We start from the raw sequence: 144,179 nt of genomic DNA, 5'->3' as shown, positions 1-144,179 counted from the left end.
TGACAGCACCTAAAGTCCTTGAGTGTGAGAGGAGCTGGGCTGCAGCACATCAGTAACGTGGCATCCCTAATGCTGAACCCCCAGCTCTGCAGTGAGCAGCCCACGGCGCCATGCGCATCTCCCTGTGATGAGGCAAGGGAGAACAGCCCTGACTGACCTGACAGGAGGGAGGGATGGATGTCTCCAGGAGAAGCACGTGCCTCCCTTAGACATTAATTAAACATTGCCTCTTGCACTGTGTGCCACAGATAATTGCCCTTAATTTTGCACATTTATGCAAAAGGAAAGTAATAATGCCAGTGTCTTTGTTACCTGCCAAAAGCCTCATTACTGTCATAGGATGCAGCCCCGCATGTTGATCAGGGAGTGAGGGCGGGCGGCAAGATTTGTGGTGTGTCATGGTGGTACGCCCTGAAGAGCTGCAGGGACAGGCATGATGGTCCCTGCTCTGCATCCTCTCCCCTTTCCCTATGGCTGTGGGGACCAACAGTGTCAAATCACCCCCACAGGGGGGCCCTGAGGTCCCCTGGGCCAGCAGCCCTGGAAAGAAGGCAAGGCTTTGCCACCAGACCTCTGCCTGGAGCCAGCAGTGCAGCAGCAGGCCATGTTTTCAGTCAGCGAGGTCTTTCTTCCAAGTATCAAAACTGACTCACCTTCGATGGTGCAGAAAAGAGTGCTGTAGCACATCCCTTCCAAGGATGCGTGCCAAGTGCACGGGTGAAGGGCCCCACACGTTGCTGAAGATGTACGAGCATACACAGTGCCCCCCTTATCTCACCTTACAGACATGAATCTAAGGCATCAGTACTGCTCCACACACCTTGTTCCTTCTGGGTCCCGCACAGAAGTATAGGGTTTTATGCACCCCAGCACACATGGAGATGAGAGGAACTCAGATTACCCACAGTTCTTAAATCTTTTTCTCCATCTGTTACTCACCTTTTACACCCAAGCACCCTCACCACCCTACCAGGCATTCCTGTTGATCCCTTCCTTCCACAACAGCCCCATGCTGTCTTCCAGCTCTTACTTCAAGTTCTTTGTCTGTTAATCTGCTTTCTGTTCCCTCACCTTCTCATCCATGACAGCACAGGTCATGACAGACATGAACAAAACGCGTAAACCTTGAATTATGCTCTGGCCATCAGAAAGGACCAGCAAACAGGAAGCCAGAAACGTTCCACAGGTACTTTTCTCAAGGAAAGTTTCTCTGCCTAAGCTAGAATGACCAGCCATTACTATACTCCTGGCTGACCTGAATGGTATCTCCACTGAGGAGAGGCTACACAGGATCACATCCTGCTTTCTTGTGACCTAAGTCTACCTGAAGCTTCCCCAGCCCTTAAGAAAATGGCCTGCACTGGAGGAAAACTACTGAGCAAGACTAAATATGTTTATTGATGGTCACCACCTACAGCCCATAACATTGCAGAGTATGTAGAGTTCACCAAACACCAGTGTGGATATAAACAGATGCATTTTACTAATTTTGCTGTGACTACACACACACACTTATTTTCCAAGTCAAATTTCTGTAGTTCACTCCTAATGGCTTCATTGAACTAAATCTCCCCGGGATTTCACAGGTCTTTACCCTTGCTTCCTGGCTCTTATAGGACATCCATCTCTAGACTAACTAAAGTAACCATACCAGAAAAACATAAAAACAGTCTTACCATGCCCAGCCGAAGCTCTGTCTTGCCTGGTGTCCTCCTTCTATGGTAGTCAGTAGACAATGGTTAGGGAAGGGCACAAAACAGCAAGCATGCAGCAATCCTTCCCTGGAGACTGTCCTACTCCCCTCTCATCTACGTGGTTTCTTTGTGGTAGGACTCAGCCACCAAGGAGGTAGCTGTACTAAGTGCTGTTTCTTCCATTAATTAGTCTGCACTTTGAGTAGAACAGACACTTCACCTCCATTTTAGTTTTTTAACTGTGTTGCAAACAATATGTTGACTTCAGTAAGTTAACATTTCTGAGATTTGTCCTCTTTACTTGATCTTGGTTGCACTTTCAGTTATGTATCTTTTTTGGAGAAATGTAGCTTTAGATTGACTGGAACTTTTAGCAAATTTGCATCAACAGGAGTTAACTGTTTTATCAAAAACTGTATAATTAATTGCTGATACATAGGCAGTCTCTAGGTGGGGCCTAATCTAGTTGCTTTGCAGAGAGCACACACAGCTCCATTGACATGATACAGCTGAGGGTATGTGAACCACACCTGAGCAGGGCTAACAGGCAATAAGCAGAGGCTACAGTCCCCTTCACAAGTCCTGTGGTACCTACTGCCCTGCAGTACAGTCTACAAGAACCACTGTAAGATGCCGTACACAGGCACACAGTCACTACCTGTGTCATATGTGGGCACTGCCAAATGTTCAGTGCTTGATATTCTAAAACAACTAAGATTCCTTCACATTGCTAAAGCTGCCTAACAGCATGACTGATTAAAAGGAAAGATGGGTAACAGATGGGTCAGCCTAAGTAAAGTGCTGTCACACAGAGAATGCATTTTCACTGTATTGGGTGACTCAGTTTTTCTGACTGATCATTAGTGACATTACTGACATCTGAACTTGATGTTTCCCATTCTATATAGGGAGGCATCTTTTTACAAGAGGGTTATATATTGTTCTTTCCATTGCTAAAATAGGTTTTTTTCACCAGTTAAAAATGTGATGTTTTGCTGCAAGCTGGCTGAAAAAGACTACTTATTGAAAGGATGTGTCAAAGTTTCCATATCATTTTCCAAAAATATTTGTGTATGGTCGTGCATACTCTGCATTTAGAGAACTTGGCAGTCATTAGGTCTTTTTATCGTTAATGTTGAGTCTGGATAAGAGCACTTCTAAACTGTGGAGAATAGATCTCTGCTGTCTCTGACAACCTTAAGATTATCTCTAGTAACAAGTGAATAAAGCATTCTCTCATTATTTTGAGTTCAGTAACTGTTACTTATTTGCTAAGGCTGTGAGAGAGTGGCCATAGAGGTTAAAAATACAGTGAAAGTACTTTTTAATATGATTTTTCATTATCTTTTGTCTGAAGATGTATCATACTATGAGTAGGAGATCTGGGTCTTATGTAAGACCTATGCTGGGTCTTACCTGCCATGAATAACAGAGCAAAAGTCTCGATCACAAGGTGAAAAAGAACACTGAAATTGGCAACCAGACATCTCTGCTACAGAAGGAATCCAGTATGGCAATATCTGGACAAAGAATTGGGATCTTTATGTAGCCCATGTTTACAGCTCAGCCCAATGAGTTGCTGAGATCTGTGGCTCTGATCCAGCAAAGCACATGTTAACTCTCAGCATGTGAGTAATCCCGTTCACTTCATTTGTACTACTTACATACTTCATGATAAATATTTGTGTGACTTTCTGGATGTGGCCTTTACTAAGCCAGAAGGAAAGAAAGAGAAATGATTATGCAGTTCCATGGGGAAGAAAGTTTTGAGATTTTTTTCTTTCTTGTTCCTTTCAAAGGATGCTGAATGAATGACAAGCCCAGTAAATGCTCACTTAGTGTTCGTGGATACTGCTGCTAAGTTTCTTTTGGCTAGTAGTGACAGGAGGCTTTAGGATCTGTTTTTGTTAATGTTTGCAGGGTTGTGTTTCCTTTAGTTCAATAGATGTGAAGACTTGAAGAAGTTTTTCATGGTGCTCTGTCACTCTTATAATTAAGCGAGCTCGTCTTGTGCCTTGTGAGAATATGCTGAGCTGGTTCTTATATAATGAGGAATTTTTTTTTTCTGTTAATATAGGTGCCTGTATCCAAAAGAAATACAGCTGTAGGTGATGTGTGTGTGTGTTTATGCACATACATATTTTGAGCTGGAAGAAGCCTCTATTGACTGCACACTTGATCTCCCTGCTGAAATGAATGACGTGAGATGCTGTAAGCCACATTATTCCCATTCTTGAAGCAGGGTGAGCTTGCCAACGTTCACATTACAGGGAGACCACTTGACCCATCTCCACTTACAATGCGCACACAAAATACATTTCATGATTTTACTACAGAGTGTATGATTGCCTCCATAGGTCAACTTATCATCTTTCATAAATTCCAAAAAGAAAAACACCCTCTGGGCACCAGCCAAAATAAGGATTGCTGAGGAATATGATATTTGGTTCATGTTTATAGCAGGAGGAGTGAAGCAATGATAGATCTTCGATCACTTCACTCAAGTTCCTTAGTCTGGGTTATGCGATGAGAAGGCAGTTGCTCCAAGCAAAGCTGTGTAAACTTGTAAAAGCCGGTAAAGTTAGACCATAACAGGATATAAAGTATTATTAGAAATCTCCTCTTGCAGTTGGTCTTTCTACTTAAAACTGAATACTATCTCTTTTACTTATCCATCTGCTCTTTTCAGGGAAAAAAATATATAAAACCAGGTTTTAATATTTAGCTTTTTTTTTTATTCACTTCTGTGTGATACAGTTCATTGCAGAGGCTTGTTGGGATATCCTGACTTCTATGTTTTCTGGGAAGGTCCTTTACACCCTTTGCAAATTACAATTTACTTTTCTCCATAGATACACCATGTTTCAGTGTTTTCCCTAAAGACTAAGGAAGAGTGCAAGACAGCTATATCCTGATAATAGCTGTGCTGTCTACTGCAGCTGAAGCTGGCATAATAAGAAGTGATTTCTTCTGGGGTATATAAGATAATTTTTCTCCAAGAGCTCAGTGATGTACAATTAAAGTCATGGTTTAATGAGACAGAGAAGGTGTTAAGAAATGTCATATCATTCCCACGAATTAGAAAGGTATAAAGCACTTCCCAATAGGCCAAGTCAAACTTATCAGATTTTAAATTAACCGTCATTATACAGCAGAACTTATCATGGATTGTCCTTCCAAGGCCTGCTAAAACTAAGATTTAAAAGATCACATAAATAATATCATGTGCACAGGTTTAACTGCCAAATTTTAGGCCAGTAGAAGGCCTCAGATGAAGTCTAATTAGGCACATGGGCCACAAATGAAATGTAAAGCCCCTATCATTTTCAATGGAGCCAAAATTCCAGTTAGAAACTCTGACACTCTGGTCCTTATAACAAAACTCTTATTTTAATCACAGATTTTCTTCATTTATTAGTGGTGCCGTCTAATAGTCTTATATAACCTGGACCGTTCTCTTACTCAAACTTGCCTAATTGCCTTAATCATGCCAAGTTCTCGATTCAAGAATGTCTGGTACAGTAAGTACCACAGGGCTATCATACAGTGCATGAAAAATAATTTTACTAGCTTGAAACATCTGATCAAATGAAATTTTGTTTATAAAATGTCTGCTGTGTTAATTTAAAAATGTTTGACTGGCTACATAGAAAGCATAACTGACATGTTAACTGCCGAAGTGGGTAAGAAGAATGGTCATAACCGGGGGCTTTTGTCATTTCATAGAAATTTGTTTGCATTACTCATACTTCAATTTCCTTTTCATTTCTTCTAACAACTGTATTAATCTATTGTTAGTCTTCAGATCTTTTAAACACTCTTGTAATGCTTTTATTCAAAGGCAGCCCTACATCAGTCAGTATAATGCAGTTCACCCTATCCATTACCAACAACTCTGTGGACAATATTCACTTTTAGCTCTTTTCATAGTTGGACAGATATTATCATCATCTTACAGATGGAAAAACTAAGTCTCTGGTATTTCTCTTTGTCTGTTTTGCTTTGCTTTAATCTACTATGTTTTCACATGTACAGTCTGGGTTTTAGCTGCCAAAAACATAATTCTTTCAGGAACAGCGAGGGTTAAATAGTGAATATTACAAGGGGAAATTTAACTTAGAGCCTTCTTCCCTGACATCCTACCAACCTCTGCTTCTCACATGAACTGCTGCTTCTCTCCTATTATCCCAACATTACTTGTGTCTGACCTGTTTCCCATCCCAGACTCCTTCAGCAGGTAGTTTCCACCGCGACCTGGGCAATTTGTGGGCTATGCACCCACCCCACAAAGGAGAGAGTGAGTCAGCAAAGAAGTATGTGAGGGAAAATTAATTTTTAAGATATGGTGCTTTTAAAAGGATAGATATAGGTTATCTGAATCATAGGTTATAAATATAAAAATATGGCATCAAAGACGCTCCCTTAATAAACATTCTCTCCACCTCTGCTTGCACCTTTTATCTGACTGAGAAGTAAATTAAGTTGCAGCAGCAGAAACAAGAAAGAGAGCTGTTAGTGCAACACTGAGCACCTCTGAATCATGATGAGCTGAAACTCCTGAGGACCACTGCAGTCTAAATGCTCAACAGCAACAGTAAAAATTCTGGATCAGATGTGCTGTGTTTCCCTTTTCAGAGTCTACACAGGAGATCTTCAGCAGTCTTTTAAGATCTCTGGGCTAACAAATTCCCTAGACCAGACCTGCAGTTAGTGTAATGTGGATCAGTTTTCCTCATGTTAATGGGGATTAGGCACATAGGAATAAGGAGGCCTCCTATGTTACTTATTCCATCTCCTTGCCGTTGCTGGTAACCTTGCCATCCAATCACCAGCATAAGCTTATCACAATCCATTTTAAAAGTACTTACCTCATTTGGGAGAATATTCCAATGTTTTAAAGAAACTGGATTTTTTTTTCTTTTCTTTTATAAATTTCCACTGCCTCAATTCTTCCCTTCTGAGAGATCCCGTACATGCAGATTACAATTTCTTAAAATGTTTTCCAACTACTTTCCCTTTTTTTTTAACTTAGGAAACATTATCCCTAGCCCTTTAATTAACCACACTGCCCATCTGCTCTGAGCTCTCATCAAATAACACCATTCTTGCGGCTGTGCTCTTCATCTAGTGTTCAGAGCTATCACACTATCTAGCCTCCACCATAGCCAACCTTCTGTTCCAGGCCAAGGAATCATCTCTGCTTCCAATCCCATGACTGTGTTACTCACAGGCACTTTGCTATTAAAAGCCTGCTTTCTGTATCAAATCATTATTTTGATCATTAGCACAGTCAGAATGCAGCCTGGTTCTGAGTACTCTAAGCAGAGGCAGGCAACATCAATGTAATAATAACTGCGAGTCAGTAGATGGCTCTATTACAAGCCATTGAACAGTTTTGGGGTCTGTGTACGGGTGGTGAGATCTTACAGTCCTGCATCTTCCTTTTTGAAATCTGGGTTCATACCCAAATCAGTTTCTCCCCTGTTTGTATTAGCTATAGACAAACTGTCCAAAGAATAGATCCCATCAAATACAAAACAAATCAAATATGTCAAAACATGACAATCCCCATATACTTTTAAGTCCAACACTAAGAGAAAGTGCTGTGGAACCCCTGATTATTTAGTAACCAGGATGACAAAATTAAAATTAATTACCTCCAGCTTCCCTCAGTTCATCCTTGCTGATGTTGCCTAGAGGTTGAAGGTGTTCAGAGAGGCCACAGCTTTTTAGTATCAAACTGGAGCCACTGATCTGTCTTTGTTGCATAATAATGTTTAATTGCACTTAACCATAACTGGATTAGATCCATGGTCCATATAATCCAATATACTGTTTCCAACTGTGACCAACAGTGAATGCTAAGGAGGATTATAGGAACAGGTCAAGTAACTATGAGATTGCCCAGGTATCCCAGCCCTCAGCCACTCATAGTTCAGGGATATTCTAAATTGAGAGAGTCTTTACATATTCAGTAATCTTCAAGAGATTTCTCTTGCATGACCTGTGCAGCTTCATCTTGCACCCATCTAAGGCTTTCATACCAACAACATCCCACATCAAGAAGTTCCACAGCTTGTCTAGAGAGTCTGAGGTATTCCTCTTTTCATTTGTTCAGAGCCTTTCCCTGCCATCTTTGTATGACATCCCTAGGTCCTGGATTAAAAAAGTGAGTGAACAGGAAGGCTCTGCTACCTTTCTTTGTGTCGCATTTTCTTCAGTCCATGCACTCTCTGTCCACGACCGTGTTGCAGGTTCAGTATTACAGCTAGAGATACACTCTGGCCAGGCAATTCACATTCCCATGTGCCTTGCTCACTTCACGCAGCTCAGTAATCAGGATATGCTACAGCTTTGCCAAGAGACTTAAGGGGAACTGTGGTGTAGCTCGTGACATGTCTTATGAACACATTCCTGCCAGTACTACTGCACTGTCTAGCCCTAATATTGGGGGTTTCTCATTTTCTGTCTCAAGTACTTGTTCAATTTCACTTTGGTCCATCAGCAAGAGCAACTTTCACCAAAAGCTGGAACCAGGTCTTAGGCTATATTTCTTTTTAGGCCCAAATGACATTTAGTGCCATTAAAAGGCAATGGTAGTTCAGGGAGTTCCCACTGAGTCATCATGGGCATCAGGCACTCGGCTGTCTCTTGTACCTTTGGAAATGTCTCGCTAATAGTAACATGGGGAAGGAAGGAAGAGCATTCCCTGCAGACCCTGACACATTGCCAATTCAAGTATGATTAAGTCTGCTTGTCCATCAGAGCCCTGTTCCCTGCACTGTGTCCTTCTCACTCCTCTGTCTTTGACTGCTCCTTCCCCTCTTCAGATTTGTGCCTGACTCTGCTCCTGGCTGTGGTTCTGCCCTTTGAGACACATGCATCTTTCCTACTTCAAGCCCTCTGGATTTCTTTCCATGGTGTATTGATAAATTACCCACCTACTACCCTAGATATGCCTTAAGCAAGAGAAATAGTTAAATCCCCAGAGCTAATCTCGTGCATGGTAAAACCATATCCAGAAAGATATGATTACTTCAAAATCACTCCATGAAGCAGTCAAACTTATAATTAAATACCTGGAAGGAGCGGACACTGGCACTGGGTACATTGTGGGTGTTTCAATTCTTGTCATTTATATGGAAAACATAGAAAAGCTGGCAAGAGACCTTTGTTAAAAAGTGGTTTGACTCCTCTGGCTGTTTTATTATGTGGACAGGACCTGTAAGGCTTTGTGCTGAACTGCAATAAACAGGAAGTGTTAACAATAGCTCTGAGTCAAGAAGGCTCCCCTGAAAGTCTGTGGCCCAGATCTTTGGCTGGTCCTAATCAGAGTAATTCAACTGGATTTCAGGCAACTGCATTGGCTACATCAAAACTAGTCCCAGCTCACATGTCTCTCATGGAAAGAACAAGTGACAGCAACAGAAGGCAGTGGGAAGCATTTTATTGTCCAGGTGAACATTTCTCATTGGTCAGAAAAGGGCTCACTCTCCAATGTCTTTTCAGTCCACACAGTAAAAATCCTGGTTTTTTGGCATTTTTGGATCACCCAGAGGAGATGTTAGCCTGATGCATCCTCTGAAAGGCTATATCACCCAAAAAATCATTTTGCCACAGGAAAATTACTCTTTTCTGTGACAGTTCCCGAGCAACATCTGATTCATAGTCTGAAAAACAAACCAAAGTAGGCTGGTACCCATGGACAGCTTTGGACAGGAGTACGATTGCAAAAGTGCAAGGCAGAAAAAAACCCTAATTACTAAAGTAAGTAAATAAACACACATTTCCACTTCCCATGTGTCACCTTGCTCAGCTCAGCCACCACTTGTCCCACATTTTCATCTTATCCTCCCTTTACTTGCCTTAGAGGTAAGGGATTTTAGTTTTTTTCTTTAGGTAGCGCTGGTACCTACCACAGACTGACTCAGGCTCTTGGCTGCCCTTAGGTGCCGCTACAGCACAGATAAATACATGTAGGTTTAGCTTGGTCTTCCTCATGTCATGTGAAACCTAGCCTTTGCACAAGCTGCCTTGTAAGCTAGAGCTGTGGGGAAAAACCACTGAGCACCAAACAGGAGTCATAAAACTCTCACAGCTCCCCATGCAACAGGCTGCCGTTTTGGGGCTCCAAATTGTTACCTGGATTTTTTTTTTAATCGAAATTAATACTTGAATTAAGTGCCTCCATTTTCCTGAGTCTGATCATTCCCAAGCTATTCCTTTCCTAGGTGCTTCTTCCATACTTAACACATTTTGATCATCTCTCCTCCCTAGAAATGGGTCCTTGCAGTTCAGCTGTCCCGTTCCATGTACAGGCAGCCTCATAGATATCCAGTTGCTTTGTCAAACACTTCCCTACCTCCAGCCTTGCAGGTGCAGCTCTTCCCCACTTCCAGTTTTTCAGGCACCGTAGGATACAGAAGTGCCAAAGCACAGAATACTACAGACTTTACAAAGAGTGCTAAATGTCATCCTTCACTTTTACCAGTGCAAGAAACACAGATCAAGGCAAAAGAGCAGTATGGGGCTCCGTGCCGAAGTTCACCACTCTTGAGCCTTCTGTAGGTTTTGGTCAGTGATCCCAAGACAGACCTCACTGCAGCTCTTGGTTTCTCCCATGGATCAGGGGATCTCAATTTCTCCATCCTGTGCAGCTGGCTTCTCTGATCCTCAGCTGTGAAAATAGCTCCTTTGCTATAAAAGCTTGCCCTCCTGTTTCTTTCTTCTACCCCAGTTTCCTCTCTCTCTTTACATTTTTTAAGGTAAGAACATCCTGGTTTCTTTGTTTCCCCATCTGAGGATTCTCCCTTTCTCTTCAGTCTGTTGAGTTTCAGATCCCAGGTCAGATGAATCCTCTGAAACTCTGGCATTCAAGCAGAGCCCAGAATAAAAGCTTATTTTCCTTGCTGTGTAGCATTTCACAGCAATATGGGCAGGAAGACTGAAAGTGTCTCAAGGATACTTCCAGGCTGCAACAGGCTCAACTGCAACATTCAGCGATACAGCAATTTCATGAAAATAACCCAAATTCATCAGTTATGCAGAGCCTTTCCACAGTGCTCCAGTGACTAAGTTAATGAGGTTAAACCAGAACAGAATTCTGTCCCTGGGATAGGCAGCGACTTGCCCACAGCACCGGAAAGAACAGAGCTAGATTTGTTTTGTGCCCAAGGATATGCAATTTCTGCCCTTGAAATAATTTCCTAGAAGGAAAGAGATAAATTAGAGGCTGTGCTTTCCTCTCACTATGGGAAAAATTCTGATCTTGTTTTGGCTGAGGCACACTTGTGAGCTAAGTCACAATCGGTTACATGGGCATCTCCAGCTCACCTGTAGAACCACTCCAGATCATAGGTGCTGCCAGCCAGGGCCAGACCAGGGGTCAACCTAGGCAGCCACAGTGGCCTGATCCAGACACATCAGTACTTATGACCATGCCAGACATGCATGGCAGAAACCAATTCTATGCAGTGCTTTTTTCAATGTGTTCAGTCCTCTGGGTCTGAACGCATGCAATTGATGCCAGAACTAAGGCAATGGGACCTGTGGAAGTGTGGAAGGAGCCTCTCTAGGGATCCAAGTATGAAGTCTTGGTGCCTAATGTTGTGCATCCAACTCTGTAAACTGTGGCCAAAGTATTTTAACTAGGCTGGGTAAGGGCTTGCTTCTCATATTGCTTCCTGTGCTTTTGTGCATTGTTATTTCTAAAGTTATTCAAAACATCTAAAGGAGGCTGAAGCAATTACATTGCAACTAAAATAAAGTCCTAATTTTGTAATCCACTTCCCCCCTCACCCACACAGAAAAATCCACAATGAAATATAGTGCCTGAGAAAATACAGAATATTCCATCCACCCACCCTTCAACAGTGCATGTATGAGCACAGCCCTATCACAGCCAGCACCAGGCTAGAGTGCTTTTCATTAACTCAGAATATATATGGGCAGAAGCTTGATAAGCAAATAGCAGTGTTCCCAGCACACCAGCCAAGCCCTATGAAAACTAAAAACAATAAATTTATTGAAAGCTTTTTTAAAATAGGAGGAAATTATTACTCATTTGAATTCTGTTCATGTTAAGGTCAATGGTCTTTTTTTCAGATTCTGATTGTTAATATTAGATGAAAGGACATTTCCTTTACATTGTATTTATGAACTCTAATGGCACAAGGGGGATAACAGCCACATACATTGCACACCAGAAACATTTCTGAATTTTACATTGTTTAAGAATTAGTTCATTACTCATTTTCCTTTGACCTTTAAGTTAAAGCCAGGGTTATTTAAATACATTGGGTCTGATTCTGGTTTGGGATGCAAAAAGAAATGATACTTTGTTGTTACCTTCCAGAAGTTTAGTCTGTGGGGAAATTCGTGGTTTCCATTCATCAGTGTGTCCTTAGATTATTCACATGGGTAAGAATATGGTTTGAAAAATATCGGTCTGAGGGGATTCAGTTGTCTCACAGTCTGTGTGGTGGAGACAAAATTTCCAAAAGGTTGTAGGGTGGGGCCAAAGCTTCAGTATCTTCTGCAGAGTTTAACAGAACAATCCCTGTCTATGCCCCTAAGGTTGAGCCCCATAGTGCTCAGCTGAATGTGCCTAGCTCTGCATGCTAAAAAAAACCTGTGCTGCATAATTTTGTGGGTATTCAGAAGTAAATTTTTGATTGCTCAGGTGAGAGCTTTCAAAACGTTGCACGAGCACAAAATTACGGTCTTAGATTTGCTGTGGCTTTCTGCTAACAGCAAACATAATTTGACAACTGAGGGTAGCCCCAGAGCCTTTTGTGTGGTCTATATAATGGAACATTTATCCACAAAACAATATGCTCCTAGTGACATTTCCATTGCCCAAGAAATTGCCACCTTTCACTCTGCTCGTGTTACTGTCATTTCATATCCTCATTAATGACAGTCAAAAGCTTTCTTTTCACGTGGAGGAAAAAAGAAGCCAAACCCTCAGATTTGCTTGTCTAGGTACTGGATATTGCTCAAAATACATCATTGCACTAGGTGATTGCTAACAGGAACCAAGGGGTTATAAATGGTGTCAAACCTCCACTCAGCTGTGGAGTCATTTCAGATTTTCCCAGGTGTCTGTGAGAATAGGGCTTGGCTGTGGGTATTCCCAAATGCTCCCTCCCTTTGCACCAGCTGCCAACACTGTATCTTTGTCAGTGAGATAATACAACTGTGTGCTTTGCTCCAACAGTGCCGTCAGCTCTGCGACTTCCACGAAACACCTGTGAGCTGGTAGCTTCCAACATAAGGTTGTGCCCATCTTTCCCTGGGTGTGCAGTGCACCCTCTCCTGACTGGGGAAGGATAGAGGGGTGGCCAAGGCCTTGGGGCTAGCAGCCCTTCCCTCAGCCGCTTGCTGGTGCTTATCTCTGCCCTCCACCCCAACCTCATGGCTGGCGCCTGATGCAGTGGCACTGTTTGCTCCAGCACCGGTTGTCCCTCTTTGCCTGGCTGCTGATACATTGCTCTCATTTTTCCGGTGAGAGCGATACCAGCATACGTCCTCTTCCTCCTGAAGGGGCAACTCTATAAACTGGGAGTCCAACTCCTTGTCCCTCTGTCTTTTCCTTATCTTGTAATGACAGGATAAATTGTAGCCTTCTTTTGCCATGGAGAGCAAGCTATAGCCTGGCAGCACGTTCTCATGCGCACACATCCCCATCAAAGCCTTTGCAGTTCTGTTGAAAATGGAAAGTATTTTGACATCTGTGAATGGTTTGGAAAGATTTAGAAGTTTCAGAACCATACTCCACCATAATTTATATCAATACAGTAGCAGTTTGTTTTGTAGTCTCCTGCTGTACTTGTTAAAGGCTCCTAGAATATATATTAAATTAGTAAAGGCATTTTCTGGTTTGATTCAAAAACACTTTTCTGTTCTCGGATTCAGAGTTCAGCAATAAACTCTAAGTTTGGGTATCACTGAGAAACCTTAAAATATGAAAAAAAATTATCAGCACTCTAACAGAATGAGACAGACAGCCTTCTCCTTTCGCTTTCTAATCCCCTCTGCTCACACATGATGTACAGCAATAAAGCTGCACAGCACTTTTCTGAACCATTCTAGTTCGCGAAGAGCTCCACTAAACTTTTAGTCTCATTTAAAGTTTTAGGACCTCATTCAGATATCAGAGTTTTGGACTAAAGAAAACATGGGCTGATACATTACTAGTAATCATCTGGACACCCACAGCTCATTTCAAACTAGCAATACTACAGCCTTTGTGGTAAATAGTCATAGATTTTGTTTACGTTAAAATTTGCAGAAAAGGCATTTGGGGGATGCTTTGCAGCCTTTTGAAACAGCATAAAGAATACTATGTTTCCCATTAGCCTTCCAAACTCACATATCTAAGGGTAGCTTAAAGGGAAAGACATAGTGAGGATGTCATGAGGCCACCCCAGCTCCAAAATAACAATAATACACAAATAGTGCAGCTCTTGAATAGGATTGGGTAATCCTTTGTACTTTTAGTATTTCACCATCTGCCAAGTCTAAAAAGAAGTACATGTAGCCAGGAGCACTGTGAAAGATAGGCAGGCGAGGGATCATGACCCCTGCTTTTGACCTTGATGCTGAGAACTTACATCTCAAAAGAGATCTAAGACTGCAAACCTGTCACTAGTCCTGCCCTTCAGAGGTGGACAATTGGCAGGGCAGGGATTCATCTCTGTAAAAATGAGAAACTGTTGTGGGGGAGGCTTAAGGGGGGTGGGGAGAACACCAGAATACAACTGCATTTCGAAGTACCCAACTTATTCCTCTCAACCCTCCTATCAGCATTTCCCTTCTCTCATTTCCATACTGAAGGCAGATATAAAGCTGTGAAAGATGTTCAAGATGTGGCATCCGTTTGGAAACTTCCCAGGCAGTTGTACTAACATGTTTCTAAAAATTGCCTGTAGGTCTTTCATCTGGATTAGCTGCACATTCTTTCCTTGACTCTTCTTTTGTACAGAAGAGCTCACTTGCTTTTATCTGCTGCAGGACAAAGTTCCCCTTAAATCCCCACCTTAGAACTAGCTAATTTACACAATAGAAGAAGCTTGCTTACCACTGCTTTTGCATCTGTATTTACACACAAGGGCACCTGGATCCAAGTGAAGCTTCTTTTGGGGACTGACTTCCCTTTGCAAATCAGAAGTACATTCCAGAGCTTCACTCACTTTAAGTTCACACCAAATATGCAAGTTCAGCTGGTTTATTCATGGCAGTAAGGCAAGCAAGAGCTGGCCTCCTACTTGACTTCATATATGAGCAAGGTCTGTCTAGTCTTTTTTTTTTTTTTAACTTCTTACTTTTTAAGAGCTAGAAAAAGTAAGCAGAGGTTTCTGCTTTCAAAGAAAGGACTGGTGGATACATCACACCAGTCTTGTTGTCCTAGGCAACTTGTCTTTCATTACATTGGTGTTTTATTATTGAAAAGGAAAATAATATAGAAAAAAAATCAGGAAGATCTATGCCAGATGCATAAAGGTGAGGCGTTCATGTTTTGCAAACTGTTTCTTCTCCTGTCTGCTCATTGATAATGGAGTTTTCAACATTGAGCCACAGAAAAACAAAAAAACCTTTGCCTGCCTTGGCCAACCTATTATAACAAATCATCTCCTCTTTCCAGTCTGTTTCCAGGCCCCTCATTAATCCTTCTTTCCTGCCCAGCTAAACTCTCCCATCCTGTTATCTTTACTCTATGATGTTTCACCCAAGACTAGAGTGATGCCTACCATACTAAATTCCTCCCAGAGACCTGGCAAAAAGAGAATATGACAAGAATCTGCAGGTACACAGAAACCTGGCTGGCTGGCCTTAAGCAATATTGATATTTCTGTAGTGATATATAAAGGAACTGCAAAAAAAAGCTAGACATTTGGCTCAGTAGGGCCAGTTACTTGTTTTTAGATGTGGCTGCTAACTAGTCTTTCAAAGGAAGGTGAAAAGTCACTGTTAAACTGAGCCACAGCATAATGCTACACATAGGAAATTTTTCCTAGACCTTAGGAAATCAGCAAGATATGTCATGGTTATTCTGGTATTGTCTTAATCCAAATACTTACAAATGTTATCAATCAACATCAGATAACTGAGTCCTACTCAAAATCCAGGTCAACAAATCTGTGTATGAGACTATGCAATTGTGTCATTGGTCATGATATGTTGCCCTTTAAAAAATTTTATTTTTTCTTCATTTTGGAAAGGTTGAAATAAATGATCTGATTGTCTTTGACCCAGCAAAAGGAAATGAAATAAGAACAGCTGGGTAGGTCAAGAAGGAGATGAGTCATGTTACAGTCAACTCATCAGGAAGGGCCAGAGATCTGGACTACAGGAATTAGGACAGCTGAGTGGGAGTAAAGCAATTGCAAGTGTATTAGACTCTTATCCAAATCCCTTGAAATGGGCCTTGGTTCTCACAAAGACAGGGCCAAATAGAAGTCAGCAGAAAACTTGTAATATTTCGTTGGAAATATTTGACAGAAGTAGAAAATAAATTGCTTTTAACACAATCTTCAGTGGAAAATGTCAATCCTTTATTTGAAAATATGGGCTGCTGTCTGAAAACCTGGAAGGTTTTAGCAGACTTGTTGCAGCAAAATCCAAACTAATTTAGGTGAAATCAACTATCTATCAGAACTGTTGTCAAAAGATTTCTTACCCTGACTTGATGCAAAGTTTTTTTTACTTTTTATTCCTGAAGTATGTTATACAGACCTAAATCAATACACTGAAAAACTGGCAAGCATTATGAACAATACATATGCTTTCATTTAACTATCAATGGTATTAATGCCAGAAAGAGCAAACTGTGCTTTTTTACATGTATCTGATTACTTCCACTTACAAATATGGATTTGCTTTAATAGTGATGATCTAGAACAGGACACACCCTTGAATACTTCACACTTTTCCCCCTATAAATCATGTGTAAACTCCTTCCCCTGGCCAAAATCTCTCTGCCACACTGCTCCTGATCACTTCCACCATTTCTGCTTCTTATCCACTCAATTGATACTACAGTGTCCACATGTAATGTCCTAGTGATGTCTACCAAAACAAACCAATTATGGATGAGTGAAAAAATCTCTGCATCCACGGGACCACAGATAATGCTCTAAATACAAATGTGCTGCATGCCAGTGGAATAGCTGAAAACTCTCTTCAGGACAATGAAGATCAGGTAAAATTGGAGGCAAGCAAAGGCAGGCAAACAGCCTTTGGATTAAGCACAATTTTTTTTTTCTGTGATTTTGCCTCAGGTTCATTTTGTAGTTTATAAGGTTTTTTAATTATAGCTCCAGTGTTTGAGGTTTTATTGGGACTTTTGGGGTTTCTTTTTTTCTGGGTAAAAAGAATATCGAAATATGATAAATGCTCAGACAAACTGGCAGGAAATATTTCCTGAAACCAAGAGAAACAAAGAATGAGATGAAAGTACCAGTAGCTCACATTGCCCTTACTAGTCACTCCAGTGCTGAGGGTAATTGGTTTTTTGGCAAGGAACAAGAAGGAATGCATTTGCAACAGTAACATCTCTGAAGGAACAAGGACTAGCACTGTGTTGCCCAGTACGTGAACTCCCATTAGCTCACTGCTACATAGCTGCATGGTGGGATGTATTTAAGTATCACACTGCTTCAAGAGAGCAATGAGTGCTTCAGATCACTGACTGTTGTGGCGTCGCTATCCTTGGAGATACTCCAGACTCAGCTTGATATGACCCTGAGCAACCTGATCTAACTTTGAAGTTGCATCTGACTTTGAAGTTGGCTCTGCTGTGAGTGGGCGTTAGACCAGGTGACACTGAGAGGTCCCTTCCAGCCTAAGTTGTTCTGGGATTCTCTCTAAAGCTGCTCAAATTGGTTACTTGTAGAGCTAGAGTGACATAAAGACAGACAGTGACAATGCTTTAGTACAGAAGCTATAGGCAGCAACACGAGTAATATTTCTCTTTCCAAAGGTGAAGACAAGATGTGTTTCTAAAGTCATGATGATCTAATGATATAAGCAAGGCAGTTATTTGGAAGGTAAGATAGTATCTTTTTATTAAGCCAACTGATAAGGGTGTAAAAACAAAGATAAGGTTTGGGATATGTAAGCCTTTTTCAGTTCTGCTTTTTTCATGTCAGGTCATCTTCAGTTGATCTTGTAAATAATCATAATTAGTGCAGTTCTAAACTATGGAGAGATGGTGATTCTGTGCATATAATTACTCGAGAAAATGAAGAATGTGAGATTAAGCTTTAAAATGTGTATTAGGGAGACGGACAGCCTGAAGCAAAAGGAGCACTGAGTTTGTTTTGAAATAAAATACAGTGTAAAGGTAAATTCTACAAGTTGGATTTCAAAAGTAATTTTAATTTACAGGTTTATGCTTAATTTCCTTGGGATACTTCAGTTTGCACAGACTGTAAAACTACTGTTCAGGTCACTGGAAATGGTGGTCTGCTGAAGAGAAGCCCTTGTCTGGGACAGGAGAGGACACTTAGGTCAGAAGTGAAGAAGTTCTTTGCTAGCAGTGACAGACTTCAAAGACCTTCCTAGAGCTCTTCTTACCTTGTGCCAGCCCTGTGAGTCACTCTTTACATAAGCAAGAAATGTATCCAGAGTATGTATACTTAAAGCAAGAAGCCAGGATTTTTACCTCATTTTTATAGAGATGTCTTTCTTCTTCAACTGTTCAACATTAAGACATCTCCCAAGTGCTGTGTGGCAGCTGTGTATATCCTGCATTCAGAGATCTGTCTGACCATGTCAGGGCTGGTCTGTAGTTTGGACAAATCCAAACCTCCTGTATTTTTGCCCTTAGATTACCCTCTAGATTATTTGTAAAAAAAGTCCCTGCCATTCAGCAGCAGAATGAGTTATTTGTTTAGAATCTGAAGGGAACCCCAAAGCCACCTTTCCTCTGGTTCCTGACTCTCCAACTCCACGTAGCTCAGCACCCCTCTTCTGCTGCCTCTCACCCTGTGTGGACTAAGGGTGAAGCTGTCTTGGTGAGAGGTGGGGGGTGCTTTTTGGGACTAGTCTCCAAGCGCTGGTATTTTTAAAGAACCCAAGGTTATTTGAGAGGTGGACCATACATGTCCAAAATATGGTAGCAATTCTGAGAAAAGTCACAATGTGCTGCTGGTTGGAAAAAGCACAAAGGACCCACATCCAAAGCCCACCGGATCAATGGAAGGATGTGCAACAACCTAATCTGATGAAGCACAGGGTAATGACATGCTGAGAAGCTGAAGCCTTTGATACATGAGCCCTGTAACAAAGATTCCCTGGATGCCTGGATTCCCTGGATGAAGGTGAACTGAGGTTAGCAGAGAGCAGATAAACACAGGAGGGCACAGACTTCCATCCACCTGATGAGGGTGCACAGTTTGCTTTCATCTAAGTGGGGCCTTCTGTTTTCTAAACATTTCAGATGCTGCGTTCTTGTTTTGGTTTGGTTTTCATTATTAAAAACGCAGCAAATGAAACTCCCAGAAAAGAAGCGGGAGGGAGAGCTGCTCCCACATTTTCACCTCTAGGTGGATTGCTTGACCCTGCCCACAGCCCCACCTCAAGTGACTAACAAAAACATAAATCCCTGTGGGACACGGGAAGATACTGTTTTTGTGTACCAGCAGAGCATGCCTCAGGAAAAGGTATGAAATCATCACCAAGGAATCTCAGCATTTGTATGCAGCTCCAAAGTAATCACCATCTTCTGTTTATTGCCTGGGTAAAACCCTTTATTTCTTGGGTGCTGCATATTTGAGTTCCTACCTATCGCAGACAAAACAGACATTTTGTTCTTCTTGCAGCTGCTTCCTGTATACTCAGGGGTGCCCCATGCTGTCTCAGATTTTCCCTTCTTTCCTCTTTATTGGCATCATTTTCCTCATTGAAGAACTATAGCAACATTTTGTTTGCGCAGGAAACAATGACATATACCAGAGCTACCATGAACATCCTGTTATCTGTAAGCAATACTCCCTATGCTTATTTTTCACAAAGAATATTTCAAAATTTCCAGACCAAAATGGCTTGAAAACTCATTAACATGAAGCTGTCCAGTCTTTATCAGGCCTGTTATTTCTTTGACTACAATAAAGCTCTGAAATCCACCCTCAGTGAATTATGTCTACAGGGCATCAAGGGCCTTATAGGAAGGGAGGAAAGTTCCCCATAACTCGCAGCTCATGATTTATGCAGGGACACCTGTGCCAGGTGCCCTGCCTAGAGAGCAGAGGCCAGTTAGGCAGCATAAACCACTCCATTCCCTGTGTACCTCTATTACATGCATAGTTGTTTCAGCGATGCACTGGGTTCAGCATGTTTTCTGCAAAGCAACAGATGCTGGAGAACACCCTTTGACACCTACATAGACTCCAAATCTTTAAAAATATGGTCTTTTCAGTATGAGATGAGAAACTATCTTAAGTGACATATGACTTGTGCCTCCGTCTTCTGGCTATCAGTCCTTTGGTGCCAAGGCAAGAAGTATGCAGGTTAGGAAAACATGCCCATGTCCAGACCCTACAGATACCCTCAGTCTGGGCAACGGCAGATTAACAGAGTTGAGGATGTTACAGGGAGGCTATCTGTTCCCGGGAGCTACCCAGGGCAGACCTGAGCAGGGATCATCACAAGACACAATTGACCTGAGAGGCTTACTTGAGCAACAAACCCTAGTCTTTCTTATTACAAGCAAGTTTTGCCCCAGACAGTGTTTTTAAAAACTCAGTTCCATCTATGTGGCTAGTGCCTCCTGAACAGCCTAGATATAGTCCATCTGCACGTGGGCTTGTGCACACTGTTGTCATGACTCAGGCTGTCCAAGAAGTTTGTCAATGGATTTCTGTGTGCCAACTAATAACAAGCCACTGGTTGGGTGCAGATGATGGTTGCATTTGCTTAGACTATGGCACTCAGAGGGTGACTCGGATCACCTGTTCAGCAGCATGCTATGATGGGAATACTGTAAAACACTGCCAAATATGAGTGCACACAGTGTGAATGTTATAACAACCAAACGTGCTCTGTGTCCCTGTAACTAGTCAGAGCTCTGAGATTTCATCTGGGAATGAATATTGTAGCATATCCCAGGAAAATGTGGGAAGGTCATCCATGGTATAATTACTTATGCCTTGGGGTGAACTGAGACCTGTGTAAGTATTAATCCCAGGTAATTATTCCATAGGATTTTGCTAGAAGAAGGTACAAAGACTTGATACTTGAGAACTCTAGGGCCGAGAAGAGCTGGGTTTAATGCCCAGTCTTACGCAGACCCTGTCTCATGGGTCACATAGGCTGGCTGGGGACGGCTGGGTGACAGACACCCTCTTCTCTGGCTATACCCTGGGAGACCTGCAGGAATTACATGGCATCCCCCATCTGCCCATCCTTTTATTCTTCTTCTCCACCCTCCACCTTTCCAGTCCAATGCTTGCTGCCTGCAGCCAGCAGTCCCAGGAGCTGCAGCACAGCCTGTGTACTCCTGGACATGCCCCTGTTTGAGGCGGCATGGCTGCAAAATGCTGCTCTACCAAATTCATGTCTGGGTGTGCCTTTTCCAAAGCACAAAGATAGGTTTGTTAACACTGCACTATCTACCATGATTTTAAAAAATCACACCTTTTTCCTTGTGCTGGGAAATCTGTGGGCGTTGGAGCGAGATATATATATATACACATACACACATATGTCTGTGTGTATGTATGTTATATATATTCTGCATATCTATGTATATATATAGCTCTATCTGCTTACATATATGTGTATATGTACAGCTTAAGTCTTATCTGTAGAAGAAGGCTAATACGCCCCTTTTTTTGAAAAACAAACATTTATTGCTGACTTGTCAGGCATATTCCTTTTTGTTGTTTTTTTAACTCGGCCAGTTCTTAAAGTACAATAGTACATTGGCCATCTGTGCAGAGGAGAAGAGGGGTTTAATGAATAGACAAAGCAGGGAATGATTGACTGATTGGGACTGTTTCCCAGTCTCATTCATACCAGCCATACAATGGAATCACTCCCCATTTACACTGCCAGAAGTGAAAGGAGAATCATGTCTGTTTTGGGTTCATTCCTCAAAAGCTGGGATCATCCTCCTGGGCAAAAGACTTTAAAGCACGTGCTGCTGAAGCCAGGCTATCTAGTTTATTCAGAACATGCCCAAGCCTTTTATACATGCTAGTAAAATTAGCTTCTCCTCATCCCCTCTGATGGTGTCACACAGCAAACGTGGCCTTTGTATAGGGCTAGGACAGTTTGTGTCCGGACAAACTTGTTTATGCAATCCAGTATGCCCCTTCCTTTTTCTGTCCCCCTGTATAATGACAAAGTTCTAGGCACGTGGGCAGATCGTTTTCTCTCCCCTTTTGTCAGAGTACAAATTTACAACAGCCTGTTTGCATACCGTGTGCTGGATTTTAATCAAGTTCACTGTAAGGAGAGATAATAAAAATGAGAACCATGATTACTTCACAGTGGATTTCATTTGAATAAAGAGCCATTCAATGACAGATGGTTTCTAGAGCTACTCTATATGTGAGCTGCCATGATGTTGAATAATAAGAAGCACAAGAAAGTATGTTGCTGTGGTCTTTGGGTCCTTACTTTGTCTTATCTATATTCATGTTTTATTCAGAGAGGAAATTAGATTCCACACCATTTTTTATTCAGAAGAGAAGGTTGGAAAGGGATAATACACAGTATGCAAACCTGCCAGCTTCTCTCAGATCAGGTCCACATCCCTCTACTCTGCCAATACAGCTTTAACAGTAGTCTCCACCAGCAAAATGCCTTATTGTGAATGTATCTTGTATCAGGAAAACTGTGCTTTTGGTAATGTGACTTGTTTCACCTCCACCCTCAGCCCAGAGGCAAATGTGTTATCCCAGAAAAGCAAAGCAAGGGTTTTTGTTTGTAAGACCTGCGTGAGGAAGGGACGTCTCTCTGCACTGCCTGATGTGGCTGAACCAGCAGCTCTCTGCAGGGCAGACATGAGCTGTGAGTCTGCTTCCACTGGCTTTGCATTTGGTTACTTCTGTTGGTTACTTTTGCCGTATCTATATGTTACAGTATTACACAAAATTGTTGAGGACTTTCTTTTCAGAATTTTATTCTGGGCAGCGATGCCCCTCTGGCATATATTGAGGGAGTAATATAACCCGTCCAAAACAGAGACTGATGCTTGCAAACTCTTCCCTGTCTGCAAAACCAGAGGTCTGCTGGCCGCAGCTATAATTTCTTACCTTCTTGCCACACCTTGGTAACATATTCTTGTTGAAACGAGTGATTTTTCATCAGCAACCTAGAGTAAGTTTTTTATTCTTAAACAGAATATTGTTTGCCCTCCCCCACCTTTTCTGATCTTTCCCTGATTGCATACTTACCTGACCTCAGCTGCATTATTCTGATTGACTCTCTTCTGAGCTGGAATGGAAAATCATTGACTTGATGCGTTAAAATGCTAGGCTTGCTTTGCATTTGCAACAGGTTTTCTAGAAAAGGAGAAAACCTGCAATTTCCAAACATCCAATTAATAGTTAGGAAGGTCAAAATTTGTAGGGAAAGGGAATAGCTTTTATTAGACCAGCAGTTGTGCTTGGAAGGGTTATGCAAGTTTTTAAGCACACCACTGAACTTCAGTTCAGAATGTATAAATCTTCAAAACCAGGTACAGATTGAAAACTATTGCTCTTAATTCAGTTAATATATCAGGAAGCAATACTGCTTGAGACGAAAAGTAGTTGGCCTGTGGCTTCTTGGTGTCAGAAGGGATTGTGAGTAAAACCGAAGTCCAGAAGGACATTAGCCCATGTGGTTCAGAGGGAAAGAAAACGGTAATTCATCACCTGAGGAACACAGAGGTATTTGCTGAGAATAGTTACTGAAGGATTAGAACATGCCATAAACTAACTGTCTTTATTGCATCCACAAATTTTGCATCCAATAATGAGTAAAACCAAGAGGTAAATATTTCAGCTCCTCAGGCCTCATTAATGGGAGTCTTTCCAGTGGCTTTAAAAAGCTTTTAATCATGCTTACATAGAGCACGTTCTTATCTTGTAAGGTTTTGGACTAAATTTTTTTGGATGTTGAACCATGGGTTCAGCTAGTGACCACCTGTGACTCTTGCGATCACGGTGATTATTTGCTTAGGCAAACGCTCTTGCCTTCCATTCCTCCTTCCTGCCTCCATTTATCCTACCAGGGTATTCACCTGTTGTGTATGGTCTAAATCCTTGATTAGGAGGTCTCCGGGTCAAGGCCTGTCTTTGTGTCCTTTGTTAGATCTCTTCAATATTAATCCCTTTCACATTGGCAATATATGAAAGGTGGATTCCTCACAAATTCTTATTAAGTACCCAATTAATAAGAGCAAGAGCATGTTAAGAGCACTGCACAGAGACAATGGTCCATTCAGATGTCACATGAAATCAATTCTGATACTGTCATTTGAGTGAAGTCTGTCTAGGGCTGGGGAAGAATCCCATGATGAGCACTAGGACAGGATCATTAGCAGAGCTGGAAATTTTTTATTTATTTATTTGGAAATTGGTGTGTGTATAATGAAATAAAAGTAACAATGATTCCTTTAGTTTTGCCCTGTGCACCATTTAGAAATTCAGACATAACTTGATCCTGGGGAAAAAAGATAAATTGGCCTAAACATTAGCCCCTAAACCTGAGCATAATCAGGGGCTTCTTTCTGCTTTACACCTTCTCTAGAAGCATACCACAATGCAGAGCATTTTTTGGCCATTTGGAGGGACTATTGTATCTAGTATCCTCTCCCGGGGTATCTCTGTCCTTCTAAGGGACTCATCAGTTCCCATGTCCCAAAGGATTAATGAAGTTCAGACAACATCAGACCCAAAATCTGAGTGGAGCAGAATGCCTAGGAGCATCAGCAAGGACCCTTGTGGCAGATAGGCACTGAATAAAAAGCGGGTTATATTAGACTGAGAGCTGGGAGCCAGATGACTCTTTGGGATCAGTGACAACAGGGAATGAGCAAAGACCAGCTGACCGTGAGGGCAAGCAAGATGAAGGGAAAGGTTCTGGTAGGCTTGGCCGGGACTGCAGGTTGAAAGAAAACCCTGGAGTTTACCTGAAATGCCAAAGGAAATAAGGTGCCAAGCTACAATATTCGCTTTCAGAATAGATGGCTCCAAATTTCTGGAAGGAGGCTTACATCTGAGGTTTCCAGTGGGTCCACACTGAGAGGTGTCAAGCTGTGAAGCATGGTTCTGCTTCCAGGCTCCTTCCCCTTGCAGGAATTCAGATTTTCTTTTCCCCTAATTCAAGTCTCCTCAAATACGAACAACAGAAAGCACAGGCATGTGTGGAGTGCCTTGAGTTTCTGACTCTACCATAGCAGTGCCTTGAAAAAATATTCCCACGGTGCACCTCCGGCTGTGGATGCGAGGTGATAAAGGCAGGCCTCTATGTGCTCCCAAAGATGCTGGGTGCTCGGTTTGCCATTCATTGCCCTATAGAGCAGCCTTTAGGCTGCTCTGAATGGTAACAGGTGCTTCTGGCCCCATTGTGCTGTCCCAGCTGTCAGGGATTTCTGGGGAGTGAGATTGTGTAGGAGTTGCTTTAGTGGCTCTTTGCCATTCAGGAATTCTTTTGCGCCAAGGGAATCCTCCACCAGCTGTTTGGGCTGGCTTGGTGACAGCTTTGTGCTGCCGGAGCTGGGCAAAGCAGCCCCAGCTGGGCCAAGGATCTGGCTCCTTGCATGTAACTTGCTTATTTAGGCCTGCCGCCCTGTTACATAGGTAATCTCTGCTACTGTTAGTGAATGCAGCAAGCTGCTGAAGTTGGTGGCCTTTGCCAAAGAGCAAAATACCGACTGATGTAATTGGAATGTGAGATCTGCAACGCTTGAAAATTCTGCCAGAAACTAGTTAAATGGAGATGGCATCTCATTAAAAGGAAGAATGGGGTCTCTGTGCATGTTTTCTGTCCTTAGTCTGGGCAATGGATCTCCAGCAAGTTTCCTCTGCAAAAGATAAGCATTTGAAAGAGAGGATGTAGAAAAGCTAGACCAGTGGGTGAAATGTGTAGGTGCAGGCCTACAGTAGGCCTTCAAGGATGTGACATTCACGTGCAACAAATGAAGACATGGTGAAGGCTACACGTCCCTCATAAACAAAGATTTGCTTTGCCATGCCATACTTTTGGTTTGTGTATGTGCCCTGAATGTCTTTCCTCATCCCTTTGTGCTATTGCCTATTCAGTAGCCACAAGGAGCATATCATAAGGCCAGCTAGCGACAGTGTCTCCATATCTACTGAGTCATGACTGGCAATGCACACTTCAAGGATCAGCTGTTTGATTATCCAGAGAGCAAGTGGCTTTACTCAGCTGCTTCGAGCAAAAAAAAGCCAAGGACAACTGACTGATTGTCAAGAAGTGTGGACAATGAGGCAGGAGGGGGAATCCATGTGACTGGTTTCTGAGTATGGTCCTTCAGTATCCAGTCAAAACAGAATTGGCTTGAGCTATCTGATGACCTGCATATGTAAAAATATTTGTCCTTATTCAAAAGGGAGTGGGACACCATATACTGTGAATGGAACAATGCATGCAAGCATTTGGAAATCCAAATGTGCCTTGTAGCTAAGTCATATGAAATGACATATATCCCCCAGTGAATTGTTGGCAATCAGGTCCCAACAAAGCTGTGAGGAAAATAAAAATGGCACAAGATAAACTCCTTGTTAGTGAGCAAGCCCATTATTTGTTGCTGAATATGTAGATACTGAAACAGGTTAAGCAACTGTAGCTTAGAAAGAGATATTTTTCTGCTCTTTTTCCTGAATTTTGTGGCCTAATGGACTAAAGTGAAAAGCTGACAGGCTGCTTTAAAGAGATGTTCCTTGTGGGGCATTAAAAAGTCTTCATACATTACAGTAGACAAAACAGACAACCACCTCACTGTCTTTGCTCTGAGCGAGAATGGGACTGCTTTTTATATTGAATACTACTAAAGGATATGCTTTATTCCGGTAACTGGAAAGAGGAAGGATACACAATAGAGATAGATAGCATCTAGAAATTACAGTATTTGCCATTATTTGAAATACATCTCCCTCGGGAAGATGGTAAAAGCATTCACTTCCCTCACCTCTGTTACAAACAATTACAGAATTATGTGGCCTGGACTCATCCATGAAAGTAATAACTTGAAGGAACCTTCCTAAGGGAAGAGAGGTAAATGGTTCCCAACTATTTCCTTCCAGACCTTAGTGATGACACTGCCTGCAGATGGTGCCCCGATGGGATGCCAGACTGGATGGGCCAAGACAGGGCCACCGTGTGGCTCTGTCTCCAGACAGCTTCCCAAAGCTTACCTGGAAAAGCCAGAAAAGACTGAAGACACACCATGTCTCCTGCATTGTCTCCAGGCTGTCTGCTGGGGAGCAGGGGTGAGGTGTGGGGTGTCCAGCCCCTGTGGATGGGCTTGGCTTTCTGCGGATCCCCTAGGATTTGTGATATCCCTGGAAACCTCTTGGATGTGTGCCACCCACCTCCCTCCTTCCTCCAGCCCCAGTAGTAAGATTTCACCACATTGACCACATCATGAATGAGGGCCTAGGCTTGGATGATGGGCACCCTCCAGACACTTTTTCTGCCTGGGGGCTTTGGCACCCCTCTTTCCCACTGTGGGGGAAGCCAGGGCCCGCATCCGGGATGCTGAGCTGGGGGGCAGTTTCCCACAGGAGGCAAGAGAGGCCGAGTGGGTTTGGAGCCAGGGCTTGCAGCTATTCAAACGCAGAGGTAAACTTCATCTGCACCCAGAGCTAGTGCATGTAGGGGTTGAAGGGAGGGAGGGATGGACTCTCCCTGAGGTGATATCCTCCCTATGAGGGACTCTCCAGGGTTTTTAAGCGTAGGCTGCAGAAATCTTTCTGATTCGTAGATACACGTTGCTCTTTGAAAGAAAACAATCCCTGGGGTTCCCCCCACCCCCCCGCGGGGCTACTTCAAAATCTTCTCCCATGAGGACTTTATCCAAAGAGAGAAGACTCCTCATTGTATTAAAGAGAGGCCTGCTGGGTATGAGCCATTGCACCAAATTCAAAATAAACCTGGAAAATATTTCCAAAAATAATAATAAAAAAGAGCCTGTGTGGTGTGAGAAAACATTTTGCAAGCAAATTAAAATAAGAAAGCAAAGGGGAGCTTTCCTGAAGGGGAGCCTAGATGGTCTCTTAGGGCAAAGCCTGAGTATTGGTGACCCAGGTTCTGCCCCTCCACTCCTGCTCCAATGCTACACAGAGTCCTCCCAGGTCTCCTGGCTCTTCCCCTTCATACACGTGTCTCCTTTGCCACATGAACCAGTGCGTCAGATCCATCCCACTGCCCCATTGCTCCACACTAGAAAACATGACAGCTCTGTGCATGAAGCTTGGTGCAGATATACCCAGCTTCAAAGTTAGAGGATGGTATAAACTAGGAAGAAAAGCTCCGTGCTCCTCTGCAAGACTAAGTTTCTGTCATTGCAACCTGCTAATACAGGAAGAGGGCCAGCTATTGTCTTTTCATGCAGTTCTTTTTGTTAGCTTGAGCATGAGTAATGTCAGCTCACTGATATTTTTTATGTTTTAATAAAATGCAACCAACACTTTGGGAACAGCATGCAGTTACATTTTCTCCCTCAGTCTCAATCACCTTAAAAATCAGCAGCACCAAATGCTAGGCAGTTACCATCACTGACTTACAGTCACTGGTATGATGGACAAGATAGGAGAGAGAATACTGTTTTCTCAGCACTACTTTTATCTCATACTTTAAACCCCCATCAAAGAATTTCATACATATTTCTCTACATATTGCAACTTGTTGTAGGGGCTGGACTTGGATTGTCTTTTTAGTTAATTGCTACTTCACTTTATATTTTATTTAAAATACACCAGTTCTAAGAAACTCTGCTAGCAGGTCATTGTCTCGGGTACTGTGTAAATGTCAGCTATGTTTTTATTTGCTCCTTTATTTCCTTTTTTTTTGTTATGATTTTCCTCCAGGCCATTCCCACTTGAGGTTCAGAGTCTTCAAGGCTCTGTTCCAGCTCTTTTACTTTCCAGCTGAGCATCCTACTATCATTAATGATATAGCTCCAAAATGCACACATTTCTTACAGCTGAGATAAGAATCTTTGGGCCTCTCTTTGTGTAGTGTCTCTCCCTTCAGCCTCCTGTAACTGTTGTCGTTCATAGGCAACAAATCTGCACCACTTTGATTCACAAATTCATCTGCCTTGTCCTTGTGGACCTAATCCTGTAACTGGATCCAGATACAGATGCTACATGTACACTGGTAAATTAAACATGCCCAGCAGCGTTCCTGGGTGCTGCAGCCACTTGGCATGGAAAAGGCAGTGTCTGTGCTAGCGAACTGCCTAGTTAAAAGTGTTCACATGGTAATCGCTTACTGGAAATTGTTCTTAGACTGGTCCAAGTGCTGTGCCCAGGAACACTTAGAATGGGCCAAATTCATGACAGGCATGCTCTAACAGTCTGCTAGTACAGCAGTCACACCCAGCACCAGGGGATGCTACTGCCATACCTGAATCTACTAGCATAGCTGTTGCTGATGGAGTATCTTGCTACAGAGGCAGTGCTGTGGGAGCAGGCCATAAGGATCAGTTCACTTCATTATCTGGGTGAGTTGTTAGTACCGTGGTGCAAGCCGCATCTGCTGTATATGATAGCATACCACTGGTGGCTCAATTGCATGGCAAGATGCATTTGTCTTAAGTACTGTTAGATACACCGGGAAGTTAAGCCATTGCTAAATGACACACATTTCCTGGTTACACAGGTAGGTAGGTAGATTAGGATTTTTTGTCCTTTGGCTCTTCCTCAATGTCTAATCAGAGAAGATGAGGTGAGGCTCTTAATCCTCACTGCAGAGCATCAACATAAAAATAATTACACAAGGTCGCCCGTGAGTCCAGGTGCCCCAGGACCCTGTCTCTGACAGTGACCTGCAGCAAGTTAGTAGAGAGAGTCCAAAGCAGGACACGATACAGTAATTATCCTGTGGGCATAGCCTCCTCCCAGCTTTCAGCAGTCAACAACTTCCTAAGCCTTTGCTTTCAATAGACACTAAAGGAATTTTTCATCATGAATGTTTCTATTCCTTTTCTGAAACCAGTTATATTCTTGGACTCCAAAGCACCCTGGGCAAGGAGTTCCACAAATTCATTAGATGTGGTATGAAACAGTATTTCTTCTTGTTTGAGTTTGCTGCTTGATCATTTCTTTGCATGTCTCCCAGTTCTTCTATTGTAAGAACAGCTGTCTTTATTTACCTTTTCTATGCCATTTGGGATTTAAAACATTTTTCTCAGATGTTGCCTTTCATCATCACTTTTTTCCATAAGGAAGATTCTAGTCTACTTGTTCAGTCTTTGCATATAAGTTATTCCTCCACAGTTATCATACTATACTCTATCACAGTTACAGATCTAGTCTAGTCCTGCTCTGTGCTTCCAAGATGGGGGGACCAGACCTGTTTGAATGTACTTGAATATAAGTAATGGCTTAATAATATGTTCTAATTGTTCTGTATTCTTTTTCCAATAATTAGTTTCATCCTATCTGAATTTTGGACGTCTACTGAGCACTGGTGTGATAGTTTCATAGGACTGTCCTCAGTGGCTCCACTTTCCCTTTCCTGATTGGTAATAGCTATATTAGAAGCCCTCATTTCATATGTAATATTTAGATTTTTTTTCTCTGAAGTGCGTTACATTGCACTTTCCAACACTGAATTCCATCTGCTGTTTTATCTTCTGGTCACTCAGTAATGCCAGCCTCTTCTGCAATGCTTTGCTGTCAGCTGTAGTTTTGACAGCCAGGTCCAACCAGAACTGGTGGAAACCCCCATGCTGACTCTTTATTCTACCTTTGATTCCTCTCTTTTAAGGAAAGTCAGTTAACAGAGGAGCCCATCCATGCCTTTGCAGAGTCTCTGCAACCTACACACGTCCAACAAGAAGTCTTGTCATAGACCTGCCATTCTTCTCCAATTGGTGTTGAACCACTGAATTAAATCTCTTATGCATGTTGCTGGGTATAAGATTGGACTTATCCTACTCTATAAGCGATATACTGTGCTCCATTGACCCCCTGCAGCAGTTTCGTCTCCACATATCAAAGTACTTGCAAAGATGGGGGAGTATCAATGTCTCCAGGTGACAGCCAGGGAAACTGATACCCCTTTTAGCAGTAACAGTATGCAGTATTCTGGAGTGGCCTGAATGCTATTTGTTGAATAAATTAGTTAACGAGTAACAGCAATAGTTGCTAATTAACATACTCAATGAATATTTATGCTGGCATCTTGCCAGTTGTACATCTTATACAATGTGTCTTTCACTCTCACTTTCCCCTTATTTATTTCATACCACGAGCTCCCGTCGGAAACGACCTATCCTGGCTCTGCCTCCCCAGCATCTGTTGCAAGGAAAGCTGACTTCTTCCCACCCTGCAATGACCAATCATGATCAAATGTAAACCTCAAAAATCATCCCCAGACTCACTGTGTCCCTACTTCCCAATGTAGCAGTCAATCAAAACGGGCCCTCCACAGCACCCCTAGGATTTACGGAGTGAAACTGTATAGAGGAAAGAAGATCCCAGTTTATGGGATGAGGCAGAACCGATGAGTAGCCTGTGGAATTCTAGGTTCTACCTGCATGTCTCTTGCCATTGTCACAGACCAGCATCAGAAGAGGTATGCCTTCAAAATGTAGAGTGTCCTGTATATTGAAAGCTTCATAAAGAAAATCAATAGCTTAATTTCAACCTGGAATCCAATCTGCAGCCGGCATAGCTCCAGGCCCATCACTGTACCCCACAGCCTGGATTAGCTCCAGCGCCTTGAATAGCCCCAGGCGTGTGCATTACACTCATCTCACTAATCAGGCATTTCAACTCTGTACTCCCTCTATGATGATGAGGTAAGAATTGGTGTCTGTAATTCAAGAAATGAGGGAGTCTGTTGGTGTCATCTCTCCTTTTGAGATGCTCAACACATCTTTGGTCCAGAGAAGAGGATCATACAGGTGCAAAACCCAAAGCTTGATGGCTTGTGTCCAACACCACCCTTAGCGATGGGACTCTAAGCATTAGCCCTGTATTAATCTTGCCCGTGTTAGTAAAAAGCTAATGTTAACTGTGACCAGTAAAACAACTAATGCTGATTGAGAAGAAAATCTCACTTCAGCAGTGACTGCAATCTCACATTAGTGAATGATAACATTAACAAATAAATATTTCATGATAACAAATGCAAACTCACGCTTACAGGGAACAAACCCCACCCTAACAATGTCTATACAGTAATGGACATTACATAAGCTATTACCACTCAGGAAAGACACCCTACAATCACTGTGGATAATGCTGTTAAGTGCATAACTCCGGGTCCAGCAGCACTCAGAAAGAAAAACTGAACATCAGGAACTATTAGGAAAGAAACTGAGAGAAAAAAAAAAAAGACGCCTGTCCCCATCCCTGTGTTGCTGTGTACACTGATGGTGTGTGCCCTCTTCACCACTGCTGGCAGGGCTGCTTGCTGTGCCTAGCAAAAAGAGGAGGACCAGAAATGTTCACAGGAGAACAACAGGGATGATCAAAGCTACGGAAAGCCTTCAAAATAAAGAAGTATCTTATAGACTGGGACTGTTCAGCTGGAAAAGAGACCACTGGGACAGCACATGAGAGGTATGTGAAATCAGGAATGGCCTGGAGAATGTGATAAAAACACATCTCATAGTGCAAGGACTGGGGATCCTTTACATGATTAAGTGTCAGGTTTAAAGCAAACACACCCAATGCATAACGACATTGTGACACCCGTTGCCGCAGGATGTCGTGGAGGCCAAAAGTATACATGGGTTCAAAAAGCAATTAGAAAATTCTTGAAAGAAAAGTCCATCAAAGGCTCCTAGACCGAAGAGATGAAGATACGGCCCTGGCTCAGGAAGTCCCTAAACTCCAGATTGCCAGAAACTGCAAGGATGAAGTGGAGGAAATATTGCTGTACTTGCCCTGCTCTTGTGCTCTTTTACTGAGCATCCGCCATGGGCTGGTCAAGACAGGATATGGTCTGGGTGACCCCTCGGTCTGACTCAGCACTGCTGTTCCTGCAGTCTGGCTCTTTTCCAGCTGGGCTAATCCACATGATGGCTGCTTGGAGGCTGTATTTCTTCATGTCCTGCTATCATGTGTTATTCAGGTTATGCGGAAGAAAGGATTGTCTCTGCCAGTGAGGATAGACCCTTTCTGGGATCAAGTCAAAGGGGCATAATTTTTTGGACAAAATGACCAGGGCCAAGGAACTTGGTACTATGCGGTCAAGGGTCCTGACATGTAGCTGCAAAGGAAAAGCAATGACAAGTACAAGAGCTAAAACAGACCCTGAGTCTGCCATGGTCAGACCAGCATTGGCTACCACATTGCTCTGGCAGGACCTCATTGGGGTGTAGGAAATCACACTCAGATCCATTCCTTCTGAGATAGGCCCTGTCTCCAACCTATGCCACACAGGATAGGAGTATGGATGTGTAAGGGATTTTGGATCCACACCATGTCAATACTTAAACACTTTCTGCCAACTTCGCCTTCTACCAGGGTGTAACAGCTCTGGGCTTTGCACAGCAGTTCCTTGCTAAACAAAAGAGGGGGCGAGTGTTGCTCCGGGCTCCTGCCAGGCTCTTCTCTGAGACTTCCCAGCCTTCCCATGGCAGATGCACAGAGCTGCAGGAGGTTCAGATAAGACCCTGTTCCAAAAAAAACCAAAAAAACAAACCACCTGAGCACCCAGGTAATGAGCAGCACCTGTGCACCTCTAGGCATACGGCGCTTCCCAGCGGAGCCGATGGAGCTGCTTCACATGCTGGAAATTATGCCTGTACTTCAGCATTTTGCTGTGCCAAGGTGTGAAATTGAGCAGAAAAGCCCTCCTTTGCAAAGCTACAATATTTGTGAATGTTTTGCTGCAGATAAGTAGTTTAAGTGCATTGCAGCAATGTGGCTGTTTTTGAATTACTAAAATCCCAGCACTACAAGCTTTGTCTGTGATAAGCCTAATCTCCTCATCATTATCATGCTAGAAATCACGCTGGAGGCCTCTACGATCTGACTTCATTTTGCATTAACCATAATTGTGAGAACTTGCTTTCTGCATGCATGTTTGGGCAGAGATTGTTTGCCAATGACTTTATACAATTATTTTACTACCCGAAGTATGCCAGAATTAATTTCTTTTGCTTGATTTAAAAAATAAAAAAGGAATTATCCCAGGGGAAAAAGAAAAGGAAGAGAAAAGAAAGTCCCTGTTGTACAGCATGACTCTGAGGTGTAACAGTAATAGCATTAGTGGCACAAATTAGAAAGCTAGGGATACTGAATAAGAGGCTTCACCAGTCAGCTTGGCATACATTGCTTCAGTGAACATTGCTGTGACAGATTACGTCCCAACACACCAGCTTTCAGTAGGGGAAATATGTAATGACATGTATTGCAGATGTATCTTCACCTTTGCTACTCTCTAATTAATACAGATACTGTGTTGGGTTTGGACATCCTTTTTTTTTCTTCCACTTTTACCAAAACCCACACTGCCTGTTCACTCATTATTTTTATCTTTTCTTTAGAGACTATCAGGAGTTTTCCTTACCTCCAGAGACTAATCCTATTCCTATTAAACCCACAAGAGGCCTCGCAAGAGGTGTGGGACAGGGGCAGGAGTTGGGATGGGAGCTGCAGAGGAAGCCCTGCACTGCAGAGGGTGTGGAGACTGAGCACAGGCTAACAGCTCCCCGGAGTCAGTCAGGAGCTACAGGGCTCAAAGAGCAGAGCCAATATCTGCAGCTGCAAAGCAGACCTGATGCTGATCCCAACACTTTTAGATCCCAGTCTGATACAAGAAAAAAAATATTTAATAGTCTTTCCATTAAACACCTTATCAGCGATGTTAAAGCATCTGGAGTGACTGAGTGCTAAGGAGGAGACACTCATCATGAGAGAGGTTTATAAAGAGGAACACCTAAGAACATGAAACCAAAGATATTATTATGGCTAATGAAACAAAGGCATTTGATTAATTACTGACATTGCAGAAGTACATTTTTAAAAGTGATTACTATAACTAGAGATGTTGAACATGATAATATACACTAAACAACATACAATAGGGCTGGAGAAGATTTATGAGATTTCCCTGCACCTTGGCTGCAACCAGGTAAGATCATCGAGACTCAGGAGTTCACAAGAAGAAACCTGAAGAGCTGTGAGTCTTCTCCAAACCCCCGGAGAGCCCCATTGACTGACAGAGACTGTCAGTGAGTCACCTAAGGAGGAAGAGAAGGAGCAAGGCTGCTGGGCTGATGGCCTGTTCCCAGTGCAGGGGGTATGGTGGCTTGGCCCTGACCAGAATGTCCAGGGAATTGTCTAACAGGAGGCACATGGGGCAATCATGGTGCTCACACTTCCATATACCACTTCTTCCTTCCAGTCCCTGTGAAGTGGTTTGGAGGTGGCAGGGTGTTCTGCCACAGAAAGGCAAAACTGAGTTTTCCTGAAGGGCTTCACTATGGGAAGACCTCAAGCATGCATGAACCTCGCTGTCTGCTGGTGCTTTCCACCACCCTGGCCAAGGCATGGTGGAATCATACATTGCCTTCCAGCACTTGTCCCTGCACAGTTTGCTCGGGAAACACCATTACACAAGAGCCTCACCCGCTGCAGGGGAGGGAATGAATCTGGCCTCCCTTTGCTGGTGCAGCCCCAAAGATATGGGGCAAAACTGGCCCAGGGAGGGGAAGCCCTCTGGAGAACAGCTCCTGCAGCCTCCTGCTTCTAGATCAGGATGTCTCCAAAAGCTGAGGGCTATCACTTGAATTATGGATATGTGTTGGAAAATGAGTAATTTTTCATCAACATTTTGTACATTACCCATTGCCACACCTGGGTCAAATTAGTCACTGGTGGCTAGCAGAGCAGTCTGGAGAAATACCACTATCTGCTGCCCTGTTATTATCCCCTTCCACAGACACCAGTCCCTGGCTGCTCTCAGAGAGCACCATCACATAGTCAAAACTCAGGTTACACATTGCATGTTAATTTGTAAGCTAATTTTGCTCTCTTTACACTGTTTGTGTTCTGGCTCTGAGTTCCCGTTCATAGTTAGAACTAGCCATGCATATTTAGACAGTGACGGTAAGGAGGAGAGAGCTCAGGACAGGCAGGCAGCCGAGTCTTTAACGTTTCCACCTACATTCAAGTTGAGGACAGCACCTAGAAACACTGCTCTTCTCTGCATTCTGCACAGAAATATGGCTTCATTGATTACAGGTAGGGCTGCAAACAGAGCATTTCTGAAATGGCAAACAAATGGTGATGACAAAAAGAAAAACAAGTTATAAAAAAAGCAAATCAGATATAAGAAGGCAGGTTGCAACAGTGAACACTGGGGATTTGTCTAGGGGCCAAAAACTAACCCAGTATTGGTAGGTGCTCTTGGACAACTGCAATGTGAAGATTTGGAGCCAGATTGTCCGTCGGGGTAAGCAAGCGATGAAGTAAATTGCACTAATCTGATTTATAGCAACAGAGACTCTCTGCCATTAAAAGCATAGATCCCTCCAGAAGAGCAAGAGGCATCTTTTATAAGTTGCTGCATGACAGCAATTCCTTACGCTCTGGAGAAACATCTCAGTGATTTCAGTGGCAGATATATGCCTGTAGGGATGTATCAAAAGGTGAAAAAAATAACAATATCCTTAAGCTACCTGCAACAATTGCTAATTTCCAGCTACCTTCTTTTTTAATCATCGAGTCTGGTGTATGTTGACATTCTTTTATCATTGCTATTAATCAGATTTCACTATCTCTGTTTAACTACCAACTTCATATGCCCCATGGCATTTTTTTGCATGTGTACGACAGCTCCATAATCTTAACTGTGTTGCCCTGTGCTAACGACACCAAGTGTAATGCGATAGGTTCAGATGAAGGTGCTAATAAAAATATGCTTGCAGATGGCCTTAACATATTGGTGTTGAAGGAAGATATAGGTCCTGCCCTTGCCAGCAGAGGTCACTGCAGAATGGATGTGTCAACGTTCACCTAGAAACCATTTAGAGTCAAATACACAAAGTGAGTTATTTTCTTCCTTCCCAGAAAAACATGTGTGAACTCACACACATTAAGTCTTAGTTTAAAAAATGCAGACTTATGGACATCTGAATCCAAACAATACCAAAGCCTCCAGGTAGCACAGTGGCTCTCCCTGGCGCTCAAGTGACCAGACGCATCATATTTCTAATGCTCATCTCTCCCAGTAGGTCAGATCACACTGATTTTAGGCGAGGGTGCCCACTATAACCAAAAGCAATACAACATTTTCTCAAAATAGCAATATATTTTAATATCATTGCTAGCTGATTGGCTACTTTTGATAGCAGACCTATTGTGTAAAAAAGGGGGGGCTATTTTTTTATTATTATTTTTCTTTATGTCAGTTTCTGTGGCCCTGATGTTGAATGCTGTAATCTCAGTGAGATTTAGTTCTGATTACCCAGTAGGGAAACATTTTCCTCATTCATCTCTTTGGGGTATATAAACACAGTGTGAATACAGACCGTATGGATTTCCCAGTGCACCCAGGGTCACACAAGGCTTGTCAGAGTAAGGATCAAAGGGGATTGGCATGGAAGATCAACCTGCTGGACATTCAGTTTTGTCATGGGAGCTTTTGTGATGACCCTCTGACCTGCTGTACAACCCTGATACAAAATCATCTCCCATGAGCTCTTCTCCATCTTCAGATGTCTCAGAGGAGATTTTGGGAAGTCATCCACCCTTGATTTAAAGAGAACTGAGAATGCAACTTTACTCTAGTAAGTAGTGGTTAATTACCTTAAATTTTTTTACTTGACTTCTGTTCTGGATGTGTTCAACCATCAACAACCAACCACTGGATTTTATTATGGGTTTATTTTCTGCTTGAAACATCTGTTGCATTTTCCCCATGCTCATACTTGTAGACCACAAGCAAGTCACCCCTTAGCCTTCTTTAAACAGATGAATTCCACTGAGTTCTCAGCCTCCTACCATAATGTTTTCCAGATCTCAGATTGCTCATGTACCTTTCCCTGATGCCTTTCAAACCTGTCAACATCATTTTTGAAGTGCAGACTTGAAAACAGGACAGAGCGTTCCCATGGTAGCCCTGTGCTTTTGTGCACAGAAATAAATCCAGGTCACAGCTCCTACTGTGCGTGTTCAGGACATTCTGCACAGCAGCACCGCACAAGGAGCCGACATTTATCTGGTTATTTCCCATCAACCCAGCATCTTTACAGCTCCCTTATGGTACAAGGAATGGAGTCCTCTTCTTTTTGGAGGGATCTTTGACCCCTCTTCCCTAGGTCCATACACCGTAATGAAAGGCCGGCCCTAAGCTTGGGGAAGAAAATGGCTCCCCTGATCCTTGGACCATTTGGCTTAGGACCAACCCCAGGTTAAGTTAGAGCCTCAAGGGAGACTCCCCAGCTGCAGCAGCACAAAAAGGATGGAGCTGGGAGCAAGGGTGGAGCCTGCATTCCTCAATCTAAAAGGAGACTTTTAGTCTCTTCCTCACCTCCCTTTCTTTGAAATGTCTCTCTCGAGATGGTTAGAGAACAAAGGCGAGGAATGAATAAAATACACATTATCAGCACTTTGCATGAGTCCTGCAGGGAAAGGTGGCAAGCTCTCTCCTTTTCTCCTCCCTTTCTTCCCTTACCATAGTGACTCTCCCAGCTCTGGCTGGCTTGGCATCATCCTTGCAATTCTTTGCAGATCTCCCCTTGGACTCACAGGAGATGCTTGCCTCTCTGAGGACCTCACTGCTTTGCTGCTGCTTATTAGCACCCCGATTAAAAATGCCTCTATTGGAATGACACAAATGGCAGTAGCAGAGGGAAACACAGAAGAATTGGAACAAAATGCTGCACAATGATAAATGAAAAGCTGTAACTGTCAGGGGGTGGAGCACACCACTGACTCACTAGAGAGCAAATCAGAGCCATATCACTCCTTGCCATCAGGAAAATCTGTAAGGACTAATGTTACATCCTAGAACAATGACATTTTAAAACTTAATAGATTCTTTCTTTTCTGTCTTTTGAAGGATACCTTTGAAAACTACATTGTCCAGTGCGGCATTATACTTCTTTTTTTCTTTTTTTACATAGACTTTTAGTGGAAATTACTTCCTTTCAAACCCATAGAGCTTTACACACAGTTTCTCCAAGTGTAACTCCATTCGTGCTGTGCAATGGAAAACTGAGCCCTACGTCTTGTCCGAATTGGTCAGAGTTATTTGTATAGGCCGGAAAAATCTTTTGAATGCATTCTTTTATCAGCTGTTAAGGAGTTTGTGCCTTTTCCAAGCAAGTCCTGCAGAAGATGGGCATTTGCTAGCCTGTAATATGCCAGCATAGCTCCATGAATGATGTAAAGCCAAATCTGAATAACGCCATTGGTATTAATTTGTATGACTGCTTAATATAATCACAGAAGATTTGGATAGGGATGGATTGTCCATTGTTATTTGCTGTACATGAACTGGGTTCAAAACAAACAAGAAGTGGTAGTTTTGCATGCAATAGATAGTAGATCTATGGAATTGCTTGCCAAAGGATGTTGTGGATGATAAAAGTTTATAAAGGTTCAAGAAGGAACTGGACAAGTTCAGTGTAGAGAAATGCACCAAGGTTACTAAACATACAGAAACCATACCTAGCTCAGGAAGTCCCTGAACTGAGAATAGTTGGATGCTGGGAGAGTATCAGGGGAACCTATCTTATAGGTTTGCCCTTTCCTTACTCTTCCCAAGGCATCTGCTTATGATTAGAGTCCAAAACTGGATGCTGGGCTAGAGGGACCTTGGCGTGACTTGGTAGGGCTACTCTCCTGTTTTTATATTTGTGGTACAGGTAGTGGTGATAAGGAAGTGATAGTTGTGTTTGTATTTCCTGAAGTGTTTAGTTCTTATGAGGAAAATGACACAGATATTTCTATTTATTTCTACCATTATAGTAAGTTTTGGGTTATGCATGGCTTCCAAGAAGCAGTGTTGGTTAGTGGCAATATTACTTATATTTTCTGTGGATGAGTTGTGTCTTCGTTATTCACAATCTCACAAGAAAATCAGGACAGTAAAAAAAAGAGGGGGAAAATTAAAAACAAAGAAATGGAGTAAACATGTTATTTTGACCCAAAACAAGCCCATGACAGCTTAGTACACACAGACATTTCAACAGGCATGTTGACTTTATAATCCATTTTTTGGCGTCAGCATAAGTGATGAAAGGTAGCCATGTGTGCAGATAACTCCATATGAGTGATTAGAAATCCTGGTCATTTTTCCCATGGCACAGGCCCCTACCTGCCTTTTTAAAGAGATCCTTCTTCCAAGATGCTTGATAAATGCCATCTAGTTGCGGTATTATCAGTAATGTCATATACCTGTAAACATGCAGCCCAGCCCTGCAAGAAACAAGTGCCAGGGAAGAGGATGAAAAGCAGCCTCTAAAAGCTTGAATACTCCAGATGGGCAGACTGTCCCCAGGGAAGAGCTCTCCTCTTGTTTCTATCAGCAAGCAGAGGGAAACAGTTAAAAGAGACAGGCCGTGTTTGCATTAATATTTAGAGTGTTTTGGCCAAAACGTAGCTAAATAACGAATCTGAAGGTACTAAACACTGTTGTGTGAAGCTGGAGCTCAGACCAAACAGAGGAAGAGAGCGGCAGGAAGGCATCTTGGGGAAGCAGGGACTCTGCTTGGCCCTGTGTGCCATCAAGGTCTCTCTGGAGGACTCCGCAGAGATCAGATTGCAAGACCATGATGAACCTGACAGCAACCTCAGGAGAAAACATTGGTGCTAAATTAATGGCCAGTGGAGAGCTTTTACTGAAGCAGCTAAGGACTGCAGATTAGCTGAGAAAATCCAGCAAGGGCTTGTCCATCCAGCCAGTCAGAAACACCTTGGCTAAATTAACCAGTGAAAGCAGGAGAGGCGTCACTTCCCTGAAGAGCCAGAGATCACCTGAACTTCCCCAGTGCCAGTCAACAGGAGCAGTGAAGGAGGAACAGGCGCTGAATGAACACCACCGTACAGGATGTTCAAACTACAGGTGGAGAACTGAGCTCAAAAACTACTGCCAAGATGCTGCTGGGGGTGGGAAACTGTGAATCTCACTTAGCAGCCACAGATTAGATCTAGATGCAGACGCAGATATTGTTGGTTTATTAATGCGCCTATTCTCGAACTGGGTGGCATGTGCCCCCAGGGGGCTGGAACACATGGGGTTGAACAGTTTACTTCTGTGAAGGAGAAAGCAAGTCTGAAGCAAATCCCTTGCACTGCTTCCCTCTGTGTTACTGCTTGGATCAACCAGACTTGCTCTTCCAGGATGCCAAGACCCACAGGCCACATCCGACGTCCATGTGGAGCCCCCGCAACTGCCCTGCCTGTCCTCCCCCAGTCGGGGATGTGACCAGCGGCTCTCACCATAGCCTCCGCACTGGCCTGGCCATGTTCTTGACTATGCACCAAACAATCCCCAGTGATTCCTCCTGCTTCCTAAAATTAAAGATATTTTCCCCCAGAACTGCTCTCTAGTGTCAGTTTTTCCAGGTTGAGGCTATGCCAGCTTTTCATATCCTTTCCGTTCCTCATACACTAACTCAAGTTTTGTCCATGGGAAGCTTTGTCTAATAAAACCACCTGGTGAAGATACTAGTTTTCCTAGGCCTCCAGGCTAGGGCTCAGGCTGGTGGTTGCCATCACACCAGATGAAATCACGAGGCACTTAAACCTATCTCTGCTGCTGCCAATGGCAGCTGACAGGGTGGCTGCAACATCAGAGTATACAATAGCAATTTATAACAAATGAATAATGTATAAAAACTGACCAAAGACTGATGTATCATGCCTGATGCACATAGTTGGTTCTACTGCCAAGAAACACAGTCTACACTGACCAGAACTACACCAGCCTCTTCCATTCACTGCCACCTGTTTTCCTTCTGTTCATGCAAGTATTTGAGTTCATTCCTCTTCCTTTTATACTCTGGTGCAAGAGGTTGGTCCTGGCTCTTGCTCAGCAGGGTGTGCTGCCACAGCAGTTTCCTCTTCTTTGTCTAGGGTAGAGCCAGAGAGCTAGTCTTCACTGCCTGTGCACTTCAGTCCTGCATGAAGACCATGGACACCCACCTGCCCATGCTGCTTTAGTCAGCAGTGTTCAAAACCTTCCTTCAGTTCCTGGGCCATCTGGGAGCAGTGTCAGTGCAGAAGAGGTATGGGGGTGGGTCAGAAGAAAGTTTTTGGTTTCCAGTAATGTGATGCTGGCTGAGGTCCTGTCAGAGCCCAGGGGTCTTTTAGCACAGCCTAGTGGTTGGGCAGAAGCTGCCATTGGGGTTGTCTGATGGGAAACTGAGGCCAGCGGTGGGTTTAGTGACCAATGACCAGATCAACTCATCAGGTCCACAGTAGCAGAAGTCATGTAATAAGAAAGATCACGCAATGCTGGGTGAAAGGGAGGAAGATATTCTGCCTGAGGATCACCACAAATTTAACTCCTGAGTGTAGGTTCAAGAAGGCTCTTAATTTTGTCATGAGAAATGCAGAGATTTGATCTGATGTTGGAGAGCTGGTGACTTTCAATAAATGCTCCCTATCAGCAGAGCCTGACATGGCTCCACAAAGAACTGAATTTCATTCTAAACAGATATATTTGTTTTGGAAAGGTGTCTGTAAAGCTGAATGTGGTGCAAGTATGCTGCTGGCAGTGAATTTTCTGGCAGAGTCCCTCTTGGCATGCAGCAAAGTTACTAGTCCAGTCCCGTTGTTGACGCTGGGCCTGAATCACCAGCATGTTGCTGCAGCTTTGTGCTGGTACCATTCCAGAGAAAAGATTGAGTCCCTGAGTCATGCCGTGCTCGTGCCTGCATGGCAAGGACAGTGGCAAAACTGCCCAGCAGCAGCTGGCTCTGTGCAGGAATGCCGTTCCAGCTGTGTCAAGATCCTCTTGGTGGTGTTTGCCGTCTGCCCGTCTGTGCCTTCTTTCCTGGTCCTGCATCAGGCTGGGTGGACAGGGAGCAGCCCAGTGAAAAGGATGAGCAGCTGCTGTGCCTCCGACAAACAGTAAGAACTGTGTCCCAGCTGTGTTGTAGAGTGATAATGACAGGGATGCTCTAGTGGAAATTGAGGGGAGAGGCACAAAATTCTGGTGAGGTTTACATCTGACCTATGCTCAAGGTGAGTAGCACCCTGCTTTTTTGGAGGAAAGAGTCATGTGGTTTAGAGTCAGATGTATGCCTTGTACATACAGGCAAAGAATTATTTTGAAGCTAAAACCCTAAAACCCTCAAAAATTACTTGAAATAATAGGTTTTAGTTCTCACCATCATCATGACTCTCATGTGTCACCAAACGATGTTATTTCTCCAAGTTTCAGTTCCTTTCCTGTGGAATGGGGAATTTAATCTTTCTTCTTCCATCCTTTTCTGCTTCTGGTTATTTAAACTCCAAGTTGTTTAGGCCGAGAGTTGTTTTCATATGGTGTACATACAGTGCATGTGCCTAGGAATAAAAATGGAAACTGAGGACTCCTATAAAACTGACAAGTTCCGATAAGGAACCTGCTCACCCTTTAGGCTGTGTCTACCAAGTGGCAGCATATGTGGTCAGCGCTTTTAAAGGTATTAATTTGATGTTTCCTTATCCCCTCAGTCTCTTTGACCCTGTGTGCTGCCAGACATCCATGGCTACGGCAAGTCTCCCTAATCACTAGCTGCTGGCAAATACACAATCAGTCACCAGCCACTTTTGAAGCATGCCAGACACGTCGTAGAATATGTGCTCCTCTCAACCCATCTGCACAACAGGCTACAGATGCCAGCTGCTTTCCTTGGAGTGACATGGACGACAGAGAAAGAAGGAAAAAGGAGAAAACAGAGTAACTGAAAACCATATTCTCCACACTTAACTCACTTCCCTCTTGCCTGCATACTATTGTCTTGCTGTTGCCCCAATTCTTCTCTCCTTTTCACTTTTTCCATTGACTAATTAGGCTATTGTTGAGTTAATGAAGTTAGTGAGTTTTTAATGCATGACAATAAATGTGAGATGTTCCTAAAGTGCCACCATAATGGTCTTTCAAAATAAAGGACTTCTATTCAACATTCCCCCTTGATGATTTAGATGATTTGAATATACTGACAAAAGCAGGGGTTCTGAGAACCCCTCGGTGTAATTCACCCTTTCTTTGCAGAAAAAACTGACACTGTCATTTTCCTTGGGAATAGTCCTGATTTTAAAAAAGGTAAGATACAAAAGATCACTGGGGATAATAAGCCTAACCTTCTTCTCCTTTATACTTTCCCAGCACCGCTCTGACTCCACTGACCATGACAAAAGTACTCCTGGTTGATGCTGGCCAGCAGCAGCTGAAATGGAAGTTGGGTATTCTGAAATGAAATCTAGCTGGTCTATGGCAGGTACATAGGGAAATGTGAATGTGCAAGTTCTGAGGCATGCTGGATGGCAAACTGTTGTGAACAAGGCTACTACGTAAGTAGCTTGGGCTTCATGTTGCAATAATATTAACATGGTAATGATTTCACCATGACTCTTGTGCATGACCACACATATTTTGTGCCGGTATTCTAGGATGAAAATTTACTTCTTAAAATTTTTATCCTCCTGCTGTAAATCTTCATGCAAATCCTCTTCTTTTAAAATAAATGTAGCTGGCAAGGTTTTGCGCACAAAGGCACATAAGCATGGCTGTATCACCTGAATAAATTCCAGTTCAATGGGATTGAACTAGTAATACAAAATGAAGTGCATTGGACCACTTGGATACAGAAAAAAAAGAGGAAAGAGATCCTTACTGTGTGCAACTTTTCCTTTTGAAAACAAAATGAATGAAAGCAAGCAAAGGTTAATCATCCCATGTGCCCTCAGACAAAAGGTGGTTGATGAAGACAAGAAGTCATTCTGGGCATTTTTCGCACACAAATTTTTGTGAAATTCTGAATTCGGTCAACATCTACCACATCAAGCTCCCCAGCTTATCTGGGAGCCATGCAGACCCTCCCCACATGTGTAATGAATAAATAGATTGTGAACAGCAGAAGCCACATTTCTTCTGACTGAAGTCTGTCTGCACAGACACACCATATGAACGAAACCATTTTCAGTTCACAACTCTTATTAATTTGGTGACAGAGGGGAAGAACACAAGACTGGTAGGTACAAAGCTAATTGGGTAAAAGGCACATGAAAACACTATACCTATAATGTACCTTGTTAGCATATGCAAATGAGATAATTATACAGGCTGATGGCAGTTAGGCACAGTAATACATAGTCCATGTGAACTGTTCACAAATACTCTTGAGATCAAGAAATGAAAGTAAATTCTTTAAACATCCTAATTGGTTGCCAAAAGGAAATTCATTCCAGCAAGAACTTAATTCAGTGTAAAGTAACGTAACTCATTTGATCTCAATGAAGATCAAAAAAACACAACCATATCCAGACAATCTTGGATTAGGAGGCATTCTTTGTATATATTTACTACATAAAGTTATTATGTAAAAAACAACCTAAATGAGATGAAGGGTCTGTGAAATCATTCATTATTAATTCTCATGTGTTATTAGTGAGCTGAACACTGTTCCGTTTGTGCAAGGAGACACCAGATCTTCCTAAAATCTGGGTTTGCGTAGAGGATTTCTACAAGTCAAATGGATAGTCAGATGTTTCTCATTCCCTCAATTGCACTCAGTGATTTTGCACTTCAAATTTAGGCCAGCCTCTCACCTTTCAAACTATTAATGTGCCTCACAGACATTTTCTAGGGAATTATTCAGGTAGACAACATTTTTTCTACTTGATTTGCTATGAAATGACAAGCACTGTTAAACCAAAGGTTAATCATTGATTAAGTTTAATGACACTAAAAGAAACAGGTCATGTGAGAAAGCAATTGCACTTTCATTTTTGCTGTCACAGGTCATTTATAGCTTTTGATTCAAATTCCACCCCACGCAAAGAGTTGCTAACAACATCCTACTTCAAATTCTAATGTACTACAACTGCAGAGCAAGCATGTGAGCTGGCAGTAATCAGGCCATTTGTAAAGCATACACAGATTCTTTCATTCATCCTGGCCATTAAACTGCTTGAAAAGATTATTTTATTGTTCCGCATTAAGAGGCAGTGCTTGACAGCCTGTTTTACAGAAAAGTGCCCCATTTTATTTGAACACAAGACTTTTCTGCCACTTTCGTAAATTTAAGAACCACAAACTGATCATCACCTGCAGTTCTTCCTACTCTGGTATGGACTTGAAATAAAAAGCAACAAAAAAAAAATGGAAACCAGCTTGAAAAGAGAGCATTTATTTTCTCTGTGACCAATAGCTCTTGTGCCCCAAAATACATGAGGAGCTGAAAAGTCAACTGTAAGTCTCTATGATTCTTTCAAGGATGAAAGAATCATAGTAAGCAGTCTAGCAGTCTAGCAGTCTAGCAGTAATAGAGCTTGCTTCTGATCTCATCCTCCTTTGTACCGTTGTGTATCCATTCAGTTCCAGGACATGACTCTTCCTTTACACCAGCGTCAAGCAGATCAGAATCAAATCTTCCACCTGCTGAGGGAGAGTTAATGGGCATTGTTAATCCAATATGCATCTATGCTTTGGCCTACTAGCCAAAATAATTAGCCCTCTAACAAAGAAAGGAGCCTTTGAAAACTTAGACATGGGGAGGAAATAAGCAAAAGAAGTAGATCATGAGGCTTACAAGGCTATATAAAGCCTCTAAGTTTTCTTTTCTTCCTTTCATCCATGTAATATGAAAAAGAAGGGACTACTGCTCTAAGCTTTCGGGCACTCACATCAGGACTCACATAGTTTATGCACAAATGTCAAAGAATTTTCAAAACTGACGTTGTTTGAAAGAAAAGACCTAAAGACAGTGATATCGGCTTGACCTAAAAAGTCAGGGTTTCTGTTACAAAGAGCAATTACAGGCAAAGGGGAACTGTGTTTTCAAAAAAAATTAATGGTGGGACAAAAGAGATGGAGTTGCCTTTATTTGTAGACTGTACATGAATTCAGGGATGTGTCTGGTTCTTTGGAACTAGCCCATTGCCAGATGCAAAGCTGTGGAGAACGGCTTGTCTCTGAAGCATAGCACTGAATCTTCATGCAATGGGCAAACCACTCCAGGTGTGATTTGATGAGAATGGGCTGTAAGTATAGATCAGTTCCAGAGTATCACCAGAGTTGATATCAAGAAATTGGCTTTAAAATGCTAGTAGAACTGACTCTACATTCAGAGCGGAATGCTCTGAAGCATTAAGATATTTCTCTTTTCAAATAATGCATCCAGTGCAGCTCAAATATTTAAAACACGAAGAGAGCTCTAGTTCTGCAATAGCAACAATATTTTTTTCCCTTTAAATCTAATTCAGGAATGATGATTAAAAAAGTCTGCATTAAAAATTCTCTTTTGCACTGCTGCAGTGTTGGAGCATTGCCATGGACTTTTTGAAGAGTTACTCCACATCCACATCTATTTTCACCCTTTCAGCCCAATTCTATATTGTTACTGCTGAGTGGTGGTGCTGCCTTTGAAAACATACAAAGCAGGTGATTTTCAATTGTGTAAAGCTGTGTTTGGCTTTAGGCATTTGAGTTCATGGGAATAGCCTTTCAAAGTGCCTAGTCCAAAGCACAGTGAAGTCAATGGAAAATCTCCAGGTGACTTCACTGGGCCTTGGATCCAGTCCAAACTCTGGAGCCTCGAAGTCTGGAAGTCTCAGCTGGGCTAGAAGTTAGCCCTAATTGTTCAAAATCAGAATAAAAATTTTGCAAGGTCAACCTCCTCCACACATGTTGTGTCCTATTTTGCAATGACTTCAGAGTCTCCTCGAAGGCCACAGGCATTCAGCACCTCACAAAATGAACTCCCATCTTAGGATAAACCTTCTTACAGAAGTCACAGCAGTAGATGTGCAGTGGATTCGTTACGTTATCCAAATCCTCTCTGCCAAAATTTCTCCAGCTGTGCAGTTTAGTCATTTCTAGCCACACATTGTGGTTCTGGCTCATCTGCTGAACTTAGAAAGACTCATGGAAATTCACTTCTAGGAGACTAGAATCAGCTAAGAAAAATAAATAAATAAACACAAAATTACAAAAATTTAAACTAAAAGTGTGATCTGGTCTCCAAAACAATTCTTTACCCATAAAGTTTCTACCCAAGGAACCAGTTATATGCGTGTTTCAAGGAACTATATTGTTTAAAGAAACTGTAAATGTCACACAGTTAAAAGACAGAGATGCAGCTAGATTTAGTTAAACAATTGACTAATAACTCAGTCAACAATATTCTTATCCTAGGTAGTAGTTATCAGCTTAGACAGCTGTTACAATCTTTCACTGTAATACTTAAAAGGCAAACCACCAAATTCAATACCATATTGTTTGTGTAGTAGTGTTTGTTTAAAGGTAAATCACTCATAAAAGTGTAATTTCCTGCTGATACATAATGGTGGATAGTGGCAGGAAGCCGGTCCGAGCAGACTGAGACCCTGAGATATGCAGCGCTAAATAACAGCAGTACTTTACCCCAGCTCTAAAATGATTGTGTTTTTACACCCAGTCACACCTAAATTAGCACCAGCATATTAGGCCTTCTTGCAGATACCTCTTTTCTCCTTGTGCAACAGCACAAGATAAGAAAAAGTGCTACAATTGACACAATGAAGTCGTGTTTTTCCAAATAAAGACTCCTTTCCTGCCAGGGAGACCCTGCTTCACAAAATTCCTTCCCCAGTCTGTTTTTCTTATTGGCTTGTTACAAAATCATATATATTTTCTTGAAATTAGTAATGAAATATACAGAATCACATTATATTTAGGTTTCCTGCTGCTTGCTTTCAGCTGACACACTACCTCATAGGATTTCATCATTTCTGGAACTGCTAATTGAAGCTCCCAAATTCAGAGCGTTTCATGCACTGGTTTCTGAGTGTCAGCAGCTTAGACAGGACAACTGCTGTTGGCTTTGGGAGAGCTGCTCTAGGTTGATGCCAGTATAACCAAAACCCCAGTTAACTTGTAAGCATGTTCACCCAATCAGATTTTCACCCAATGGCCCTTCAACCTACATAGGGGCTGGCAGTAAGAAAGCACTGGGGATGCTCCCAGGGATTAAGTTTGAGACACTACATCAAGCATGGGGTGAAACATGCCCCATAGGGAATCGCCTGTCGTTCCCATCCTTGTCCTTTGAGTTGAATGCTTTTTGCCCAACTTTATCTGCCTAAATTTCAGGTTGCTAAGTCCAAGCCAGCTCTCTATATGATATATTTTAAATTATAACCAATTAAAAGAGAGGCAGAAGGCAATTCATGCTGCACACTCTGTGTACCTCTTTTGGGCAGAATGAATCAGCATCCATCTCTCAGATGGTCCCTAGTGCCCAAGGCGGGTGGATGTGTATTTCACTTTCCTGCATTTCTCTGAAGAGATATCCCGGGATGCCATCAATAAGCCTCAATGCTCTGATGCCAGAGCACTCCCAGTGTGCCATAAGAATGCACTGGATAAAATCTTATAGCCTATAGCTCAAGCCTACGCAGAGTGGGAAGGAAAGGACTTGCACTACATCTCTCACCCTTCCTCTGCCAAGAGCCTAATTGCTCAGCCAGCTTAAGAGAGGAAGAACAACTTGTGTCCTCTCTTTTACCCGTCTGTACCTGTAAAGCTGGACCCAGCCAGACCTGGATCTAAGCCACAAGTGTTCAGAGGAAGTTTTGACAGAGGATGTTGAGCCTCATTTGGTAGGAAGGGCAGTTGCTGTGAAATTTGTACTGGGACTCTCTTGTTCTTTTGGACAGTGGATACTTCTGATACGTGTATATACAGGTATTTTTGACCTAATTCCTTTTAGCAGTCCACAGAAAGGAAAGAGGAGTCCTGCAAAGATCACAGAAAAGTGAACTACTCTGCTAAATATAAAATCATAAAACATTAATACAAGGCTAAATTGGAAATCAGTTCTATCTTCCTCCATCTGCCAAGCTCTGCTTTCTCAGCAGCAAAGCACGTAGCTCAGGGAAATTCTCCCATCTCTCTCCATTAGGGTTTGATGTTATCGGCTTTTTCCTGTCACATACAAAAAATTACCTTTAATTAGCTCAGATTACAGCTATACTACCCAGCCTTGGAATCTTGTTTTGGGATATGAGGAACCAGTCATCTTCTCAAGTGTCTTATGAATCAGCAGCAGCAATAAATACATCAAAGTCCTGCAGCTCAGGAGTGCTGTCTGGCATAAGTGAGGCCAACACTTAGGCCTGGAGATGGAGCTGCATTGAACATGCCATTCCTTGTACACAGTCCCGCACCTAGTCCAGTTCAGCCATCAGTGCCCCTAGGCTATCTCAGCACTGAGAGGAACAAGAACAAAAAGCTACCTTGCCTTCCTATGTCAGCAAGTGTATCCCAAATTATGACCTAGATAGAAGACTTTCTTGCCTAAAAATGCTATTTTTCCCCCCAGGTTTTTTTTATTTGGTTTGTGTTTGTATTTGTTTTGTTTTGTTTTGTTTTTTCCTAAACACAAATGCATTTAGGAACATGAGTTTCCTGTGCAGTGTGAGCTGCTCGTATTCCCTGAAGTTCATGTTGTTAGAAATTAAGAGGGACTCATTTCCTGATAAGTTGGGTGAAATCCTTTTGCAGGTTGCATAGTTCACAACTAAATATAGCATTTGTCAATGCTTTCCTCACCCGGAGGAAAAGAAGATTGTCTATTGGTTTCCTTTTCATTAAACAGTTGCTAAAATAAAACATCTTTGTTTAACTGAATACCTCTGCAGCCTTAGTCAGGTGCAACTCCTATTTCTTCCAACAAAAGGATAACGAGGGAAACATGCAACTGCCATATAACCTTGTCATTTGCTTTGAGGGGAGGAAGAGTTACACGCCAGTAAACTGTTTCCCTCAGTGTTTCAAGGCAGAAGGAACAGCTGTCAGTCTGGGGGCAGCAGGATGGAGGAGGATCACACACTGCATAAAAGCAGAATATGATTTGGAGTTAAATTGCAATCAGCAGGGAAATGGTTTGGAAAAGGCTATGAGGGACACAGTTTTCTCATGGCAATTCTCTCTGCTGGACCATCAGGTTTCTGCTGTGGTAGGTGGTTCCTTACCCAAAAAGTTCTCTTGAAGCCAAGTGAGATTTTACAATGACTCTGGTGTGAGTGAAGGTGCCTTAATTTGGCATCACTTGTGAAAAATGGGCCTCTTTGCTATGAAGATTGACCTACTGAATCAAGGACTGGGTAAATGTCTACATTTAAAAAATATTATTTCTTATTATTGTTTGCATTGCAACCCTGACTGAGAACAAGACCTCTTCATACATACTGAGTCAGACCCTGCCCCTCCAGACCTGCATTTGAAGTCAGTGAAGTCATGTGGCATAGCAAAGATAACAGAAATGGAAGAGAATGGGAAGGAAATGAAAAAAGGAAGGAAATGAAAAGGGGAAGGGAAGGGAAGAATTAGGTTGTCAGAAATCACACAAGAGGTTAGTGGCAGTACCTGAATGTTGATTTTAAGACACTAGTGATAGAAAGTAGGAATATGGGGAAATAATTAAGGAAATCTCCCCAGGAGTTCATCACTTAATTGATGATAAAATTTAGGTTTTCTGAATAACACTCTGTGTTATTCATAACAACAGAATTCAGAGTAACACACTCTGTCAATAACATACATAGACCCATGTTTTTGCAGTCTGTACTCTGAACAAGCATAGGAATCTTGGGCTTTTCTTTTCTTAATTCAGCAGGACTGAATTTGTTCTCCCTTCAATTACAGCAGGGGTGACTTTGTGGAAAACCACTGGCTTATACCAGAATGGAATTCAGCAGAGAGCAGAAAAACAACAAGTCACTTTGCAGTTGCAGTGAGGCTCTGCCTGCATTGCCTTTGTAAGATGCATTTGCTAGCCTGTAAACTACTTCCACATGAACCTGAATCTGTCCCTTCTCCCTTTCTCCCTATCTTAAAATGGGACAGCAGAGGCAAAGCCCTACACTGATCTCTGGCTGTGGCAGCCTGTGCATTCATAGCTCCCCAGGCTTGAATGCCTTCTCTAGCCATAGAAGAATAAAACCAGTCAATGATTGCAATTCATGGATTTGTAATTATACAGGTGTTAAGGCCAGAGAGGCTGTCATGATCTTGTGATCTGATAGTCTGACCTTTGGTGTAACCCAGGGCAGAGAAATTCATGCAGAAGCTCCTGCACAACACTGTGGTCTCAATTTGTGGTTGTTGGTGGTTTAGAAACTATGGCTTGCTCCAGTCTCCTGATGATGGAGAATCACCACATCCCTGGTCAGGTATTGTAGTGGTTTGCTACACTCAGTGAGTCACCTTAACACAAATCCTTTTAAGCCTCACAGGCCTCCTCTCTGCTTGCAAACCTGGAAACCAAGACATTTTACAGATTCTGTTTCAGTACAATACAAATAAAAGTCTCGTGTTGGGTCTATTGCTTAGTCTAAAGCATCCAGCAGAAATAAAAGCTGGTGCGGAGAATGTATGGATAGTCTCTATAAAGTGTCACTGAAGAGAGGAAAACCTGCTTTCTACCTACATCACAAATTTACAAGCTAATGTATTATCCAGCACAGATGTTGTTATTGAAGCCAGTCTTGGCCTCAGAGAGAAGGTCTGACTTTGCCAAGAGGCTCCTAAAGACATTGAAACTGAATTTCTCTTCCTATTTGAAAACATCTCTCGCTGAAACACTCTTTGAGGGAAATCACAAACGCAGGAAACAGCCGTTACATTGCCACATGTTTGTCCATATAGAAGGAATGCGATGACATCATTTTGGAATGTGCTTTCTTTCTCAGGTTTTTGTTTTGGTGGTAGGAATGTCACTTTCTTAAAAAGTAAAGAACATTCTTGGCTGTCCTCTCCCTCCCCCTCCTTCTGAATTTTGCCTACAAATCAATATTCCCATCTCCTGCCATGTATTCTTCCCAACCTGTCAGATACCATTCTCATGTTACTAGTACAACCATCTGATGTCAGGCATCCCAACAGGCAATTATAAATAGTCATTTACTATTAGCTAGAGGGCTTATTTCTATAGATGTAAGTTTCAAGATGTTCTTTTCTATTTTAACTTGAAAGCATTACTTATTTGCGTTTGGCAAAGAGGATTTGACCATTTAAAACATGTCCATTTCTGTCATGCTGTGGTAAACCCCCAAGCGAAACCTTAGCCCTCTGAAATGAACCATAAATACCTCATGTTATCCATTTTCCGAGGAACCCAAAGGCACGTGATGTCCTATTCTCCACAAGTCTCACTGCGCACCTCTTTTACAACTCTGCCTGAGACTGCCCATTTCCCAGTGGACACAGCCTTATAGTCAAATAACTTTTGTCAGTGCAGATGAAGCTGGCCAAGATGTGGAGACCTTCTTTGCCATGCTTTTCTGTGGAACTGTCACTTTTTCCCCCATTTAAACCTAATCCATGTGTTATGAATCTCTATTACATCCCCTACTACATTACACTTTTATGCTTCTACTTCCAATTGTTAAGACTAACTTAAGGTTAAACAATATTCTAAACCAGTCCATCAAGGCCCCTAAGGACTAATGCCCCAAGGGACTGAGATGCTGGAGAATGCACCTGCACTTCCAAGAAGCAAACCGTGTCTCATCACGCCAAGTTGTTGTCTCTGGGAGCACCTGCCATCTCATGGAGGAGTAAAAATTCAAAACTGTCCAGGAAACAAACCTTCAAACAGAAGAATCTGAGAGTTTAATACTACATTTCTCAATGAATTGGCTTCCTGCTGTGGATCTCAGTGTGCTTTACAGATGATCAGGAGAGAAATGATCCTTCCAGGAAACATCACGGGGCAAACTCTACATGGTTGGAAGGCTCCCTGGTCTGCATAGGGGAGATGAGTGTGGCTTTCCTGAAAGACAATGCTGGAGTTTGTCTCGCAGCAGTCTGGGACCTCTTCGAATGGCAAGTGGATCCCTGCTGGTTGGAAGAACAAAATGAGCTTCTTGACCATGCTAGCAGCCAGACTCAGAGTGTTTAAATTTTGTTATTGAGAAGGGCAATGTATATCAAAACAGTGAGTTACACAAACCCTACTGATTCCTAGAAACAACATGTTTTCTGAAGAGTATGTGCTTCAGCAATGAACAGGTGGAAAAGAATACAGTAGAAGAACGGCAGGGTATTGCTAATATGGGAGTAAATTCAAATGCAAAAATGTTAATTCCTGTGTAAATGAAAGCTGACTCCAGAAAGTTAAGTCTTAATGTTGTCCTGTCTTAGTATATCTCATCTCCCAGAGATGACATGATGTGTTTCCTAAGTCTTTATTCTCAGAGAACTGCAACATTAACATCAATCAAACTGCAATTTCTGGTCAGGATCATCATGTCTATAGTAATGAATGCAGTGCTAGTGAAACCCAATTCACTGTCCTTGATCTAATGTTCCGTCTGATCTCCAGAGTCATTTCCAATGAATGCTACTGTGGTTTTTTATCATAAAAGTCTTCCCTTTTATTGAAGAATGTTTGACAAAATGCTAAGGATCTGTAATTGGACAGAGAATCAAAATTATCGAATATAATCAAGGACATTGCAAGATCAAATGTTGACTTTGCACTAGCAAAGCCATCGCTACAAAAGAATTAAGCCTGGCTGGGCAGATGTAATCCTGCAAGCATCAGCTAATACTTTTTCATAAGTCTTGTCTACTGGCTACAAAATGATTATGCAAAACCAGAGGCTTCCTACTGACTTAAATCAGTATTGTGTGTGGGTGTAAGGGTGTGCCTTCACTGGAGCAGTTTACATGGCAGGAGCCAGAAACCCAACTCAACAAGTCTCTGTATTCTTTAACGATTAGATAAACCAGTAGTAAGTTCATAATTGCAATTCCACAATGTAATTTCATGTGCCTGGGAGATGACAATATGCATAAAATTAAAAGAAGAAAAGCTCTTCATCCCTGCAAACTATATTACTGAATTCTCCAGTCTTTTTTATTTGCAGCATACAAGCAGAGGGAGGGCAGGGGTCACCCTGACCAGTGTGGAGGTACCAAGAGGGAAAGAGGGAATCCTCAAGCCTGTAAATTCACTGAGTTCAGTTCAACAGAAAAGACGGAAACCCAGCTCTCTGATATGCTACCTCTTCTTCACAATTTTCAGCTTTTTGGTTGTATGCAGGAGGAAATGTCTTGGGATAAGGTTCTTAGACCTAGTATAACAAATAGGGTATGAAAAATCCTTTTTACTCTGACCATCTTTGAAATAACAAAGCAGCTCAATTTCTGAATTATTATATTTAAGCTGTCTTTCAACTTTCCTTTTTCCCCCGACAGCTTTAAATCTCTCTGTGGGTGGAGGTCTAATGTTGGCACACACAATTCTATACTTTAATCATTTTTTAACTACGAGATCAAAGCAAGTAGGTTTTTATTACTCCAGTGTCCAATACTTCACAACTTAACTATTGAATGTCAGGCAACAGTTCTTCTCAATGTACTGCATTAAAGTGAATCTTTCCAGCTATGCTCCCCCTCCACCAAGATAAGTATTAAAGAAGAAGAATATTTAGTTAACCATAGAAAATTAGTAGTAGTACAAATAAAATATAACAAACTTGTTTCTACATTTACTCTAGGGCTGTGCGAGCAGTATACTGCCTAAGAAGAAACCCTGTGGCAGACATCATTAACATCTTCTTCATCTGATTTTAATTTCTGATTTTCTTCACTTTCCCTGCTCCCACACAGGAGCCCAGAGGAATTAATACCTGGCCTGTAGCCAGACTGTCTGGGTGAGTTGTCCCCTAGGGTTTTATTCCTCTGGCCACAGCAGTGCAGAGCCATCACACCAAAAGAATGAAGGCATCTTTTACTCCCCCCGGTGTCAATCCCTCCCTAACTGTGCCTGAATCCTGTCTGTGTTTCTGGTCTCTCTCTAACGCCCTGTCTATGGGAATTCCTCCCATCCATTTGAGAGCGTCTCACTCTTATGGCTGGGTATGATGGGAGTAAAGTTTTCCAGACTGACTGCATACTTGTTAGTTCTTTTGTTGACATCACTGGCTTTGAGTTTGGCACAATAACTGCAAGACAGGCCAAGATTTGATCACTACTTTATACTTCTGGAGAAAAGATTTCACTTGCAATTATACATAACTTGTTAATATGTTCACTACTGCTCACGGGAAGCGGCATTCTCTCATTTAGTAGTCGAGAGGAATTTTACCAGTGTCTTATTGTGACTACAGCATAAGCTCTGAGCTAACTTTTCTGCCTGTGAATCACTTTGGGCACCTGGGCAGTCCCACTGATGTTTGCCATTCAGCTGCTCTACATGCACGTGGATTTGCCAGGTGGCATTTCCAACCGAGTAGAGCACGCACAACACTTGCACTTTGTTGTCAGGTTGAAATCCTCCCAAATACTCCTCTGTCACAAGCTGTTCCAATTAAGAAGGCATGCAATAATACCCCTAATTACATTTTACTTTGATGAGAGATCTAGGCATTTTTTAAAAATGCAAGTTGTATAGGGTTAGGAGAATCTTCAATTCTTTGCATATTTTGGCACGAGCCGTGTCTCCACCCTTCGGCAGGCTCCAGGCCCTGCAGGGACACGTGCATCTCTTCTGCCACAGCAATCCAGGCTCTGGATGCCAGATGCCAGCAGTGCGATGCAGGGTTACTTTTTGCTGACTCACCCCAATGCTAAATCTGCAAGCTCTGACAGCTCCAATGCAAGAAGAAAAAAGACCCTGAGCAGTCCAGGGGCTCAGATGGAGGGGTCCTGCTGTAAAATGCTCCCTCAGAGCTGTCAGGTTCAAGCAAATGCTTAGAAGGAGATTTATATTTTGTTGATTACAATGGAAATAAGCCACAAACACAAATTCAAAGAGTGAGAGTCAACCAAACCCATGTTCTCTTTGAGTGAGATAAAATCTCTACCTTTTACACGCCTATCTATTGATGTGTTCCTGGATAAAATGTGTAATTTTAATTAACTGAAAGTACCTGCCTTTTATATTGAACTTGGTGCTAAAAACAAAGAAAATCATAGAGCAAAATGCCATGTTGGCTGAGTACATCTTTCTTTTGTGCTGAGAAATTGGTACGTGCACTGCTTTCCTCTCAATCAATACACATTAGTGTATAATTGGGGACTCTAAAAATATCTGCCTCACTTCGCTAATTCTTTTGCCAGACAGGCAGAAGCATTTATATGTTAAGCTTCTCTGATGCAGGTTCTACAGATATATTTCTTTCTACTAGTGAAGTAGCTACAAGGAATGCAATTATCCCTAAAATAAGGAAGGAAAAGAAGAAAACCTAAAACCAAATATGTCAATATAGAACTAAAGTTAAGCACAAGGAAATTAGATTCTTCACTATAATTTTTCGATACTACTCTAGTATGAAATACTTGTTTCTATTATTTAAACTATTATGTCAAAAACATCTCCATTTAATACACATATATGTAAGTACGGATGGAGGCACACATATTATATTTATCTATTTATATCTCAAGAATGCTGTGGTTTTGTTGGATCTCAGGATTGTTTGGTCAGTACAGATCCCTTGATCATACTACAGGACAATTTTAGGTCAGGAATTTATATTTACACTGAGTCAAAATCTGAGCAAATGGGTATTTCATTACAGCTAACTTTTAATCTCCATCCAGACCCAGGTCTCAAACACCCCTTCCTGGATATCCTCTGTTGTCTCTGCCCAAGGGTTTTCCATCTCACTCTCTTTCGACACTACCCTGTTGCTTGGCTAGCAAGACACATTGCTTCTCTAACTAGATCAGGGATTTTGCCAAGTCCTATTCCTTCCACTTCTGTAGCATATTTAGAATTCCTCCAGCCCTCTCTATCTTGAAATTCTTGGCCCTGCACAACTGTTTTATTTTGGCTGCTAGAATCCCACACTAACCTAACCAGATTTTGGCTGGCAACACAGATCTTTTTAACCATGTCTGTTTTTCTCTGGGCACATCATTGTTTACCGAGTCTGGTGGTGGTGGAACCAGTACAGTAAAACTCAGCATATAAAGACACCAAGGAAAATCCATGCTGAATCTTTAAAACAAACAGAAGTGCCACAAAACAGAGCTGAGAATGTGACTTAGCCTAAGACTCAGGTTTTCTTTCGTTTGTTTTTCTTTTTGAGGATACCTTATATCTGTCTACTGACTACAGCTTCTTTTTAATGTTTCCAAAATGTAAGCATATGATGCACAATTTTAATTTTTCCTGCTCAGTTTGTGCACAGGTGAATGCCCACAAGCAACTGTCTCTGGGTAATGGCAAACATGATGCAGAGACTCTGAGATTCTCCCATTAAAGCCGACTGAACTGGGCTATTATAGCTGGTAAAGTCTGCTAATATATTAGTTGATTGCTGGTTTAATGTACATTGGTAGATAAATGTAGATGTTGGTATTGGTGATGGCAGTGATAAAAATACGAAAGTACAAATACACTGTCTTCCGCTGCAAATCATTACTACTCTTATCTTCCCCAATGGTTTAAGAAAAAATCAGCTTCAATTTATCCCATGCCCATTTTCATCAGTATTATCTGCCTCCTCTGCTAGGTTAGACAGAGCACTAAATTCAACAGTTTTCCTATCTACAAGATGTACAAGATTGCTTTCATTTAAGAGTTGCCTCAGTGGTTTACTAAAAGACAAAGTTCATCTTTTTTTTTTTTTAAGAGCTTTTTATAAAACCCATTTTGGCTGAACTTGGAAAATGTGACTATACAATGGGAAAGGGCAGGCCCTTTTTTTTTTTTGTCTGAACACAATGGCAGGATAAGGGAGGCACCGCTCATTACAAGGAATACACTTTAATCAAGTTGCCCAGCACCAAGTATTTGTCTTCCATCACTCTAGATGCCAATGTTTGTTTTCTGTCTGGGAGAAGAAAGAGACACCACTTTTCATTTTAATAAAAATCTTACAGAATGAAGCAAACAGATGACATAATTTGGAAGATCTTCTTTACTTGGTTTGCAAGTGACTTAGGAGGTAAAGATCACTGGAGGTCTCCCATTACAGCATTGCTGGAGGAGATTTAACACTTTGCTGCTCAGTTTGATAGCTAAGAAGTGTGAGATCGTGTTTGATTCAACTCTCCCTGCTTCAACATTGCCATTATTATCACGTACAGCTTGGACTGAGTGGGACCTGCAAAATATGCTGCTGTGACTACAATTGCAGTTGGAAAGGTGGAAATCTAGTTTTATTAAACACACATGGGCACATGTGTTAAAATTAGTTCTGCAGCTAAAAGCAGGACTTCATCTTCAGTCTCACGACAGTCCCAATTGCTGGTACGATAGCGTCCAGTATTGCCAGTTTTAAGGATATCATCGCAATCTTCTGATATGTTTCTTTATCCTACAGTACTGGTTGTCTAAGTATATGAAGACAAGAAATCAGCATCGTAAGAAAGACTCATCTTTCACCTAAATAATTCATTTCGAGCCTCCACGTTTGTGCAGAAAAACACAAAAGCCTTGAAGGCTCATAGTGAAGGAAAACTGAAATGCTTATTTATTTTGAATCCTCATTATATCGAGGCCAATCTCCAGAACTTTGGGACTCGAGTGCTACATTTTTATGTTGTTGGCTGACAGCAGATACTAACAACACTTGAGGGCTTCAAGCACCTTGTCCTGTCTGGATATAGCATTTGATAACAGCAGAGACTTACTTTACGAGCTGTGACCAGGTAGAAGTAACAGCCTGAAGACTCCTGTTCTGTTCTAGGATTCATCTCCTTGAAAGACAGATCTCCCATCCTTTTCTCCCAGCAGCACTTAACTCCCCAAAATCAAGGGAGGAAAGGGTAAGAGGAAAGGTGAAGAGACAGGAACACGAAACCTAAGTCCTCTTTCCCCTACATCACCTCGCACACAAGGCAGCAGCCCTGCTGTCACTGAGCTGGAGGCACAAAAGATGCCAGCACTGCAGGTTGTCCTCCAGAGACTCTCTGCTGAGAACACAGGAGGGACACCAGGGAAGAGGAGACAGGAGGCAGTGAAGGACTGGGACAAACATATTTTCTGCCATGCAGTTCTCCCCAGATAAATCCCTACTTGCCCTGTGTCACACAGCCCATAACAGCTGAAAGTGGGTGGAATCAGTCAACTTGTCTACGAACTAACAAAAAATATCATATTAACTATCAGCCACCATGAGACAGTTTCCCTTGGAACTTGTGCTCCAGTGGTGAGTGATCCCCACTGTTGGAAACACACATCTTATTTCTCATTTAAACATGCCTCACTGTAGCTTCCTACTGCTAATTCTTGTTATTGCAATACCACATAGCATCTCCCTGAAAGGGCGAATTAGGCAAAACTGAGGCATATAAAGGTATTGCAATTTTTTTTTTTTTGTGACCAGAAACTAGGACCTGCTTTTCTGTCTGCCTGCCCTAGAGAATACAGCAGGTATTACTGACAGCATGGAGCTGCTTTTGAGGCCCAGGCTACCTGTGCAGTGTAGCTCATGTACAAAAAATAAATGGTATGTTGTAAGGATCTTGTAGTAATATCTGGCAAAACATACACTGGACACTGTATACCTTGAGGGGGGCATTGACTGCTGACAAGATTCAGTCTTGTCCCAGAGCCATCCATGAATGGATCAGTCCTCATTTTCATAAAATCCTTGTTTATTTTAGTAGCCCACTAATTACTACTATTTAAGCAAATGGTACCATGTATGGTCTTCCATGTGCATTATTAAGAGCATCAACAACCTAGAGCTGCCAGGCACCTATGAGCATTGCAAGGTGCTGCATGCAAACATCTACACCCATCAGATGGGCATTTATTTGATTATCCCTCTGTTTTACCTTTGCTGTCTCTTCAGGCAGTTCCCCTCTGTGGGCACTGTCTGATATCAGCTGCCTACCAGTTTTAGCCATCAGTTGCTACCAGCTCTGTGCTATTCATTTGGCAGAGCTCTCACTCTCGAGCAGGTTTTTATGGTTGTGGGCATTTTCCTGTGTTGGACAGACCAGGAGTGAAGGTGCTTTCACACGCTTTTGGCCCACATCACCTCTGTGGTCCACGGGATATCCAACTCCCTGAAACCACATCCCCTGTTCACTGCTGACACTGGGAATTCATCTGGATTCAAAGGTACAAGATGTAATTTAATATGTACTTTTCCTCCCAAACACTGTAAACCACCTTGGGATTTTTTGGTACCATTTCAGAGCTGACATCCAGGAGGATGTAGGATTAATTTTCCTCTACCAAAACCAGCAATACTATGTCAGCAGACAGTCTGTCCCATAAGCTGGACATGCAGCACTCCTGGTGACATGAACACGATTACTCTGCAGAATAATCTGTAAAAATCCTGCTACATATCACCCACAGAGCGGTGTCAGAGATCCTGAGCTAGGGCAAAGGAGTGACCCAGGGGAACATAGAAAGACAGATTTCTGAAGACATCACTACACATAAAGCAGCCACTAAGCTTATCAACTCCAACACAAGAGTTTCATTTAGATCAAAACAGTTTAAATCAAAACATCTCATCATTCATTAGTCATGTTCTTTTCTCTTTTTTTCTTGTTGTGAGAAAATGTTTTTCTTCCACCCAGAGCTTTTAAAACAGGTTTTGTTCAGCAGTCTACTGTCCCTGCAGGGGAAGTGCAGAAAACAAGTGGAGAAATATATTTTCTATATATTGGAAATCTTTTTTTCCAGTCAGCTCCGTTACTGAGTCAGCTGTCTGTGTGCACTGCCAAAGGAAGTAATGGAAGTCATTCATACAAAACAGAGGGAGCACAAATCAACAGGAGAGAAAATTGGGTTTCTCTTGAGCCACCGGCAAAAACAAACCTAACAACAATGTAAAACGAGACAGGTCTCACTGCAGACTTGCAGATGCCCTGTACTGTATCGATGATATCTAAGTTGCATGACTGTTTCGCCGTTCTTTTTCCTTTAATCCGAGTAGTATCAGCCTTCAGACAGCTTCTCAGCCTATCTGTCTGCTTGCAGACACTACTGCATTGATTTCCATCTGGTACATGTTTAAAAGTTTTCCTTGCAACCTTAAGGATTAATTGCCTTCCTTTTTTTTTTTTTTTTACAGTTTAGATTCTGAAGAACGCTGAAGGAAACAATCATAGCAAAGAGGCACCAAATCTCTTGCAAACTCTCCCCTGATCATTGGGCATTCAAAGATCTACTAGCAGCTGTTAATGTAACGTTATGGATGTTTAGCAGGACTTCCTGTATCTAATGAACATAGCTCTTTCAGTGAGGAGACAAAGTGCAATGCTGTCCCAGGAAAATAAAAACGATGTAACGTTCAGTCAGGAATGCACTTACTACATGGCCCGGAATGGTGAATTGATCTCATGCTTCTGTAACAAAGATCTCATCTGTAGTCCCTATGCACTGCAGGCACTGGCACAGCTTCAGAACGAGGGCGATGATCCTGCTCCCAAAAGGAACTGATTAGGAGGGATGTTCCAGGAGCTATTTGATACAGGCAGCACAATCCAGAATGCCATTTATTGATTAAAAAAACCCTCAGCAATCTTAAATATTCTTATGCCTAAGAATGCCAACAGCATCATCTAACTGACAGTGAAAATAAAGGCTTTATAAGCACTCCTATAAACATGGTATTCCTGGATTTGAGGTAAGCAGAGTGGATGGACAGATGTTTTGGTGTGATATGGCACATAAGAGAAAAAGGCTGAGTTTGTTTTCTGCTGCTTTCCTGTTGATTTTTACAGGAATTATACACGTAGGTCCATTTAAAATCCTACTGCTCATTTGTTGCCCCTGTTGCACACAGAAAGTATCCAGGCGTATGTGAAGCAAAATGTAAAGTTTCGCGGTGACCCAGTGGTGTTGGAAACAAGGACGATGCAACACAGGCAAGTTATAAGAAAGGCTTCCAGCATCTTTTGCCAAATATCCAACTTGTAGCAAATGTGCAAGCAAGGGAGTGAAAATGTACTTAGAGTTTTGCTTCATCAATACTATAAAATAAATCCAAGTTAAAATGGGTGTTGACCAATCCAATTGTCAAACATTGCTGCCGCAATACAAAGACAAATGTTTATTGGCTTAACTTTGAAACTGCAGTAAATGCTCTTCTATTCAATTAGATAAACAAATACAGTACTGAGTATATAATAGGGTCCTTTCAAGTAAATTATACTTCCTAACTCATGTGTAAAAGAAAAATGACTTCTAATGTTTATATTCACGTAAAATAAGAAACCATCAAGGCTCTCCTTCTGTTATATTCCAAACATTAAAAAAAATAAAGAAGGTTTAAATGATGTCCATTTTATGACAACGTGAGCAACGCAAAAAAGTATAGCCAGGCTGACATTCCAGTGTTTCTTCTCACTATTACGAGAGAGAGGGAGAAAAAATTCTCTGTTCTGTTCTCATTTACAGTAGCACAAATCCCCAGGAACTGCACTAACTTCAGTTGGTTATTCTGGATTTACAGCAGACTGAAAGAGATTAGAATTTGGTCACACATGAATGAAGAACAGAACATCCACATTCACTCTAAATGTATTTTCCCTTCTTATGTACACAAAAGAGCAACACTGTCCTTAGCAGTGACAGATTATGTGCTATTGGTTTACCTGATTGCCTAGAGATATTTATAAAGGTACTAAGCAGGATGCCTCAGTGAAGGAAGTACTTCATTACCTTCTCCAGCAAATGCATCCATATCTATTTCAAGAAAGAACTGCATTCTCTACAGGATCAGGGTGTTCGGCAAAAGCCTAAAATGCATACATACAGCACTATGCATCCAGTGATGGGAAACACCTGTTTGTGAGTCTGTTCTGTTGTTTCTGCCAAAGATTGGCTCTAAGTCATGACAATCTCTCATGCAGATATATTAGCATACATGGATGGTGTAACTTTAAAATATGAAGTAGAAAACTGTAGTAGTTATTGTAGAGGGCTATGGTTAAAACAATAATAATTGCTGACCTTGATGAAGGAGGGCATTCTCTTCATACAGCCTGCTTAGCGATGAGAATCTCAGATCTAGTCTCAGCAAAAAAGTAATGCAGAAAATAGCTCCCTATCAATTTAAAAGCAATGACACCCCTTGCACAGCATGAACCATCCTAAAGTCCCATGCTTTGTCAGTCTTGTTCAGCTGAGGTGTAGCATCCTTATGCACAAGCAGGTAGCCAAACAGTGTCTTTCCTTTGGTCTTGACACCTACCACCATTAAATATATGTCTCTTCCATTCTGCAGGCCTTCTAATGAAGTGGCTGCAGGCAAGGAAGAGGCATTGAGAGAGGGAGCACTGCAAAAGTGAGGTGAAAATAGGCTGCTCCAGGAGATTGAGAGATTAGGGTTGGATATTCCTGGGCTCAGTTTTACTGTGAGCATACTAATGCTCAAATCTCCAGTTGAAAGTCTGTGGAAACCTCCTCTGCAGCCTCTAAGAACCCAGTGCAAAATAATAAATCCAGCAAGATAGTTCACATACAGGAAAGGGGGGGAAGGGTTGACTTTTGCGGTTTTGGGGTTTTTTTTTCTGAACTATAACCAAAGAATTGAAAATGTCTAAATATGCAGAACTTCTATTAAAAAAAAAAATTGTCAAGTTTCCAAAGTCAAGCACTTAAAAGTCTGGAAACATCAATGCCAACAATTTTGAAAGTCCAATGTCAGATGCAACTACTTGCAAGTTACTTGCTAAATCACCTCAACTCAGTCTGATCCCTATATTGCTTCCTGACTTCAACTCTCCTGTCCTGAAATCCTGCTGCCCTGTATCTCCAGCCCACGCCCCGCACTACCATAGCGCTTCCAGGCTCTGTTCCCCATGCTCCTTCAATCACACATGCTCTTTGATGAAAGTTACACCCCTTTGAAATAGGTTGTGGAGAGCTTACCCTGTCCTTCCTCAGAGCTCTCCTCCAACTCACATTAACCACAAGAATTTAGGCTGGTTTGTTCTGTGTTTTGATACTGATGAGCACAATAAAGTTCTGGATTCCTAAGCACCGCTGCAATACAAATAAATACAAAAATAAGACAGTATGCCTAATGAAAAAGAGGCAGGAAAATGGCCAGTTGTGTCTCCTTACCTTTCTATCTCATAAATCACATATACATGTATTTATACTTAAATATAGCAGAATAGAAGCCAGGTACCTGCTCCCTACATCTGGTGGAAAAAAAACCTCTACTTTTTTCTTTGGAATGTCTCAATTTACTGAACAGAAATATTTCATACAGACAAGTATTCGATTAAATTCCTTCGGAAAACAGGCAATCTTCCTCTGGAGCTATGCCAGCCCCAGCTTTGAGCAGTCCAGCTGGTAGTGTCCTGAGGACCAGGGCTTCCAGCTCCCACAGCTTCAGCAAAACTTGCTAGGGAAACTGCCTGAAGATTAAGGACCCGTGGGCTTAAAATGTCTGCAGTCCAGGGCAGGCTACCAGGCATAGCACAGTGTCATGGTGATTGGAAAGCTCAGAGATACCAGGGTCATGGCTAGAGCCATGGCCAACATTCAAGATTCCAACAACTCAGGCTCTAGTCCTTTTACAGACATTTTCAAACTATTGGAACATCAAGGTTTCCTCAGAAATCAAAATACTTTTCTCCTTCCAGTTCTATTGCATACTATGTGGCAAACAAAAGCAGATTCTTCTTATTCCTTTACTCTCCTTCAGCTGTTCCTTCTTACCATACATTAGTCTTGTTTGTGCCTTTGTATGAATTTGTTTGCAGCTCTTTTGGGAAAGACACCACTTTTCTACCTGTATTTGTGCAGTTTCTAGCGTAATGAGACCCAGACTGTAGCTGTACGTGGTACTGTAATACAAACAACAAGGTGTTACAATTTTCTTTTTTCCCTTATTAGAGCGGAGCCTATTGAAAAATCTAAGTCTTCCATCTAATCATTTTCACTCTGTTAGCTGTAGGCAATATTTGTCAGATAGTAATTAAATTAAAAGTATCTAAATTTTGCATGCATATCGTTTCTTATTTTTTCACAGATTGTGTTTTTTCTTCCTCGCACTGAAAAGCTAGAGATCAGAATTTACTTCCCATGTTCTCACCTCCATCTCTCTATATCATATTGCAACTTGTCATACATTATTAATACCTTATGAGCTGTCTAATTGACATATTACATATTTATGTTAGAGCTTTTTCCTCCACTATTTTTAGAGATCAATTTCACATGTCTTGATATTCGTAACTATATTTATACTGAATATATTTAAATTATTTTTTTCTTACCATATTTAGTTCAAGGATTTTAATGATGATATGCACTGAAAACAGAGCTTTGCATCAGCCTTCATTTCACAAGGCAGATGGATAAATTTCAGCTCTTCTGGGAAATCACACTATTTTACTAGACACAGGTGAGTTTTCCACTACAGCCACAAGACAGTGCTTGACTTTACAAAGTAAAGACCAAGATGGTCTTTTCCCGTTAAAAGAGACACACTTTGGTTTTCTCAAATCAGGGAGGAGCTAATGAAAACATCTAAGGGAAACAATCTGAAATACTCCTCTAATGTGGAGTGGTGCACATCAGCAATACCACACACCATTCCCGCCTTGCTCTTGCTGTCAGTCCTTACGAACCAAATTCTGCAAACCCATACATGAATAATTACTCTGAGTTCTTCAGGCTGAGGCTATTTGTGTGATTAAAGCAGCTCTGAACCAACCGATGGTGAATAAAATTGTTGGAACATAATGTTATGTACTGCAGTGCAGACCTCTAATTTTGTATTTTGTCATAGAAATGTAAATTATTAAAAAAAAAGTAATCTCCCAGAAATGTTACTACTAAAATAAAAATAAATTTCTCTAGGGCTCTATTTACAATGCCAGAAGAATTGCATAAGCACAATTTGTGACTTTCACTAATGTAACCAGGGTGGTTATGCCCCAGAACTGAGTAATAATTAAAAGCTAGATATTGGCATCTTCAGGCTTGCTTTTCCACAGGAGCCTAAGGCATAAACTTTGGAAGGCAAACTTCACAACAGCCACTGCGTTACTGAAAGAACCTGCACCTAATCCCCAGAAAGGCACTCAAAGCTAACATCCCTGTGGCAACACAAGGATGGCCCACCTGAAGAGGACAAGCTGTCATACTGCCAACTGTAAGGATTCCTAACATGAGATTACAAAATATACTGGATTTTGGACATTTTCACCCATCTATCCCACTAAGTCTGTACAGCAGAGGTGTCTGACCTTTCTGATACCCTTATGTGACAAAAACTGCATGTGGCCCAGGGAGCTGAGGAGGAAGAAGTTCTGGGAGTAGTTTCCAGGCAGAAGAGAATGGCCCTGCACGTGTCCCAGCCACCTGCTGCTGGATGGGGCTAAACCAGGCATGCCGCTGGATCCTGGGTGAGCCAGCAGCCATGGGCTTCAACAGCCTCTGCTGGCTTTCTTCTGCCCAGAGCTGGGGGTTCAGGTTATCTGTCATCCCAACATCCAAGCCTTTCTACTATATATGTGACATCGCCTTGGCACAGGACCTATGCTTAACAGCTCACAAACCATAGGCGTGCCATCATTTACATTTCCTGGCTTTTTTTCTGCAACCATGAGGGTTAGAAATCAGCCTTTAAAAATGACAGCTGAGAATTGCAAGTCAGCATGCCTCTAGCTGCTGAGGCTTTCATACTTGCAGTATCTTAGTAACTACAGTACTTAAAAATATCAAAAGAAATATAAGAAAGTAATGATACTCTATGATATACTAAGGAGCCCTCTGGAGATAAGAAAGGCTCAGGACTTGACATTTGCTCATGAGCAATGACATGTCAAAGAGCAAAGTGAGCCTGATAAGGATTGACTGAATCTAAAAGCACATGCAGAAACGCACACACATAAAAACTACCATGGAAAATGCGCTGCCTCATTGTGCACAACTGAACCCAGCAGCTCAGGTGCTTTGCTAAGCTCCAGCAGGAAGAGGGAAGTACTGCAAGGGTAATTCCTGGGTGCCCACCCATGGTAAACAGTGGGGCTGCTGCCTGAACAGATGGGCTGGGGCGGGTGGCAAAGGGCTGTCCTGACTCCCTGCACACCTGTACCTGTGTGCCAGGTGGAGGTGAGAGGTGCGCTTGGCTCCCGGAGCCATCACCAGCAGGAGAAGGGCCGTAGTGCCAGGCTTGCGCAGGAAACATTCCCCATTACGTCCCAAAGCAAACAGCCATAAAGCAAACTGGTAATGAGGATGCAGCCTGACCCTCTGCAAAGAACATGTCCAAGGCCTGGGCGTCTGTCTGTGTTTAAGGGGAAGGGAAGGACTGTATTGGCAGAAACTTCAAGCTCAAGGGGATTTTTTTAAAAGAACAACGAAAAAAATTGTTTGGATATTTTGCTGGTAATAAGTTACTCACAAAGTAACAGAGCAAACACTGCTTTGAAGGAAAGAGAACTCTATTAAACAAAGAACCTTACCCTGCAGAAAGAATTCCTTTTTACCACTAATGTTAACATTTCATTTTTTATAAGAAATCCCAGTGGATCTTCCCTTAAGACTCCAGCTCCAGACAGGACACTTCTCTTTTTTTCCCCTCTGCCTGTTGACCAACTCTGCTCATCCTTCTTTCCAGGAAAGAAACAAACTTTTACTCACATTTTCTTTATTTAGGCTGTTTATCATACTGTTACACAAACCATTCTCGGACCTGTTAGAGCCTGTACAGGCAAAACATCTAGATTTTAGCATTTTACAGCAGGACACCAGCAGCTCCAGGAAACTAAAGGACCCATGAGGAAACCACCCATGACAACATTCACAACCTTCTATCTGTTTAAAAGGCAAGAAAGCCACATATAATACAGAAGCCACTTCTAAGGAAGATAAAAGAATGTATTTAATGTAGTGAAAGGCAACCTGTCATTCTGACATGTTCCTGTTTTGGGAAGAATCAGATTAGCAATAACACTTACCAAGGAAGATGTGATGGCACAAGACAGGTGGGTTATGGAGGCATATGACTGGCAGCTACTTCAATTAGGAGCATAACGGTAAACATGGATAGTGCTCTGCAAAGGAACTGTGATGGCGCAGGGTAATCCTGGATGTAAGATGTTTGGGAACTGATGATCTAGGGACAGTATCACAGAAATGCAAATGATACTGTACGGAGTAGTGCTAACTGAAACCAAAAGATTTTGCAAGCAGTTAAATACGGGCTTGAACCTAAGTATTGGAACCATCCCACTGAAGCTAACAGACATGAAGATAGTACTTGAACACCTTGGAATTAGGAATGTCTATTTTCACAAGTTTCTGGAGGAACACCAACACTAGTACTTCTGCTTTAAAAAAGGAGCAGACACACAGGGATGTCAAGAAAGACACGACAGAGTAGTTCAGAGATCTGCAAGCTGATCATTACCTGGGGTTATAAATCCATATGGGGCAGCATTCCATCTGAGCAAACATGCCTGGTCTCTCAATGTCCTTTGGAATCAAGTTACTCCAGTGAAAGCGGTGAGCGCATGCTGGGCACATCTGCCCTGGTGGGGCTTTATGTGTGAACAGAGCCCTCCTGACCCCTGAACCGAGCTGCTGAGTAGCATCTCTGCATTGTATCCCCTCGTAATTCTTGCTGTGAAGCCACTGCATTTAGAGTCACATGACAGTCACTGCACCAGACAAGCTACAATAGTGCAAGGAAACAGGAAAGCAGGAGCGTGCCTCACCCATTCAAAAGTAAGTTATTCCCCTTCATTATTGTTCATTGGAGTAAGTGGGAGCTGAGGGGCATTTCCTTCCCGGGAGTGCTCCTGGACCAGCAAGGGCAAAGCCACCTGCTGCACTGGGTATCTAGGCCTTAAAGAAGAATTGTAATGAAATTCAAGTTCAGCTGCTCAACACCAGTCCCGCTACGCAGGGCATATTTTTCCTGTTTATTTTCTCACTCAGGTTTCACCTGTAAAATAGTAACATTAAGGCAGTGCCTCAACCTCAGCCTGTTAAATCCTTAGTTCAGCTAGCATATTCATAAAGAACATTTCTCAATAAAGAAGTCTACAACCTTCAGTTGCAATTTTAACACTAGAGACCCCTTAAATGCGTTTTCCTGAAACACTGCGCTCAACTGTTCAGGTGCATTAGCGAGATCAGGTCTGTGACACATCACAACTCCAAAAGCTTCCCACCTAAGCCCAAGAACAGAATAAGCAATCCATCACTTGCTATGGCATGTTCCGCAAAACACACACACACACACTCAAAATCTTAAAATGGTGTCAGAATGTTTATTGAAGAGGGCAATCTAACTGGCTGAACGGACCTGGGTACCCGGTAACTTTTAACGTAAGCAGAGATACTGTAAACTTGCTGGGCATGGAAGCTGTGTTTATACTTAAACTGGACTTGGAAGAATGAAATAATTTAATAGAAAAATATAGCTTAAGTTCCTAGGAGCTCTGAATGACCTCAAGATCATTCCGAAAAACCAGAAACATAGGGAAACATCCAATGATGCAAATGGAGTTATTAAAATATTTTCAAAGTCAGCTAATAAAATACATTTGGTTGCCTATTTGTTATGATAGCTTTGCAAATACTTTTTAAAACACTTTTCAGTCCCACCAAACATTTTTCTGTCACTTGATTATCACAACTGATGGTACGTGTTCTGCAGTGTAAGTGCTGCCACATTTACTTCTTGGTGAGTTTTGTAATTACTGGATCCGGGTTTTTTTAGCCATACTGCAAAGATTCTTAGTACCGCATAGCAAAATAATAAACTTCCTTAGTGATGCAGGGGAAGTAGATTAGAAAAAGAAAAAAAGAAACAGATGCAAGAAATTTCACGATTATTCTCAGTGCGGTCAATATATTGACAAAATAAATTGATTTTTATAGCAACTAAAATAGCTGTATACTGGAACATCTACATAGAAAGTGAACACAAATCAGAGGTATAATGACCACAACAAACTGTGAGCTCTGTTGTTCACGAATCTAGAAAAGCATGATCAGGAATACCGAAACACCAAGGGGAACCTAACCTAATGTTGCATAATGCTGACCAAATTCCTACGAGAATAAGGAAATCCTTAAATCTATTAGCTATTTATTTTAAAAAATGAAGTAAAAAGGGAGAAGGTAATTATCTTGGAACTGTTTGTGAAAAAGCCGGATGAGTCTAGTGAAGCTGCATTTGCTCTTCTGCCAAGGGCTGGGTGCGCGGCCGTGACTGGAAGCTGGCCCTGAGGGGGACCGTTTGAGCCGCACCGACTGAGGCGCTGCAGCTACCAACGGATCCGCACTCACACCTGCGTACCCCGCGCCGCTCATGCAGCTCCTGCTTTGACATGAAAACGCCACGCAGGCAGACGTAACAGCAAGGTCCTCAACCTGCAAAACCTTACGTACGTCCAGGATCGGGACACCTGTGGCAAAATTCAGCACTGAGGTGTTTTGGGGGAGTGAAGGTGACAAGGCCCCTCTATGCCACTGCCGCATCCCCGTTTTGGGGGAGAAATCCAGCATTTCGGCTGCTCTCAGGGGGAAGCGGGCAGGAGGAGGCCGCAGCTCCCTCTTATCACCGCTCCGCGGGCCCGCCTGCCAGGGAGGGAGCCGCCGGGCTCCGTGTCTCGGGGCCGGGGCCAGGGCCGGGGCCGGGCCTATTGATGCAGCCGGCGGCAGCCGCCCGCCCGGCCGCGGACACCGCGCTCAGCGGGGTCACGCTAAGCCTTGCCCGGCTGGGCCCTGCCCTGCCCGCCGCCCTCGGCCCTGCCCGGCTGGGCCCTGCCCTGCCCGCCGCCCTCGGCCCGGCCGCCAGTGGCTGCGCGCGCCTCTCCCCTTCCTCCTCCTCCTCCTCCTCCTCCTCCTCCTCCCCCTCCTGGCGGCCGCTGCCCCCAGCAGGGATGGAGGCCATCGAGGAGCTAGCGCTCGAGCCCTGCACCTCCTCCCTCTATCTACGGCCTTTCCGCCTCTGTTACCGGCAGGTGAGTGGCGCCAGCGGCTCCCTCTCGGCGCCCGCCCAGCCCCCTTCCCTCACGCCCGGCCCTTCCCTCCGCCGCAGCCGGGCGGCGGGGCTTTTCCCGCCACGGCTCGTCGCGGGGCGGAGGGACGGCAGACCGAAGGAAAAGGGACGGACGGCCCGCGGGCGCCTCTGGCCTCTTGTCACGCCTCCGCCATTTTGGGCCACCGGCGGCGTGGCCGCAGCAGCCGGCTGCTCGGCCTCCCGACGCCCGCCCGCCCGCCCGCCCGGACCGCCGGAACCGCCGGAACCGCCGGAACCGCCGGAACCGCCGGAACCGCCCCTCAGGCGGCAGCTCTGCCCCGGGCCGCCCGCCGCAGCCTTTCCGGTCGGCGGGAAGGTGGGGCAGTGGGTGCACGGTGAAGGTAGTCCGAAGGCACGGTGCCTGTGCAGGGCACTGCCTTGGCGTGTGCCACCAACTCCAGCTCCTCCATGGGTGCACCAAGCCCCCAGGTGCCCGGTAGCTCACCGGGGTCTGGGGCTGTCTCCTTTTTCGGTTCAGCTTTGAGTAGGGCACCTCTTGATTTGGGCCTTGCTTTGGTGCTGATAGTTTGCAGATTGAGGCCGTTGCTGGCCAGCCCTCAGCACGGCAGGTTGTTACGTCTATCGACAAGTTATACCACTGCTCTGTGAGGCCAGCTGCAGCACCGGCACGTGGAAGCAGGGAAGGAAATCCTTTCCTTATCGTGTTTATATCAAAGTGAGTCACTTTTCACAGGATCCCTGAGAACTGGTACCTCCAACAGTGGCAGGAATGCAAGGCGTGAGAGGAAAGTTGCTTCTTGTGGCAGAAAGTGCTGCATGTCCCTTGAACGTTTTCTGCGAGTGAGGTCATGCACAAAACCAGTTGTTTCTCTAGCTGATGATGCAGCATCGGCTGGTCCAGGGTGAGCTGTTACCCCGGTAGAGAGGTGGAAGTTGAAATGCAGAAGAATTTGAATAACCCTAGAAATGCATTCTGCGAACCACATCTTCTCTTACTCCTTCTTTGCTTTGGAACGCATCACTTGAAAAGGCAGAAGAGGGAATGTATATGGCGGAGGTGTGTTTAGGTCCAACAGTGAGATAAGATACAGAAAAGGAAAAGCAAGGGTTGAAATAGCTTGCAGCAAGGCAGATGAACTGATATTTTTACCTTTTTTTATTACATTTTGTATATGATTTTCTTAAAGCTCTCATCTCATTGGTTGGGATAAGTAAAACATTTTGATTTGTGAACAGCTGAAAGCTTTACACCAAGCGAATTATTTCTTTTTAGGTATCAGAAGAAAACCTGAAGAACATTCTTTCACGTTCTGAATTTTTGCTGGCTTAGTTTATAAGTGACAACTTCTTAATTTCATTTTCATTTGAGTCATGCTCTATTTATGTGATAAATGGGATTTAATTAAAATGTACAAAACAGTATTACAAAATTACATTTAATTGAACACAAGTGCCTTAAATGTGATGAGTATGGTAAAGAAGGAATAAGGATGTGTTTGGTCCCGTGCTGTGATTTGACAGAGACCAGCGTTGCCACCAAAAGAAGTAGGCTTGCTCTTTCTGCACGACTTGCTACTTCTTCTCCTTGCACAAGTGTTTGTGCAGCGACATAGTGAGCTGGTCCAGGTTGAACCTAATCTGGCCAAAAAAAGAAGTTAGTTTTCACGTAAACAAGGTCTCTGATTCAATTCAAATGCTTATGCCGGCAGAGGGGAGGTGGTAATATGGTGGTTAGGGATGACTGTTTAAGGGCTGGTTGAGGGCATAGATTGTTTCTCTTGGCCACAGCATTGTTTTAAAATGAAAATGTAGTTTATATGGCATCTGCACAGAAGCTGGCTTGGGTCCAGCCTAGTGAGAGCATAAGCTCAACAACTGCACAACTCTCTGCACCTGACCTGGGAGACAGGCCCCGCGTTTATTAAAAACACATTTTGCATTTAAAAACTGACTTACTAACCAGAGGAAATGCTAAATATTTTTAGTCATTTGAGTAATTGTTTCAAAGGCATTTAGATCTGCTGAAAACCCCATTCAATACCTAAACAGTTAAGTGTCTTAAATCTAGGAGTTAGGTGCGGGATCTACTTAAGAATTTTTAAAAATTCCACCACTCATCGAAAACTGAAAATAATTTCTGAAATCTAGCCCTTGGTCTTAATGGTTTTATGCTGAGTAGAACTTATACACTGTCTGGAAAAAGAAAATAAACTTTTCTTATTATTATTGGTGCTTTTTCTTAGAGTAAAATTAGTTTCCTCCTTCCATGAATTCCCTGTACCTGCTTTAACCCAAACCTAATTAAAAAGTCTTTCTGAATAACAGAACAATTTAATGGAGGAAAATTTCAATAATGGCATTTGTTGCACTATGGAAACTGAAACTAGTTTGGATACTTACTTTATGCAATATGCATCAGGCTGTAACTGGAAGGTTTGAGGCAATCTTACAGGTACTTTTTTTGAAGCTATAACATGTCCCCTATAATTATTTGTAATCCAAAGAAGATTGACAAAGGATAATTTAGGCATTTAAGACTGAGATTTTGAAATCTGTTTTCAAACAGATAAGGCATTGATATTTCAACGTAACTTCTCTGTCCAAGGTTGTATATAGAATGAGAGGTTTTTTATTTTATTAGTTTGGTTTTTTATAACTACTGCTTTTCTGTACAAACAGGAATTGAAAGAATTTTTACATACAGGTAATTTTAAGATTATTTCAAAGCATTCATGAACACTTATGTTACAGCATTGACTTGAAGACATTTCATCATGGTCACATATATTGTAGCATTGATTCTAAGACATTTCATGTAAAAATTACACTACTTGTGTGGAGATAATTTTGATCCCACCACTATAGTTAAACCAGTTAAGTTTTCAACAGTTAAATTAAGATATAAATGGTTTATATTGTGGTTTACCATGCAGGTCTGGTTTTAGCCGTTCAGGCTGTGCCCCACTGAGTTGTAAACCACAGTTGCTCTAGCAGGCTTGCAGACCACCAAAAATTTGCAAGACATCAGAAGGGGATCCTGGAGGGGGGTGAAATCTAAACAAAATGCTGAGGAAATACTGTTGTAAGCCCACATAGGTTATGCATCTGAAGACGACTGTGGTCTCATCTGATCAAGAGTGGAGCCAGAGATGCAGATGGTTGTCTACCTTTTCGTCAGAGGCACTTAACACATTCAAAATTGTAGGCCCAAAGAAGGGATTAGTGTTTTGGCCAGCAGAGTTTTTTCCTTTGGGATCTGGATGTTCAGACAAGGAGTTGTGGACACATGCAGGAAGAGAGTTGTATGTACTTAAAATCAAGTCAGGTGGTTACTATCATGTTCGACAAAACTCCAGCAGTGTCTTTCTAGGCTTGTGCTCCAGTCCTGAATTCCCCTTGTTCCAAGAGCTTGAGTTGTCCTATGGATTGGACCTGTTACATTTGGTTACATATAGAAATACTCTTTCAAAAGATCACGAGGAAAAAATGTAGGTTTCTGGCTATTCAACTGTAGTGAGGATTGTCATAATTCTTAGGAGTTCCTGAAGTTACAGCAATTTATGCCCATGGTAGAGCTGCTCTTCTAATAGAGGAAGATGAGATCTTTTCGTATGAGGTCTTTCACGTTTCTCATCTCTGCCCAGCCATATTGTTTTAAATAACAGTAATGAGTGCTGTATGTTTCTTATAAAGCGTAAAAGTAAGTGTACACCCTTCTGAAAGAATTCTAGGTTTTGAACCATGTGGATGGAGGCAACATGCAGCTTGGTGTTAGGCATCCAGGTTATGGGGAGTAGCCTGGCTCTCCAGACAAATCACTGTACCAACCACTTTTTAAAATTATTTGTTCTGTCTTTGTATAGTGCAAAGGTAGCAATGGAAGTGCAGTAAAGGAGTAATGGAATTCAGCAAGCTGTAGGGCCAATGTGGAGGAGTAAGGTATGGTTTAGAACTATGTTCTTCAAAATAGACATCTAACAGCTCCTCAAAATGGACCTCACTTTCTACTCGTGGTTTTCAGCTGTCAACCCATTCCTCATGATGGACCCCTCAGTCAAGTAAGCCATATAATTTTAAGTGGGGTGGCCTGAGGATGAGAGATGGACAAGGTACCTCACATACCCTGATGAATATCCTCTTCATTTTGTCAGTAGGAATCCTGTGTACGTATTTGTGTTCTGCTTGGTACTGAAAGAAGAAAATTCTTTTGTCTCACATAAAGGATAGCATCTGGCTAGTTTTAGTGTGTACTTGCCTCCAAAGTGCAAATTGATTTGTTGTCTAAAGTGGCTTTTTTTCTTTTTTAAACATATATCACCTCCTGAAGAATTGGCTTTTTTTTACCAGAACTTCATGGTAAATCTCTTTTCACTTTTTCCTATTGAAGTTTTTCTGCTTTTCTTAAATAATTTATTCAAGAGACTAGAGGGATGGCTAATGAGAGATTAACTCAATGCCCAAGGGCTAGGGCATTTCCCTGGGATGTGGTAGAGTCACGCTGCAAGATGTTGCTTCAATTAATATTGCTTCCCACATCACAGGAGGGTGTGCTCACTGCTGGGAAACACATTTGTGTGTAAATCTTCAGCTATTTTGTGTATGTTAGCCAGGCACCGGCCTATATATTAGCCAAAAAATGCCAAGTTGAAGAATTCTGCTGAGACTAAGTCATGAAGTAGATTCTGAGTAGTAACAGTTGAGCAGAGTTGTTAGTGTTCTGGGCAGCATTAAGTACCCAAATGGGAATCTGGATTCAACATAGTCATCTTAATCAGCACCTGAGCAACGATTTCAGTGGTTCTGCATGTTGGATTTGGACCCTGACACAGGGCTTTGATAGACAGAGTTCTGGTGAATCTTGCTATAGTAATTTAAGGAGTTACTGCATGCAATTGTTTGTCCCCGTGCTAGTGGTTATTACCCTTTGAGAATCAGCAGAAAGGATACTAGTTTTGCTCCAGCTCTTACTCTGCTGTTACAGTTCAAACCCACCTCCATTAGCCCTTTATGCTAAATTACTAAGCTTTGCATAAGGCGAAGCAAAGTGCTGTTGCATATTCCTTTTGGTGACCTCTGGGCAGTATCCTTCAAGGGGAGGCAGAGCATCAGCTACGGGGAAGCATCTAGCCAGGGGAATATCTTGACCTGTTACAGAAACTTTTGCCCAGAGCTCACATATCAAAGACTTTGTGGATCTAGCCCAGACTCCTGTAGCTTTGTTTTTGAAGGTGGTTCTGGCAAGGGAGCTCTTGCCACTGTTTCCTCACGTTGTATAAACATATATGTGCATTCTCTCCAGGAACTTTCAGAAATTTGCTACTAGGCTCATATCAACTGTGAGTAATTTTCCCAGTACATATATAAGTGAATTTGTATTTCGAATCTGTGGAATGGTGAATGGGCATTTGTTTCAATGATGTGAGGTAAACCTCAAAAACTCCGTACCTATCGACAGAACCATCCAGTCATTAGTGGTAAATTGGAACCATTTGGTCTTTTGTAAGCTTCACAGCCCTTCCACACTTAGAGTAGTCCAGTGCCTCAGCATCACATATCCTCTATTGATTTAATGTTTAGAATCATTCATTTTGAAGTTAAACACGAAAAATGCTCCTTTCCATTTCATTTTAATGCATGATGTTTTCATTCAGTGTTAAGGGAATTCTGTTATAATCTCTTTGAGTTTTATAGTCATTCTAAGGTAATTATTGTAGATTTTAACACATCATGAACTTTGTAATGGGTAGAAAATGTACTTCAGGAATAGTGTGCAATTCATCAGTTAAGAAGGAATTTCTTATTTCTAATCTTAAATTTGCTACTACTTTCTTTTGTGACCATGAGCACCCACTCTGTTTCTGTGCCTTACAATTTCACTGTCTTGGAGATGTCATGAAGATTAAAACCCTGATTCTAGATATACATCCAGAGAGAAGTGAGTCCTGTATCATTAATGTCATGAGAACTCTGAAGATGAAAAAGCAAAGCAGTGCAGTGTTACAATAATATTAACAATCTGCTTTTACATTCAGAATTTTTTTTTAATATGGCAATAGCAACATGAATGTGCCCAGCTGCCTGAAATATTCTCTGGAACTTCCATCTGCTTTTTTATAAACATAAAACATTCTTTTCTATTTTGACAGTTAAAAATGATGCTGTTGAGGGAGTAAACAGATTTTTAAGTTACCTGTTCAAACAAGTAAGTCTTCTGTTGAATCTTCAAAAGGCCCAGCAGTAGGAAATACTACCAAGTAATACATTTATTTGCAATTCATTTTTTCAAAGCAGTAGTGCAATAAAAGGAGATAGCATTTTCTCTGCAAAATTTGTCTCATTTTCTTCAGCTTGGCAAGTCTGTTATGTCAGTATATAGTATTAATATTAAATGCAAACATAGAGCTTCTATCTCAGGAAGTCCCTGAGCTGCAAATTGCAGGAGGCTGAGAGTATTTTAACAATATATTGTTCCTTAGGCATGTTGGCTTCTGTCAGAGATAGGATCCTGGATGAGACAGATTTTTGATCTGACTGATCTGACTGCTGCTGTGTTAACTGGGTATTATGGTTGAAGTGCAGTATAATTCTTTTATATGGATGAAAGAAAAGAAACATGAAGTTTTTGCAACTACATCATTAGGGAGTTAAATACTGAGGGAACATAAATTTCCTGTGAGAGAAACAGTGTTCTTTGCTATTAGAGCACAGGTTTAAGGAAAGAAATTAAGGAATCTAGGCATATCTGCTTCTGCTTATGAATTACTAAAGGGGGAAGTGAGAAGAATTAGTTCATAGGACTAGTAGTCAAAAAGTACACTAGTACTTGGTTTTGTTTCAGTGAATATTTTGTTTGTATTAATTATGCAGTATGCTTTGACAAGTGAATGTAGGGCTCTTTGAAGTAAATACAGGACAAGTAGTTGGCAGTGACAAGACTTCACATTTTTAGGTCAGTCATATGATTCAACAAACATATGACAGCAAATGTCACTTACTGGTAAGAACAAGGCTCTGTTGAGCATCTTTTGTAGCATCATAGCACAGGGCTGAAATGTGTCTACACTTAAGTAAATGACCCTTAAAATCTCATTCAATGTCATCAATAGCTAGACTATTTGGGTTACTGTGCAATAGTTATGAAGTTAAGACTGAGGATTAGGAGGAGGCACACAAGTTGTAGTTAGCTTAAACCAGTATTTTTCAAGTTCTGATACGTAGCTGATTGAGCGCCATTGGACTACTTGTAGGTCATCCACGTGAGTCAACTAAGAAAAGCAGATCAATTATCAGCAGATTTTAATGTGTTTCCAAGGTCTGCAGCTTCACTGGGAGATGTTTCCAGGTCTGCAGATGAAGAGGTTGAAAACCATTGGCTTTGACAATACCACTCCAGTAGCCTCATCTGCAAGGGCTTGTCTACACAGGACTTTCCTGATTAACTCCATGTCTCATTCTACAACAAAGAGTCTGGTTCTGTTTACGTTAAACCATTTTCAAAGTACGATTGCACTTTGAATTCATACCCTACCCTAATCCATGTTAACTTTGCAGTGCATGCCCTAAGGGAGCAGTAAACTAAACTGAATGACTGTGTCCACACAGGGGTTTAATGGAGTTTAACTAGCAGAATTCAAGTTCATCAAGGTACTTATTTCAGATTCATTTTCTTGATATCCTGGTATAGACAAGCCCTAAGAATGAAAGTGGTTTAGTTCTAAGGGAATGAACCATGTTATAAAGTCCATCACTGAGATTTTATTATATTTTTTGTGTGTGAAGTACGAATAGGGTATAAAGTAGGGTTTTTTGACTTGTTTGATACCGTCTCTTTTGTAGTAATTTCAGTTAGATCTAAGGAATAAAATAGTATTCATGTTCTTCAACAACTAAATGCTTTATTTGTTTTTCAGTTTGGATCAAAATACATATGTTTGCTTAAATAGCAGAAACTTCTTTTTCCCAGTACAAAAAAATCTGTCATCTGAATCATAATTTCAGCTATGACATTATGTGTATTTGGTATGTTTTTAAGCAGATGAACACTGTAACATTTTAAGTATTTATAGCAAATCTGAATATTATGGAAATCAGACATTTTCTGTAAATGGGAATATTCTTTAAAACGTCTGGTTTTGATGATCTGTATGGGATGAAACTATACTTCATGATATTCCTGAAAATACAAGCGTGTTTTAAATAACAATTTTGCCTCAACTGCTGCCATATTTAAAACGTTTGTATTTTCAGCTGTAACTCATAAAAGGTCAGCTCCTGTGCTTTGAAAACTCTACGCAAATCGATGCTGCGTAAATAAGTATGCTTTACACAGCAGGCATATAAAGTTAACTGACCCTCTGACTTGCATTCAGGTTAATTTTCTGTTGTAATTTTTAACTAACACAAGTTAAAGAACTTAGCTTTTTGGTACTGTTCTTCAGACATTGATCAAAATCTTGTTAATGCAGTAACACTAAAGTTTACTGAAGTTTAAACAAAGTAAAACTCAGTTTTTCTTAGTGGTCAGCTCATGTCACACTAAAGCCCTGATCACTGATCAAAACAGCATTAATTATTTGTTTCACATTGCGGTTGCTGTGTCAAAATCCTTTAAATACCTCTTGGAGCTGAGAGGGAATCTTATGGCCTGTGACAGAGCAGCTGGTCTGGACATGGGCTGATGCCCCAGTTGACAGGTTGTTGGATTAGAAAGAATATCAAAGGCAGTGGGTAAGATTAGGGATAAGTGAACATCTGACAGCAGTTTGCAGCAGGGGAGAACAGATGATAAACAATGGGAGCGGGGTGCGCGGGGGGGGGTGAGAGGTGAGAAGGCCATGGGAAAAGTGTGGCGGCAATCACTAAAGCTCCAGGTTGCTGAGCCTCATGAATAGAACAGGAAATGGGATTTGCTGGGACAGATGTGCTGAGCGGTGATGAATACATTATAGGGAAATGAGGCTAAACTCCTAAAGGTGAGAGATGTTCTTTCTCCGAAAATAGAAAATACGGGGGGAAAAGTTTACCCTCCTGGAGAAGTAAGCATTAATACTTGAAAACTAATACAGAAAGAAGTAATGCCAATGGTAATTTTAATTAAATGGTTATTCTGCAGTAGCATTCATGATGAACTCTAGGTCATGTACTTGTAACATAACAGTCTTACACTGCTATTACATATATAGAATTGCAAGTATTTGTTTGAAACCTAAAATTGCACAAATGGTAGAATATTTTGAATGATGGAACAGCCTGAATGGAGGCTCTGACTGGATAATGCTCAGATGCATATTTTGAGTCTGGCATGTATTATATAGCACTCACATAACATATGTTTGATCCTGTCACCGTTAAAAGTTGTACTGAGTGATCTTGTGAGGTCCTTCCAACTTTACATTATTTCAATTCTGTAAAGTGATTGTATGCTTGTGGAAAATTATACATAACCGTTCCTGTTCCTTAGGATATTGTTTCTGTACTTCTCAAACTTTTCTAGTTTAATATTCTTGATGGATCCTTTTCCAATATTTATGATACAGTCATCTCAGAATGCCAACAGAAACTTTTTGTGTGTTTGCTAATAGGACCGTATGTCAGTTCACTGACTTAGAATTTCCATGGTTTTGTTTTTTAATTTTTAAAGAAAATCTCATTAAAAAAATCAGATCTCCCTTTAACATTTTCATAGCGTATTACTTTAGCAGAAGGGGGAGTTGCAAAAAGTATGGTTGTGGACATTGCTCTGAGAAAGTATCAATAAGATTTGTTCTCAGACATCTAGAAGTTTATTCCACAATGTATTCTCCCAGTCTGTTTTACAAATACGAGCTAGCTAAAATAAATTCAAAACACAAACTGTGAGAGTCACCAACTGGAAAACATAGAGCTCAGTTGTGTAAGGACAAGAGGTGACGTAGCTGTAATGGGAATGCCCACCATCTGTCTTTCCTGACCTCAAATCTCTTGTATGTGCTGCCCCTGTCCTCAAGATGAGGCGGCATATATCTGGCTTCCTTTAGTCCCCGTTTGCTCCTAGCCATGTGTACTGTAACTGTAGCTCTAGCTTTTAGAAGAACAAGGGATTGTAACTAGAATCTGGGATAAATAAGTATGTCCCATAGCCATGCTTCATGGAAGTAGGTGTTCATGTTGCAGAAATGCCATGTCTGGTATTTTGACCACAGTGGCATCACTTGAGTAGTGACTGAAGAGTCCATAGAGCTCTGGTGTTCCAGAAGTTCCTCAAAATTAGTGATCAATAAAGATCATACTTAAAGTGGCCATAATAATAAAGAAATAAAATGGTGGTGAGCACAGCAAAACATAGGTAAAAAATAGGCTCTACTGATTCTGATCAGAATAAGTACTATCCCAATAGTTCTGTTTTCCTCAAAACTTTGATTTCTACATTTGCATGAAACTATAACCAAAGAACTTGTCATTTGCTACAGGCAGTTCCCATTTTTAAAGAGTGGTTGAAGATTATTTGCAGTTGGCTTGCATAGTTCTGTAGTTTATATCCCAGGATTTAAACTGTTACAGGGTTGCTGTCATTATGAAGGTTTCAGAAATACTGCAGTAAAACACAGAACTGTATATAAATCACTAATTAATTCAATCAATTGAATGTCAGTTGTATATGACTTTTAAGCAACAGGTAGATTACTTTGTACCAGTGCTCTCTTCAGAATAGATGACAGGTTAGAAGATGTTTCCAAGTTACTTCTTGAATCCTTCTCTGTGTTATATTTTCTCAACAGGAAGATATGAGGACATGACCACCTCCACAGGAACTGGATTTCTGTTGAGTCTATCAAAATTGCGAGGTGAAAGTGAAATTAAGAAAATAGCACAACCTGGAGCTAGTTGCATCTGTCACTTTGAACTGATTTTTGGGGGATGGGGAGAAAGGAGAGGATGAAAAGCGCTGAGGATCTTTGTGAGGAGGGTCTGTGAGAAAGTCTTAGGAGAAAAATCTAAAGATTGTTACTAAGCCGTGGCTTCTATTAGCCCCCTGCTGCTGTTCTTCGTCAAGTTGTTTTAATGGCTTTCAAAGCAAGTGAGTGGAAAATGGTTTCTCTGGAACTTTAAGGAGACTGAACCGAAAACTGTCATTGCTTTATAAGTAAAACACATCAAAGATTGATGGAAGAACTGCTTGTTAAACACATTGTAGATTTTAATTAAAAAAAATGGGAGATATCATAAAAGAGACATCAGATCATCATGACTACCTAAAGGTGAAAGTTTAACGGCTTGTCATCTGCTCAGGAACCTGTGTTAAGTACCTCTTTCATAGCTTTTGTGACCCTCTGTTTGTGTGGATGTGTGCAAGATTTTTTTTTTTCCAAGAGGGTTGGGTTTTTTCCCATAATGTACAGAGGAAGAAGTAGGTAAGCGTAAAAATGTAGGTGGCAGTTACTGTGCTTTTTCATTTTTTTCGCCCTGCATTTAGGGATGCTGCCTTCTGCTATTTTTAACTACCCAGTGCTGCAAATTCTTGTGTATTTCTGAAATAGTTATTTTTCTTTGGGTTGCAGTGTAGAAGATATGTTCTATGCATTCAGTGTGTGCAAAGTGCATTCGTGTATCATCTAGTAATTACAGGAGTTTTTCTTCTAGAAACCGTTCCTCTCACTTTCCTCTCCCCACCTTCTTTTCCCCTCACAGTCCTCCCAGAGAGTAAATAGTGTGTTTGTTAGAGTTGTGTCATAGATCTAATAAAAAAAAAAAAAGGCGGAAAAAAAGCATGCACAGAAAACAACATTTCCACTGAGACTTAGAGCTCCATTCTTTTAAACCACATGCTTGTTCTGATATGTCATGCTGCATATGATCAAGGTGCAAATTTGGTAAGCAAATACAAATGATTTAAAAGACTAGAAGAATTCCTCAGCAAGCTGATAAATCACACCGTGCATTATCCATCTTAAGATTTCAGAAATATTCAATGTTGTAGTTTCAGTTTTAATTCAAGGGTCTTTCTGGAGTTAAACAGCTATATCTGTGCGTGATTCTGACTCCAGATCTGTTTCTTAATATAGAAAATTGTTTTTCCCAAGGGTCTAATATGTGATGACTGTAATTACTGGATTTTCTGCACATGATATGCTTAGAAAAGGTATATACCATCAAAAAGAGTAACATTCTTTGAGTGATTCTGTGAGATTTTCATTACTTACAAGATAATTTAAATTCTGAGTAGGAATAATGACTATGCAATCAACTACATAGAATTTGATAACTTGATGTTATTATTTTAAAGATTATTTTCAGTGACCTTTGTCATTTTAGCTGATGTTTTAATTAGCTATAATAGGTATTTGTGAACTTGGAACGGATGTAGCATTTTGTTTTGCTGCGTAAAAAGGTTCTAAACTATAAATGTGTCTGGACTACAAAAGGCCGGACATGAAGATCCTTAGCATGTATTTTTACACTTTTGGAATTCCAACCTTGCTGAATGCAGTGGTATTTTTGCTCTTCTCATTGGTCAGGCCAGTTCTTCACTTGCATTGTTTCTATTTAATCCTAGTTTAAGCAAAATCTAAAGCAATTTGACTAATAGATGGGGTTTTTTTACTTAGAAAGTAAGGTGATTGGAGTTGCAGCCGTTCAGTGGTTTTTGACTAGAAATTACATGTTCTGACAAACTGAGCTGGAAGTCAAGATGTGGAAAAAATAGGGGAAACAGGTAGATTTGTATATTGAGTATAACATTGTAAATAATTAAAAAACTTATTCATTATATGAACCTATATAGCTCTTGTATATATTCTTTTCTTGAATTGCTGAAATAAATTGTCACTGTTGGCTTCATTCAGTTTTGTTTTGACTTTAAGACATACTGTTGTTATTATTTGATCACTTAAGTTTGTTGGGCTTTTGAAGCAGCAGGATTAGAAGAAAAGATGGCTTTTCTATCAAAGACTATCCTATCAAGTCTTTTGGCAAATCTGTCTTAGAATTTCGTATGTATGTTGGCACTTAGCACTCAAAAATATTGGGCATAGGTAGGCAGTTACTTTGTCTGCAAGTCTTCTGTTGCTTGTTAGAGTGACATTTCCATAGCACTGAAGTTTGTACGGCCTAAAATTTGATCGGTAACTCATCTGATTTGTGCTCCTCAGATATTTAACTCAGATAAGTTAAATAATAACATGAGATTATTGGCCTCCTATTCAGTGAAACCAGTCAGTAATCATTACTACAGAAATGACTATTGTAGTACTTTACAGGATACTTCCGTCAAATTTGAAACCTGATTGTCTCCCTGACTGTTTCTGTAAACCATCCTTTTTTCTTGTTGAGGAGAGATGGTTGACCTGTCAGTCTGGAGAACCCTGTTTCTTTTTATCTCGTTACTTTCTCTTTGATCTGTCTAGGAGTTAAAACCTCTTGGCAGAGCTCTCACGAGACTCCTGGGAATGTACAAGCCTCCCTAGAGCATTAAGGTACACTCCATAGAGAAAGATTAATTTGTAAAAGTAATAATATAAATGTCAAGATTTAAGTGTAAGAATTATGTTGGGGGGTAGGCGAGTAGAGATTTAATCACACCCGGGGCTCAGAAGAGCTAGTCAGGGAAACTATTTCACTAAACGGAAAAACGGTTGGAATATTTGCTTTTGATGTCTCGAAAAAACCCAGATGAATGCCAGTTGGCATTGTGTCTTCCCTCCCTTCTGTCTGTACATTCTTCTGCAGCCCTTATGATAGTGGCATGCCTTCCAGTAGCGCGTTAAGTGGGATGACAAACCACACCTAACAGTTGTGCCTTGGGGAGAGGATGAAAGAGAAAAGAAACAACTTTCTGCAGTGCTATGTTTTGTATACTTTTTGGTCAGAAAAGTGTGTCTTGCACTTGCAAGGGAAGGTGTGTAGTTTTCTGTAGTACTTGTGGAAGTTAATTCTCAATTCTCAGACCAGCCCTGCTGAATCTGTGGAGTGAGTTTGCAACCTTCATTCTTTGTCTAAGATTTTAGACACTTCTGTATATGCTGGGTTCATGCCATTGCATGCTCAGGGTAAAGTCTTAGAGCTTAAGGTGTCTTGGTATGCAGTTGAAGGAGCCAACAGAAATGGCAATAAATAGTCTTAACATGCTCATAGTATTCAGTATTGTGGAGGAGACATGCTAAAACTCCTGGGACCTTGTCTATGAAAACGCTTGCAGTAAGTGGTAACCTTGAGTTCCTGTGAGACTTGCTGTGTAGGAGGTCTCCTTCCCTGCTCTTCCTTCTCCATGGAGACACCATGGTGCTGCATCTGGCTTTGTTCCCAACTTTGTTGGAACTTAGGATCTCCCAAGTGCTGCTTGCTAACCTTGGTCAGTCCTGTTAATGCTGGTTCTTTGTTGGCATGTACCAGACTGGTGTGTGATGCAAGGTGTCCAGTTCACTGAGCTATATTGTTCCTGCATAGATTTGACTTCTGCATCAGAAATATTTTGCACTTCATAAGTAATAGGTAAACAAATAGATTTGTTAAATTACTTTTAAAAATCATACTTATGTGATCCACACTGTTGGTTTACAGATGCAACAGTCTATACACAGGCTTTTTCTTAACAGTGTTCTGCTTCAGGTGGCATAGTAGTTTTTGTTTCTGAAATTAGAACAGTATTTGTCAACTGCGTGCTTTTTGATGCAGCTTTATTATCTGTCTAAGAATGGAGTGGTCCAGTACTGTGGTAGAAGAGGGGTAGGGGTTTTTTTTTTCTGCTGGCTCTTGTCAACCAGAGAAGATTTTAATCAGACCCTGTATAAATTGCAGTGGAATTTGTTACAGTGACTAAAGAGATAATGAGAAATATCAGACAATTGATGGTAGTGATTAGCATTTGCATGAAATACCAGTGGCAACTTAAACTGTGTTTTTATGATGTTGTCAGTGTTGTTTTCCTGAATGGCATAGCAAAATTAATGATGAAAGGACAATTTCTTTCTTTCCTCTTTTGGATGAGGGTCATGACCTAGGCTAGCAAAGAAGAAATTATGCTTTAAAGCATAGTGGTTACCTTGGGACCGATGATTTTAAGATTAATTTTCTGCTTTTACTTCTGTTTGCTTCTCTACCCTGCTGTGCCTGCAGAGATGAGGTGAGAGACCTAAGTCCTGGCAAAGGCAGCAGGATGGATATCTCTGAGTCATCTCACGAGGCTGTCTTCAGCAGTTATTTGGGGTGCTATACCAGTAAGTGGTCAGGGGAATCATGAGTTGTAGGAATGTGATTTGGACCAAAGCACTGTTTATCCAGTATGTATCATTTGGAGAGTCCTCTTCCTAAGGGGTTGGAAAGGATATTTTGACTAATGAGAGCAGAGGATGAATACATGAAGGAGTTCAAGAATATCAAGTGAGATTTCTCATCTACTGTGGGGTCTAGGAGTCACAGTGGGTACTTTATATTGAATCTCACTCTATCTTGAAACAGCTACTACAGACATAATTGGTCTAGGTATTTTATGCCGAGTGCAGAATTATTTCCTCTGAAATTTCATAGTTAGGCCCTTTATCTTGGTAACTCTGAGGTCAAAAGAAGCAACCAACAATAGACCAGGAAAGATTAAAACAGGCTTCCTGGAGATGTTTTTCTTTTTTTTTTTTGCCTTTTAAAAAAAATTAGAACACAGTTTATTTTCCTTATAGTTAGCTGTGTCTCAGTAAATTTTAGCAGTTTCAAAAACGTTGTCTTCAGTGACTTAGGTGTGTAAGTGCCATTTTCCAAAGGAATTTGCAGGAATCAGTCTCACTGGATTTCACTAAGGCTTCATCGGGTAGCAGAGCAGAAATAGGTTGTAGTCTTAGAACAAATACTGCAGTTTAAATCCCACCACAGAATATGACGTTACTCAGTAAAAGTGTTTAGACATTATTTGGGGGATCTGGAGTTTGCCTGAAATGACAGTGGTTCAGAGTAAAGTATAAATTCAGATCTTCCATCTTTCCAGTGAGTGCCTTAAATGTAAAGGTTATTGAAAGTGCTTTCTTAAATCTTGTCTTTTGGAGTTGTTCATGATTTATTATAAATTGGAGCAGGGGTATGAACCCATGTCTCTTGTTCTCCAGATTTGTTTATTACTGAACTACAAAGGCCATGTTTGTTTGTTTGTTTGTTTGTTTCTAACTCAATGAATATGTAACAACTTCTACAAATAAGGAAAACTCCAGAAAAAGAAACCTAGAAGTTCTCAGCAGCTCTCTGGTTGAGGTATTTCCCTGGCTTTTATTCTCTGAGCTGGAGCCAGCAGATGTGCTTCCTGGATCTATGTTTCTCAGCCTCTTAGGTTGTTCAGGGAATTTTATTTTTCATTTCCCTTAATGTTCATGGGATGTGTAATGTAGACAATAAACTAAAAAAAAAATATTCCACGTTCCTTTTCCACAGGGATGCGCTTCTAATGTTAGTATCACTTTTGCCTGTCCTGATACAAAATTCAGAAGACAAAATGTTAAAATTTCTGATCACAATTTAGGCAAGACAGTTCTCTCAATTGCTTCTAGCTTCTGATACCCTTCAAAGATACATGTATTAAACCCATTGAACATCACCAAGTCTAGTATGTCCTTAAGTATTTGGCAGATCAGAATTGTGGAATGTGAGACGTGAAATTACAGGTACAATTGTCCCCTCTTTTGCGTGGCTCATACCTTCAGGAAGTGGCAACATGACTATCAGTGGAGAAGCTTTTTTTGTGTTGGGTCGGTTTAACCAGGTGACATCTTTAGTGTGGCTCAGTGTGTGGTTGCAGAAATGTTTGTGCTGCTTGCATGCAGGAGACTCTGCAGAAAGCAGGGAAAGGGAGGGTGATACGATTTTGATGGAAGTGCTTATTTGGGTCAGATTAAGCAGAAAATATGGCAGAAGAAATCTTAGTGGTTTAAATTTCCTGAGTTTTTGTCCCTCTGATAGTAATTTTACAAATAAATTGTTATTGCAAATTCTGTGAGATTTTTTTCTTTAACAATTACAGACAAATATAGGTAAAAGATTACAAAAATAGCCTTTGCTGTGCAGGTTTTCAGCAGTATGGATATAAGTGGCTGTGTGAGACGGGTAATACATCTGTTTAAAAGTAAAGTACTTATTTACACAGAAGTATTTTGCCATCACATCAGCTGAATGCACAGTTTGCATTTTATTATAACAGATTTTATTATCTCTGTTAAATAATCTTTCAGTATTAGGATTATATTACTTAACTATGTACAGTCAAAGTTTCAGATTTCATATTTTACTATGACTTTGTGGAAAAAGTAGTGTTAGTAATTTTGTAAATACGGAAAGTGTACGTTCCTTTTACCCCTGCAAAATAAGAAAGTGTGACACACACTTCAAAGGGACAACACAGTTTAGAGAAAATGGGAAAATACATGCAGCAAAATGTAATAATATGACAGGAATTTAAGTAAAACACAGAGCAGTTGAATGCATGCTTTAAATTTTGGCATTTATGTACAGTAACGCAACAGTCTGAAAATGTGTTAGCAGTTGGTTCCTTTCAGTAGAATTGGCGTTAACTTAGTGCTAGGAAAGCCCCATCTGTATCTCAACTTATAACCTTAAATTATATGCTGACCTGGCAGTAAAATGATGTGAGAAAAGTCATAAATTTGACCTTTGTGCATATTGTGTTTCTTAAGGCAAGCCCCATATCCTTATTCTTTGTAGTATAGATTTCAGTATGCTACTATGTATTTGTGTGTTAGATGTGTATATGCAATTGTTGTTAATAATAATGTATAGTAAAAACAGAAAAACAAGGAGAGAAAGGAGATTTGACTTAATTTACTATACTTATATATGCTTAATTCTCATGTTTTATAAATTTCATTCAAAGGTAAGTGATTGTACTGATAGTTGAATGCCAAGCTAAACTGCAACAACACCATTGTTGAAAAGTACACACAAAAAACAAACTGTGACCTGAAAAGTAAACTTCCAGAGGATTATACGAGAAAGTTTACTTACACATCAAGTATCTTAGTTGTAATTGTTCTGGCAGTTGATGTACATAAAATGAACAAAGTGGCTTGGCCTAGTATTGCATTAACAGTTGAATAAATTAATGCGTTCTCCATTGTTTATTTTACCTCCTAAAGTGTGAAAAAATTGCACCTTTGAACAGTAAACTCTCTTGCCATAACCATCTGTTTGCAGTTTCATTACAAACTCCTACCAGAATAACCCTCACTTTGAAGAGAAAATTGATATGGGTTGTAAAAATTACAGTCTATGACCTTAGGTTTTATGTCTCTTGAGGTATCGCTGGTGTGGTCTCCGCTGGTATACATTATGATTTCTTCAAGAAGTACCTTTATGTCTCCCAGCTAATTTCAGATAAGAAGTCAAGTCCATGCTGCAAAGAGTTTGCTGTCATATAAAGCCGAGCACCTCTTGCTCTCATTCAAGATCCTTATGCAATAAATGAGTGTAGTGGAGACCACAGCAGCTTTGCCCTGCCCTGCCCAGAACTGTTGTCAGCTGGAGCTAGCATGTTGTTCTTTAGTGTATAGGATGATCTGTCCCCATGAACTTTGCTAGCTTAGCCATACTTCGGAAATTGTTCATATTGTCAATTAAACCCAGTTAGTAGTAGTGTGTGCACTTTAGATAGAACATTCATTTTTAATGTTGTTCAAAAGTCATCAGTTTGTGTATTTTTGTCTACAGATTCCACAAAGCCAGTAAAAACAGTAATTTCTAACTGAAACATTTGAATATGGGTAAGTTAAAAACTGCAAAACGCCATTATTTGTAATCATGATGCTTTTAAAATAAACATTCTGGATAGTTTAGTAATGAAATCTTACAAGCTTTGTTTAAAAAACAAACACTCTCCCCCTCTTCCTCTTGAGCTTAAACAGTGGCTTGTTTAAAAAACAGTAAAATTCCATAACACTTAAACTCTTTTGAAGTAGTTCTTCAACATCAGCAAGTAATTCTGCAAATTGCTTTTGAAGATGGGGCTTCATTTACTCCAGCGTGTGCAGTCTGATGGAGTGGATTAGTGGGTGTGGACTGAAATTGTAATTTAGGCTTTTTTGTGTGCACGTGTCTTTCTGTAGAATACTCCTTATCAGATACATCTCTGTCCTCTTGGAGTAGTTTTGAATAGACCAAGACTGTTCTGTGTAATAGTAATTGGTGAAAACTTGGAATGTAGATAATGGCACTATGATCATGTTAACTACTAAAAATCAATTTTTTCTTCAGGTTTTATAGTAGAGCACTTTTTTTTTTAGCAGATCGGTTCCCAGAACCAGCTTGCTGCATGGTTACACAAACGCTAATGGGGGGGTAAGAGTAGAGCAGACACGTGCAACTGGAGTAGAAAAAGGGGCAGCCTGGGTTTCAATTGACTTACGCTGCAATGGGACTGCACCTTAGGACTGAGTTTAATAGCAACACTGCATTTAAATTAGTAGTTGTGTGATATGATAGCCAAGCATAAGACAGTTTCCTAATACTGATGTATGCATTCAAAAGGAAAGAAAGAGTGTGAGGCACTCAACTAATGCAAATTAGAATGCTTTTATTGATTTTATTATTTTTTTGAGTTGCATGGTTTTAGCCAGCTGAAAGTGCTTCTTTTCATTTTGAAAGGTATGTAATACTTTCTATGAAATCTGTAATTACATCAAAAGAAGACAGCTTTCTCCCTCCTTATCACAAATCAAACCTTTAAAGTGGACCAAAAAACTGTGATAAGTCATTATTTCAAACAGATTTAATATGCAAAATAGTCTGTTCAGGACAGGGTTTTTCTTTTAGATGAAAAAGTTAAATCTTAATTGTCCCTGAATTTTTGGCTGTTCCTTTGCACTGTTTTTTTGTGGATGAAGAAGATTTTTAGATAACAGCATGGTAGCTCTCTAGCTTCTATAAACAAAAAACCACCCCACTAACTTATTAATCCAATAAAAACACTCAACAGGAAGCAATGAAATTTTTAGAGCATATGGAACAGGTATTTTGTTTTATTCTTATTTGGAAAACTTCACAAGTCCATGCTTACCTTGGCTGATTTTCTCTGATTTCTGTTCTTCATACAGGTTTCACAGTATCATGTTGACTACTAATGCTTTTTTTCTTTAAAAAATCCCAAACTATGGATTTGGGGGGGGGTGGTCAAAGCTGGTGGTTTGGGTTTTTATTTATTTACGTAATTTTTGTATGTGGCATAGTGTTGAGAATACTATGAAAAGTATTCAGACAGTGAGAGGTAATCTGGTCACTAATTGTGTGATAGAAAAGTGAAAAGCAAGGAGTATTCAGTCTTGAGTTTGGCCTGGAAGTACAGCTTCTGTGAGCACATAGTTGTGCACACTGGAAAGATTATGTATTGATGATATGTAACAAAGGGTTATAGCATTAATAATAAAACTGGCAAGAAATGGTTTATATTAGATTATAAATCCTCATACGTTTCCACTGAAAACTGCTACAGGTGTGACATCAGATTCCATTAAGCTGAAAAAAGAAGTATAACAAGGAAATGTCATCTGGTAGAAGCACTTCTTCTGTAGCAGGTGGAGAAAGGAAGGGAAAGTTTAATTTACGGAGGTATAAGGGCTTAACTTTTAGCATCCAGAATCTCCTGTCTTGCTGGGCTTACCACAGGGGAAGTCCACTGTGTTTAGCCCAAGAACTGAGAGTCAAGAAGAAGCAGAAGCTAATGCACATCTTCATGGCATATTTTCCCACTGTAGGAGCATGTATTTTATAAACCAACAAGTAATGAGTTACTGAGTTGCTTTTATTGTGAATTTACCTCCTGGCAGCTTTTCTTGGTCATAAAAATGTGAATATGACTGAAGAGCATTAAGCTAAGACCACTTAAGGAAATAAAGGTGGCAGGAGGCTGCAGGAGCTGGCGGCTTTGGTACAGATTTTTGCCTGTCTTCATGAGCCAGTGATTTGATTCCCCAGGCGTGCTGCTCATCTGCATTAATGTGACGAAAACCCACCTAATAAAGCAACAATTTGGTTTTCTCTTGCCATGTGATTCTGGGCAACGAGTAGACACCTCAAGAACAGAATGCATAGTGCGTTTCCAGATAGAGGCACTGCTGTGCACATTGGTGTTGAGCGAACTGTGTAGATAAATTTATAGAAGATTGGTTGAATGTGAAAATGAGCGCGATAGAAGTACAAGTTTCACCCATGTTTTTAAGAAAAAAATATCCTCATACCGTAAAAAAATTTTAGAGACCAGAAAAAAGCAAAATCTGATTATTCTCTGGGAAGGTTTACTGCTTTGTTATGTGTAAATTATTAAACAGGGACCGCACACTTGTTTGGCTTTGCTGACTCTGGTTTAAGACCGTTATTTAGCAATTAATTCTCTTATCTGCTTTTCTTTTCCTCTAGTGTTTTTTTTTTTTCCTTTGGATGAAGAATGGTCATAATCCCTTTGCATTAAGGACATGAACTGCTTTTGTGTCTTAGGAGTGTGGAAACAGTAAATGGAGCAGTGAGGACAAGAGTTATTTTTATGTTATGACTTCTTCAACTTCTTGAGTTGGATTTTTTCACAAGCATGGAACATTTACTTCTTGGATGACTGCTTTGAACCCAGTCCAACTGGTAGAGGCTAGGGGATCATGACTGTTGTTTGCCATTTTAACCCTCATAACTTGTGCATGTAGCTTATCTATACCGTAATGCATTTGTCGTTTTTCCTTAACTGCCTCTGTTTGTTTACACTAACTTTTGTCTGGGCTCTAACTGAATTGTAAGATCATTCAACAGGAACTGTTCCCACTACATATGTTTAGTGCCTATCACAATGGGTCGCCAAACGTCATGTTGTCTCTCCTGTAATGTAAACATTAAGAAGTTAATCATTGTCATGGACAGATTTTTTTTCTCTTTTAGTGGCATATGTGAAGTTAGTTTGCTTATTTTGGACATAGGTCTCCAACATTTTCAGTAATCTGCCTGCGCGGCATGTTACCAGCCTCAAAAATCTCTAATACAAGGTATGAACCATTTTTACTGAGGTGGTTTTGGTGTGACTTTACAGTTCTTGGCAACTTCAGCTTTGTCTGTCCAAGCAGAAGTTTTCTGTGGATAAACATGGGAGATGACATAAGGTAGTGCCTTCGATTCAGTTGCTCTTTAAATTATTAAATACTTAAATAAGGCAAATAAGATAGGAGAAGCTTGGGTAAAGATTGTTTCTGCTTCAGTCACATGTGGTCTGTCCAGAGCTCATCACAAGAAGTCATTTAAATCAGTGCAAATCCAATGTAAATTTTGATTTGTTGAATGGTCTGAACTCCCAACAGAGTAACTACAGGAAATCTGTTACTGTAAACTTGCGTGTTGAGGATTTATTTTAGACACCCTTGCGTGATGTTGCAAAACAATTATTACATAGATTTAAAGGAAGCATTCAAAGAGGTTTTGTGAGTGTTCTTGCACCTGTTACACTAAAACATTTTCAGTTTACTCTTCAGAATAAAACTTGTGGTAACATCTGAGAAGTATAAACCTCTACTTATGCGTGTTTAAAACATCTATGTAATAAAGTAGGTGTTTCAGAAGCTATCAGTTAACTCTTTTATACAGAAAACAAGCAAACTCCTCTGTGCAGCTGCTGGACTTTAGCACTGGTTCCTTGAAAGGAGACAATTAAGTGCCCAAATAAGCCTTAGCCTTTCTCCTCAGGTAGCCAGCTATGACATAGTGCATCTATATTATGAGAAACAGTGAATAATTGCTTAACATTCACCATCTCCATGTCATTCATTATTTTATAGAATTCTGCCATGTCAGCCCTTAGAGTGGCACTGTACCTAGGTTACCTTTAGCTGCATGGCATGTCCTGCTGTACCACTATCCCTTTCTTTTCCTCATCTCAAACCCCAGTAGCACTGGAAAGGTCTTCTTTCTAACTGTGGCACCACAGCTCTAAATCACTTCCATAATTTATAAACAGATCCTGTTCTTTGGGAGGGTCCTTGGAGGTGATCCTTGAGGAACGGCCTACATCTGCCTCTCTAAAATTATGTTTAAGTAGTTATTCTGTCTTTTTGAAAAAGCTGCATCTACAGAGAAACTGTTGTGAGTCTCCGCAGGGCTGTACACAACAGTAGAGATCACAGCCAAACTGGAGGGGTTTGGTTTGTTTGAGTTGGGTTTTTTTTTGAAGGTGTCAGTGTAACAGTGAGCTGAGTAGTGGTAAGTGTGGAGACACATTTACCTGACATATGAGTTGGTTTAAGAGCTTCTCAGGTGGCAGACTGTGCATGGGTGCTGCCCTCAGGAAGAAGAGGGAGGAAGGCATTGAAGCTGCCCCAAAGAAGAGTCAAGGGAAACTGCCAGGTGACTTGTTTCAGAGCATGTCTAAGGTCTGTCACATGTGGAGCACACTCTGTATCACTGTAAGATCAGTGCCAGTGAATGTTTCTTCCTGCATCATTAGCATAGCATGGCCTTTGTATTTTCTTTATTGGCTAGCCTGGGCTAAGTCTTAGGCAAGTTTCTCTAGTAAGCAAAGTTACACATTGCATAAGTATCCTGCCAGCAATTTGACCATGTTGTTTAGACATTATATTGTCTGAAGTAGCAGAGGAAAGCAGAAGACAGAGATATCCCTGGTGCAGTGATTCTTAAGGCATTTTAGCCAGAGACAGAGAAAGTGTAGGTGGGAAAAAGCATGGTATTTTGACTTAAGGTTGCAGACAAGTCCAACTTATCCCTAACAGACGGCATGAGCAGGCTCCTGCCTGTAATTATGGCAATGAGCAGGTGCAGGAAAAATCTTAGAAGAATGATTTCAGGGATGAAAGGATGACAGAGAATGTAGAGACCAAGTATGGTTGGCATCATAAATGGCTCTCCACTGGTAGGAGTCACATCTGCTGAACTTGCATCCACTGTCAACACTTGTCTAGCAGAGAGCTCTTTGCAGTGCATGGTTGTCCTGGAATCACTTGAACCAAAAGGGATCGAGTTCTCCTTGTGCAGACTGTCAAGCTGGTAGCATACCATTGTAATTCTAAGTTGTCAATGCCATTATCAAGTCAGTCTTACAGACAAGATGTGCAGGACTTGTGGCACACTATTGCACATTCAAATAGTATAGAAATGGCTATTTGTGCTTGCTTTTCGGAGTGGGGGAAAGTAAACACTTTCGGAATGTGTTTAATTTGGATGCCTTTTTGAGGGATCGTCTTTTGACACCCTTCAGCTGCCTTTGTCAAAGGCTTGGAAGAGTATTATGGGGAAGCATTGCTCTACACTTCCTCTGTTTTTAGATTTTCCTTTTGCTGTGAGAGACAGGCAAGATGGACATCTCATCTGACCTGGTACGGCTTTCTTATGCAATTTGTGCTTATGTAAGTAATCTGTCTTCTGTGTAATACGAAACGAAGTTGTCTTACATGCTGCCTCTCCTGGAATACAGCTTTATTAATTTACACATACTATATGCACTAGTTCAGCATTGCAACATCACAGAACCTGATCACTGAGCACAGAACCGGAGTGTGATTGCTTTGTGATTAAAGATTTACCAAATCAAATATGTGTTATACAAGGTTGTTGCAGTATCAGAACTGCTATTCTGAACAGATAAAAACTAATATAAACACTTTTGAGATATTTGTCTTTATAAAACATCATGGGACACATTTCCTAGTTGAAGAATAATTTTTTTAAATCTTTCTTAAATGTAGTAATATACTCCCTTTCTCCTTTGCGTTGTCAGTGTTCAGATCTCCCAACCGTCAGTTATACTTACTTCTCTCACTTATTAGGAGATACCTTTATTGTTCCTTATTAGATATTGGAGAATGGACTATTCTAAAATAATTAAAAATTATGTGTTTATTAAAATGAAGAGCATTAAGGGTTTGAGAGAGCTTTTGTATTTCACAAAGATACCTTTCTTTTTTTTGGGGAGTGATGTTGACCATTGATACCTTTAATTATTTTCAACTATCTGTAACTGTGGTGATAGGAGGGCATTATGAAAGACCAGGATATACGGGATGGAACAGTTTAACAAGTAATCATGGCTACTTGGCTTTTAAAAGCATGAATCTTGATCACTTTCAGCAATTAATATTTTTGTCTTAAAGATAAGATAGAGGTATTACATACGGCTTGATATACTTGGTCAGAAACTGGTTAGAATTAATGTTCTGTAAAGTATGTAAAGCAGCATAAGAACCATTGGTAACTGTTTACATGCTATTAATAATTAGCAACCTTCATACTAGTCTGTTAGGAAAGAACCACGCATTGGGTACAATAGAAACTCAGCTCCATACGGTTGGGTTCAAATTACATTTGACTTGGACAATAGGGCATGAATGGGGCTCATTTGAGTTTCTGCCACTGTAAACAATGAGATGTTGGAATGTTTCATTTGTTTATTGATTTATTTATTTGGACAGGTGCAGGTTGATCATATGAAATAATTTTTTCTTCAAATATAGGCAGAAAATAGCTTAACAAACATTGTCCAGTCAGAGTGTACGATGATAACCAACATCTTGAATGGACAGATTCAAATTAACTTAGCCTGTGGCTGGTTTTCAGTTTGGGTCTTAAACTAAACAAATCATGTTCTAGAGAAAGTGCTTTATGTGCTGTCCAGCCACTTAGAAAATATAGATTTTATTTTCTGACTCATTTCTTTTTAGGTACTAAGTTCCTTCTACTTTCTGTTAAAAATAATGTGCACGTCTGTGAGGTATATTCTGTTAATGCTAATGGGGCTTATCCTTGAGAAGAGGTCATTCAAATCTGATGGATCCCATCTGGATGAGGACCATCCTCTAGGGTGTAATTTTCTTCAGCTATTTGAAACCCTTTCCTAAGTGCTCCAAAGCAGTCAGGTTCTATAATTTGCAAAATGATGGCAGGAGGGAAGAGCCAGGAAGATTGTTTCTGGGATCATACGTTAGGAAGTGGTATCACAGGACTGATAGCCTAAATTAATGCAGGGAGAGCCCTGAATCAGGCTTTTTTGTCTTCTCCATCAACTGGACACCTGCATTTCTCCCAAGTGGACACTACAGAGAGATGATGGTAGCACATCTTACCGATTGAGACAGGAGAAGGTTGAGACTGGAGTATCAGTATGAAGGTACATGCAGAAGACATTATCCTTGGTCCACAGTTTCCCAACTCACTCATGTCAAACAGAAAATTGCACATCAACCTGCAAACGAGAAAATCCCATAAATACATGTCTTAAAGGTAGAAATAAACCTATAAAAGAATTGAGCAGACCTACATTTAATACCTTAAACTGCCTTACTGCACAACATAGCCTATGCCATTAAGTTCAAGTGTTGCAACTACGTGTTGTGTCAGAGTCCTTTCAAAGTTGTTCCTCTGTCTCTCACCAGGTGGAACGGATTGGATGTACACTGAGCTTGATAAACAACGGATTTAATATTTCAGTTCACACTGAGAATTTGCTGTCTGTGTTTCAACATTATATTGCATTTAAACAGTGACAGGGATTCTCTTCTAATGCACACATTTGATTCCTGTCAATGCGAACAGAAGGTATGTGCAGACACCAATGGAAGAGCAGACTAGAGTTTCTCTTGAGGTGAACAACTGTTTATAATTAGAGTTGGGGGAATGAAGGAAAATGCAGCTAGCAAGCAAACAGTCACTCTTCCAAAAAGCTTGGTAAACTCATAAAGCTCAGGAGCTTAATCTCTGAACCAGAGTGCTTGTTATCTAATCCCCACCAGCTGTTGTGTACTTGGTAGCCATGACATCTGTAATAGAGCTGAAGGGCCTGTCTATATTGGTTGGCACCTTTACCCACCAACTGAACTTGATTCTTCTTTCATTGCTCACATTTACCTGCTTTAAATCATTAACCAGTTGCTCAGGGTTTGATCATCCATTTAACTATACTGTATAATAGAGAGCTTGTGCTGCTTTTCACATTAAGCGTATTTTAGGTATGTAGGTTTTCAGCAGGTCTGTTTTTTGCCTTGCTAATATGAGAAAGGTATCAACCAGAAGAATTTCCTCTGATTGCATGCTGATTCCTTATATAGACTTCAAACTCACCTAGAAGTGAAATCTCCTGAGTTGCATTTCAGCTGGAAAATACCGTCACACTTCTAATAAGCAGGGTAAAGAATTATATACATATCTGTTAACTGGTGTATATTAATTGATATAGGTGATTATAGAACATAAACTATAAATGTAAGTAACTGTGTACATGTTCATTATAACTGTGGAATAATGCTTGTTTTCAGGGATTGGTTTCAGCTGTGCTGAAGTGAGTGTTGTTCTTTTAAGATAGCAGAGGACAGAAATTGGCCCAACTTGAGAAAAGAATCCGTTTTAAGTCTCCCAGTTCTTGGTTGAGTGCTGTGACTTCAAGCCTACTGTTTGAGAGTGTCCTCACCACCACAAGCAGTGCAGAGTAACAGCTGTTGGGCCTTGCAAGGGGTTAGAGTAAAGGATGTCTTGTTCCTGGTTCACAAGTGAGTTTAGTTAGGAGGTAAGCGCTGAGCTGTCCTCCTAAGATAAGCCCATTTCTGGACACGGAAGAGCTTAGATCTATGGGTTATATTACTGGTTAAAACTTTGATGCTTATAGCTTCCTAGCACCTGAACGATTAGATTTGGCACCTGAAGCGAATACTGTGGCCAAAATTGGGCCCAAAGACTACCACAGTCTTAAGTTAGCTGTCAGCATAATATTGTGCATCTAAGAGTTTGAACTGTCCTAAGACAGTTCTCAGCATCTATAATACTTACTGTCAAAATCCAGAATAATGGTTTAATAAATAAAACCAGCAATACCAAGTTTTCAAAGAAATATATGTTAAAATTTTGTTAAATTTCATTATAGTCAGTTTTCACTTCAAATTAATTTTACTGATGGTTTTGTGTTTTTTTTTTTTTCCCCCCCCAGAATGGCACTAAGAAGTTCTGGGATTTTATGAGGACACATGACAGGTAACAGATGGAATCACGTCTTTTCCCTTTGTCTTTATGTTGGTTTTCATACTGTATTCTCTTCCATTGGTTAAATCTTCTTGATGTGGAGCCACTTCTTTCTCCTCCAACTTCCTCTTCAGTTCTCACTTCTTGTAATACTTGCAGATAGTTCTCTACTCTTTTAGACAGAAATAGCAGAAGCTTTTAAATTCCCTCATGGTTTATCATGTTTTCAGTAATTTTAGTCTGTGCTTGGCTTTTCAGATATTTGGGACATGACGTATTTTACATTTTAATGATTACATAGAAGATGGAACTGAAAGTTTGGATTGTATGAAATTTTCATTTTTGAGTGTGAATATATCACCTGAAGGAAGGACATCACTCCCCACATACTTAACCCTTTTATTTGTACCGTCAAATGGTCTAGTCCCAAGTATGTGACCATACTCTCACCTGTGAATATTCAATCCCAGGAACTGTGCTAATATAAAGAGTGTTAAAAAGCCATCTAAAGTTATGGCCATACTATTTAATTTTTCTCACTGGCGATTACTTGGAATAAGGTAGAGATTCTGTTTTATGTTTGAGAAAATCCTAGTATGCTAGCTTTTTTATTTTAATTCTCTCTGTCACTGCTATATAAGGATGTTTTAGGCAAAGCCTACTTCAAGTAACTTTACAAATACCTGATACCTTTCTGGCACTCCATTATGTACGCCAAAACCCACTCTTAAGCACACCGGAAGAAATGGATGGTCAGGAACTTAGTTCTGTCTTTCCAATTGTATTTCTCCTATCAGGGAAGAAAAACAGTCGACGCCTGTCTTCAAAGATCATTTCATGCAAAATTGTAACAAATAGGGTATATATGAAACAGACCCAGTCTCAGACTTATTAAATACTAAAATATTCATATGTCTTTAAAAATTATAAATATTTAATCTAGTCACTGAAAATTTGGGTACTAGAAGATAAAAATAAAAAGCAAGGGTAATAACGTTTCCCTAGAAAAAGCTTTACTAAATCTATTAAATGTAAAAAATGTAGTGAAACACTAATGGCAAAAGAAATTGTGACATAAAACCAGAACCATGTTGAGAGATGCATTCTTCTTGTGCATGAAATAAGTAGGTAAAATCAATTGCATCTCTGGAAATTCTCTTCTGTTGGAACCCTCTAAATCCTTACAGTGAGTCTTTTTGTGTGTAGGTACCTGGGACAGACATAAAGTGATACAAGACTTTTTATAAAAATAAAGATTATAAAGTTAAAAGTTCCAGGAAGACTGGGAAAATATTAGATAGAATAAAAATGCCTGTCCTGCTTGAGAATGAGGGCACAAAAGGGAGTGATATTTTGATGCTGAACTTCACACTTGCTTTTGGAATTTGCCTGGAAGACAGTTCTGTCTTTGCGCTTTGTCTCTCCATATGGGCATGTGCCTGGATTTATGATCGCAGATACAAAGGCTGAAATGGTAATTGATTGCTGGAAATTTGATACATGCCCTGTACTTTTAAGCAAGTGAATCCAGCCTCAAGTCACTATCCTGAGAACGTGACTTCCAGATGAATAATTTGTATTATTATTTTTGTTTAAACTTCAGGTTATCGCTCTGTGACAATGTGTGAATATATGCAACTGAGTGGGGTACATACGAAAGGATTAGTTTTCCATGAACTTCTTGAGAACAGTATTTCTGAAGGACTTTTGTGGGCATTTTTAAAATAGTTGAGAACATAACTGTATAAAAAGGCTACAGCCACATGTCATGCCAGTCATCTCTGGTCACATAACATTTGTTAGCTTCAGATGTACAACAGCTGCCATCTTAACTTATTAGCGACTACTGTTGAACTGTAGAATGTCTTACGCTATTTCACAAGTAAATTCAATGCAGCTTCTGACACCAAAGGTAATAATGTGAACTTTATAAGAAATCCAGGGTTTTGCATAAATTCTATTTGTGAATATGAAGGCAGTTATTATCAGATAGATCAGTTAGGTTCAAAATTCCATATAATGCATTGAAACATTGAAGCATTTTACTGTATTTTAATAGGACTGCTGTGATGCTAGTTATATGGAAAAGTCATGTTGTCTAGTTGCTGAAGAGTATAGAGGACTTCATACTTAGAGGGGCTTTTAGAGGTTCATTACTCTTAATGAAGGATAAAATTTTGAAGCAGAAGAGGGGTTTCTAGGACACATGTCATGTTGGTCAGTATTTCCTAGTGCATATGTCTTCAGGAAGATTGAAGGCATTTTCCATAATTAAGATCCCTTTTCTATAATTAAGACCCCTTTTTCAAAAGTACTTAGAATTTATTTTATTTCTGAAAATGCTGTTAAATGTTAAATACTCCAAACTTTTTAAAAAAGGCAGTTTACCTAAAGTGAACATACACATCAGAATGCCAGATCTGTAAAATACTCATATGTATATATTATGTATTTACATATAATTGGTATGTATAATGAATCTAATGATACTGAATACACAAAAAAAAAAATACTGTGCTGGTCATATAAAAATAGACTTTGAGCCTAACTCATGTCTTTATCTGTCATCCTCTTTCGTCAGCATAAGTAAACGTTTGCTTAAGACTGACTTCCTTGGTGTATGACATGAATGACAGTGAACTGAGAGCTTGTGTGCTGGCTTCCTTTGGGGCCCCGGTGTTCTTTCTCATTTCATAAGCCCATGTTCAACTATTCAGAATATAGACTTAATACAGCAAAATATTTAGCAAGAGAGATTAAGTTATTTTTGTATACGTTTATCTTTTCCAACTGTTCAGATGAACAGCTGATTAAGTTATACGAAGTTATACGTGAGGACTGCAGTAGTCATTTCATTTGCCTTAAGTGTGAGTCATCTCCTTTTAAAATCTCACAATATATTGCAGTAGGACAGGATCATTTAACCATATGCAACTGGGGCGACACTAGCACAAGCTGAAATAGCAGATTTTTATTAGATATTCCTTTTTTCTTTCCCCCCTCCTCTTTTTTTTCTTCTTAGTTATTGCAGATCTGAGCTTGAATCTACAGTGTGTGGCTCCTGAGCTTTCTTAAGATCAAGACTGTTTAGAACTAGGGTATGAGTGCTGGAGTCTCCTCTGCTTTATTTATTTGTAGTCTCTGCTGAATGTATCACTGCTTGCTCTCAATCCTTCTGTGCCAGTTCAAGAAAAAAAAACCAAAAAAAACATTTTGCAGAATTATTACTGGCCACACAACAAACTGTTACCAAGGCAAACCTTCAAAACCTGTGTTGTCAAAAGTCAATTGACTGTCAATATAGACAAAAGCAGCAGCATTTCCTACCGTATTTAGATTTCAAGTGTAACAGAAGGAAGACCCAGGACACAAAGACATACCCATGATGAGTAGTTAAGTCCTGGAACATTCCGCTCAGACAGGTTGAGGAACCTAAATCAGACCTAATTTAGAAGTTAGTCCTATTTTGAGCAGGAGATTGGATCAGATGATCTCTAAAAGTCTCTTACAACCTGAAGGTTTCTGTGATTTTATAAGTAGATTAAATACTTAATAAATGTTATGGTTCCCATCTGACAACTGTCAAAAATTTGTAAACTCATCAAGAAATCTGTCAACTTATAAGCCATTTTCCTATTGGAAAACAATGCGTTTACTCTACCATTATTGTCCTGCAGGGTTACATTTAAGGTAATCTTTCACTGAAACATGCAGATGAACATTATCAGAGATCATTGCAAGGTTTTATTACACTGCTAGAAACAACAGTGATGATTACTAAAAACATATGAAGAAGAATAAAAATCCTAGATCATGTAATTATTTAACAAGTTTATTGAGGTGGAGCTCGTAAGTGTTACATGGTTCTGGCCTGTTGAGTTAGGCAGTGACAGACAGCAAAATATGCTTTCTGCAGTTATTTTGTGCACTGTTTGCTTTTCTAATTAAGTTTACTTTTCCTGTGAATACTTAGCTGATGTGTTTGCTCATTATAGATGTATCCTTATGAAAATCAAGCGGAGTGCAAGAGATGAAAATTTAAATGCAAGGTGTATTTCAAGATGCTTCTTAGACTTGGTCCGAACAGAACTAGTTAGCAATTTATGGTGGTGTGATTTGCAGGAGGAGGAGCTGTTAATTTTTTTTTAAAGTCACTGCTTTTAAAAATAAAAAACGTGATCAGGAGGACATTTTCCTTCTGCAAATTTATGGTGATTTTCTGTCAGAAATAGAAATGTGCCAAATACTACAAAGTAATCCTCGATGACCGTAACAAAAAATTATTCTCTAAAACCAGACTCACGTTCCAGTTATATTCTCCTTCATCCTAATTTTGCTATATTTAGTACAGTAAGAGCCTGAAATGTAATACTTAAGTTTTACATTCATCTACTTCATAAAGCAATAGACCAAGTTCGTTTCAGGTTTCAGAAACTCCTCTAAAACATATTCAAGTCTTTTAAAAGACATAACTTGGGAACAGATGAAGGTCAGTGTACAGTCATGTGCTCACTTTTGTGCTTTGAGTAATAATGTTAGAGAACAGGAACATAACTGTACCTTTTGCTAGTTGACAAATAAAAGGACAGCTTTCAAATTGCATTATGAATACATATAAAGCAAAATTATGGCTACTTCTCTATTTAAAAGTATGAAAAAATTACTGTAAAGTACACTGCAATTGAAAGAAAAACAATTTGAGGAGACTGAATTGCATGCAAGATTGTTATGTGAGTTCCTCTTAACCCGGAAAATGTCATGTGGCAAGGAAAAGGCATTGGGACCAAAAACCTTAAAACTGTGCATGTGCATTGTACCCTTGTTACGCTGTGTTTTTAACTACAAAACCATGTCACAGTGGCTCAGTAATTGTTCCTGTCTTAAAAATTCTTAATGGAAAAACCTTCAAGTCTCTTCTTATCTCTCTAAAAGGAAGAGGAAGTAGTATTCCTGCCTTATAAGATTGGCTTCTTTTAAGTAGAGAGATTAATCTATTTCACATTTAAAACAAATTAATTACTAATTTAATTTAACTGTTTGCTCAGAAAAGAGGCTTTATACTTTATCTATTACAGAGAAAACTGAAAAGCATATTTTTCCACCAGAAGGGAGTTTGCAGACTGAAGGAAACCAAGGCAATCTGTACCTCGGCATGTTGTCTCCTGCAGGTACCAGTGCTGGGGATAAACAGAAAGAGGTTCTCAAGGCAAGTTAAAAATGAACATAACTCAGAATGGCAAGATTAATATACTCAACAGGTCACTCTGTGCTCTGAAGTTACCTGGCTGAAAGCTGGTATCTGCGCGCCGCTGAAGTTGGGGAGTGCGGCTGCCCAGAGGAGTGAGGAATGCTGCCGCTGAACAGCTGCGCCGTGAGCCTGCCGCATCCCCGGCCCTGGCCACGAGAGCTGGCCAAGTGACGGGTCACTAGAGCCACGCGAGTGGCCTGGAGGAGCCGGGGTTGCTATTCTGGCTCAGTGGCTGTAGCAGGCAGCTATGGAGACAGGGTGGAAGTCATGTGCCCTGGCCACATTATAGGAGTGGATTAAATTCCTACTCCTATTTCATATGCCAGATCACTTGGGCTTTATGGAAACTTCATCCTGTATGTATTTTTCTGGTTTATGTCCTAGTGTATTATAAGACACCATGAAATTTAACTCAGATGCTTCCTTTGTGCAGGAATTATCACAGGGGCTTTAAAATGGGTAAAATAGAGCTTTTAACCATCTTTATAGGTAAAAAAAGAAATCTTTCTTGGGTGGCATGTGCCTTCTATGTGCGATGATGTGCTGTTGTGCTGTAAACCTTGTCTGTTGTCTGTCTTTTTAACATCTCCTCCAGGGTGTCAATGGTGTGGAATTTTCATTATTATCTTAAGAGATAGTGCAGAAGATAATGCACTGTTTCAAATAAACTGGATGTAGTTCAACAAACAACAAAAATGATTAAAAGTTTAGGGAAATAATAGCTGAGAGAAGGTAATGATGGCTGGGCATGTTCATGCAAAGGATAACACAACTGAAGAGAAAAATTAATACTTATCACAAAATGAAAGGGATGTTATAAAGCAGTTCGGAATCATTTTGGAATCAATGACAGAACAAGAAATATTGTCTAATGTGGAAAGTATTTTTTTAAATTAAACATTAAGAAACCATTTTTACCAATAGGCAATAAGACAATCTAGGAAGGCATGTTTTGTAACCACAGTCAGTGAAAACACTCAGGTCTAGAATAGATATCTGTCTATCAAGGGTGCTATCAGGAAAATAATATTTTTCCTGCTATTAGAAGGAAAAAATATAGTAGCCTATTAGTTCCCTTCAACCCAAGTAATTACATGATTTGTTTGCCTATGGTATTTGCCAATAAAATGCACTTAATGCTTGTGGGTTTTTGTTTTTGATTTCTGGGTTTTTTTTAAGCAAAGACTTGACAGATTCTCTGCTTACGTGCCAGGAATAATGCAGGCGTATTTACTGTCTTTTAAGATGTCTTATTATGTTGTTACGTTAGGATCCGATCTAAATAAAATCATAGCAATGAGGCAAAAATAAATGTATTTGATCCTGTAAAGTTATAAGAGAAAAACATTAAATCAAAAGCCAAATTTTCAGAGTCACATGTCATCTGTTTAAATGTGTGATACAAAAGCACTACATAGCATATAAATTCTTCTCTGCTGTATCACTGGAAGAAGGTAAAATGGCAATAAAATCTTTATTGAGGGTCTTGCTTCATGGGGAAGTTAAATGTTTGCCTAATTTTAATTATTTAATTCTAATTCTAATTTAAGAATTCATAAAATTCTTAAAACTAAGCAGGTACACAAGAGTTTTGTCTGATTACTCATAAATTTCTAAATACAGGTTTCTGGTGGCCGAATTAGAGGTATCTTGTTTTTACAACCTCAGGAATTTAATTTTTTAGTATTTGCAATAATCTGCAAACCAAGTGGGTATTTTTATTCCGTTATAGTTACTGAAATCAAGAAGAGTCTTCCCTCTGCTTCCAGATGGTTTTGAATTAAACCTGTTTTGTCTGAAGAGTGCCAGAGTTTTACACAGCCTAGAGACAGTAGCATGGTCATGACCTACATTTGGGATTGGTAAAAATAATCTTATGAAAGCTAGGAAATGTTCTGTAATCTGAGTGCCTGTATTTTTAGAATTTTATCTGAAAATCTCTCTTGGAAAAGAGGAAACTATCAAAACCATTATTCTCAAAATGGGGAAATTAGGTAAATTGTGAATGACTGACTTTTTTAGTCTATGTTTCTCACTAATGGTGGTGAGACTATACATTTATTCCTGGTGAAAGATTGCGTTATTCACTTCATATTTGGGTTTTGGTAGGTAAGAAACAAAGGGTGGGCAGAACACGCAAGCTTTTTATTTTCTGAACTCTCCTTGAAACCTGAAGTTGTTTTGAAACTTTGATTTTTTTCCATTTCAGAATGGAGTCATACTTATGCCTTTTAGATGGATTATTTATTGGCCTTATTATGTGATAACATTCATAAATGGCAATTTCACAAATAATTAGGAGTTGTAACAAAAGCCCATCAGACTCTGACATCTGTTGCACATAATGCCCACAGAGCTTTATTTAACCAAATAAGTTAGAATAAAACCTGAATTTATTTATTAAAATATTTTGTTGAAAGGATCCCATTGAGATGCAATGTGTCATTTCCAAGGGTATCCTGGGATACAGGCCAAGATATGACACTTAAATAATGTTATTGAGAGCAATGTGCTTTGATGTCTCATTTATTTTGCAGTTAAATTTACTTTCAATTTTTTTCTTTGTTATATGAAAACAGGGTGCTGGGAGGATTGTTTATTCCAAATAAGTTGTCCTGCATCATATTCTCTGGTTGGGTACAAATTACTACTTTACAAGTAGATAGCATTACATTTTAAAAGTGCATGGGTATGGATGTGTTAGCACTTCTTAATTCATTCTTCCACTGGTCTGATGATTAACCAAACATATGCTTCCTGCTTCATGGTGTCATGAACAACTTCCTACTGCAGTTCAGTTTACTGAAGCCAGTCTTCCTTTTGATTTTTTCCAAAGTAATATTTATTTTCTTAAGATACATGTCTCACCACTTTATTCTCATTTTACTTAGTATAAAATACTTAAGTTGTATTGGAGAAAGTATTCAAATTTCATCAGAATACAGAAGTCTTCTAGACATCTCTAATTATCTTTTGCCAAATCCACTTTATCTGTGATTAGTATGAAAGGCTGAATGTTTTTGTCAGGAGCTTATAGCTTTGCTTTTGTAATAGGCTGCATTTTAAGCAGCCAATTGGATTGGTGTTGGCCTTTGAAAAATGTAAAGTGCTTTGAAGGAAGACTTAAATGAACCAATAAAGATTGTGCAAGCACACACATTTAATCTCAGGACTATCTGCATTATAGCTAAAGCTCTGGGAAACTAAAGGAATTGCACTGGAGAATAATCAAAGGGTACAGCTTTATTACACGTCTGTTCTGAAAATGAAGGGACTCTTTTCTCTGGCTTAAAATACTAGGTGCTGTTCTGGTAAAAGGAAGAAGACAGAATTTTAGATACCACACTATAAGTTTTCGAGGACATGTCCCACTGTGAAATTGATGGTTAATTTGAGTACAGATGTAACACAGGAGCTACATATAATTCTTTCTCATGGTCACCAAAAGTAATCTTGAAATAACTTAAGATGAAGTAGGCCCTCCTGAAGGATGAATCCTCCCAAATAATACTTTTGATTGTTATCTCTCAAGCAAGTTTTGGGTTTTTTTTATTATCACTGCAAAATTGAAAGCACAGTCATGTCTGATTTGAACAAGAAAAGGACACATGTTCACTAAGATGCTTCAATCCTGCTCTGGGATGTTTCTCAAACATAGTATTTTTAAAAGGCTAGAAGGAATTAGAGTCTTGACATGGAATACAATATAAAAGATCAGTTTGTCAACTCTGTATGAACAAAGAAAGCCAAATTCATATAACTGTAAGAAGAAAAACAAATTTATATTTTAAAGCTAAAATAATTATAGGACTTCAAAATGTTTTTCTTACTAACTTTTCTTCTAGTATGATTCATAAATCTTAACATTTTCGCCCTTAAAAGCCATATAGGCAAAAATATTACATGTATGTTTTATATTCACATGCTCCGCAGCTGAGATGAATACATCTCTAAATACTTCTGTGGTTGCGCACTACATTTGATTATTTTCTTCTATCAAAGGGATTTTTAATACCAAATATCTGTGGAGAGTCAAGGGGACTGATTAAATCAATTACTTGCTTTTATTCCTGCATGCCATTTTTGTGTTTCTTTTTTGGAATCTACCATTCTTTTTTCATTGTCTTCTTTGAGAATGGTAACTGAATTACCACAGGCTCTGATAGTGCTGCAGGGGTTTTGGTGTTTTGGTTTGGTTTGTTTGCTGCATTTTTTTAAAAATCAAATAAGATTACGTCCTAAAGTCTTCACTATGGAGCTGAGATGATTGTAAGCAGCACAAACAATATTATAGGCTTTTAACCAATTTCGAGATGTTTTTTAGCCTTTAAAACTAGGTGGAAGTGGCTGAGCCTAACAGCTGGGAAGCCCTGGCTTTCAATTTTAACATCAGTCTTTTTTTAGGTGCTTTATCTTCCATTACTCAATTCTGATCACAATTTGTGTGTGACACACACGTACCCATGCTAGACACAGGGAGATCCTGAGTTGCTCTTAAAATGGTTAAAGAAAGGTCGGGTTCTTTCCCATATTACCTTATCACTTACTTAGCATACTATAGTATTAGTACAAGATTATCTTTTAAAATCCTCATCTCCAGCCTCAAGAGTGTTGTTTAATTCAGAGAAACGCAAGAGAATCTTGTCCTTTTCTTTGCTATTACTATACTGTGATTTTTTAAAAAATTATTTGTTAGTTTTGCAAATTCATATTTGTCAAGTATGCATTAAGGTCACATTTAAGAATAATGAAAGGCTGAATCAATCTTTTTTTATTAAAGGATTTTAGAAGTTTGTCTCATGAAAAGCAATTAGTAAGCATTAGCAGTTGCTTGTGGATTAACTGTAGCCCAGGTCAACAACTGACAAATCATTGAGATAAAAGACTCCCAAACCTATGACTAGAAGGTGAAATTATATTTTGACCTACAAAAACCCAACAACAAAGCAAAAAAACCCTTCAGGCAAAAATAAAATCCACAACAAAACAAAACAACCAAAAAAACCCACAAGTGCCACCCCAAGTCCCTAAACCCCACCCCGCAAAACCTTCCTTCAGGTATTGGAGCTCTAGAAGTACCTGGTCTTATAGCTTTGGCAAAGCTCATTTGTCGATCTTAATTGCTAGGACATATTTCAAAAGGATTAACTTTCCATCCATCCATATGCATGTGTACATTTTAAAGGATGTCAGTTTTCATCTGTCCCCTACCTCGTAACTGCTGTGGTCAAACACTGTGCTTCTAGAAACACCACCTTCCTTTCTTAGGTTTGAGAGTGTGAAGGTGTAGTAGTATTTCTATATAAACGTCTGTCATAAAGCATCAGTTACCTTGAGTTCAATAAAAACAGAGCTGTACTATGTTGTGGGAAGGAAGAAATTTGGAAATAATTTTCTAGGCCAATGACACAAAACTGAGTCATTTTCTAAATTCTTATAATAGGTGTTTTCAACTGTAAAGGTTGTATTCAGGTGGATGTCTTCTCTTTCAGTTAGGTTCTTAAAGGTGGAGAAGGAATTAAGATTGCAGATGTCCATGGGTCAGTTGTATGTAATTTCTGCACATTGACTCAGACGTTTTAGGGAAGCCAAATATCCATTAGAGAATCCTATTTCAGTGAAGGTTTTCTTTGAAGTTTAAATGGTTAAATGCTACGAGATCCTTGACTGAATAGTTGGAATCCCTTTAAGAAAACACTGTGTTAGATACCAAGACTAAGCACACTTTAACTGAAAACTTGAGTACCATAAAAACTCAAGTACAGGTTAGCTGGTCTGTGCAGATATTTCTTCATGACATTTTAGGTGCATCTTTCTTAAAATATTTTAAGGCTACCCTAGTTGTTCCTGTATTTATAGAAAGAACAGTATCCTACGTTATTGCGCAGTAACCTGTTTACATGCATGCTTTCTTTGGGAAAAAGTCTCCTGTAATTGGAAGAGTGATTTATTTTATGTATAAAGTGAGCAGGACCAAATTATAGCTCCGGGTTGACACACAGAGCTGATTTTGAAGAGTGTGCTTCTCAGCGACCTCTTGCCTACAGAGGTGGCATGCCCACTGGCAGTGGCAGGTACCGAACGTGATACCTGTGTGCAAGAGTTGCGCTGTGTGCTTGTTGAGCCTGTGGTGCAGGTCTGTGGCTCCGTGGCATTGTGTTCGCATTAATCACCTCTCCTTTTACACCAGCAATTTCCCTGAGTGCCCACTGCTGGAGGAATATCCAGCAAAGATGTACAACTGTGGAATACGGAAAAAAGTAATAATCTGCCACTCAGTATTAAAAGGTTGGCAGGTCTAAGCTGAGACAGTGTTTCATTTGTGCGGATGTGTTATACCTTGTTTTTAAGGTATGGAGGCAAGTTTTAGATCCATCATGATTCTTTTACATGTGAGTATTCTTTCATTCATAAAAAATAACAAAAAAGTGGTCTCATGCTTATCTTTCAGACATGGACACATGAAGCCTGTTGGTAGGTTAGGACCTTTGATGTCACTTTCAGACTAAATTGTTGTCTAGGGTTGCTGCCTTTTTTAGGAAATGTGGCTGGGCTTTTTTTTTTCTTCTTCCAGTGGTTTGGTGTGATTTTTTTTCTCTGACGAACAAAGCCCAAGCCATATGTTATCGTCTGTATCTTTTATTTATGGAGATGTTCCAAAAGTCATAGTGGATGTTTTAAATTTTTATTTTATATGTTTACTCTTTATCAATGACTTTAAAGCGTAAAGATGCATATATAATACTCTAAAATAGGATTGGTTGTAATATTTTAAAAGGAATTACCTTGAAACGTCTAATACCGTTGTAATATCCTGTGGTATCATACCACTGAAGGATGCATTTGCAATTCTGCTTTTGTAGTAGTCCTTTTTGGTAGCCTGTCTCATCTGTAAAAATAGTAATCACAAAATAATTTTGTAGTGAATTTTTGTGTGATGATTTTAAACTCCAGAAGATAAATACTTTCTTTATCTTATTGGCCAGACCAAACAGCTGAACCCACATATTTAGGTCATTGCAGCAATGAGGAAACCCATTGAAAGCAGTGATTCAGGGGATCCTCTACTTAGATCAATTGAACAGACTTGCCCTAACTTTCTGTAATACTCATGTAAGTGCCCTGAATGCAACTTCAAATGGGTTTTCAGAAGTTACAGACCTAGTGACCTGTGGAAATATTTCATGTTATGGTTTTTCTTGTGGAATAAGAAACACCAAACGGCATTTGTAATGTCAAACTCCTAAGAAGGTGTAATTCTGACCTTTCTCCTCCATGACTCTCCAACTCTGACAAGAAATACTAGAACTTGTCTGTTGTGGTTTGTTAAAAAATGTAAATTTATGTTCAAAATTGTTTGTCAGTCTCTCAGAAAATTAGAAGTAATTAAATAGAAAGTTCTACAGATTTGTGCCATTTCTGTACCCTCTCATCTCAAGATGGTGTGAGAAGCAGACAATTGTAATAACTTGCTGCTACTCCTTTCCAGCTTAATTTGATCTTGTTCCTTAATTCTGACAGATTGTTTTTCATTTTCCCATCTGTTCCATAAAAATCTCAAGTGATTGACTCTTAGGAAAAAATAATGTCTAATAGCTGAGCCTTTTTTAATGAGTTGGTATGAGCTATTTAATGAGACGTGCTGAAGAAGGCAAGCCAAGTGAAAGATTGGGCCTGGGGTGGTGGATCTAAGAAAGGTAAAGGGCAACCGTATGCTTCAGGAAATCTCTACTTTTTATCCTCAGCCTTAGGCAGCTGCGCTGCTGTCTCCAGTTTCAGGCAGTGCATATCTTTAGACCCATGGACAAAACCCAAAGGTTCAGTGCAGTAATTCCTTTTCCCGTTGTATTTCGTGCAGTGTCTACCTTCAGACAGTAGTACTTTGCAGTCTTGCAAAGGAAAAACAAAGCAAAAAAAAATTTCAAAGAATAACACTTAAGTAAAATTAAAAGTATTGTAGGCTGTGGTTTAACTTCACCTCTTCTAGTAACCTACACTGTAACTCCCAGTTATTCTAGTGTTAGGTCAGAAAGAACCCCCGTGCCAGTGAACAGTGACTGTTCTCCAGCCTCTCTGAAAGCTAAACCCCTTTGCTTTAAAATTACCTGCAGATGACATCTCCTGGGGCAGGAAGCCATCAATATGCAGTACGGGTCTTTGAGAATAGCAACCTGAATATAAATGTTAACATCTGGACTTCTCCCTTCTGTTTTGGTTTTAATACATTATTATAATAAACATTAACATGATTTTTAATAATCATCAAATAGCAGTTTCTCTGGCAGCCTGAGACTTCATTATTAAATCAGATGGTGAAAATAAATATACAGCTCTTTTACAATGAAAGTTGAAAGTTTGACTCAACTCTGCAAATATGCCATTGTTAGTCTAATCTATTGTAGAATTCATAGAATAATGAATTAACTTTCCAGTTGCATACAGGGAAGCATAAAAAATGAGAGAATGCTACCATGGTAATGAGCAAAATACACACTTGTTTTTGCAGGTTTTAATGGGCTACCAACTAAGGAGAGAGACTTTTGTCTGCTTTTTATTTTTTAATAGAAAATCTTGAGAGCAATTTAAGTGAAAAAGAGAGCAGGGAGCATCGGTACTCCACACTTTTAGAGCATCTTGAAATAATCAGCTTGCCAGGTTTCCCTATGACATGTATTTCAAACAACCGAAGAGGACAGGGGAAAGATTAAAATGTGACTTTTAAACCACTGAATGCAGTAACGGTTAAAACTGTTTCTAGTTTAAATTTGTACAAAATTGGACTTGGATGGTGTCTGTTTTAAGGCCTAATCCCAGCAAGTAGCCACAGATTGGAGATGCTCTGTGCTTACATAGAAAGAAGCCTGTGGCTCTGAATGAGACTAGACTGCGCCTATGAGACTATCCTAATATGGGACTGATATAAGGGACTAAATTTTTTATTGTTAAGGATTTTTTTTTTGTTATTACTATGTAGTAGCAATGTTCCTGAAGTTGGACTTTTTTTTTCTCTTGGAGAGAAGGAATTGTTTGGTAACTAACTTTGTCTGCATGGCAAGAGACAAAAGTGACTTAATTTTGTGTTAATTGTCATGGACTTTGGGAACATGACCCATTATCTGTCCTTCTTGATAGATTTTGGGGAAGGATCTTGTTGCACTGTGGCTTTAGTAATAAATCTTCTTTGTATTTATGTAGTTAAATTTGCAAGATGTAAGTTAAATAGTTCTGCATGAATCCTCCATAAAGCATTGATCTTTTGTTTTTATCTTCCTCCTCAGTGTGTCAATCCTGATCTTTAATACTTCTCGGCAGTGCTTTGTTGTGGTGAAGCAGTTCCGCCCAGGTAATCCTCTTTTTTTAGATTTACTTTTGCTCTCTAGTGAAGCAAGCTTTTAAGGGTTTAGCAGTTAAAAGTTGGTGCATCTATGGTGATGAAATCTTTGTTCTATATTCTGTTTCTTTGTATGATAGCCCACCCTTTTCAGTTGGTCAGAATTTCTAACCAGGGAAATTTCCATTATAGATTAAATGAATGATCAGGATAGCCTTATGTTCTGCTTTTGGGATAGTCATTGTCCTCTTTTGGATGAAATTACAAACAGCTCTACAATGATCATGTGATAGATCGCTTTTATTTGAAGTTCCCTCTTGACCCATCTAGTATTTAGTAGGCAGCTTCTGTGCAGAAGCATTGTGTTCCTTTTTTTTTTTTTGTCTTAGATATTCCTTTTTTTAATGTGTTATTGGTCATTGTATACTTGGGAATTTAAAATGAGGTAAATTTAGGACTGTATGCTTTTTCATCAATACGTGGACAGCTTCATTCTACCAGTTATTATTATGAATTTAGGTTAATATTTTTTTTTTCTTGAGTTTTTCTCAGTTATGTTAATTTGAAGCAATATTTAATTTTTGGAAGTTAAAATCAAATGCATATTCTCTGCATGTTAATTAAAAAAAAAATCACAAGATATTTCACTGACTGTTGCTAAGAGACCATTTCAAGACTGTTCCTGGTAGACTTTATAGGAAACTTTCAGGGGTGGTGTCATGGTGTCCTTTCTTACTAACAGTGATTGACAGGCTCTTCAGTGTTGTGCAGCACTGTTATACCGACAGTGCGTACTTCTCATGAATCTCTATATTGACTATTATAAAAAGAAGTTGTTTATTTGTTTATTAATAATCCAGTATGTTTTATTTGCCAGCCGAAAGAATCGCTCATATAGCTATTGCTCTCTTTGAGGCAGTCTTAGGCAGAAGACCTCATATATATGCGTTTTTTTATAGATATATATGTACTGAACAGTGATGTGTTCATTACATCATCCCTATGGAAGTGTCAAATCTGCCTCAAAACACTGGACTATTCTTGGAGTTAAACTGTTCCAGAGGCTGGAGCTGCTCAGTAACCTGGCCTTGGAGACAGTGCTCAGTCACACACTCCACAGCAGTTCAGTGATCGCAGCCATGCCCTGACATTACTCACATCACTGTAATCATATTTCCATTCTTTGGTTATTGCCTGCCTTAGTGCCCATTCCACAAAGGAAAATGAAGGCTGAGACTTTTCTCGTTGCTAGCTCCTATCAGGGTCCCACCAGAAAGGCGATAGCTCGTTACTTGTGAGCAACAGCTGCCGCTCACTCACCGGGCACATCCCCTGCATGTGTGCCGGTTGACATGTGCTTGCCTTTCCTTAGGGTACGGTCTCATGCTCAGGTTTTCCCATTGAAGTCTGTGCTGCCTATAAAGGCAGTCATCCTTCCCTGTATGTACATTCCCACCCCGTTCCCTTTGGCAGCACCAGCCCTTTGGCAGCAACAGGAGAGGCCTTATATGGCTGCAAACAAGTAATTTTGAAGATTAGACAGCTTATCTGACTGGCCTGGAAGAGTTCGTGCTGGCTTGAGGGGTGGCACAACCAGGGTGAGGCAGACAGGACCATATTTTTCAGTGTACTGTGGACTTAGATCATCTTGAATGAATCATTTGGAAAAAGCAGACAGAAAAAAGTTACACGTATATCTCAGTAGTTTCCATTTTAGTTTCTTATCCGTGACTGATTGGCCAGCGTCTTGGGTAATGCTCATTTTAGTAATCAATTGACCACGTGTTTTCAAATACAGTAAAATAATATGTTCCTGGGAAAGGCTAGGGTTAGTACCTATGAACATGTGCCCTGTTTTTTTCACAGTAACTATAATGACCTTTCAATGGATTGTGGTGTTTATTTTTGCAGTGACTTAAAAGAATAGTATCAGATCTGAATCATAAGCCATGCTCTGTTTCAGGAGGTACAAAACACTGGTGCAATCAAAGAGAATTTAGAAGTTTAAAGAAAAGCTAGCAAGTTCCCCAGTCAGCCAAACCCCACTAGCTCCTTAATCCATACTTTTTCTTTCTCCTCTTTAGGGATAGCAAACAAGTATATGAGCCATCTAACAAGGCTGCTTTGAATAACAGTTATGAATTTATTTGATGAGTTTGGTTGAGCCATCTATCCTTTGTCCCAGATTTGCAGAAAGGAAGACAAGTATATCAATTCTACTGGAGTTTCCACTCTAAGACTTCTTAACAGCTGAGTGGCTCTGGGATAATTAGTCAAGATATCTAATGAGCACTAGATGGTTGGTTGAGCCCTCACCATGCTGCTGCTCAACACACATGTCCATCTGATGATGGAGGAGACTGCGTGGTGATGATGAAGTGGCAGTTTCTGACAAAAGTAGCAGAAGCAAGAGAGCAATCAGACACAGGACTGGTGGGTGGGTGACTCAGCTGGGAGCTGAGTTCTTGCTTCTAGTTTCTGCTCTCCAAACTCTTTGTGCATTTGCAATAAGCTGACAACCTGTGATGAGGAAGAGGAGAGTCACAGGTTTCCCTCTGAAGAGTGTGCCCTAGCAAATAGACCATAGACAGCTTTTCCATCTGGTGCTTCATCACCCTGGTGCATCACTTGTGCAGTCAATTTTGCACCTTCAGGAGAGGTGTGGGGGACGCCTCTGTTCCCTGACATTAGCAGGCAGCTTGGTTTTCTAGGCTTTGCTTATCCATGAGAGATAAAATGAGTTTGAACCTTTCTGAGCCTGCTAATAATGAATTCATACTGTGATTCCTTGGTGAATGCTCTAATTTTTGGACTGTTACCGGAGTGGCTGGTACTGGTTCTTTCCTTCCTTATCTGCAGAGAAAAGCTGTTAGTGTGCTTTGGGTGTTAGCTTTGCCTTAAAGAGGACTGCTGGATTGGGTCCTTTTGGGAATGTAGGTTTTGATCTACATGGAGCCCAGTTGTGCTGAGGGAGAAGGAGAACGGCAGGTGCCTGCCGGAATGACAGGAGGGGTTTCAGGGATTCAAGAAACTTGTAACAGAGAGTTACTTTAATCACAGTTTCATATTTCTGTACCCACATTGTTACCTGCATCCTGTTTTGGTGCCCAAGTCCTTTACTGCGATATATGCATTGTTCCTTTTTGAATTTACTGATATGGATAAGTCAGTACTGAAAAAGCAGTACAATCTTAAGAGTGTTTGGCTCATCTCAGAGAGATCCTGGAGGTGGTTGTCATTTATGATAATTGCCATAGCTTTTAGAAGCTTTTGGAATAATGACAATAGACACCCTTCAAGGATCTGTCCTTCAGACTCTGCATGGAATATTTTTTTTTGCCGCTTTCTTGCTGCATTTTCAAAAGAAAACTGAGCTCTAGCCATGTTTTTTAACTAAGAAATGGAAGCTCCTTTCCTTAAATGTTTGAATCTTAAGCTGCAAACAGCTTTGAAAGTTTTAAATTCTGGAGAAAGATTAATTTTGCGGCAAACTTCTGCACTTCGTCTTTCTTTTTAGACTGATCTAGACATCTCCTGTTCAGGTGCTGATCTTGCTATACTATACTTCTGAGGCAAGAAGCACTATAGAAGGAGTCTGGCGACAAACTTCTCGGGTATAGACTCTTCCCCAGAGGCCAAGTGCTTGGGAAGCTGAGATGCTTTACTTTTATGCGACATTTTTTTTAGGGATCTCACTGTGTATCACAGTTTTAAGAAATAATAAGCTAAATCCAGTAACTGGAAGAAAAAAAAGTTGTCCATTAAACTTGAGGTCTTATATACACTAGTTCTGTAAGATTTAGAATGGGGAATAAAAGATAAGCTCATTTGAAAACCATGTTAAGTGTGTATGAAATATGCCTGTAAAATACTTTAATGGAATAAAAATAATTTCAAATTTTAAAATAGTTTTATTCAGAGGTTTTATAACACCCTCATGGTAACCTTTCATGAAAACCAAAGGGATAGACATGAGGAAATTTCAAAGAAGGAACAGGTGGCATTATACCTGTAAGCTAAAGTTACAGTGGTTGGAATAGTCAGTAGTGATTCTGTGTGTGTTAATATCCAGTCCTGCTGTTCTCACTCATGCAAAATTTCTGTTGACATCAGTGTGAGGTTTGCTCAAATAAGGACTAAAATCTGGTGTTTGCACTTTCTTTAGGAGCGCATTACAGTGGCAGCTGTTTGTAGATTAATTCAAGAAGTCTTTTTCAGACTCCACACAGGAATCTGTGCAAGGAACTATATGTTCAAAAGAGGGTTGGCATTTTTTTTTCCCCCCAAACAAACATACATGCTTTTCATACCCTTTCTAAATAACAGCTGAGTTGACAGGCTGAAAGACTCATCATTGTGCACATGGTACACAATGTGCAACCCAACTTTCCTACAAGATAACTACATAGTTTAAATTAAATCCTGACATCCGCATTGCCCAACAAATGGAAGCTGTATGGTGCTTCTGGGACTTAGACTTCATGGGTGAACTACCTTCCTTTTTTTATTTTTATTTATTTTAAGGTGTGCATGAATTCATTTCAAATGATGTAAGCACAAATAGAGTTTAAAGGATAATTTTACAGAAACAGCAGGAGAACCTTTGCTCTCTAAAATTCCAATTTCAGCGTGTCACAATTTAAACAGGTAACACAACTGAATTCTTTGTTACGCTCACGTACTTTAATGGTTATAAATTTCCAAGCAAAACTTGTGTACCATCTTTTTTTCTATTTAATATGAATAAACTAACAGCCCTCACCACTTGTTTCTTTTGTGGATTTTTTTTAAGCTGTTTACATGTGTGAAGTAGAAAGGCATCATCCTCAAATCTTTCAGCATCAGGACAAGGAGACCCTCTCTTGTCTAGAGGACCCCTTACCTGCTGTGGTAGGAGTGACCTATGAACTCTGCGCTGGCATTGTAGACAAACCAGACCTTTCCTTAGAAGAAATTGCGTGTGGGGAAGTCTTAGAAGAGTGTGGCTATCATGTTGCCGTTACAGACCTAAGGAGGATCACTTCTTACAGGTAAAGAGCAGTAAGTTAAAACTTTTTGCATTTTGTTGTTTCACAGATGGCTGAAGTAGCTTGAATGTAAATTAATGTTCCCTGTTCCCTAATTTAAGCAGTGTGTTGGAGGAACATGGACATCTGAAAGTATATGAAAGGTGTAATTTTCAGCAAGTGAGAGAAGTATTTACAGAGACTTAAGGAATTATAAACTCATAATTATGGGATTGAATTCCCAGTAAGAATGATACTGTTGTGATTTATTCCAAAGACTATTACAACTGGGGAAACCTGCATTGAGCTTTTCAGAGTAGTTTGTTACTGCACTAGAAGACAGTCAGTCTTTACTGAGTCAGGCATTTTCCATCTCGGATTCTTAGTATTCTGATTAACGATAGAAGCTGTTCAAGATGGACTATGATTTACCAGTAACACAATTTTGCAGAAGCATAAGAACTTGTACCGTTAGATCTCTTTATAATATTTGTGGGCTGCAATTAAGCGTTCTTTGAATTGGACAATAATTAACGTTACATATGAAGATTTTGCTGATTTGACTGTGAAAATTTTTACATTATCTTTTTGCAGGGTTTTAAATAATTATTGAAATAGATTTTAACATGTTTTATAACATATACTAGGAGTAAGAGGAAAAGTTGATATGTAAGAGGAAAAATACAAAATGTGAGTTGCTGGAGGGAAGAAATCCAAAAAGCCTCAGGAGAAACTTTGCACGCAGCTTTAATCCCATTATATCTCCTCCCCAGCTTTTAGAATTCTTATCCAAAATGTATGTGTGTTTGTATTTTAAAGAGAAGGCAGCAGGTTTTTTACTTTCTTTATTTTGCTTGACATCTCCATTGAACTAGGCCCTGTCATTGGTTTTTAATTTGGGAATTGAATACAAATCCACAGCTGTCAATCCTGGCAAATGTTATTTCCTGCTGGATTAACAAGCAGTGCTTCTGTTGAGGGGAGGGGGTGAATCACAGGAGCTGTCTTTTACAACTCCTTAAAACTAGATTAAGGGTTTATTCTACTGAAAGAAAAAATGCCTGCTAGTTTATGAGCAATAGCTGTCTATAGAATTTCATAGGCTGGGTGATGCTGACAGGCCATAGCATGCAGTTATATACATATGTATATGTACGTATGTATGTGTATACAAACACAAAACAGGAAAAGTAGAATATAATTTCTGTAGCTGTAGAAGTTTGTAGCTTCAGCGTAGAAGTTTCACTCAACATTAACAATTTACAACTGGCTAAAACACCGTATGTTTTTTGGTTGATAAATGTCTTTGTATCTTACAGCTCGTTGTTCTTTCAGTTGCTTTTTTTTTGATTGCACTGACTTGCAAAGAGAGTATACAATTGGAGTTTTCTCTGTTGAGACCCATGCAAAGGACACTTAAAATGTTAATCCTCCAATCCTGCTTTGTCTACGTGGGCACAGCTTTCTGCCCATGGAGATCCATGCTGAAGTCAGAAGGACCTGTATAGTATTTACTTTTTTAGGTTAATATGAAAGGTTGAAGCCTCAAAGATGATATTTTAGAGTTTCTTTTTTTGGACTTCCTGTGCTCTGTATTAGAATTTTAATCTAAATGTTACAGTCTTCCTATTAGGAGTGTCCTGTTCTTCCTTCAGCCAGAGACTGGCATATCTGTCTGATTCTTGACAATTTGATGCAAAGACAGGTAGTAATTGATTCCTATATGGTCTGCTAAGGAAGTTTTTTTCCATAATGGCTATATTACATATAAGAATTTCAGGGCTTTTTCTAAGTGTAACAGGTTTTCCTGAATGGTTTATGCTGTGACTGTCAATCCAAAGCATTGACATGAAGCGTTACATTAATGCATATGCATCCCATTAATAATTACAAGACATTATGCACTTCTATTATTATCTGTCATCTCAGTGATCCAAGTGATAGTTGCTCTATATTATTTATTGTTCCAGTGCATCAGATCAGAGAGAAGCCTTAGAAAACAGAATTGGAAGGCATTTTGGGAGGATCTCACCTAGACTGCTCCTCTTCCAAAGATCAGGCTCAGTTGCATTTAAGTCACTTCTGACAAATGTGCATCTGTATTTTCTCTAAAAGCTACTCATTTCATAGCCTCTCCAAGCATTCTGTCTTAAGTGTCTAACTATCCATACCACGAGCAAGATTTTCCTCATGTCTTGCCTAAACTCCCCTTTCTTCACCTCAAGCCTGTGACTTACTATCCTGTTCCCTGTGGACGTGAAGTACTTCTGCAGCTTCCACGTATTTGTTTGAACATGTCTCCCCTTTATTTTATTTTTGCCTTTGCAAAACTATCTCGGTTTAAGCTTTCTCTTTAGACCATGTTTTCTAGATGTCTGATCATGCCTTCTGCTGTCCTCTGCCTTCTCTCCATCTGGTCTGCATATTTCTTAAAAATGTGTCACACAGAAACCTTTGTACAAAAGCCTTTTCACCATGCACACAACCTTAGTTTTTATCTACAAAAATCTAATAGACTTAACTCAGTAATCATTAATTATAGTTATGTAGGTATCTTAACATGGTTTTATTTGCATCAAGAAAGGAACAACAGCTAACAAATCTGGCAGGAATCACAGGATATGATGATCTTAAAGGTCTTTTCTAACCTTTATGATTCTATGACCACACCGTTTGGTCTGAAAGCAAGGAGTTGTCTTGTATTCCTAATGACACCCCTTTCTGAAATCATGGTAATGAGAAGGAAATTGCCTGACTGGAATAAAAGCAGGACTTGAACTAGACCTGACAGAAGTACATGGAAAGTAGGATACACATCAGATGTGAAGAGAGAAACAGTTTTGGCTAGGGAGGTCAATACAGTTCTGTGACTAATGGATTTAGAAGGGGAGGGCAGGGACTATGCATAGGGAGAACTTAGCCGAGGGGGAAAAACAGAATAGAAAATCCTTGAGTAAAAAAAGAGGAAAAAGAGATGAAGGGCTAATGCAGAGAAAAAACATGGGCTGAGAACTAAATGGACTTGGAGAAAGTATGTTCACAGTGGTGGAGAATTATTCTCTTTAATGCAATGAGGAAAGTACTTAGACTGTGTTCAGGCAGAACTTTGCTTTATTCTCAGACAGTGGGTGCAGTAAAGACTGAAGGTAACCTGAAGATAGCGATTTTTTCCTCTTTTATTATCAGGGCCTGCAGCAGTGGTTTTGGGGGTTTTATTATTATTTTTTTTAAATGTTTCTCAGCTAACCAGAAAAGGCTAACTACAGTACTGCTACAGATATTCCAAAAGCACATAAAAGTAAGCCATTGGACCCCATTCTTAAGGTCTGTCAAAGCTCCTGTGATGTGATACCCATCAGATGAAGTCAGGCACTGAATTAAGCAGATCTCGGGCTTAATTACCCTGAATGATCCACAGAGTAGCTGTGGAGTCAATGAGAAATCAGGAAAGAAGGCAGGAGTCAGGGAATTTACACTAGTTGAGCAAGAGTCTTAGGAACAGGTTGCTCCAGCAACAGGAGGACAGTATGGTGTGGGTCAATGAAGGAGGCTGGATTGGGGCAGATAACGAGAAAGACAAACATGTGAAGAGGGACTTGACTGGAGGAAGTCAGAGGAATCAGACTTTGAAGAGTCAGAAATATCTGTTCCTATTATAGAAAAATGCCAGCCAGAAAGTGAATTTAAATGCAAATGGTTCATTTTGCTGTGTAGATGGAGGCAGGAATCATTCCAACAAAAATCTGTATTGCTTGCAACCTGTGTGGTGCGTTTCCTCTTCTCATCATGGCTACACAAATTGCTACTTTTGTGCTTGGCATACAATAAGTAACCTCATTTTGGCATTACAGAAAGTTTGTTTTCTGTTCTGGCAGCTGCTATTCCACTTTTGGAGGCTTCCTGAAAGTTTTGACGCCTACTGGTGTGTTGCGTTCTTGTCAATTGTATGTATGGCCTCAGTCAAAAATAGCATAGAGGGTAGATGCGATGGGTGTAAAGGAACCATTCAGCTCAGTAATAAAATTAAGCTAATACTATAGTAGTATAATTGTAAACTGAGGCTTCATGAAAATGTTTGCCGGTTAAATTGTTCATTTTCAAAAGCTTTAAAAGAAATCTGTGAGCTTCCCTCCATTTTTTTTCCCTAAACACAATACCTTGTAAGTGAACAACTTTTGGACTTACTGATATATCAGATACAATAGATTTTCTATCTGTCATGGTATCCCACCAGTTTTCAGTGTGAAATTCAGCTGTGAGTTAGTTTCTTAAGTTGAAGTACTTCCAGCTATCTTCCTTGAGACTTTCTTCCCTCCTAGACAGGGGCAGGGAAATATGGTGATGTTGTTGTTAAATATGTTGTTATTGCCATTGCAACTTACAGTATTTTCTTTTAATTCTTGAAATATTTTGTCTTCTTGAAGAACATTTATAAAATTATTTGGACTTAAATAACACCTCAAAGTATCAGGATGAAGTTGAACCAGAGCTTCTTGTTCAACTTCCTTTTCCCTTCATTCTATCTTTATTTTCTCCAGGAGGTTGTAATAAACTCATGGCTATGAATTGGATACAATAGGAGCTGTGGGTTCTCAGCCCCACTGCAAAAAAATCAGATGGATTGGTTCAAGGGCCTAACTATATTAATATAGGTACTTGCTTTAATCTCCCTACATGAGATTTTTTTTCCAAAAGTACACAACAAAGAAGAGCATTCAGAGAATTAATATTGGATGTTCCAATTACTGTGCTGTGGCTATTAGCCCATGTGCAATGAGGTAAAAATGGTTTGTATTCACAGGTTATTATGTAGAAAGAATAATAGCCTTGAAAATGTTGGAGTGGATTGTAATTAGAAAGATCACCTGCTAGTACACCTGTTGGGTGATGGCATAATGTAATATAATTTTATGTTAATTACTTCTCTGCTTTTTTCCTGCACCTGCTGCTTATAATGTCAGAACTGTACAAAGGTCCTAAGAAGTGACAATAGGAGCTGCATTTCACTGTTCATCAGTTTACATGTTGCATGCCTAAACAGATCTTGATTTCAGCATAAATAACAGAGATTTGTGTCACATTTACTTGTAAACATGAATTATGTATTCGCTATATACCCAAATTCCACATCCAAATGGCTTACATCTTATAAAAGGATATATTTGCATTTAGGAATTTTCACATTATCTATGTCAGATTAAAACCAAAAAAATTATTTCTGTATTGATAGGAACACATAAATGTTGATTGTTTATGGATTTTATATTTATTAAATATTAAGAAATTCTGAGAAATTTAGCTTTTAATTGCTGTCTGTCAGAAATCTTGAGTTAAACTAATAAGTCTTCACAATGAGAAGTCAATTTATTTGTTCCCCGCATTGCAGCAGAAGAGTAAAGATATTGATTTATTTTCTCATTCATGTTTGTCCCTTCAAATTAAAAATATAAAATCTACAAATATAATAATTATGAATGTAACAACTGGTTGGCATAGATGAGCATGCAGACATGAGAAGGCAAAGCTAATTTTGAGTACGTGCTTTGAATTTTGACCCTTCTTACAAATGTTCACGTGTGCATACGTGCACACGTGTGCGCACACACACTCAGTTTGAAGAAGAAACTCACTGTTACTGAGCATCAGCAGACATACAAGGAGGACTCAGTCTCACTTGTGGCTTTTAGGCACTACTAAATTTTTTTTTTAAAGCAATAAGATACTGTTAGGCGCTTGTGATAAAAAATATGTGTGTAATGTTACTGTATGCTTATGAACATAGATATGACAAGTGAGAAGTCTCATTCTGTGAGCTCCGTTTCATGTGCTACATATTTCCTCATGAATTTAATAAAAGGGAAGAGCTAAACAAAGACTTTGTGAGAGCTGCTATTGCTGTGTTTCACAACCAGATTGGAGTGTCAATCTGTCTCTTCTGTTTTCCCTGGTCTAACAAGGAAGTAGATAGAAAATACTCTGGTTGCAGCCTCATTCTGCCAGCCAGTCCCACCCCGGGGCAGGAGGTGAGGAGAAGCACTTTCAAGTCATGCTGCAGAAACTGCTTCTCCGTTGTGCTGTTGCCTACCAAGTGTGTTGCCCACAGCTTTGAAAGCCATAGAGTGATTTAATCGCAGTGTTTGAGTGTTTTATTTAAAATGAAGTATGGGAATTCAGCGTACAATCTTGTTTTGGTGTGTTAAACTTACATTTAAGTTACTATTGGGATGAAAACCATACCACTTTGGTATCCTTACTTGGACATGCTTACATTCTTACACTTGCTGTTGTCAAAGGTTTCTAATTGTCTCTGAAGCAACGCTGTAAGTTTAGTGCTAATAGACTTTTGGTTTCAAAAATCTGCCTCTGTTAAAGTTACAGGGTTTGTGAGCATAAGCCCTGATGATTTGACAAAGAGTATTTGTCAGCTGTTTAGCTGTTAATTGAAACAACTATAAACTTCTCATAGAGACCAGTCCATGCGATAAAGAGACGAGGAAAACAACTGTGTTTTGTATAGATCATTTTCATTTGTCCCACAGTGGTAAATAAGAGCCAAGCACATACAGACACATCAAAATACATCTGGAACAAGCAGCTAGGTAAAGCCAGGCTTAGTAGGTCTGGGTCAGTATGAGCCATGACATGCCCTGGGCAACACAGTGCTAAACCTGTGGAGTGAGACTGAAGCCCAAAGTCTCACCCTCGGCCAATGCTGTGAGTTCAGACCCTGCTTGTTCTCCCCCAAACCAAGCCTCTCGAGTACTGGGGAGACACCTTTATCAGGAAGGTGGTTTTCCCAGGGTGAAACTCATCACTTGCAGTGCGGGTGTGCTGACCCCTGTGATTTCCACAGATGCAAAGCTAATGAATATAGCTGTAATCTGTTAATAGGTGACTCATTTCAGACCATGGCAAAAGCATTTTATTTGTAACGTGAAATACTAGGGCAAGGAAAAGCATATGTCACAGGCTTGGGATGGAGGAAGAAAGCAGCAGAAAAAGGAATGTAACTGTGAATGAAGGCACATAGAAATTCCTGAAACATCATACTTAGAAAATGCAAGTGAGTGTGCAAAAGCGTAGGAAGATCCTAGTGACAGATAAACCTGAAAGCATACTGAAAACGTAATAGCAGCCTGTTGCCTCTTTACCAGCCAGACCCACCTTCTCCCTCTCTATTCCTCCTCCAGCCCCAAGTACCAAAAATCACTGAAACGTATACACATTTTCCAAGGGTATGTGTTAAAACACTTATTACTTCAACCAGATGGAGGCTCAGAATGACTTCAAAGCAACAAACCTGATATCTTTTGATTTCTGTAAAAGCCAAAGGTACTAAGAAAAATGAAATGTCAATAGCACTGATTTTCTAAGGACAAGCAGGGTACATTAATATCTAAGAGTCTGGACATGTTGTGAAAGACAGCAGTAGGCAATACCGGAGAATATTTAATTTAGTAAAGGGCATTCCACGTGGATCCATGTGAAACTGATCAACTGGCAGAGTAAGCCACAGTATTTAGAGAAAAATATGAAATAAAAAAGGTAAGAAATATGCCTTTTTAAAATCATATTCTTGTATCTTTCAACCTCTTTCTGAAGACATTGGAATAGACATGTAGTTCGACAGTAAAAGCTGTGAATATGTACAGAAATAATGTCATGCAATATTCTCCAAAGTCACCAGTTTAAATAGTGAGGGGATTCTAAGTAGTCTTAGAAATGTTAAATTTGCTGGCTGGGATTTTTTTTTGGGGGGGGAAGGGGGGTGGCGCAGGGAGGATGAAGAGTAGAATAGAATCACATAAGTATTAATTTGATAAATTTTATTTATGGGTCATTTGGAAGTTTTTATTCATTTTTAATGAATAACTCATAGCAAAGTTGTACCAGAGCAAGATAAGTTAGGTAATCAAATAAAAAAAAATGAACAAGTGGTTATGTCCTCCCTTGAATATGTATTGTTGTAAATTTTTCATCAGTTTCTGTGGCAGATGATAAGCCAGTATATGTGGAGATGCCATAATTTTGGGCATATAACAAAGGAAAGATATTGATGTCCAGTGCTTTCCTCTTGTGAAGTTTATTCAGTGTAGTAGCCACTCTTGATGTATTTAGTTCATAAGAAAAGAAACACTGATTTAATAGAAGTATCGTATGAGTAAAGACAATGAAATAGTGGCATGTTGAAATTACTCCGTGCTGTTTGAGCTACAGTGGCAAGAAACTGAAGCTTGTGGTGTAGCACCTCAGGACGCAGTCTTCCTTTATTTTAAAGAAAAGATGTGTGGAAAGTGAACGCCTGTGATTTCCACAGCTGCAGCGATTTCAGAAGAAAATGGTCACAGGTGGTATAGAAGGAGATTATGCTGTAAATAATCAAGCCAGAATGTTCTTATACAAGCACTTCTTAAATAAAGTCTCTACATTTTTATATAACCTTTACAAAATATCAGGTGGACGTGGGTATACTCAATTTAAGAGCATTTTCATTCTCCAGGTGGGGCACCTCAGATGAAGCTGAGATTTAACACTCATAAGAAATAACAGAGCATTAAATATATTATGCATAGTCTTGTGTTTTTTCATAGTACCTGTGGAGACTAGCAAGAGGCATTCTTTGTGTTGCAAATTTTACAGTATAAATTAACTTGTGTTTTTTATTCTTATTCTCAATTACCAAAAACAATGTCTGAACCCCAGGCTTCCTGTGTTTATTTAATTACTAAAAAGGCAATTCTTGCAGAAAGAATTGAATAAATATATATGTAAAACCAGATCTGGATCTCTAGTTGATTGAACAAAATTGTTTCTGCCTCCTCACACAAGAAAAGAAGAAGGAAAAGAGGAAATAAAAATTGAGCAAACAATCTACTATTCCATTACAAATCCGTTCTCTCAGAGAGGCTCCTTCCAGTGGACACAGCTACGATAGTGAGCAGTGGGTAGCGCACGGGTCAGTGGGCTGCGACAGACATCTAAGTGACTAAGCTGGGGGAGAGTGTTCACCGAATGCCTGGAGCTTAAATAGCCAGCTGTGACAGACTGTAAAATAGATCTGTTTGCTTGTAATCAGTATTTAATTTCTGGTCTTGCTTTTTAACATGATACATTATTGCTTGGTAATACCAAGAAAATCTATTATATTTTAGCACAAAGGGAATCTAGTAAAGTGTGTCAGCATCCTCACGGCGGAAAGGGCGCTATCAGTGCATATTAGCATAAAAAGTGCCATTCCAACTCTTGCGAGCTGGTTGCTGATAGCAACTTGATGAAAAATGAATCTACCTTACTTTAATAATGAGATCAGAATGATTAAGCCAGCATGGTGGGCCCAGTGTGCAACTCCTGCTGCTTTCAAAGACTGCGTTTCTGTTGTGCTGCTGCTGGTTGGATCTTCAGTTGTGGTGAGGTCAGTGGCAGCACGGCTGGTGAACGGCATTACTCTTCCAGGCAGCTTCCTGTCAGAAGGGGGAAAGGGGAATGTGGCATGGGAGTCCCGAGAAACCGTTTGATCTAGTGCCAGTGGCAAGTACAGTCTGTGGATGATTGTCGGCCCTGCATGGCTCTTTTATTGGCAAACTATCTCTGATGGTCATCAGAATAGCATGCAAACACCAAGGACAGTGGCTGCAGAAAATAGGTCCTTAGGGAAAGTAAATACTGAATCAGATTAACTGAGAAAGGAGGTCATGTACTTTGGTGAGAGTGGAAGAGAGAGGGAAAACTTAGTCTGGCCTCTTGCTGCATCCTAGTAGGTCACGTTCCGTTGGTTAAAATGTGTATCAAAAACCCCACTCTGGCACTGAAGTAAAGCGATGAGCCCAGAACAAAAGAAATCCCATAGCAGCCTTCAAAGTTCTGGAAGTGCCAAAGACACGTAAGTTTCTCAAGCACTTTGTAGAGATACAGGAATGATCCTGGAGTTGTGAAACATCTTTCCCAAAGTCACGGGATGTATCAGCAGTAATTTTAGGAAAATAATTAGCTGGTTCACTCCCTATTCTGTGTTTAAAGGAAGAGTGTATATTGAGGTAAGAAACCTCCCAACAAAATAATTGCCAATGTTCTTGGAAAATTGAGAGATGAATGGGGTGTGATTTATGCTGGATTGTCTGGAAGATTTCATTGAGTAATGATTGGGTAAGGATTGATATATACTCTAAGATCATAACACTGCTACAAATCTTAGAATCCTCAGTATGTATAATAATATGGAAGCTAATTTTTCGGCTTGCCCTAATGCCTCATTCATAGTTTCAATGAACTTTGGATCCAGATTCAATGTGAAAAGTTACTTGTAATCATGTGAAATGAAGAAGCCGCGATTACCATGTGAATATTCTCTTGGAAGGACCATATGAATGGATTATGTACTTATCCCTTATTTAATAATATCTAAATTAAACAGTCCTAAGGAAATAGAGGATTAACAAATAAGAAGTATAACACACAGCAAGTGGTCTAGCTGAAGAAAGACTACATAATCAAAAATACCCTCAACTAAATCCACTGTAGCAAATTTAGCAGGGAGACTGAATTACTTCAGATACATGCGTGCTTGCAGTGGTCCATTTGGGTCAAGGCTAAAGTTCAGGAAGGATAGAGAAAGACTCTCAGGCTGCCTTTCTATTCCTGTCCCTACCCTGTCCATGAGTGGAGAGCTCCAGCTGTGAATGGACATAATCTTCTTAAGAGTAAAAAATCTAAATATTTGTGTAAAAACAAGCTAACAAATGTAGCATGATAGCATACAGATACACTGAGGAGCTTCATTCTGCTGTTTGTAAATCTCTGAGTCATCGCAGCCCAGCTCCCACTAAGGTCAGCTGAAAAAGCTTCGGTTGACTTCAGTATATGTAGAACAACTGTTACCTCGTCAAAGACTTTTTTTATCTTCTCCCAAACTAACATTTTTTTCTGAAGTTGCGGAATATACTTGAAGACAGATCCATTTCATATGCAACTGTATTCAGAAGTGTTGCTATTTCTGCACGGAAGTTGCAGTCAATTTCTGTATTAACAAAATTGCGTTTATAGGTTCTAAGTGCCGTTAACAGAGGGTAAGGACATGCATTTTGATGTCGCTTAGTGACACAAGTTAAGGACCCAGGTTTCGGTTCCTAGTTCCTAGCTACCACCTTTTTATCTAAAACAAAGTTTCCTCTCTGGTTTTTTCCAGGTCTGGAGTTGGTGTGACAGGTTCTAGGCAGACGTTATTTTATGCAGAAGTAACAGACCAGATGAGAGCTGGGGAAGGAGGTGGCCAGCCTGAAGAAGGAGAGCTGATTGAAGTTGTCGAAATACCTTTAGAAGACTCTATGAGGTTTGCTTATGATGAGACTCTCCCAAAGACGATGGGTGTCATCTTCAGCTTCATGTGGTTCCATAACAACATAGCACCCAAGCTCCCAAAAAATAAAATCAAAACACCATGATTTTAAGAAAAGCTTTCCTGCTGGTTCTGTGGATACAGAAAACTGTCTGGCTCAACCTACTCATCACAGAGCAAATCTTTCTCAAAATAAATTTGGAAGTAAAATCTGAATTAAAATCCTGACCCAATTTCCATCATTGGCAAAACACTTACTGGCTTCACTGGGGCCAGGATTTGCCTCTGAGAAGCGAACGTTGATTTTCACACAAAGGCTAATTAAATGTGTCCAGTTCTCCTCTTTCATGGCACTGCTCTACCACTGTTTTGAAGAGTTGCTCAGGACCTCAGTGCAGCTGCTGTACCAGCCTGTCACTGTGGTCTGTGCCTACTGGCAGCTGTGTATTCACTGTAGTTGCTGATATTTCTGGGGGGAGGCAGCCAACCTTAACAGACACAGATATCCTCACTACGTTCCTGAGTTCTGACAGCTCTCAGGGAGCAGCTTTCTCTGTGGTGGGTAGCTCCTGAACAGGGAAAACGTTTGCATTTCTGAACACGCAAACCTTTATTTCATGAGCAAACATGTCTGTAATCCTTCTGCTAATGTGTCATTTTGACAATAGACCAGCTGTAAGATTATGTGCTTCTGTTTGTTCCCACTATAATGCTGAGCAGCCGTGATGGAAGGATGAATTATGGGGCTTCTACTGGAACACATGCTGCTTTGTTTGTTTTATGGGTAATACTTGATTAATTAGATCAAACTTTGTCCTCTAGAGCGGGACTTGAGAGGCCAAATTCTTTTAATTTGACTCTGAGGTGACTAATACAAGTGATTTCTGTGAGGTGTTCTGTGGTATCCATTTCCCTATCGCCTAAACGGGGAGAATGGGACTTACCCCTCTGATAACACTCCTGGAAATCTAATGATCGGAAGTGCTTTATTGAGAGACTTCTATCATGATTTGTGCAGTTTACATTGAAGCCTGTACAACTTACGCAGATGTACTGAGCACACAGTTTGATTTAATAAAGTGGTCTAATTAGAACGTATATTATTTGTTCTGTCAGCGCAGTTTAGATGTGGACTATTTGTCACGTGAAACTATTAAGAGCATGAATGAAAGAGAATTGAGTCTGGCAATTTAATTATGCAGCGGTTTATGTTATTCACTGAGTTAATGTTAATTAACATGGCTACATTATATGTGCTTCTAGGATTACTGAGGTTCTCAGTATGTTCAGAAGATGAGTACTTGGAATATGCAAACTTTCACAGAACAGCTGGAGTAAAAGCAGCACAGATGCCTGATGATATCCAGTGGCTGATTTAAAATCACTGCGCGTCTAAATAGGTGTATAAGTAAATAATTTAAAAAAAAATGCTTTTAGCTCTGGTACTTGCTGGTTCTTCTGCTGACAGGGAGGAAAGGTCCTTGGAAAGCCACTGGAGAAAGAGCAGCCTTAGTCTGCAGGAGTCAGACACCTTTCGTGAAAGTTCAGACACATTTGCATTGAACTGTGCCTGGTCTGTGTTGAGTCAAGGGCTGAGTTATCTTGAAAAGTAAATAAATTCTGTCTGTCTGATGTATTTACATAAAAAGGTGTTTTAGGGTGGGGTCTCTGCTGCTCTGCATCTTTACAGTGTCAAATACAATGTGTCCCGACTGCTGCTGAGGCCTTTATGAACCACTACTGTAGGTATAATAAATAATGACTTTTATTCCAGGCGGTAGTTACCAAAGTGTCTATTTTGATTCCGTCAAAATTATTACACAGTACCTTGTTGATCTGTTTAGTATCAAGCTAGTAAGTGTGCGCGTATACATGTCAAAAGCCTTTTTTGCTGCATAATGCAGTAATTTGGAAAAATAAATCGGTGTAGTGGAGGGGGTCAGAGTTTGAAACTTTTCAAAGCTGCTTGTATGTATTTATACCATTTGCCCCAGACTTACAAATGGACAAAACTCCACTTCTGATGAGGCTCTTTGCGCAATGCTGAGAGCTTTCCCCCCGTCAGACGTTCCCTCCCCTGATGCATCCAGGACCTGCAGTCCGTGCATCGCAAGGTGCACTCACATTGCATTAATGACCTTGGTGAGAGCCCAAGGCTTTGCCCCACCACAATTTCAAGGTGTGATTCATCAGACTAAATACACATTTTAGTGATTAGTCTGTCTAGAAATGCCTTCAAATCTTGGCACCTGCATTCGATTTGGACTCAGACCACCCCTGGAGGAGGCAGGTCAGCCAGTGCTGGATCTGTTGTGCCACCATGCAACGTGCACATCATGAGGTGTGGGCTGCTGGGCCACCAGAGAGAGCGCGTGGCCATACCCGGCGCAGGGGAGGATGAAGGCCCTAAAATCTCTTTGCGCTTCACACAGCTGGTGCCAGCTGTTTGTGCCTTGGCTGCAAGTCTTTGAGCTGGACAGTTTGAAACATGCATGTTTTGCCCACTCCAAGGCGCGGCGGCTGTCCCTCTAACACACCGTTCCTCCCCAAGAGCGTGTGCGTCGGGAGAGCACCAAGGGCAGTGCCCGACTTGCCAAAATCCAGCCCGAACTGCTGCTGGTCAGCAGAAGGCTGTTCCCCATCACTCAGACAGCAGGGTGGAGGGCTTGCAAGTTGTAGGTGCGTGAAGCCTGTCTGCTTCACAGCTGAGCCCTGGGGCCGCGCAGGGTGACACAGGAGCTACATCCCCAGAGCAGCAGCAGAGGCTTCCCAGGCATGGGACAAGAGCGGGAAGTCACTGCATGGCAAGAGGGGTTGCGTGGTGCAGCAGCACGGAGGGGTGCGCGGGGAGGGAGGCCGCAGCACTCGCGAGGGCACAGGGGAAGCAATGCCCTCGTTGTGCCCCAAGGCGACCATGGCAATGCAAGCTGTGGGCTTCAGACTAACCATTTTTGATGCAATTCATATTTCTCTTCTGTTTAACCGTGACAGAGGGAAGCTGCATGAGCTGGGTAGTCCCTCAGTACTTTTCCATGAACCAGAAGGCCGGGTGAGAAGCTGGGCAGCATTGCCCCCCCACACCAGTCCGTTCCTCCCCAGGAGTGTACTCGGCAGACACCTACAAAACCCCGGGGCACTGTGGTGGCTCTGAAGCCTTCACGCCCCGAGGGGTGCTACGCCCAGGCCCTGTGCTCTGCCCGGCCATCCCCGCAATTTGTAAGTCTCAAACAGAAACAAAATGGTGAAGGGACTACTTTGGTTTCTTCCACAATTTGGGAATTTTTCACAGAAACAGCAGTGATGCAATATACTGAAAGCTGTACATGTTGTGTCTGGTGTTCGACTTTGCAATATTAAATATAAACATAACTTTATCTTTTTCCTTTTTCCCTGTTAATCTTGGTGGGGATTTTAATAAGGAATTAGGAAGCTTTGGAAATGTGGGAGAAAGGGCTTGAACATTTTTCAAAACAGTAGATGATTCATATTTATAAAAATACAACCAGAGCAATTCAGGTGCCACTTCTCTTGTGAGGGCTCATTTCAAAGATCATAATTAGACAAATCCGATACACATCGGCCAAGTCTGAGCAGGAAAAAAGTGCTTCTAATGGAATCTTGAAATCACATCTGTGTTTTAGATGCATCCTTCGGCCGTGCCACCACACATACGTCCATGGAGAGCAGGCAGTTCAGAATAAAACAGGGTCCCCGTTTGCTGCTAATGAATACTGACTCCAGCCTGCAAAAATCTTATCTGATCTCATCCAGCCATCCCCATGAGATCAGCATCTTTCTTTTATTGAGTACAATTGAGTGGTCTGCATTTAAAAAACAAATCTTAGCATCTCTCTCATCTTTATGATGTGGCTTTGAGATATAGAGATAATCTAATGAACCTGAAATTATGACTCAGGCTTCTAATGAAGCCTGAAATAATAAAATCTTGAATGTAATGTTGCTGTCAGGCTCGCTATTAGCTGGCAGAATAGACGTCACCAGCACCTTGAAAGTACACGGGCCTCATTTATTACTGTTATTACCCTATTTGTAAAGTACTTACAAGCCCTGAGCTACTCCCAGGTCTCATGATATTAAGCACTGAAGAGTGATATGGTTAAAATGCTGTCTCTAAAAGGCAGGCACTTTAACTAAATGAGCTGAATTACGCTACGGGGTAGGTGGGGGCAGGCGCAGGGATGGGGTGCAGGGTGCCCTGGCCGCCCGCGCTCCCCGGCTGCGCGGGGATGCTCCTTGTGCTGCTGGAAGCACGCTCCCCTGGCAGGCGGCCGCTTGCCTTTTCACCCGCTCCCTCATTACCATCCCTCCCCGCCAACGATAAAAGCAGCGTTCCCTGACTCCCCGCAGGGCCACGGCCGGGGCCAGGCCAAGGGCAACCAGTATAATTGCTCCTGAAATACACGTGCCGACCGAGCAGGGCGACCCACTGGACAAATAGGATTTTTTGCTAAATTAGGACAATTGCTGAGCACGCTTCATCCCCTCGCCGGGGCTCTATACATAGATGAAAGGCACACCCAGTTGTGAAATCTGTTGAAATGGCACACCTGGTGCTGTCTGCAAGTCTATTCACAACCGTTAGCAGGTGCGACTTGGCCTTTGTGGCCATAAAAGTCTGGCTGCGCAGCTCCTGCTGTGCTCCCTGCGCCTTCGCCGCCCTGCGCGCTTTGGCAAGGGAGGCTGTCACAGATTAATACGGTTGTTTGAAGCTGTTAGGAGCCACCGCCTGAAGCATGTAGCGGCTTCAGAGGGATCAGAATAAGGCCTGTGCACACAGGATGGATTTGCAGCTTTGGTCTCGGTGACTGTGCCGGGGTGGAGGTAATGGGCAGTGCAGGGCTGCCGCCTGAGCAGGGACACGGTGCAGCACGGTCCCTGCGGTCCCAGGGATGCTGACGAGTGGCCTGGCCAACAGGTACCAGCGATTTTCTATCTAGCCCCTGTCTGGGCTCAGCCTCTCTAAAAAGGGTTTTGTTTGCTCTGCTTTGCTACATCTCAAACAGTGCAGCAGTAAGGTGGAGCCCCAAATGCCCCAGCCCCAAATTTAATTTAAGGAAGGATGCCATGGACTATGGAGCAGATTTCCAACAGCAATTTTCATTCCCACTGGTTCACACAGGATTTTCCTTAGTATGAGCAAAAAAAAGTGATGCTCATACAAATCCTGCGCTACTGCAAAAACTACTCCCCAATTCATCTAATCCTTCAGACTTAGTCTCATTCTTTAATTGGGAACTCATTTTTACAAGGGCTTTCACTGCTTTCCAGATGAATCATAAGGGAGGAGGAGAAGTCATAACGTAGGTAAATGGACTGGATTTGCGGTGCTCAGAGGTCTCTGGCCTGCCTCAGGACTGGCTTCAGTGCATTTCTCGTAATTGGAAATACAATCAGATACGTATTAAATCCTGCCAGCCACAGGCTGTATTGCTTTGCTGCTGAAGTACTCAATATCTTGTGCTGGCTTTGGTCTCTAATGAAGCATTCAAAAGCAGTGGTTATTTGAGAAACCCCTTTTGGACACTTGGTTACAATGAAAATAGGCAGGGAATGGGCAGTGCAGGAATGGCTGTCAACCTCGTCCATTGATGGCTACCCTCACGCCCCAACTGTGTTAACAGAAAAATCTCTGGGTTCTTCTGCCCACCTGTGGTTTGGTGTTCAGGGTATGGGTGCAATGGGTATAGCATTCAATAGTAAGAGAAACATGATTTTATCCTTTTACAAGAGCAAAATATTGCTGTGATCGCTACAGACATGCTTGTGGCAGCAAGGAGCCAGCCCTGGCTTGGCCACATCCCACCAGCCAGGGACGGACGAGGTGCTACATGAGCCCCGAGCAGTGTGTGTGTGCGCGGGGACCTCCTGGGGTCAAGGCCACCCATGCGAAATCCCAACCCCTCTTAACGACACCATCCGAGTGCGCATCCATCACACTGTAAAGACAGCTTGGTTTTAACCCTGTTCCACTGGAGTTGTGGACAGGGGCTTGCGAAAAATAAGAACAGTTAATTAATGCTCCTGGAAATAAGCCTAGGAGGACATCATCCCACTTGGCTCCAATGGAAATGGAATCACGGGCCATGAGCCTTGCCCCACTGCTTTGGGGTGCCTGGCACAGAGCCAGTCCCTTCCCCAGCCCTTTCCAAAGTCCTCAACAGGTTCTGGCGGGCAGAGCTGGGTGCTCGTGTGCCCTGTGCACGGCACAGCCCAGCTGCCGCCTCTGAAGCCTCCCCAGGAGCTGTGGGCAGGGGCCGGGGCCGTGGGAAAGGGTGTGCTCCAGGGTCCCCTCCAGGGCTGCAGCTGCTCCAGCTGCTCCTACAAGCCTGGGGATGGGGATGGATTTCGGGGCCAGAGTCACTAACTGGGCTTCCACTGAGCCTGGCCAGTGGAGGTGGTGGTGAATAAAACATTCCTCCAGCTCCTGCCCACTGCGTGGGTCCCTCTGGCAGACCTGCTGTGCATTTGTGGGGATGGGGTGGTCGGGTAACACTTTTGCTCAAGCAGCAATCACTAAAATAACTGGACAAGGCACAATCACGCACTTGAGAGTGCTAGAAACAATTTAAGAAATGTTCTTGGGACAAATGACGGGTGCTGTGCAAACAGCTCCCCGGGGTTTGTGGAAGGGGCCCTGGCTGCCCAGCCCGCCCGGCCCTGCAGGAATGCACTCGCGCCGATAACCTGCCCCGCTCCTTTCGTAACCTCCTTCATTTCATCCTTCAGGCTCCCCCTGCTCCCGCCCTGGAGTTTCGGGGTGCTCCTTTTCCACTAAAACCAGGAAAACAAAACCAGAGGTATTGCAAGCCCGTGCCACGCTATTTCCCTCTCCACGTTTTTATTCAATATGAAGGTGAGGGACTTTGTCAGCATTTCAACACTCCCCATGGGTCTCCCCAGAGACATAATTTGGGTTTTGCCCCTCCACAGCTTCCCAACTTCAGTAGACTTTAAATTGAAGCTGGCTGGCCTGGCCGGGTTCATACCGCAGCCGGAGTGCTGCTGACCCTGGAGCTGGCAGTGCAGCAGGGATGTGAGGGCTTGAGTTACAGCAATCCATCAGCTGCTAATCCACTCTGCCAGCCCCACCGCTCTGTGCTGCTATCAATCATGCGTGGAGTCCCAGGGCGGGTTTGCAGCACGTTTGCTCCCACTCTGATGGGTTAGCAGAGTTGTGGCAGCACAGGGGAACCCCAAGTATGGGGGGGCTAAATGCAGCCCCCAGAGCTGGGACCTTACAGAGGCAACAGGAGGGGGAGGGGGACGTCCACAGTGTGTCTTCTTTATCTTTGGGACTGGTGTCAGGATCTGCCCCATCTCTTCCCATCACAGTCGGGGAAGTCGGGGACAAGCACCAGCGCACCTCAGGAACAGGCAAAGCAGCCAACATCATGTTCAAGATTTGTGCTTAGTCATGGAAGTACTTCAGAAAACCACATTTGCTGTGGTGAGCAACCTCTGCCTCCGATACTTTTGTCTGATATTTATGCAATACCTTTGAAGAGCAGGGAGGGGGGCTTGCAACAAGCTCCCAGTGCAAACAAAGAACAAGGGTTAGGCTGATGCCAGGTGTGTATGAAAATTGCACAGCATCATGTTGACCCTCCAAAGCAGTCACGACTCTACGCATCCCCGGCCAGCTGATTTTGTAAGGGTGAAGGCTGTCCCATCTGCAGCAGCCCCGGTTTGCAGCAGCAGTGTCACACTGAGCAGCTTCTGGCTGCACACAGCTGGTGCAACGAGCAGGAGACAGCCAAGCCAGGTACCAGCTTCATACCCAATGTTCTCATCTGCTGCATCTTCCCAGTCACGCTGCCACCTTCATATTTTCAAATTAGTTTCTCTTACCTCTAATGCCTTTGTTCATTGGGGGTTTTTTATTCTATTTTTTTCTTTCTTTTTATTGCTCTTCCATGCAATCTGATTCCAGTCTCTCAGATGAGTACAGTCAAAATAACACCAATACATCAAAATAATAAGATCTGATTCCAAGGGATCTCACAGAGCCAAAGCACTGAGTGAAGGCTAACGGGTTTATTGAACACAGCAGAGGGACATCTCTCCCTAGCACAGCATTTACCTCCTAGGTAGGCACTAATGTGTAGATTTGGGTTTTGTCACTGGCAAAAGCAACATGTAAATATTCTGCAGTTAATGATACAGGTCTGTTCCTAGTTTGATTAATGGGGAGGTGTCAGCAAACATGAAAAGAAGCAAAAAAATTCAGGTGAAGGTCTTGCCTTCTAAAGCTGCATGACTGATCCCAATGCCCTGTCCTTTTTCTATCAACCAAGGCTGATTGGCAAAGCTTTTTAATTCAAGTCTCTAAGCAGGATGATCAGCATTTACTTAGCTAGTGTTGATTTCCACTTGACCAGGCTGCTCTGGAGTAAGGTATCATCTTATAGTGCAAACCCTCTTACAAGGGATAAAGAAACTGAGACCGCCTCGATCCTCCTCATTACCCCCTCAGACCTAACGATCATCCTGAGCAGCTCTCAGTGTGGGTTGGGGGGTTGGGGGTCCCACAGGAGCCAGGCTGGCATCCAGTGGGGACCGTGGCTTGGACCGAAGGGGTGCAGAGCACAGGGCATCGCATTTGGCCCCAGCCCAGCTGCCGTGGCTGGCTCACAGCTGCCCAGCCCTGTGCCCCCCCGGCCCCGGCCCTCGCCCCCGGGCGCTGCGCGTGGCTTGGGCCCGAGTCCCAGCGTTGCTGCAATATAAAACAAACCTGGCACCAGGAGCACACAGCCTGTGGCACATCTCCCCTGTCTATTTTTAGCTGCTTTTCCAGAGAAACTGGGCTTATGCAGCCTGTCTCTGAGTGCAGGGGGCTGTGGCTACTACCCACCCCCCAGCACCTCTGCCTCTCGGACAGAGCGGTTGTTCCAGGATGGGTTTAACAATGCTATTGGAGAGGGCAAGGCCATGGAGCTGAGACACAGGCATCCCACAGACCTGGCCCCCAAGTGCAGCTGCTCGCAGAAGGACACATTTCTTCCAGCATTTTTTATGCCGTGTGCACCTGGGCACCCACCCAGGGCTGCCCGGTGGGGAGAGAGGGGAGATGGAAGCATGCAATGCAACTAGTTTAACGTTAAACAAAGTGAATCATTTTTACATAGCAAAGTTATTTCCTTGTAAAACATTGTTCTCTAAGGTCCTGTCCTGTTTCTGGAAAAGATCAGAGCGGGTCTTGTGGGTCAGAGCTGAGTATGGCGGTTTAGCTTTGCAGGACTGGCGCTTGCAGGGCTGGCTTTTCCTCACTGGCTTCATAAAGCACATGCAGAATAAGCATACAGCAGTGCAGAATTACCACAGAGCATTTACTCTTGATACGAATATAAGTAACTGCAGGAAAGCAGTCAGCTGCAGCTTGGGCCATTTCGCAGCTCTTGTTTTGGCAGCAAAGCAGCACACGTTCTGCCACATAACACCAAGCTGAGCTATGAGACAGGGGAGTCAATGGGAGCCACCTGTGCAGGTTAGGAACTAACTATTTCAGCTGGGGCACAGAGATGTGTGCCTGACCCTTTGTGCTACCAGAGATGTTAGATCCTGTGCAGCAGCATCCAATATGGAGCGGCCCAATGGTATTCCTGGTCATTAAGTTGAAGCAGTGCTTAGCCCACCCACCTGCCATTTCTGTGCGGGTCATGGATGCTCTAGATGAAATGAGTTCTTCTAAAATGTCTATAATTTTCAACACTTACATACATAAGTCAACAAGTGAAAAGTGGTCAGCAAAGCACCAGGACTTCAGGAATTGTGTTGCAGCACTAAGGCTGGGATCCTGTTCTCCTCTCTACCTTTTCTTTGATCCAACCATTTACACTCTGGCGTGAGATCTGTGTTTAAGCACTGAGTTTTTGAGTATGCTCACCGCCTCTTTACCAAATGAAAACATATAGCTGTTGCTGTTTAGTGTACCAGTGTATTCACATAGTCACAATAAAGATCATGCATCTCAGCTCATAATACTGTCTTAACTCTCAATAGTTTTGGTGTTCACATTTAAAGACATGTAAATGCCAAACAATAAAAATATTAGATGATTCCTCTAAGCCCATGTGTACACTAATACTCCTATTAGGCTGCAAAACACACTATTAAGCATGGAAAGACTATTGCACTAATGCCCCTTATAAAATCAGCCTGAGTTTTAGTACTCAGAAAGCTGCTTATCTGTTCCTTTGGGCTAAGAAGACTCAAATGCCTTTCAATTATTAAAAGGGTGCAATTATGTCTCGGTCTAAACTTGGAAGTCAGAGGAGCTACAGACCTCTCTGAGACCTCTAAAGGAAGTAAAATCCTTCAAACCCAAGCTCAATTTTTCAGAAAGAGTATGCAACTTCAGGAGGGATCCCTTGTTTGTTTGTTTGTTTTCAACTGAACTTATTTCCAAGCAATTTGCATTAACACACTTTATTGGCTTGGGCTTTCCAGTGCTTCAGGGAAAGTCCCAGCCTCAAGGAATGTGCCGCCCCGGGTGATAACGGATGGACGTGCAGGGAGGGACTCAGAGCCCAGCCCTGCATGTGCTGGTCAGTCCGACTCTGTCCCAGCATCATGACACCAAACAGCCTATTCTAAGGAACATTGTTTTCATATGAAAATTTGGAGGCTGGGAAGCTCAATCTGCTTATTTAGTACAACCTAACACAGCGCTGTAATCCTGAGAGGTCTCAGCATCAGAGGCAAACATTTCACTTGCAAGCTGATAAACCTTTTAAAATGGAGTTTTTCTTTGTAGAACACCAGCCCTGGGTAAAAGCCAAGGTCTTGAAGGTTAAAGGATAATAGGGAAATACAGCAGACCTACAAGGGTACTGGATAGACTTTCTATTTGCAGATTTATGTGTCTGCCCTGGCATGTGGTTTTTATCATGCATGCAGCATGAGTTCTGCATTTGAAACTTTACATCAAGGAACAAAGGACTAAAACAGTGGAAAGAACTAAACTGAATTGAATTAATTCGTTTATCCTGCAAATCAACATCGGCTCAGACCTATTTCTTTCAACTCTGAAGTTGTCATAACGGAATATTTTGCCTTCTGCTCAGTCTAATTATAGACACACAAGCCAAAAGCTCTTAATTTTACTCACAGTCATCAGCAGGAGCTTTGCACTCAGAGTGGGCAGGATTAAACCAAGATGGGTTTAAAAGGCTCTTTTTCAGGAAGGTGTTTTCTCCACTAAGTTCTGGGTTGGTGCCCAACTAAAGGGATGTTTTTACACTGAATTCATTGTATAGCTGCTTTTCAGCACTGATGAAAATCATCACAGAAAAAAAGACACCAAATCCCAAAGGATCGGGTCTGCTCAGGCTAGGCTGGGAGGAAGGAGCTTGATGGCACACAGCTCTCTGTCATTGTCACCCTGCAGTGCCCAGGAGGAGATGGACTTGTGCCACAGCACAAATGAAGGACTCCTCACCTCAGAGGGCCCTGGAAAGGCTTGTAACCCCATAAATATCCACTAAAATGCCTTTCCTCGTGTGGAAGTGTGGCTCCTGCAGGACAGAGCTGCCCAGGCTGGGACAACCATGGCTTCACCCAGCCCAGCACAGAGATGCCTGCAGGTTCAGTGGCATCAGCCCAGGGAGCCTGAGCCTGGTGCATTTTTGCTTACACACCTTCAACTGTGGCATGTATATGACCTTAGCAACCATGACCATTAGGTTGCATTTCTGATCATCTCGGATGATATCCTTTTTCTGTCAACCCCACGAGAAGTCCAGGTGTCCCACATGGTAATGATAAAGGACTGTGGCTTAATCCTTTCAGGTTTCATCGATTTTCTTGGAAATATGAGGCATGCCTGCTTCAAGAGATCTCTGAAAGCAGAGGGAAATTTTCAGCTGCTCGCTGTCCTGATGGAAATGATACGGCTTTATTTGCAACCTCAGGGCCAAACCAGTTTGGATGCAAATAAATACAGCTCCATTGTTGTCAGAGGAAGGTCTATGTTGGCTTACACTACACAGGAAGATAGCATCACTTTTCTTTGCCTTGATTGTTTTGGCACAGCTCCTGAAGTGACCTGTCCGTCTTACAGGACTGTCAACACTGAACTCCAGATCTGCTGTTAAGGAAAAGGAGCACTCACAGGGTTTCCAGGACTTCTGACCACAGAGCCAACCAGAAAAAGGACACGGGGATGGAAATGTGTGGAGAAATTTTTCTTCCCTTCCTCCAGAGCCGTACCTGTCTCTGAGCTCACCCCAGGACATTTTTCTGGCTAAGAAAGTGTCTCCAGCATCTGTCGGTTGCTGCCCCCGGCAAGGCCCTGCCCTGCAGCTCCTGGAGATATTGTCTGCCTGCCCTACCACCCTACTGCTGCTGCTGCTTATCAGCAGCCCTGGCTTGAGGCTACCCCCAGTAATTCTCAGTTTCAATGCACGGTCATTATTTCTTCTGTAGAGTTGCAGAGTTGGGTAAAACAAGCTTTTCCCAACATTTGATATTCGCAGCTGTGCATTGCAAACTAATTAAGTCCCCTATCTAAAGCCATCTTCAGCACACCAACTGGGTCTTTAAGTGAGGCTCATTTAAAAAAAAGAGTATCTCATTAGCAGTATTGGGCCTCATATATTCAGGGTTTTCTCTGAGAGGCTTGTGGAGATGAAGAGTTTTTGCCCTTAAGTCACAGTCTTGAGATCTGAGTGCTTTTCTCTCCATTAGAATGTGCCCCGGAAAACGCAGCTGCTGAAAGCAGTCCCTGTGCCCGGGCCTGTATTGGCATATGCCAATATGGCAATGGGCTCAGGATGGTTAACTTCTCTCCATGGATAGGTTTTGTTGCCTACAGCACCTTCCTTACCTGCTGTCTCTGGATCTTCTGTCAGAGTGGTTGCCTCAAACATCCTGTGGATCTCACCCCTGGATATGACACATTGGACCAGAACTTATGGCAGAACTTTAATATTGCCATTTAAATATAAAGACAATATTAAAAAACACATCCTCTGGAAATCAGCCCGCCCATTCACACAAGGTAGATCAGTTGCAAGTACATCCTCCGGAATCTCTGGAGAGGCGAAGGTCCCTCAGTGGGAACAAATGCAGGTATGGTCCAGATGTTCCCTGTAAAATGTGGAATAAATGGCTGGAGTGAAGTTAGTGCTACAGTTAGCTATTGAGACGCTGCCTAGCAAAGAGGTACAAGAGACGTGGGACGAAGGGACATAGTAACCATCCTTGTTCCTCCAAACACTGCAAAACATCTGCGTTTCTCTGAGTAGTACCTGGCTGGTCTGTTCAGTTGGATTTTAGGTTGTAACGAACAATGAAAAAGAATATGATGTAGGGCAGTAATGTGCCTCATGAAACCCTGGCCCATGCAAGTCAATCCACCAGTTTTGGTA

General features: G+C 41.0%; 1 protein-coding gene and 1 long non-coding RNA gene across 2 annotated transcripts; one reads left to right on the top strand and one right to left on the bottom strand.

Moving 5' to 3' along the window:
- Window positions 1-45,966: 45,966 nt before the first annotated feature.
- On the bottom strand, window positions 45,967-71,541 carry LOC135315049 (uncharacterized). The gene is made up of 2 exons (XR_010374500.1): window positions 71,235-71,541; window positions 45,967-46,439 (listed from the first exon to the last, which is right to left on the bottom strand). It is a non-coding gene; the product is annotated as an uncharacterized LOC135315049 (long non-coding RNA).
- A 35-nt stretch (window positions 71,542-71,576) lies between these two features.
- On the top strand, window positions 71,577-132,564 carry NUDT14 (nudix hydrolase 14). Its single transcript, XM_064460928.1, has 5 exons — window positions 71,577-71,909; window positions 99,843-99,886; window positions 114,401-114,465; window positions 119,246-119,483; window positions 130,642-132,564. The coding sequence occupies exons 1-5, from the start codon at window positions 71,592-71,594 to the stop codon at window positions 130,895-130,897; spliced, it is 921 nt and encodes a 306-aa protein (XP_064316998.1). The 5' UTR covers window positions 71,577-71,591; the 3' UTR covers window positions 130,898-132,564.
- The last annotated feature ends 11,615 nt before the right edge of the window (window positions 132,565-144,179 follow it).

Source organism: Phalacrocorax carbo, chromosome 9, assembly GCF_963921805.1.
Source record: "Phalacrocorax carbo chromosome 9, bPhaCar2.1, whole genome shotgun sequence".
NCBI classification, from domain to species: domain Eukaryota; kingdom Metazoa; phylum Chordata; class Aves; order Suliformes; family Phalacrocoracidae; genus Phalacrocorax; species Phalacrocorax carbo.
Note: the sequence above shows the minus strand (reverse complement) of the source record. Positions and strands in the feature narration are given on the sequence as shown.

Excerpts from the sequence above, each read along its gene's own strand:
- NUDT14 (XM_064460928.1), top strand. The coding sequence starts at position 71,592 with ATGCAGCCGGCGGCAGCCGCCCGCCCGGCCGCGGACACCGCGCTCAGC. Across the intron at positions 114,466-119,245 it reads GGTGAAGCAGTTCCGCCCAG|CTGTTTACATGTGTGAAGTA; the intron begins GTAATCCTCTTT and ends ATTTTTTTTAAG. Across the intron at positions 119,484-130,641 it reads AGGAGGATCACTTCTTACAG|GTCTGGAGTTGGTGTGACAG; the intron begins GTAAAGAGCAGT and ends GGTTTTTTCCAG.